At 37.8% G+C, this 128,836-nt stretch overlaps 1 protein-coding gene across 1 annotated transcript; it reads right to left on the reverse strand.

The window, feature by feature from the left end:
* Positions 1–48,005: 48,005 nt before the first annotated feature.
* TGFBR1 (transforming growth factor beta receptor 1) lies at positions 48,006–121,290 on the reverse strand. Its single transcript, XM_020995548.2, has 9 exons — positions 120,919–121,290; positions 86,526–86,768; positions 85,181–85,417; positions 75,241–75,471; positions 72,753–72,920; positions 65,806–65,962; positions 55,669–55,793; positions 53,385–53,515; positions 48,006–52,434 (listed from the first exon to the last, which is right to left on the reverse strand). The coding sequence occupies exons 1-9, from the start codon at positions 121,169–121,171 to the stop codon at positions 52,309–52,311; spliced, it is 1,671 nt and encodes a 556-aa protein (XP_020851207.1). The 5' UTR covers positions 121,172–121,290; the 3' UTR covers positions 48,006–52,308.
* Positions 121,291–128,836: the final 7,546 nt, after the last annotated feature.

A 128,836-nucleotide genomic window follows, 5' to 3' on the forward strand; every position in this document is an offset into this window, starting at 1 on the left:
CCCCATGAACAGTTTGACTTAAAACTACAGTTGAAATGAGTCTGAAAACCATCTTACTGTTTAGTGTATAAGTGACCTAAGATATAGGAGAGGGACAATCTGGTAGCTCTACAACATCAGGAAAGAGGCAGACATTTTAATGGGAGATGGACGTCATCAGGAAATCCTGACTGTGTTGGTATCTGGTCATGACAGAGCAGAATTTGGCAGGAAGTAGGTCTGTCTTGGTTGTTACTTTATGGGTGTAGGTAGTGAAGTCCCACACAAACTGTGTCTTTGTGCAGAAAACTGCCCATTGTTTGTGATCTAATGAATATCCCTTTAGGGTAGATAGAAATCTGATGCCTTTGTGGAGCTAACTTGGAATTTGTTATCTACTCTAGCTAAAATTCATGCTACATGTTTAATTTGTATTAGAACTGGCTCAAACTGGCTTGAGAGAGTGTTAAATTAATTTTCTGCATAAGCATTTATACCTTGCAAATCAACTAACCACTATAAATTAGGTTTTAATTTATTGTTTTGTTGTTGTCTAGCCCTAAGAAAAATAATGGAGGAAATGTTAACTGACAGATTAAAGTTAAAAGGGTATCATGAGTATTTTTTTTACCAGAGAACTGGTTGTTAAACATTTACCAGCAGACCACTGTTTTATACAGTGTGTGAGAATACATGTGTGTGTATAAATATGGAGTTTTATGAGTCCACACACTGACAATAATTTGGCTTTTATTTTCTCAGTCTTCATTCTCATTGTCCTTTGAGACTTGATCACCATCTCCTCCTTGATACTCTCTTTTCTCTAGATTTTTAGGATACTACTCTCTCCTGATTTCCTTCCTACCTATCTGACTACTCTTTCTCTGTCTCCTTTGCTGGATCTTCTTCCAGATCATGCCTTCTAACCAGAGGTGTCCCTCAGAGTACTATCGTGGGCCTTCTTCTCTTTTCCCTCTATACTATTTCACTTGGTGATCTCATCAGGCCCAATGGTTTTAATTACCATCTCTATGATGATGATTTTCAAATCTACCTGTCTTGCCCCAAACTCTGCTGATCTCCAATCTCTTATCTCTAATTTCCTTTCAGACATCTCAGACTGGATATCCACTAGACATCTTAAACAGAATTCAACATCTTTCCTCCTAAATAACAACATCCTTCCAGTCCCTCAGGCTTACAACCTAGAAGTCATCCTGGACTCCACTTCGTCTCTCACCCCACAAGGTGAAATCTTTGCAACATCTCTCAGGTATACTCTCTTCTCTCCTCTGACCCTGCCATCACTCTAATGCAGGCTCTCATCACCTTATGCCTGAACTATTGCAATAGCATGCTGGAGAGTCTGCCTGTTTCCAGTCTTTCCCCACTTCACTCCAACCCCCCTTCAGCCACTAAAGTGATTTTCCTAAAGTACAGGTCCAATCATTACACACACATACCACACACACACACACACACACACACACACACACACACACACACACCCCACTCAATAAAACTCCATGGTTTCCTATTGCCTCAGATACAGGATCAGATGTTCTGGTTGGCATTCAAAGCCCTTCATAACCTAGTCCCCTCCTACCTCTCCAGTCTTCTTGCACCTTATTCCCTGACAGGTATCTTCAGTCCAGTGACATTGGCCTCCTGGGCTGTTCCAGAAACAAACTCCATCTTTTGGCTCTGGGCATTTTCTCTGGCTGTCCCCCATGCCTGCAATGCTATCCCTCCACCATTCTGACTACTGACCTCCCTGGATTCCTTTAAGTCCCAACTACAATCCCACTTTCTATGAAAAGCCTTCCCCAAGCCTTCCTAATTCCAATGCACTCTCTCTATTAAGTACTTTCTAGATATGATTTTGTACATAGCATTTTGCATGGTAATGAGCTGCTTAAGGTCAGAGACTATCCTTTGCCTCTTTTTGTACTTAGCACAGTGCCTGGCACATGGTAGTAGGCAGTTAATAAATATGGATTGATTGATTGATTCTATTCAAGGCAGTTGGACTAAGAGCATATTGTTCCTCAGGAGATGTTTATGCTCTCTGACGTTCAGAGCCACTATGAGCACCACAGTCGAGTTACAGCAATATGTCAGCACAAAGAAGGGGGAGGAAGTACATTGAAGCTTTGGGGAGATTGCTTCACTCAGACAGATTGCTCCCTGACACTCCCTGTATTCTGTCCTCTGATCTTAGAGAGAGGCAGCATGCAAATGAAAGGTGTATTAGCTCTTTTTTCAGAGGGCCTGGATTCAGGGCCTCCTTCTGATGCTTATTACCTGTGTAACCTTGAACAAGTTATTTAACCTCTCTAGGCCTCAGTTTCCTCATCTATAAAATGGAGATATTGGGCTAGATGACTTTTGAGGTCCTTTCCAACTCTAGATTTGTAATTCTATGATACAGGGCTGACCTCCTGGGCTTGATTCTCTGCTTCTGACTTGGGCCTCCTTTTCATCTCGACCCCCAGGCTTTGTGCTCTAAAAAAATGCAGGTTTCCAATATAGCCTTTTCTATTTTTAGAAAACATTCTAAAAATAGAATATTTTTTATTAATGTTAGTGGTTTATGTTAATGTTCACTCCGATTCTGATTTGAATAGCACCCTTATTTTCATAGAAGTGAAATGCTCTCCTATATCACAGTGATTAAATAACTAGTCCAAATCAGCCCCCATAGTTGGAAAATATACCTGAGTCCTAAGTCAATGACATCAAAAGCAGAGACTTTGACCTTCTACTACCCCATGACAATATCTGTTTAACCCCTGAGAAGGGATAAGTGAGGCGATGCCTATCCAATCACAAAATTACAAAATCTAAGAGCTAGAAGGGACCTCAGAGATGAATGAGTTTCCTTTGTCCTATCCCCAAGTGGCATGCATGACTATCTTCTAAGGTATCTTTTTCCCTTGTGGAGAGTTCCAATGGTTAGGAAAATTTTGCCTTTTATAAAAATTAAAATCTCCTTTTCTGACACTCCACCTATTTCTTCTAGCTCTATTATTTTCTGAACAAAAATGTCTAATCCATCTTCTAATTCTTGAGGACATTTATAATGTCCCCTCTATGATTCTTCTCCATATTCAACATCCTCAGTTATTTCAAAAGATCCTAATTTGACTTGCTTTCTAGTTATACTACTATCAGGGTCACTTCTCTTCTGGATAATATCAATTGATACAATTTTTAAAGCACTTACTGTGTGCCAGACATTGTGCTATATGATAACATGTCAAAAAAAAAAAGGGAAAAACATTCCTTGACTTCAACGGGCTTTACATTCTAATGGAGGAAGATATTCTCTCTCTCTCCTCTCTCTCTCTCTCTCTCTCTCTCTCTCTCTCTCTCTCTCTCTCTAAATATATATATATATATATATACATATATATGTAATATATATTTTTTTCTATATATATATGTATATATATATATATATATATATATATATATATATATATATATATATATATTTTCCCTAAAATGTAGTGTTCTGAACTGGACAGAGTGTTTCAGATAATAGGATCATACATACAGAGATGGAAGGAATCTCAGAGACCATCTAGTCCAACTCCATAATTTCACAGATGAAGAAACTGAGGTTCCCGAGGAACTTCCTACAGACACAAATATAAATATAAAATATATATAAATATATATTATATATATTTATCATGTGTATACACATATACACATATATATGTGTGTATGTATATACATAAATATATGCACAAATCATGTCTTACAGAATAAATACAGAGTCGATGGAAGGTAGCCTTAGATGGAAGCCTCAGTGGAAGACACTGGCAGCTAGAGAGAGAAAAAAAAGGCCTCCCTTAGGAGGTGGCATTCAAATTGAGCCTTAAAGGAAGCCAGGGATTCTAGTAGAAGAAAGTTAGAAGTGAGAGCATTGTAGATGTGGGGGACAGCCAGTCACTTTGGCAGCTATGTGGAGGATGAATTGGAGCAGGTAGAAGCTTGAGGCAAGGAAGCCAGTTAGAAGGTTATCACAATACTCCTGACAAGAGGTGATAAGGGACTGGAAAAGGATGGTGGCTCTGTGAGTGGAGAGAAGTGCAAGGGTTCATGAATTGTAGTAGAGAAAGAAATTAAAAGATTTGGCACCTGACTGCATATGTGGGATGAACAAGAGTCAGGAACTGAAGATGGCACTAAGGTTGTAAGCCTGGGCGGCTGGGAGCATGGTGATGCTGGTAACAGTGATGGGGAATTTCCGAAGAGGGGAAGGCTTAGGGGGTGGGGCAGAAGATGATTTCAGTTTTGGACATGTTGAATTTGTGGTGCATATGGTACATCTAGTTTGGCAGTTGGTGATACAGGACTGAAGTTTAGATTAGAGACTAGGCTGGATAAATACAACTAGGAATTATTTCCATAAAGATGATAATTGAACTCAGGGGAGCTGATAGAAGCTGTAGTCAGAAGTGGGAACAGTGGACCAGCTCCCCTTGTCTTTCCCTCTGTTTCTCTCAGAGAAACTTAACCTGGGTCCCAATAACAGCAGCCCATACCAATAGCGAGGTATCATCAGTAATAAGTGCAATGACCCCAGTGATTGCTTTTAGCCCCAAATGCTAGATGCCATATCATTCTGGGCTCCATTTGGGCCATTGTCAAAACAGAGTCCATATGAACTAGGGTCAGTCATTGGACTCCCCCCATCCTCTATTTTATAACTTTGTTTTTCTGGACTTTCTCCCCTCTTAAGACTTGTTTTCCTGCAATCTCCCAGTTAAATACTTCCTATTCCCACTTCTCTAGAGGGCACTGCTTCATTCAAGATCAATATACAGCATTGTGTCTTAGTGGAAATCATAACAAGGCCTGGCCGAAAGCCTCTACACCAGTGGTGGACAAGTGCCCTAAACTTCATGGTATAACTCCAGGTTACTGATGCTCTGCCCAGAGTAAGCATAATAAAATAAATGTTTGCTGAAGGAATGTATGAGCCACCTAAGGTGGTTGCCAGCTAATGAAAGATAAAGCTCAGCTAGGCCATTTCTTTAAAAAATATATTTTTTTAATTTAAATTTTTTAAAAAATAAAATTTAAATTAAAAAAGAAAACTGGCCTTCAGGTTGTCTGTAGGAAGTTCCTCAGGAACCTCAGTTTCTTCATCTGTGAAATTATGGAGTTGGACTAGATGGTCTCTGAGATTCCTTCCATCTCTGTATGTATGATCCTATTATCTGAAACACTCTGTCCAGTTCAGGACACTGTATTTTAGGAAAAATATAGACCAGTCCATGCCAATGCTTCCAGTAGTTGGAGTTCTGGATTGTGGGAAGAAAAACCTGGGCTCTCACACTTATTTGCAGTATAACTATAGATAAGTCACTTGACTGCAACTGCTCTGAGCTTCAAGGTTTCCTTTCAGTTTATCCCTCTGTTGCTACCCCTGAGCTGGTGATTCTTTCTTGTCCAGCTCCTCACTTCCTCACTGGGGCTTGGGAAGCTGTCTTCCCACTGCTGCTGCTACTCAGCTTCTGAAGTATCCCCTCCATCCTATCAGTCCATTTCTCCAAGACCACAAGTGTGCCTTTAAGAACTGAGGCAGTGACTCAAGTCTACATTCCAGCTCAAACATCAAAGTCCTAAATCAGAAGGAATGCTTGTCCCTCTGAACTACAAATCCCAGGATGCACCGAAAAGCTAAGGGACTTGCCTAATTCACCCAATTAGTCTGTGCAGGTCTATAATCCAAATCTCCTAAAGGCTGGCCTAACCCTCTTTCCCTTGATTTCATGCTTCAGCCCCACATTTGTTCTACAAGAGTATTCTTTCAGATAATTCATTGTAACCAAGTCAAGAAGTCAGTATTATTAAGGAACTTGTGTTGGGATGTGGCAAAAGCTTTAGGATATCTAATTTTTCTCCTGTAATCATATTCTGGAAATGGGATTTTCCCAGAACTGGATCTGAGATCCTAGGAAAACTAATCCAGTTAACCTTTTGGCACTTACTAATTTCCCACACTAAGCCCTACTCTAATGCATGGAGCTCCACCTGGGTTCTTGAAGTTAGGTAAGCCCCCAATACAAACTCTAGTAGCACTTACCAAGAGGAAAAATGTCAAGTTCAGACCTAGCAATTAACTATATACTTATTGTCACCATCAGAAGTGGCTAATTACTAGCTAATAATTTATTTCAGCCACAGTAACTCATGAGCATTTGCTAATATGTGGAAGAGTTGAGTCTTCAGTGATACGAGTACCCACCTGAATGAAATGTCAGCCCCTCAAAATATCAGTGTTGTACCTAGGGTGTGTTGAATTCAATTCAAACTGACAAGGATATACTGACATACCTCTTATGTTAGATGCTATGGAGATTCAACAGTTCCTTCTACTCTAGTTGAAAAAATAAGATACATAAAGTAATTAAAGAACAATTTAAGGCTATTTATCAGCAAATGCTAATAGAGTATAAGTTCTTTAAGGACATGAACTGTGTGTTTTCTAAATTTTATATCTCCCCCAGTGCCTAATATAGTTCTCTGCACAGAGTAGGTGCTTAATAAATTTTGCTGAATTGAATTATATACCTAGAGAAACCCACATAAGTACATACATGAGCAGTACATACTCTAAATAGAATTAATTTAGAGAAAAGGAATGGCCATTGTAGAGTGGAAGATTTTGTGAAAAATACAAGTCTTTCTCAGATGTGGGGAACCTGTGGCCTTCTAGATCCTTAAGTGTGGACTTTTGACTGAATCCAAATTTTACAGAACAAACCAGATTAGACTGATTAGACTATGTCCAGAAGAAGTGAAACGCAGGTTTGACCACATGACCTTCCCCTCTCCTCATCCCCCTCCCCCAACTCCATTCAATAAACTGATGAATTACCTACTACTTCCAGGATCAAAAATACAATTTTCTAGTTTTAAAGTTAACCAGAACAGTGAGATGAGAGGGGATTGTTTGAAAGAACTGGAGGTGTTTAGCCTCGAGAGAACATAAGAATAATATGATTAAAGTTTTTAGGTAGTTGAAGGATGTCACCTGGAAGAGGGATTTTTTTTTTTACTTGACCTCAGAAAAGATAAATGAGGGTTCTATCTTCCCAGTTATAGTTTCAGATAAGCAGATATCAGCCTAGCATAGGAAGGAACTTCCTGGCAGTTGGGATTTTCAGGTGGGTGACATCGAGCTGCCTCACTGGAGACCTTCAAATGGAGGCTGGATTTGTAGGAAATCCCACAGTACAGATTCCTGTGCAGATAGGTAAGGATTGAACTGGCTGGCCGCTGAGGGCCCTCCCAACTCTGAGATTCAATGATTTTTTGCTTTCTGGTACAAACACAGATGCTGTATAGTCATTGAAAAGAGTGGAGGGAAACCCCCAACAATTTCATTTCCATATTTTTAAGATCTGTCATAAAGTACAAATATATATTTGAATTAGAACTGGACATAATTAATATGCACAATCTGGAAGAAGAGAGCAGGGAAGAGGGTTTGTTTGGCCCTTGGGGGCCTGCACAAAGCTTTTATGAGTCAGTTTAACTTTAAGGGGTTCTCTCAAGTAAAGATTGCCTTACCTTATGATAGATTTTGAAAGGGATTCAGCTGTGTCCCTGAGGTTACAGGGAAACACAGCTGCCCACAATTGATAATTATTCCCTAGGTTCACTAGGAAGCTTGAAGACATATATTTGATGGTAACATTGGAGAAGGTGTCATGATAGACATGAGCTTCTGGGTATATGAGTCCTTCAGTGTGTTTGTGAGAAAAATAACTGCATCAGAAAGATTGTCAGCAGAAAGAACAATAACAGGAGAGGAAAAAACTCATCAGAATGATTGTCCGCAGAAAAAAGAAAGAGGTAACATTGCTGGGATTTGGGGAAAGGGAGTGGTATGTGTAAGGGAAGGTGCACGAGACTAGAGCTCTGACCGTAGTGAGTCTGTAGAGTAAAGGTTGTAAGTCAAGGTACAGGAGACAGACAATATCTGGGGAACTGAAGTTTCAGTACCCAGGAGTTTGAAGTCCCAGTTGTAATTCAGAGAAAAGGGAGGCAATGAATTGACCCAGTTAAGTGAGGAAAGTGGTGTATTCCAGCTTTGTATCAAGTCCTGAATTGAGAAGGATTGTGTGGGGAAATCGGGGATACTCATGTCGAGGGGCAATGATGAAGGTACCCAAACAGATTATGTATTTTTTAGTTACTAATTATTGACTTCTTATGATCTCCAGACAAGGATGAGACTGTCTAATAGGTGAACCGCTAGTAATAGAGCATGTGTGAGAGCAGTAGCAATAATGTGAGTGCCAATGAGTGGGCACAAGTGGGTTTGACATTTTGGCATACTGGCACAAGCAGGAGAGTAGGCATAGTGTCACCACAATCAGGAAGGCAAGGCTGTTAATATGTGGAGCAGAAAGGCAGGAGCTATACCTTCTATCCCTTCCTTTTTCACCCCTCTCCTATTAGAAAAATCATCATTTTGTATATGTCTGATATTTTTTTCATATATATAAACAATGTTTCACAGATAGAATTAATTAAGCAGGGACTGCTTGGTTTTCAGCTCTGCATAGCTAAGGCCTAGTACAGTGCTTGGCACATAGTAGGTACTATAATAAATGCTTGTTGATGAATTGAATAGTAGCATCTCACCCACACTGAAACGGTCTGTAGGTAGCTGATAGCCTGGGATGGTATAATATACCTTATACTGCAGTGGCTGCTATGTCTATATTCGGGAACGAGACCAAGAGAACCAGGTGTGACAATGAGGTACTGGAGGTGTGGTGCTCTTGGGTAACGTCTGTCAGTCTCTGTCCATCTCCCTCCCTCCGTCTGTCCGTCTCCCTTCCTCTCCCTGTAGTACATGAACGTAATGGAAGGTTCCTGTGTCATAAGAAATCGTGAATGTGATGAATGCAGATACCCACGGAAAATGAAATATGCAGATCCAGGGAAACAATATACATGGTGGTGCAATGATGTAGATGGAGATAACAAAATAATCACAATCGAAGACTGTGGAATTATAATGACCAATCTTGGCTCCAAAGAAGTGGTATAGGAAGACACTTTCCTCTTGTTTTTATAGATGGGTGATGATGGGCACACCACATGGTACATAATGTCAGACTTCTTTGATGTGCTGTTAATTGTGCTGAACTAGAGATTTTTCTTCTTTTTAAATTCTTTGTTATAAGGGATGTCTCTTTGGAAGGGGGAAGTGAGATGCACACATTGGGAAATATATAAGTGATGGGGGGAAAATATCAATACAAATTTATTTTCAAAAGAATAACAGTTATGGGAAGTGGTAGTGGAATCATTAAAAGAAACATTTAATACATAATCACTTATGAGAGGCAGTACACTCTAGACACAGTGCTAGATTGGGAGTTAAGAAACTGAGGGTCGAATCTGAAGGAATTTTATGTCCATCCTCATTTGTTTAAATGAAGGAAGTCTAAAGAGATTAAGTCACTTTCCTAGGTCACACAAATAGTAAGAGGGAGAGAGCTGAAAACTAGTGGATCTTCTGGATAGAGAGCTGGCCTTAGAGTCAAGAAGACCTGAGTTCCCATCCAACTTCAGATACTTCCTAGCTGTTTGACCCTGGCCAAATCACCTAAACCCTGTTTCTTCCTCGGTTTCCTCATCTGTAAAATGGGATAATGATTGCACCACCTCCAGGTGTTGTTGTAAGGACCAAATGAAATACATGTAAAGCACGTAGCACAGTGCCTGACACAAAGCAAGTGCTATATAAATGCTTATTCCTTCCCTCTACATAAGAAGACCCTAATAAGGTTCTCTCTGGACCTTAGTTTCCTCACCTATAAAATGAGGGGTTTGGACTAAAGAAACTGAATTGACTTGCCCAAAGTTGTCTCCATTCTACATTGTGGCCCCTGCCTGGGACTTGCGTGAAGAAAATTGCTAATATAAATGTGCACTATTATGTATGGAATCCGTTATAGCCTATTATATTCATTCTGATAAATAAACCAGTTAAACAAAACAAAACAAACCCCCCCCCCAAAACCCCTTTCATCAGACCTCTCCTTCATGCTAAATCCCAGAGCTCTAGGCTACAGAAGATTCTGCGGTTTCAGTATCCACACCACCCATTCCGATTTGCAACCTGTTAATTGCTCTACATTCATTTGTATGATAAGTGGTGCATTTCCCTGATTATGATTGAATTCCTGACCCTGTATTCCTGGAAAAGTGCAGCTGTACACAGTTCTTGATTGGATTGCATTGCCACAGGCCTTGTCTTAAACAGGTTAGAGGCTGACAAACACAGAGGAGGATCAATATCCATTCTTCCTCTCATAGACAAGCTAATCTTTTCAGTAAACATTTCATCAGTACCTGTCATTTGTATACATACTCGCCACATGGGAATGGGAGGAAGCTGGGCTTTATAAGGTTTAGGCCACTAATAAATGAAAAGACAACAATACAAATGGGATAGATCACCCAAGCAGAGATAAGGTTTTTTTTTTCTTCCAGTAATTGGACTTTGCTTGGCTACCAGAGAAGCCAAACATATCTTAAGCAGTTTGATTTTCAACCAACTGTATTCCAATTTCTGTGGCCCATTTCTACCTAAAGGACTTCATTCACTTTTGTTACTTATACTGTTTAGGAGCTGATTCTCAAAATTTAGTTGTCTGGATACCAAAGTTCAGTGTGGCAAAATGGTACCATCTCCCAGAAATTAGAATTTCTTTTTATACAATAAATGTAACATAAAGTTATGACTTGACTCATTCATTCATTTCACATTTATTAAACACCAACTGTGTGCAGAATATGCTGTGTTCACAGGATGTACCTTGATGAGATATAAGCTTTATACTGAATGAGGGCAATGTAATTTCATTCCATATATACTAATGTTTGTGTTAAATAGGAATTGTCTGATGGTTAACATAACAAACTGCATCATAGAATCCTAAGATTGGAAAGGATCTTGGAGATAATCTAGCCTGATCCCTAGTTGAGGCATGAATCTGCCTTTTATGACATCTACAACCATAATTGTCTAGCCCAGGGGTGGGGAACCTTCGGCCTCAAGGCCATATATGGTCCTCTAGGTCCTCAAATGCAGCCCTTTGACTGAGTCCAAACTTCACAGAACCAATTTGTTGAGGATGTAGGTTCCCCACCCCTGGCTCTTCTTTAAAATCTCCAATAAAAGAAACTCAAAGCTCATTCCATCTACAAAGAGATTCAGTTGTTAGGAAATTGTTCTTTCTTTGATCAATCTCCATTAGCTGTGTCTCTGTTTCTTCTTGTGTGGCTAAACTCTTTGAGAAGACTCCTACAATGATGCCCCCACTGCTTTTTCTCTCTCATCCTTTTCTTAACCCTCTTCAGTCTGCTTCTGTCTTCATCATCCAGTTGAAACTGGAATCTCCAAATTTACCAGTGATCTCTTAATCACCAAATCTAATAGCCCTTTCTTGGTCCTCATTCTTCTTGACTTCTCTGTAGTCACTTTTCTTCTCTCCTCTCTAGTTTTCTGTGACATACTTCTCTCCTGGTTCTCTTCCTACGTATCTGACTGCTCCATCTTGGACTCATTTGCTGGACCTTCATCCAAAAATGATTTTTTTTAAATGAAGGCTTTAGTTTTTAAAAATGGCTGAATAAGTTATGATATGTGGTAATGATGGAATACTACTGTGCTGTAAGAAATGATGAGCTCAATGATCTTAGTAAAACATGGAAAGACTTGCACAAAATAATGAAGAGTGAAATAAGCAGAGCATTGTATGCAGTAATAGCAATATTGTTTTAAGCATGACTTTGAGCGAATAAGTCATTTTGACTATTATAAATACCCAAATTAACTATAGAGGACAGATGAAGAAAGATGATATTTGCATCCAGAGAAAGAACTGATAAATAGAAGTATGTATAGAATAATTTTATATACATATCCCTATTTATGTCTAATGGTAGCTATCTCTAGGGCAGGGGAGGAGGGAGGAAGAAAAAAGGCAAAAAAAGAAATTTACATGAGAACTTTGTGGTATATTTAAAGGGAATAGCAAATTGTACATAATGGATTTGCAGTTTCATGTGCAATTATCTTTTTTATTATACTATATTGTGGAAATGCTTGTTTATTCCATAAATTAAAAATAAAATAAATAGAAAAAATTTTTAAATGAATGCTTTACTCTCAACATCGAATTCCATCCTGTGGAGCCAAGCATATCCTAATGCCTCAGCCTCATGACACCCTTCCAAATACTTGAAAAAACAATTATTATTTCTCCCTTAAAATTTTGTGAAGCTGTTCTCTTCTGATTCTCCTCCTACCTACATAATCACCGAGTTTTCTGAGGATTTATCCTCAATCTCAGAATCTTCCCCAGTGGCATCTGCTAACCTTGGGCATCTTCTCTTCTCCTATGTTACTTCACTTGATCTCATCAACTCCCATGATTTCAACTATGGTCTCAATGCAGATGGTACTTGTAACTACTGTCTAGCCCTAACCTTTCTCCTAACCCTTAGTCTTATCTCTTAACTGCCTTTTGGACTAGATGTCCTGAAGACATTTTAAACTGATCATGTTTAAAGTCAAACTTTTCTGCAAAAACCTTCCCATCTTCCTAGCTTTTCTATTACTGTCATCTTCCCAATCTTCCAGAGCTAATTGCCTAGGTGTCAGCCTCAACCCCTTATTCTCTCACCTTCTGTATCTGATCTCTTGCCAAGTTCTGTAGATTCTACCTTTGTAACATCTCTCCTATATACCCACTTTTCTCCTTTGATACTACCACATTCCTCCACCCCCGGGGCAGGCCCTTATCTTCTCAAGCCTCTGCTATTACAATAGCCTGCTCCTGTTTGGCCTCTTTGCCTCAAGTCACTCCCACTCCAGACCATCCTCTGGCCATCAAACTGATCTTCTGAAAAGCCAGGTTTGACTACGTGATGTTCCCCACCACCACCACGGCCCTAATTCCATTCAATAATCTGATGAACTGACTATCTACTACTTCCAGGATCAAATATAAAATTTTCTGGTTTGAAGTCCTTCATGGCCTGTCCGCCTACTACCTTTCCAGTCTTTTTACACCTTACTCTCTCTCACATAATCTGTAATCCAGCCACACTGGCTTTCTTGTTCTTCCTCACACTAGATACTGTCTCTCAATTCTCTATTTTCAGTGGCTGTGCACCAAACCTGAAATACTGTCTGTCTTCATCTCTGGCTCTTGGCCTCCTTCAAGACCCAGATAAACTTCTACCTTCTACCTTTTCCCTGGGCCTCCTTGATACTAATGCCTTCCCTGTAATCATTATCTGTAATTTATCCTGTCTTTATCTTCTGTATGTTGTCTCTCCCAATAGGTTGTAAGTTCCTTGAAAAGCAAGGCCTGGGTTGGTTTTGTCTTGGGCCACCATGTCACATCTTTGACTTGTATTGAGCTTGCCTTCTACTTCAATCTTTAAGTCTTTAAATATATTATTTTCTAGCCCATTTCTCCTGTACTGTGCTTTTGCAGTTGATTTTTTTTAACTCCAGTGTGTAATTTTATATTTATCCTCATAAAAATTCCTCTTATTAGATTTCATCCCTCTAGCCTGGTTCTTAGTTCTGTCATTCGTTATATTAGCAATCCTTGCCAGCAATATCAATATCCACCAGTTTTCTAAGTATGCCACATCTAGTCTTCATCCAAATATTGATAAATGTGTTGAACAGAATAGGGCCAAGCTCAGCTCTCCATCTTGCCAAAGAATGAAATAAGGTTAGTCCAGCCCTGCCATTCTTCAGCAAGTGCTTAAGGAGCACCTACTATGTGCTCTGCAAGGCGCTGTGATGAGTACAGGAGAAGGCCCTCCTTGAAAAGATGATAATGTAACTAAGTAGATATAGAAATGCAAACAATAACTAAAGATATATAAGCAAGCTACAGATAATGAAAGCATCTAAGCGTTGAAGATACATCAGTCAACAAGCATTTATAAGTGCTTGCTATGTGCCAGGCACTCACTGTGCTAAGCACTAGGGATACAAAGAAAAAGCCAAAACTGCCCTTACCTTCAAAGGAGCTGACATTCTAATGGGAGATACAACACACATGTAAGTAGAAACGTAGAGGTAACCATAAAGAGGAAGGCACCAGCAAGTGGTGAGACCTCTTGCCAAAGGTGGTGCTTGGGCTATCTTGAAGGAAGTCGAATTCTAAGAGACAGAGGTGAGGAGGGGGGAACAAGAAGAAAACAACACAAGAACTCCTTCCAGTGATATACCTAGGTACAGATACATTCACTCCAGTGATGGTATAGTGCAGGTATATATTCTAGTATAGGTATGCTCAATCAAACGTTCTTTAATAAAGTCGTCACAGTATAAAAATGCACAAAAATCACAAAAGTGAACCAATCTATCTTCTTCCAAGTACTTTCTTATGTCTGACTCACATGAAGAAACAAAATAAAGAAAAAGATCTAGTATCTTGTTAGCATATTTATACAGAATGTGGGAATCTAAACAATGCAACATTTGGTTAAACAGAAAACAAAGCATTTTAGGTCAATGCTCTCCCTCCTTCGCTTCAGTTCAGGCAGGACAGTTTCATAATAAATCAATTTTCTGATAATAATGAGAGAACGCTTATCCTTGAAGCTAACTCTTGCCCAGTATAGTAAAGTATGGTCTATTTCTGATATTCACACCAAAATATATCTTGAGTACTCAAAGACAGCATAGTATAGTGGAAAGAATTTGGGCAATATCTGTACATTGAGTAAGGTGCTCCCTGTGACTATAAAAGGCTGGGAGGTGAGGGGGAAGGCTATTAGCCAGATGGCCTCAAAGGATCCTTTGGTGTGAACCCAACTACCAGGGAAATGAAATTGCTCATGAGTATGGCCTAACAGCTTTCAATTCACCCAGGGTCTATATTGAGAAGTCCTATAAAACACTAAGAGAGAAAGTCAATGCATGGCTAATAGGCTTCAGAATCTGGACTCTGTCATGGCTTCTGCCTCTTCTCTACTTTGTTACCGAAAAGGGATGAGAATTAGAAATGAAAACAGTAGACACCGTTTGCATGAAGCTTCCAAAGCTGGCATCAGCGGGGATTCTGGTCAGGACAGCAGACCACAAACCAAACAATTCTTCCTTTGGAAGTGGGGGTGAAGGGAAAGCAGGGAGACGATCTTTCTAGCAGAGTGTTGATCAGCTCAGATGTCTCCTCTTGTATTCCCTGCCCTGGAGATCCTTAGGGGTCCTTGTAGGTTCATATTAGGCTTCTGGCACAAGGAAGTAGAGGAAGAATACTCCATCTGCCCTTAGAATGAGGCATTCTATACTCCCAGTAGAGCTGCTGTCATCCATTGCTACTCTGCCTGAACTTGCCCCCTCTGGCTAGCAAACCCTCTTACCCTCCTACTTCTAGTAATAAACCACCACACACTCTAAGAATAAACTACCTCCAGCCCCAAGTCTAATTCTCTGTTCTCATATTTTTCCATCTCACCTGTACCTTCCCCATGTCCCAGCTTAGCTTTGCCCACCCTTTCTTTCCTACCCTCTGGAAACTACTGTGCCACACTTAAAACTTTCTCTCCTTCTAGACTTATATCTGAGGTTTGTTCCATCTTTTAGAACTCACAGATTTGCATCCCTGCCACTGAATAATCACTGTTCCCTTGCCACCTTTAGACTCCCTATATGTTGACAACGTTGTTGTTTCGAGCTTCACATTACTCAAATTCATGACTCGTATCAAATTTTGATGGCTATTTACTGGCCCTGTCTCATGTGCCCTATATGATCTTGTCATCTCTGACAGTAAGCACTAAAGCTCTAATGACCAGACTCTAATCTAGGACGGGCCCAGAAAGGCCAGTCATGCATCTGAGTTACCATGAGACCCAATATGATAACACTTTCCCATCCATTTGGAATAAGTTGGAGTCTAAGAATGTATGGAATTTAGAATGCGGTTAAAATGATCCTCTTAAAAAAACAAAAGAATGTTTTTAAATGGTGACTGGGTTCCCAGAAGGACCCACAAAATTTTAGTTTAACCCATAACAAGGTGTCCTGATAGCATTATTCCTTTGTGGAGGGGGGAGAGGAGAAAGGAATTCTGCAGTGCTTAGAAAGTAACAGGATTCTACTGGACAAAAGGAAAAAAAAATACTGGATTGGGAATCAGGAGACCCAGGTGCTAGTCTCACCTGTGCTACTAGATTGTTATAGATTTCAGCCAAGTTGTTTCAACTCCCCTGCACCTCAGTTTCCTCCTCTGTAAAATGAAGGTTTTGGACTTGGTGATCCCTCAAGGTATCTCATCTCTGAGAATGTGATTTTAATGGTTCAGGATGGCATCTGGTCCCAATAGAAAACTCTAATAACATCAGCTTGAATGGGGATCTAATATTCATTGTGGTGAGCAGAATATTCATGACTCTGACAAAGGCAGCTGAGTGCCTACACTGAAACACAGATTTAAATTTATTAGAGAAATGGCTGCTGTCCAGATGTTCCTACAACAGAACTGCCACCACCTTTCCTGAGACATCAGCCAGACCTGACAGCTGGAACACAAAACAAGTTTTTAGTCAGAATCAGGTTGAGAAAGGTTTGGCTTGGCTTCTTTTGAATACAGATTTCCAAGCTGTTTTCTTTAAATCAAGGTAGATTTGATTTAAAATTGCTGGCCAGGAATACTCTATTTTTTTCTTTCAGGTACACATTTTTATTTGATATGACCTTAGAACAAAGTTTTCACATTTCAGAGGCAGAGTTTTCATTTTTAGAAAATGTATAGAATGCACAAGAAATAAGCATGTGTATTCAATTTTGTGTGCTATCTTAGCTATACATTTAAACTGTGTGTTTTTGTTTGGTTTTTTGGTGAGGCTATTGGGGTTAAGTGACTTGCCCAGAGTCACACAGCTAGTGAGTATTATGTGTCTGAGCTTAGATTTGAACTAGGGTCCTCCTGATTTCAGGGCCAGTGCTCTATCCACTGTGCCACCTAGCTGTCCCTGAAATGTGTTTTTAAAACAAACAAACAAACAAACAAAATTAAAAAGCAAATTGCATACTTAAAAAATCAGTTTGTGCTTCTGAGGCACCTCTTTACCTTTCTCTGCCTTTATATTAAGAGACTAAAATGCTAGCTTTTCTTCTTTTTCTATTCCTAATGATTTCTTGAATTAGAATTAGTCTAAAGGAAAAATTAAGTCCAATTAAGATTTTATGTTTTTTTCATTCATATAAAATATTAATTTTAAAATAGTCTTAAAACTTTTAATTAATGCCTTTATTATTTTTTTAGACCACAGACATTTCCTAATATGAACTCATACCCCTCATACATCCCTCCCTAGTAACAAAAAAAACCAAGCAAAACCAACTGGAAGTATTCCAGCTTATAACACATTTCACCCTCATCATTCTCTACCTCTCTACCAAGAAGAGTGTGTTTATAATTTTTTTCTCTAGGACCAAGACAGGTCATTGCAATTGATTAGAGTTCCACTGCTTTTTGGTGTTGTACTCATTTTTTTTTTTAGTGCTCTTATTTTCTTCATTCTATGTCAGTTCATACAAACTTTTCCATTAAAAATAGATTTTGTCTTAAATTTACCCTGTTTTAAAATACATGGAAACTACTGTCACAGTGTTCTCCTCTTCCCCCGTTCAATTATACTACTTTAAAGGTAAAAGTGTGGGACATAGATTATACCCTGATGCAGCAATCATAGCAGGTGATTATGAATAAGGAAGGAGTGAGATCTCAATAACAAAATCTAAGTGTAGTCTCACATCATATTTGTAATATGTGACACTTAAACTAGTCTTACATGTAGGCAGAGTAGAGACTTAGAGATAATTTATTTCTGTCTGAGTCCTTTCCCCTCTGACACTGACAACAGCTGGGAAAGAAGTCATTCTGTAGGAACCACACTTGTAACATAGAATCATTTCTCTGGTGTTCTCTGTGCCTCCGTCCTTAGGCAGCTCACTACTCAGCCTAGCGCACAAGACTAAGCCCAAGGAACAGAAACAAAACTAGCAACAAGCATGAGAGCTACCTAGGGCTACACCTATAGCCATGCTGTGATTTGTTACAAGGCCTTACCTGGCTGGCTCTTGCCTCCATCAGCTAAAGATGTTATGGTTTTGCTCAAGCAATAACATGAGAGCTAGCTTCAAACACTGGCAGCAAAATCCCTGTTTTCTCCCAGCTTTTATATGCTCTCTGCAAGCATCCCCAGTGTGTGAGGGAGTCTGCCACTCTCTTCAGGGCTATTGACCTTAGCTACTGCTGCCTTATCACTCACATAGCTCTGTCACCCTGTGGCTAATGGTGGTATGATTTTAGGAAGTCAAAAATATCTTCTATGATTGCCTGCCATCATGCCTGAAATCCCTGCATTGGGGAGTCATCCCTTCAACTGCATGCATCCCAGCATAGATATTCCAGAGTTCTCTGTTAAGTTGAAGATATCTTTTAAAGAGTAATATGCTGATCCTTATTTTCTGTAAAATATAGACAATTGTAGCACCGTCTTCACAGGGTTATTATGAGGATTAAATAAGAAAATAGTCGTAAAGCAATTTGTAAATCTTAAAGCTCTATAAAAGGCGTATATATATAATATATAATTATTATTACTATTATTAGTATTAATTTATTAGTTTCCAGATTGCTCTTCACTATGACATCCAAAATTAAACATAGCAGATTTTGTCAGGTGGGAAGGTTGAGGAAAAAGGGCTATTATTGTATGGGGGGAACTATCCTGAGAAGACTTGAAGGAGTGGGAGGATGGGCTGTGCACACAGGTTAAATAAGCAGTTTCTCAATGAGCTTTAAAAGTTGCTGGGAATCCCCACTGCTCAAAGATAGCTCTGTCCCAGCATGAAACATCTTTCACTTTGCCCGATTATCTCAAATTCCACATTGAAAATAAAATCTTCTTTTAAGATTGAAAAATACCCTTGGGGGAGAGGGAATGTTAAATGTCTTTATCTTGAGGCATTTTTCAGGTGTCTAGTGTTCCTGTTTCCTTTCACTGAGGTGTTCCAGCCAGGCCAGCCTTTCTCTGAAGTGCCCTTTGATCTCAAAGGCCCTTTTTCCTCTCCCTCTTTCACTTCAAATCTCCCACTCCTTCAGGGCTCCCCACCTTGGCTAGTTACTGGAAGAAAGACTATTAATTTAGACTAAATCTCACACTCCCCAGCTGGATCTGGTGTCACACTGGTGATAACCAATCCAAACTGGATTCTTCTTTGTCCTCCAAACACTCTTTCTATGCTTTCTGCTTCTCTGCTTATATGCCTATTTTTGGAATGTTTACCATCCCATCTACCATCTTCTGGCCTGTTATTTTTGCCTGAGATAATCTTTTTTAAAAAAAAAAAAGGTTTGACATCTCTCACACTGCTAATTTTTATTGATATCTTTTAAAATCATCTTCATTTTGCAATATGTCCCTCTCCACTTCCCCTGATCAGGGAATCATCACTTGTAACTAAGATTTGATTTGATTTTGTAACTAAGATTTGAAAAGGAAGATAAAAATAAATAAGCGATTTAGGAGTTGTCCCACACTTTAGCAATGAAGAAAAAACATGCATTTTTTCCTCTCTCCTGTAGGAGAAAGTCTGACAAATTTATAATTACACAATATTCAGTTTCATCCTCTGTTCTTACTATTTACCTTTGAAATTTCTGTCCATTCTTTAAAGCCTAGCTCACAGTCCGCCTCTTCCACCCCCCAGCTCCAGCTAGTAATTAGCATCGCTCCCTTTGACCACTATGAGACCATTCTAGTTATACTTTCCTAATGCATTTTGTGTATGTCATATCTTCCTACTAGTTCCATAAATGTAATTATCTGAGCTTATCTATCTTTTTCTAGTGCCTAATGGTACTAAGGCGTCGAGGTGGTGCAATGGATAGAGGTCTGGGCTTGGAATCAAGAGGACTTATCTTCATGAATTCAAATCTGGCCTTAGATACTTACTAGCTGTGTGACCCTGGGCATCTCACTTAACCCCGTTTGTCTCAGTTTCCTCATCTGTAAAATGATCTGGAGAAGGAAATGGCAAACCACTCCAGTATCTTTTCCAAGAAAACCCCAAATGGGTCTGAAAAGTCGGACCCAACTGAAAATGACTGAACAACAGCAAAAGCACAGTACTAGTCATAGTATGCATTTAATAAATGTTACACTTAGTAAATTGTTGAATTGAATCACAAGGCTTGATAAGGTGAATGGGGATACAGATGGAGATCATAGATTTAGAGATGGAAGAATCTTGACAGGTCATCTATTCTAACCTCTAGTGCTTAGCATAATGCCTGGCACGTAGTAAACACTTAATAAATGCTTATTGACTGACTCCTCATTTTATGGAGGCTCAGAAGTAAAGCGATTTGCCTGAAAATTAACAAAAGCAGCTAATGATAGAACACAAGCCCTTAGGTTCCAAATTCACCACTCTACTGTTCAATGTCAGGAAACTGAGGCACAGAAAGATTTAATGACTCGATTAAGTTACCCAGCATATCAATGGCAAAACCTAAGCTAGAAACCTGGTCTTCTATCAGCCTAGCCTTTTTACTAGACCATGCTACCTTGCCACACACATCCCCACCTCTGCCTGCTAAAAAATTCTATTGGATTTGGGGGTATTTGGACCTGGCATCAAATCCTAGCCCTACCACCCACTGCCTTTGCAACTTTGGACAAGTTATTCACCCTTACTGGGTCTCAGTTTCCTCATCAGTAAAATGAAGAGATTGAACTAGACATCCTTCTAAAGGTCCCTTCCAACTCTAACTCTCCGATCTGATGAAACTCTTATCCTCTTAAAATTGATATGGGTTGGTTACAGTCCATATCATTTTATCTGAATTATCTGCAGTGACTTTATGCATCAAGTTAATTCATGACCTAATTGCCGGAACCTCAAGGTTATTGTCTCCTGTGCAGATGAAATCAGTAGGAGGTTCTGTGTGGTTGATAGGGCACTAAATGTGGAGTCAGCAGATCAAGGTTGGACTCGTGGCTCTATTGCTTACAGTCTATATAACATTGGATGAGTCACATAACAGTCTCTAAGTTTTCTCATAAGTTAAGAATTGCTTGAAGATCATGAACTTGGGAGATTGGGAGGATGTTGGTACCCTCAAAATTAAAAGAAAACTTTGGAGGAGTAAGTTTCAAGGGAAATGATGATCACTTCTCAGGTTTCTCATCTGCAAAATGGGAATAATAGGCTTGTATCCTCTGTTTCTTGGATACGGTCAGGAAAATTATGTATAAGCCTTTAAACATCATAGAAATGTTATTCATTAATTTTATTATTGTCTGATTGTATGGTGTTGAAAGGTCAGTTATATGTGCCTTGCCCTCCACCCCTTCCTGAATCTGTTGCCCAAGATTGTCAATTTCACCTTTGTAGAATCTCTCTTATATACCATCTTGTCTCCTCTGACATTACCACTGCCCTTGTGGGAGCCCTCAGCTCCTCATGCCTCAACCATCCAGTTAGCTGCTGCTTGGTTCCCTGCAAGTCTCTCCACACTCCAGGCCCTCCATGGCCCATTTAGTTGTCAAAATAATCTTCCTAAAGCACAGGCTTTGATAATCTCTCTCTCTCTCTCTCTCTCTCTCTCTCTCTCTCTCTTCTCTCTCTCTCTCTCTCTCTCTCTCTCCTCTCTCTCTCTCTCTCTCTCTCTCTCTCTCTCTCACACACACACACACACACACACACACACACACACACACACACACACACACACACACATATGCCCAGATAAATTCAAGTGGCTTCCTATCACCTCTGGTATCAAATATAAAATCCCATGTTTGACATTCAAAGCCCTTAATGACCTGCCTCCCCACTCACACTCTTTCTAGTCTTCTTATACTATCTACTATATGGCCTACTCCATTTATTCTGCAATTTAGTGATGCTGGACTCTTTGCTGTTCCTCAAACACATCACTCCATCTCCTTACTCTAGGCATTTTCACTAGCTGTCCTCCATGCTTAGAATTTTCTCCATCTTCATCTCTATCTTCAGGACATCCCTGGTTTCCTTCAGGCCCCGGGTATCTTTTTTAAAAAGTCTTTCCTGGCCTCCCCCATCCCATGCTAGTGCCTTTACTCTGTTGATTATCTCTAATTTGTCCTGTATTTAGCTTGTTTTCATTTTGTCTCCCCCTTTAAACCTCTGAGTGTCTTGAGAGGAGAGCAGAGACTGTCTTTTGCCTTTCTTTGTACCCCCAATTTTTAGAGGCAGCTAGATAATGCAGGGAATAAGTACTGGTCCTAGAGTCAAGAAGACCTGAATTCAAATCTATCCTGTATTACTAGCTGTGTGGCAAGTCACTTAACCTCTGCTCGCCTCAGTTTTCTCAATTGTAGAATTGTTGAGATTTGAAGAATGAGAGAAAAGTCAAGGATTAGTTGGAAATCTTGAACATGGTAGGTTGGGAAGATGGTACCCTCAAAAGAAATAGAAAATTTTGGAGGAATAGTTTTAAGGGGAATGATAATCACTACTACCTTGTGAATGTTGAATTTGAAATGCCATCCAGGTGGAGATGTCTAAAAGACAGTTAACAATATGAGACTGGAGCTCAGCAAAGAGATTAAAGGCTAAATATATAGATTTAGTAGTTATCCATTTGGAGATGATAATTAAAGCCATGGGAAGAGATGGGATCACTAAAAGAGAGCACAGAAAGAGAAGAAAATAGATGTGAGTAGAGAAGGAGAGGAAAAGCACTTTGGAAAGGCAAAAAGCATTATATAAATGTGAGTTATTATTACTGTCCAGATGAGAAGTGGTGTCTCCCTAGATCTGAATGTTCACCGTGGTGAAGACAAAATACAGTGCATGCACTGTAGAATTTCATATTAAGTGTATGAAAACAAAATCAGATTGGTATATGTGTTTGCTATAACCTGAATTCCTGAAGGGAGGGAAAAACAAACCTAAAAGGAGAGGCTGGAAGCAAATAGCCAATTAACATTTAACAGCCTGAAAAGGGGTTTAACTTTGAAGCATTTTCCCGTTAATTAATGGCTTCTTTTGAGGTTATTGAGTTAGGCTGTGTGGGTCTGAGGGCTTTCACTTTCTAGCCTTCTCAATTAACGGGACCTTTGTTTGGCAAAATGTGGGTTTAAAGTAATTGGGTGTACAAATTAAAATACTATGCTCCAGAGGGGGAAAAAAAATTGTTCCCATAACTGTAGGTTAATTGCTAGTAACTGTTGCTCCCACGGCCTTGGTTATAGTTGATGAATGGCCTTGGAGGACAGTAGAAAAGGTATAAAGGCTGTGGAAGGATTATTAGCCATTTTAACTCTTAGCAGTAAACGTGCCCAGTGCTCTAATGCTTTGACTGTTAAGCAGTGGGAAATTACAAGTCCAGGTGGCTTAATTTGGTGGGGTTCATCCTAATGTATTTTTAAATGCAAATACAATATAATGTTACAACTGCTAGAAAAAAATTTCCTTATCCATTGCATTTAAATACTTTCTAGTTATCTTTTTAACTTTCCTTTGACCATATGTGGATGGATAGAACTTACCTTGGTACTCAATAATTTTCCCCTAGGCTTTTCTCCCTTAACTGGGAATCTGAAGATCAGATTGTTGTTTAAAGTCTCTATAACTGATGGTACAGTGGATAGTGTTGTAAAATTGGGAATATAGGAGGTTGAATCTTGCCTAAGATATTTAGCAGCTGTGTAACCCTGAGCAAGTCACTTAACCCATCAGCCTCAATTTCTTTGTCTGTAAAAATGGAGATGACAATAATAGCATCTACTTTAAAGGACTATTGTGAGGATGAAATGAGATAATATGTGAGAAGCATTTTTGCAGACCTTGAAAGTCAGTAAATAAACATTTATTAAGCCGTTACTATGTGCTAAACACTGGAGATAGAAAGAAAGGCAAAAGATAGTGCCTGTTCTCAAGGAGCTCACAGACTAACGGAGGTGACAACATGTAAACGATATGTATGAACAGGATATAGACAGGATAAATTAGAGATAATGAATTGAAGGAAGGCACAAGAAGTAAGGTGGAATGGGAAAGGTTTATTGAGAAAGGTGAAATTTTAGCTGGGACTTGAAGGAAGGCCAGGAAGTCAGGAGGTGGTAAATGAGGAGGGAGAGAATTCCAGGCATGAGGGACACGTCATATGCAAGGGATGGCATCGATGCTGTGTCATTGGGAGTGAATGAGGGGTAAGAAGAGCTGTCATATAGGTAAAAGGAAAATCAAGAGAAATTAGTGTCATGAAAACCCAGAAGGAAGAGATGAAACACAGAGGTTGATCAACAGAGTGAAATGCTACAGAGAGGTTAAGAAGTATAATTGATGAAAGGTCATCAGAATTGGCAACTAAGACACCACTAGTAATTTTGGAGAGGAGTTTCAGGTGAACAATGACATACCTTTGAATACAAAGCATTGAAAAAAGGAGAGAAGTGAGTAAGTAGAAGTAATGAATAAGCAGCTTTTTTTTTTAAGTTGGGCTATGAAATAGAGGAAAGATATAGGTGATACCTTGAGGGGTGGTAGGAATCACTGATCTTTTTTTTTTTTCTCATGATGAGTACATGGACATGTTTGGAAGCAACAGAAAAGGAAGAAGTAGAGAGGGGGAGATTAAAGATTAAACAGAGGGGAGATAATTGTGGGAGATAATCTACTGGAGGTTACAGGAAGGGTTGGGTCAAATTATCACATAAAGGATTTGGCCTTGGCCACCTCAAAGACTGAAATAAAGGAGGGAAGGAATGGAGTATGATTGATAGGGTTTTGAGATGTGATGGGGTTTAGAGACAAGGAACAGAGATCAAAGTAAATGGCCTATTTCTCAGTAAAATATGAGGTGAACTTTTCTACTTTGAGGATGCAGCGTAGGAGGCATGCGGAAATGAGCTAGCAGCAATTCAAGGAACTGGCAAATGACTTAGTATTTCTGGGCCTTTGTGTACATTTAAAGTGGGGGGGAGGGGTTGGTCTGGCTTATTAAATCCCTTCCATCTGTGAAATATTATGATTTTTGAAGAAAAAAAAGGAAAAGCTAACTGAAGCCTATTAGTGAAAAAACCCTATGCTTTGTTTCTAATTGTTTTGCAAACTTTTAAAAAAAATAATTTCAGGTTTTTAAAAATGTTTTTTTAATAATTCATGTTTTTGAAGAAGAATATCCAGAATATGTAGTATAATTTGAGATCTGGCTTCCTTTGTTCCTACTATTTTCATTTTTTCCTTTGAAGTTTTTGACTTTTTGTTCCTCCAGATAAATTTTGTTACTATTTTGTCAACATCTGTAGAATAACGCCTTGTTAGATTGTTATAATGCCAAATCTGTAAATTAATTTAATGTCATCATTTTTCTTATATCAGCATGACCAAACAATGAGACTTTGATGTTGTCCCAATTATTTGTCTTTATTTCTATAAGTGTTCTGTGATAGTGACATGTAAGTACTGGTGTCATGGTAATAGACTTCTAGATACTTTATATATTATGTAGTTATTTTGAATGGGATTTCTTTTTTCTATAGCTTCCTAATGGATTTTGTTAGTAATATAAAATTCATTTATTTTTATGGATTTATTGTATATCTTGCTACTTTGCTGAAGTTATTGTTTCAATTAAATTTTAATTGAATCTCTAGATTTTTCTTAGGTGAGCCATCATATCATCTGCAAATTACAATAATTTTGTTTCTTCTTTTTCTATACTTATTCTTCTAATTTCTTTTTCTTATTACTTCATTGCTATAATTAAGATCTCTAAAAGTATATTAAATAATATTGCTGCCAAATGAACATCTTGCTTAACCTCTAATCTTATTGTAAAGGTCTCTAATGTTTCTGCATTATAGGGTCTAGTAGTTTCTTGGGTTTTGATAAATACTGTTTATCATTTTGAGAAAAGGTCCATTTTTATTCTTATGCTTTTTGGTGTTTTCCCACATAAATGAGTATTGCATTTTTTAGTTTTTAATATATCTATTAATATAATTATATGGTTTTAAATTTGTTTATGAATATTAGCCTATTATATTTATAATTATCCTAATGTTGAATTCTCCTGGCATTCTTCTTATAAATTCAACCACCTACAGCCAATAATCTTTGAATATGTTGCTGTAATCTCTTTGCTAATGTGTTATTCAATATTTTTACATCAATATTCATTAGAGATCTTGGTCTAGAGTTGTTTTTCTTAATCTGCTTTATCTTGCCCTGCTTTAGGTATTGAGACCATATTTGTTTCCCAAAAAGAATTTTACAAGATACATTGTTTCTCTATTTTTCTAAGTAGTTTGTGTATAATTGGAATTCATTTTTCTTTGAATGTTGTATAAAATTCATTGTAAATCCTTTTGGACATCCCCCCCCCCACCCCTCACCTCCCCTTTGGGAGTTCACTAATGGTTCAATTTCTCATTCTGAAATTGTGCTACTTAATTTCTCTACTTCTTATTCTGTTAATGAGTATTTCATTTTTGTAAATGGTAGCTATTTCTTTGAAGTTATCAGTATTGTTAGCATGTAATCTGTAAAAATAAATTAAGAATTTGTTATTTATCTGTTGTAATTTCTCCTTTTTCATCTTTGATAAGGGTTATTTACTTTTCCTTTCTTTTAAAAATAAATTAGCTAATCTCCTAGCTTAATTACTTCAATGGTTTTGTAAAATTATATGCCAAATTCATTAATCTTTCTATTTTTAATAAACATGTTTAGAAATACAAATTTTCTCCTAAGCATGACTTTGGCAGCATTCCACAAGTTTTGGCATGTTATCTCATTGTTTTGATTTTCTTTGATAAATTTTTTATTGTTCCTATAACTTGTTATTTGACCCACATGTTCTTTACGATTTTCGCTGGCTATCTCCCAGTTGTGGAATTCTCTTCCTCCTCATCTCTACCTCCTAACGTTCCTGGCTTTCTTCAAGTCCTAACTAAAACAGTACCTTCTGCAAAAAGACTTCCCCAATCCTCCTTAATCTTAGTGCCTTCTCTCTGAGATTATCATCAGTTATCTTGTACATAGCTTGTTTGTACGTAGTCGTTGGCAGGTTGTCGCCTCTATTAACCTGTAGGCTCCTTGAGAGAGCAGGATCTGTTTGTTGTCTTTCTTTGTATCTCCAGTGCTTAGCACAGTGCCTGCCACATAGTAGGGGTTTAATAAATGTTTGTTGACTGACTATAATATTTAGTCTCCGTTTAAGTCTGAATCTTTTCTTCAAATTACCCTTATAAATTAGAATTTTTTCTCCATTTAAGTCTGAATCTTTTCTTCAAATTACCCTTATAAATTAGAATTTTTTCTTTAGTTATCATTAGTTGTGGTCAGTAAAAGATGTTTAATATTTCTCTTTTGCTGCATTTTTAGAAAGGTAGAATGCACAGCTGATTTTATATGCACACATACACACACACATAGACACACACACTCCTTTCCATTCCCATTCAATAATAATCAGAAGATCTATCATGTCTAACTTTTCTAAAATTCTGTTCAGCCTTTATTTTCTATATATGTTTATTGTTTATATTTTGACTAGATTTGCTCAAGTCTAAAAGGGTCACATTAAGTTGCCGAACAACTATTGTTTTGCTTTTTTTTCCCTGCAGTTTAATTAGATTTTCCTTTAGAATCTTTCAACATGCCATCGTTTAGTGACCATATATTTAATATTAATATATCTTGTTATATATGGTACTTTTAAACATAATGTCATTTCCTTGCTTAACTCTTTTTATTATGTCTATTTATTACATCTATTTGTCTGAGATCACGATTATCACTGCCAGCACTCTTTTTTTTATTCATTGAAAGCATACTAGATTCTACTTCAGCCTTCTTTTTAAATCTGTGTGAGTCTTTGTTTTAAATGTACTTCTTGTAAAAACACATTGGTGAATCTTGCTTTCTAATTCATCTGCCTATTTCCCTTTGTTTTGTCGATGCTTTCCTTCTATCTATTCCATCACTCCTCAGACTTTTCCTGCTGGATCATAATCTGTGTCACTTTTATGAACCAAGAGCCACAAGGCTCTGTCTTATGCCCTTTTCTCTTTCTAAACTCTGTCTTGGTGACTTCATCAGCTCCATAGATCAGTCATTGTCTCTACCCAGATAACTCTCAGTTCTGTATATTCGCCCCTAGTCTCTGTCCTGAACTTCAGTAACACATTATGAAGTGCCTACTGGACATTTCAAACTGGCTGTCCCATAGACATTTCAAACTGAACATATCCAAAACAAAACTTGGTGTTTTTCCCTCATAAAACACACCCTTCTTCCAAACTTCTCCATTTTCCCTTCAAGACATAAACATTCCTGCTCAGAGGGTGAAATTAACTTATAAACCCATATCTGTCCTTAATTTGAGGTCACATGAATGTCAAAGACAGAGATGGTAAATGGCCTTCCGGACATGTCTGGAGACAGTTGCAAAGTTAACACATTTGCTAACAGGCCCCCTCCTCTATATGCCAGAAAAGAGATCACAAGTCCCATGTATTTCTTCCCTCTATCCTTCCTACTATTTCCAGTCTAGTCAGACCAGTGATAAAGTTTTTTTAAAAACTATTTCAACCCATGCTGAATGACATAGCCTTCTCCTCGGGTCCCCATTAAATTTCTAGACAAAATCAAATAATGTGATTCAACCTGAAAAAACATTCAAATCTATATAAAAATGAACCATGTTGTAAGAGAGTTCTATTCCACATGCTAGTTTGTGTCATTTTGTGAAGATATAGTCTGGAGATAAGTGCTCTAAAAACCATTCTCTCATGCAGCCAAGTACACAACTACCCTCTGATTGCCAGAAACTATTTCTCTACTGTCCTACACAAGGACTTTTGCTGTGAGCCAGGTGATCAATTACAAAGAAAAGCTGGTTTGACTATCAATTGCCCTCAACAACACCCTAGATATAAGATGAAGTTCTTTCTGCAAAAGAAACTGAATAAAATGCTCTAACCATTTCAAAGAGAGAACATACAATCTGGGCAACAAATCATTTCTATTATCTCTATCTTAGGTTTTATATGTGTGCCCAGAGAAATTCTCAAGACTAAATAACACTGTTTATTTTTTCACCTACAAATCTACTCTATTACATACATATGTACACAAACAAAATATTTTAACAAAACCTTCAAAATGATTTTTACTGGGTAAGTCAAGTTGACAAGTATTAAGCACAACACTCCAGGCACTCTACTGAGCACTAGGGATACCAAGAAAAGCAAAAACACAGTCCCTTGCCCTCAGAGAACATACATTTTAATGGGAGAAACATGTAAATAATGACGTACATACAAGCTATATATATATATACACACACACATATATATACACACATACACAAACATATATACATATATTTATATGTGTGTGTGTATATATATACATATATAATATATATACATCTATTATATATACATATATAATATATACATATATATTATACATACATATATGTATATATGTGTATATATATAAGATGTATATATAAGATGTATATATATGTGTGTATATATATATATATATATATGTATATATATATGTATATATATGTAAATGGAAGACAATATTAGGGGAAAGATAGTAGGCGTGGGAGATCACCAGAAAAGACCTCTTGCATAAGGTGGAATTTGAACTGAGTCTCAAGGGCAGGCAGGAAAGTCAAAGCAGAGGGGCGGAGACAGAGATATTGGCAGTGTCTTGGGTGGGAGATGGAATGTCATGTGCAAGGTACAGCAAATAGGCCAGTATAGCTGGTTCAGAGAGGCTATTAAGTGTAGGAAGGGTAGAAAAGTACAAAGAAGCCAAGTTTTGAAGGACTTTTTATGCCAAAAAGAGGATTTTATATGTTGAATTCTCATTGGTCAGTCCACTGTGACATATTTAATCTGGAAGTAATGGTCAGCCACTGGAGTTTGAATCTTAAAAAGTTTTTTAAAACTTCTATTAAATACAATTTATCTGATGTTTAGTTTTATTTCAATATGGATAAGCCAAATGGATGAACCCATTTGGAAAGCCATCAATGTACCAGCCAGTTTCCCACAGCTCCAGTGTTAGATGCAGGTAGGTAGATATAGGAAGTCTGTAGGAACTGGATGCCTGTGTTTTCCCTGAAGTTTCATACCATTCTCACTCCCACACCTCATCCAACTCAGCACAATCTCAACAAAACCAAGTCATTTTAAAAATTCCTTCAAGCTCAATTTTAATCATGCTCCACCCCACCCCCAAGGGTGGGTCTGTCCCAAAGACTCTATCTTGAGCCCTCTTCTGTTTTCTCTATTTCTTATAGCATTTGGTGACCTCATCTGTTCTCACGGGTTTAATCTCACCTTTATGGAACTGGCACATAGTATTTTCTTAATATTATGTAGTTATCAGTGGAGCAGACAATCATAGGATCACAAAACCGTGGAATCAGAGCAGGAAGGGACACTCCCATCCCCCCCAAAAATTTTTAGATGAGGAAACTGAAGGCCATAGAGGTAAAATGACTTGCCCAGGATCATCCAGGTGGTGAGTGACAAAGGTAAGGTTTGAACCTATGTTTTCTGACTTCAGAGCCAGTGTTCCATCCAGGATACCACATTGCATAATTAGAAACATTACAGTTTCTAGTTCCGTTACCTCAAGTGATTTGTTACTTTGTGGCTGCTGATTTGCCTTACTTAAATTCTCACCGTGTGTCATTAGGGAGTCAATCATATGAATACCTTTTGTTAGAGTGAGCTAAGTTTTAAATCCCAGAGACAAAATTTTACTTCTCTATTTGAGAGCATATGCACCCGATTTTGTTTATGAAAGAGATAATCAAAGGGAGGCTTGGGTCCCTCACGTGTATTATATCACTTATATTAAACTCTTAACTGGCTGGTTAAATGGATCTCATCACATGCCATTTGTAGTTGCTATGATCTGGAAACAACAAAATAACTATTCAACAGATTTCTATTTTTGCTATAAAAATGCATCAGGAATGACCTCTGAGTCCCTGTTGTATGACAGAGATTCTTAATCTTTTTTTGTGTCAGGGACATCTCTTGGCAGTTTGACAAACCCATCTCAGAATAATATCTATTGTAGGTTTTATATATAAACAGGTTTTTAAATACCTAAGATAAAATACAGAGTATTTCAAAAGAAACCAATTATATTAAAATGCAGTTATCAAAATAATATTTTTTAAGATCATACACTCTAGGTTAAGAACTCCCACTGCATAATATCTAAATCTACTATTACCTATAAGACCTGGTATACATAGTGAAGAACTAACTACCTCTACTAAAACCACTAGAAACTTTAGCCATGGAAAAAGGGGAGATGATCCTGGTGGTTCGTATTATAGAATATGAAGAAAATAAGTAAGGGGGTAAACTTCCATTTGAAGCTTAGCCCAGTGCCCAGAACATTGTAGATGCTTAAAAAATGCTTACTCATTTGCTTTGTCTTCATTTCATAATACAAACAAATCTAAATAACATTGTGATCTTGTCCAAAAATCAAGCCAAACATTTAGTTTCTAGACTAGAAGGATGGAATCCCCTGAAAGAGGGCATGAGAATATGTTAAAAATATGAAACTTTTCTTGAAAAATATGAAGTACAAAATATATTCTTAGCATTTCCAATCAAGGGGGCATCTGAAGTCCTTTTATTGAGATCCTAAGCTGGGTATAACTTATTTGTCCATAAGGCAACAGACAGATGGGGAGTGGGGTGGGAAAAGAGTATATAAATAAATAAACACTTGCCTCAAAGGAAGGAGCCAATTCTAAGGAAGAAAATAGTAGTAAGCCAATCACTGGAAAATTATCCTAAACAAGTTTTCTTACTATTATTGAAAATTAAGCTTAATGTCATGAAAAAATTGTCAAGACAAGGGATCAGGTGTAGGTTTTCTATATCTGAAAAATCAACCCCCGAGAATAAGTGAGGCTTATCAAAAAGGGCATATCTGTGATCTCACCAATGTAGAGTGAGTACTCACGGAGGCAGATTGCGAACCCGCCATACCCGTTCTTCCTTTGTGATACTTTTTCATTCCCCTGTCCACATAAATTTACCACAAGGATACCACCCAAAATATATCATCCAGCTTCAAAAATCAGGCAGACAAAAGAAATCAGAAAAGAAGGAGACCCCAGCAGCTTCTCTCTAGTTTTGGGCAGTGAAAACTAGTTAACAAAACCTATATTATTGCTCCTATTCATTCATAAACTAAAATTCTACCACTCGGTTTCTCAGAGACAGTTCTGTATCCATCATCACATAGGTATTATGCTCTGGGCACCATCAGTACTGTTAAAACCCCTTCTTCCTAATAATCAACAACATGTATTCATAGGATTTTCTGAACTTAAACATGATCCCAAAGATAAAAATCCATAATTGGTGAACACAATTGAAATCTAAAATCAATATCTTATCACTACCAATCCTATAACAATGGATCATTGAAATTCAGTTGAATGTATGTCCATATGGATTAACTGCTTTATTTGAATGTTTCCCAATTTGGGAATTATAAAAACCCACCAGAAAGCACAGCCATCAATACCAATTCATCATAGCTACAAAGGTGTGCCATGATTGTCCATCAGTTTCTATTCATGATAATAATCAAATGTGCCTTGGATAAAAATTGTGTCCTCAACTAATATCAACAACTTGATATTATCCAAAACAATAAATAAATGTTTCCAGTTAGACTAATTTCAAACCCAATTTCCATCTAATTATAATTTTGAAGTCCATCAATTTCATATTACCTGCAAAGAATGTAAATTGCTTAGACCTAGAATTCTAAATAAGATGAATACGTCAATCTGTTCTCAATTCTTTCCATTCTCCTTTTGATTCCTACAATGTAAAGGTACCCATTTTGAGTTTAGTCTGGATCCTTACTTCTCAATAAGCATTGATTAAGCATTTACTATGGGTTAGGCCACCTGCTAGGCTCTTGGCATACAGAGGCACACAAAGCAGTCTTTGCCTTCAAGAAGCTTCCATTCTATTGAGGGAAACAACACATACACATATCCCTGATACAAAATAATTTAAGTAGCAACTAAGCAGTAAAAAGTATGAGCAAGGATCCGCATCCAGAAAAAGAACTACGGAGTCTGAAGCAGATCGGAGTATACTATTTGCTCTTTTTTTTTGTTGTTATTGTTATTGTTCTTTCTCTTGGTTCTTCCAATTGGTTCTAATTCTTCTTTATGACATGATTAATGTGAGTATATATTTAATAGAAATGTATATGTAGAGCCCATATTAGATTGCATGCTATCTTGGGGTGGGGAAAGGAAGGGAGGGGGAGAAAATTTGGAACTCAAAGTCTTATGGAAGTGAATGTTGAAAACTAAAAATAAATGAATTAATTAAAAAAAAAAGTATTGGCAAGGGAGAGGGGGGAAAGAAGGACCGGGAAAGGACTCATATAGAAGGTGCCTTCTGGTCAATTTTTGAAAGAAGCTAAGAACTCTAAGAGGAAGAAGTGAGGAGAGAATGCATTTTAGGCATGAGCCTGACTGAAGGCAGAGAATTGGAGATGGAATGTCAAATAGAAGGAAAAGCAAATAGGCCAAGAGACCAGAATATACAGGTTGTGAAAGGTTATATATGTCATAAGCCTAGAAAGGTACTTTTGAATGGGTTTGCTCCTTCTTTTGTGATTTGTTGCTGTTCAGTTATTTAGGTCGTGTCTGACTTTTCATGACCCCATTTGGGGTTTTCTAGGCAAAGATACTAGAGTGGTTTCTCATTTCCTTCTCTAGCTCATTTTGCAGATGAAGAAACTGAGGCAAACCAGGGTTAAGTGACAGCTAGTGTCTGAGGCGGGATTTGAACTTGGGACATCCTCACTCCAGGCCTAGTGCTCCTTCTTGTGATTAAGGAATGCCAAATTTATAACAGGCATTTCTTCAGACAGAGGTCATGAATGGTTCCTTACTTCTGACGGTTTCATTTCCCTGGAACTGGTGGCAGTGTAAGTGGAACACAATAGTCCCTTGGTACCTGAAGTATTTCTTTCTGGATACTTGTAGTATTTTTTTTTTCATGTGAAAGTTGTGAATTTTCGTTATGACGCTGCTGGGATTTTCCTTTTGGGGTTTCTTTCAGAAGGTGATCCATGGATTTTTTTTTCTCTCTTTGTTATCTTTTTCATGAAATAAAAGTTAAAACAGTTCATCAAGAAAGAAATCCTCTTCATCTGTTCTCTCTGTTCTTCCTAACTTCTCTCCAAACAGTATCTTTAGTATCTCTCAAGCCATCACTCGAAACAATTTTTCTCAGGCTTACTCATCATAAAATTTTCTTTATACTTTTTCTTCCCAAAATACATTGAGAGAGTTATTATAAGAAAAAAGCTTCTCCTCACTTTCCCTATCTATAATTTAATATCATAGATCCACATTAAAAAAAAATATCCTTCCTGACCACATAGGAAACAACACCTGACAGGCAGCTGCTCTTGTAACTCTAAATAGTCAACCCAAAGGTCCTCTCCCTCAGTATTCCTCTCTTAAAAATATCATAACAGTAGGGGCAGCTAGGTGTCGCAGTGGATAGAGCACCAGCCCTGAAGTCAGGATGACCTGAGTTCAAATCGGACCTTAGACCAAACACTTGATACTTACTAGCTGTGTGACCCTGGGCAAGTCACTTAACCCCAATTGCCTAATAACAAAACAAAACAAAACAAAAATATCATAACAGTAAACTGTAGAGCAGTGGTGTTGATGTCAAATAGAAACAGATCTCTATGAATTGCATATTGACTTCGAAAACCACTGTCCACGTTGAATTGTATTTTTATTTATTTTGTCAAACATTTTCTAATTATATTCTAATATGGCTTGGACCTCACTCTGCATGAGTTTGACACCTCTTCTGTGGATCATAGGGAAGCCTAGTGAAATGAATGTTATTGTAATTAACAACTTCAGGAAGTTTGCATCTTCATAATTTTATATTAATGACTAGAAGGTCATCAGCTGAAGTGATCTCAAGGAATTATGTGTAATTTTGACATGCGTAAGGTGCACCCTATGGGAGAAAAGTCTTTGAGGCAGAATTACAGTGAACAAAGGAAGAGTGGGGCCTTATGTTCTCTCCCTTTTTCAGTCAAATGTTCAGTGGTAAAGATGTTGACAGAAGTGGCTAGGTGGTGCAGTAAATATGGTGCTGGGCCTGCAGCCAGAAAGACTTGAGTTCAAATCTAGCCTTGCATACTTACTAGTTGTGCAGCCCTCACCAAATCACCTAAGCTCTGTTTGTCAACTATGAAATGAAGATAATTATAGCACCTCCCTCCCAGGGTGGTTGTGAGGATCAAATGAGATAATATTCATAAAAATCATTTAGCAGAATACTTGACACATTAATAGGTGTTACACAGATGCTAACTAGCCCCTGTTGTGTGAAATATCACTTGCAAAATCCTATCCATTCCCTTCTAATATCTTCATCAAGGACATCTTTAATGATTATGCAATTATTTTAATAAAAATGTTACATAGATGACAGAATAAGAATATGAATCAGTGGATATCTATTTGGAATAAAGATTTCTTCCCATGATTTTTGTATCTTTCCCATCTTTCAAATATCTTGAAAACTGGTCCCTCATAGATCACCTCTCTTCATACTTGATCTACTCTAAATTATTTTTCCCATCTTTGTTTTCTTTAATTCGGTTTTCACTTCCTCTAGTAGTACATTGGGGATCATAGTAGGAGAGTCCAAATGTAGTGGATTCAGCAACAGGGACAGTTAAAATAGGGTATTATAAAAATCCTTATGCTTCTTTAACATCTTTCATTTATTTGTATTTCTAGTTTTCAAACTCCCTCAGGATGATGTAGGTTGTGGAGCCATGCTTCTGTAGTGGGGTGAACGGGTTATTTAGTCTTTTCTATTCCCTCCCACCCCCACCCTATTTACTAGACTCACTGCCTAAATGGATTTCCCAGTATAAATATTCTCTTATTACTCTGGGAATCTATGAGAAAAGGATCTCTAATTCTCTCTTACCCTTTATTAGATCCAAGCTCCCAGCCAGAGGGAATATTACTACAAAACACCACAATTTTAGATTTGTCTCCTCTCTTCTCTGAGGATGCTCCCCTCTCAATTACCTCCTCCTAACTGTATTTCCAGTGAGGCGACTCAGGCAAGCAAAAGCCTATGGTTAACAGTGCTTATAAAGACAAATTAAATGTTTTAAGACAAAGCCAAACAAACTTTGCCTGTGATCAAATGGAAATCTTCAGGCTTCCACGAAGGAGCCCAAGGGGACAAGATGCACAGCTGCCATCTTGGGGATAGCTACCTTCTCTTGCCTCTCCCAGCTCCTTCTGAGAGTCTTCCTTGTCTCATCAGGAGCCAAGTTCCTCTGCAAGTCTGAGTCTTAGCTGTGTAGCATGAACGACTTCCATTAATACTTGGCAGCTGCAGTCTCTCCATCCCCTGCTTCAAAGCTCCACATCCTTGGCTGGTGCATAGCTGTATTTTCGCTTGTTTGTTTCAACGAGAGAAGTGACTTTATTTCACCAGGATACTGGGGAAAGAGAAAAAATCAAAGAAGGGATAAGACAGCATGATGTTGTAGATAGACCACTGGACTTGGACTCAGTAAGACCTAGATTCAAATTCTGCCCCCCCAGATTCTTACTAGCTGTGTGAACCTAGGCAAGTCATATAACCTCTCCATATCTCAGCCTCCTCATCTATAAGCATCTTAACATTCATTACTAGCTTGAAGTTACTATTCTGAGCTTGAGCTTTCCTGGTACTATTTGTATTGAACTATATTCATCTTCCATCATATATTTTTGCTTTGTCTTCTGTACACATCTTTCAGAAATCTAAATTAGGCAATGAACCCATATTGGTCTCTTTAAACAGCTCCCCCTTTTCATCTTCATGGTTATTATTTCTTTTTGCACCTTCAGAATTTGATCTTGAAGGCTTCAAATCTCTCTTAGACCAACTTTCCTGGTAACATTTTAGGCCAGGGGTGAGGAGCCTGCAGTCTGAAGGCCACATGTGGCCTTCTAGGTCCCCTTGAGAAAAGATTTTGTTCTGTGAAGTTTGGATCCAGTCCAAAGGCCACACCCAAGGACCTAGAAGGCCATATATGGCCTTCAGGTCACAGGCTCCCCATCCCTGTTTTAGACCATTGGAGCCTACCTACACTTTCTCTGAAATCCACACCCCCCACTTCAAATTAGGATGTTATCAGACAGTGACTAACTTTCCCCTCCACCTCACCAAAATCCCATAATTTCTACCCGCGGTAATTAGTTCCTCACTGTTGGAGAGATTCAGGAACAGAATAGAAGTTCCCCTTATTGTTTAAGGGCAGCTAGCTGGGGAAGTGGATAGAATGCTGGGCCTGGAGTCAGGAAGATCAGTCAGGAGGATTCATCTTCCTGAGTTCAAATCTGGCCTCAGTTACTTACTAGTTGTGTAACTCCGGCAAATCACTAAACGCTGTTTGCCTCAGTTTCCTCATTTGTAAAATCAGCTAGAGAAGGAAATAGCAAACCACTGCAGTATTTTTGACAAGAAAACCATAAATGGGGTCACAAAGAGTCAGATACAACTGAACCACAACAATTATTCTTTAAGTTCCTTATACTTTTTAAGGGATGAAATTATTATCAAAGCAAATCAAGAAAATATTAGCGATTCTGGGGAAGGACGGAGAGGGAACAAATTCCAGCAGATGATTGTCCCAATAATTGAAGTTCCTTATCCTACTATATCATACTATTGTACCAGGCTTGTAATATATTTCCCATACTCCTCATGTATTTTTTCTTTCCATTCAGGTGGTTAGCTGAATACCCCAAAGTCAAAATTGTTTCTGTATCTGTCTGCGTTGTTCTTTATTCAACTGGAATATATGATATCAGCCGACTCCACTTCTTTCCATTCCTGGATTTCTTCACATGAGCATCCTCAATATGCAATGTACATTTATACCCCACCACCTTTTTACCCATCCAGTTCCTATTAAATAATTATACCCTTCCAGAACCATATTCCAGTCCTATCCCACCAAGTCACAGTGATTCCTATGTGGTTAGCTCGATCTCCTTGTGTTAAGACCTCTAGTTCATTGGTTTATTTGAAGAAGTCATCACTCGGTTTATTACCCACATTTTATCCATTTATAGATAAACACCTGAGGCCATGAGTTTTATTGCTGACTCTCTTCTCAGACATTTGTCTCTTGTGAATTGCCAGTGCACTCCATGCTATTTTCTTCCTCTCTTGCAATTGACTAGGATATCTGGGTTTTTCTTCCAACTTGCCACTGTCTGTGATATCTGGTTTAGCATATATATGTATATATGTGTAAGTTTATACCTTTCACTCTATTTTCAATTTAAAGCTTTCATAATATGATTGGCAAGACAATGGGCAAGTAAATTCTGCCCAGCCTTTTGTTACATACACTTTATCGATGGTCAAGAATCTATCATTTCAAGCAGCAGTGTGGCATAGTGACTAGTTGGACTTGGAGTCAGGAAGAACTGAGTCCAAATACTGCCTCTTTCCAGCCATCTGACCACGGGCAAGTTATATAACCTCTCTAGGCCTCAGTTTCCTCACCTATAAAATGGGAGTTTTGATACCTGTGGAGTCTTCATCATAGACTTATGACCTTCAAATGAAATAATATGTATAAAAAGTGCCTTGCAAACTTTAAAGTGCCTATAAATGCCTACTATTATTTAAGCTGTGGTCCAGAATTGCAAATCCTGGTACCATCTTTTTAGCCTGTTGCTACATTCTTCAAGATCAAATCTTGTTCACATAAGTGGCGCCTAATGAGATAATATTTGTAAAGCATTAGCACTGTGCCTGGCACTGAGTAGGCACTTAATAAATGCTTATTCCCTTCTCTTATCTTTCAATAGAGAATTGAAATAGACTGAATTTCTCTCAACAAATAGGACTTTCCTCAAGGGAGGTGAGGGGTATCTAACTGGGGATACTAGCAAGCTATGGCCTTTTATGGAAATTGGCATTTTTGTATAAATATGTAAATCTACCAAAATTACTTGTGTAAATTCAAGGTACAATTGAAAAGATTTCCTCTAAAATTATTGACATATAAGGATTCCCGTAAGATGAAATTAGATTAAAATTGAACTTTCTCTTTCCTTAAACCAACAGCAGTTTATGACTGTTGGCTGTCATAAATCACTTTTTTCATATTACCAAGAGTTAAAGCTGACTCTTACTGATTTCCAGTATCCTAAAATACCAGTACTTCTCTCTCCCTCCTTCTCTCACTGATTATTCCAAATGTTAGAATTTTGAAAAACAGTTTATGATCAAAAGCGTTTTTAGACTAATTTTTTTGCACTTGATTTCCTTATTTATTCACTGCTTCCTGAGGGCTGGGAATAAAAGGTGTTAAGAGGTGCTTTGTTTGAGTACGGTCTCTTTGCGGATTTACACATGTCGCATGTGGCCCAGACACATGGAAATAAATGGAAACGCTAGAGCTCCTCTTTTCTGAGGCTGATTTTTAGAAGTCCAATACTGCCATCTATTGAGAACTGGTTGGGAAAATACCAATGTATCCTTTTCTCTCTAACTGACTTAGTTTAAGAAATTGATTTATAGACTGAGAACTAGAAAGGCACAGTTCATGGCACAAAGTAGGCCCTTAATAAATGCTTGTTAGCTTGACCTCAGAGATCATGAACTAATTACTTTCTGAGGTGAGGCCTGCAAACTTCAAGTACAACTTATTCTTTTGCGGAAGTCCCTGGGCTCTCTGAATGCATCAGAATGTTGAATCAGTTAAATTTAGCACACAATTATTAAAGGCTTACCATGGTACAGTGCACTGAGCTGGGTCCTAGAAATGGAAGGATGAAAAATAGTCTGTGATGTGCAGACCTGGAGTAACACCAATGCCAAGGGGTAAGGATGGATTGTGGCAAGAATTCTACCACACTAAAAGAATGTTTGTGGGGGCAGCTGGGTGGCGCAGTGGATAGAGCACCGGCCTGGAGTCAGGAGGACCTGAGTTCAAATCCGACCTCCGACACATAATACTTCTAGCTGTGTGACTCTGGGCAAGTCACTTAACCCCAATTGCCTCACTAAAAAAAATTTTAAAAATGCTTGCTGCCTTGAGAGGGAAATTGCATGAGGAAAAAAATGTCATTTAACTTATCCCTTCATAGTATGTGCTCTCTGCATCTGTGCTGAATGCCACGGCTTTAGATCATGGTCACAAACCCCATTCCCACTTCCCATCTAGAGCCCTTTGGAGAACTCTTGCTTGACTTTGCTACCTGCAATCTCTTAGTTACCTTGTTTAATCTCCTCTAGAGTCAGGTTCTGTATCCCCAAGAGGGTTCATTTTTTCAAACCCGTTACTTGCTCTTAATCACCAACAGACATCAGACCTATTCCTTCCTAGAAGGTTTAAAAACAAATGGCACCTGCCCTCTAGGAGATTATAATCAGTAAGCAGAAAAGACATCTGCACCAATAACTATGATACAAATTAGAATGTGATAGTACATGGGAGAGATCAGAGTCAAATGAAAGATCATAGGAAAAAAGATCATTTCTAAGTAGAAGGATCAGAGAAGGCTTCGTGGGGAGGGTGGTATCTGAACCGAGTCATTAGGAAAAAGAATTTCAGCAGACAAAGATAAGAAAGAAGTATTTCAGGCACTGGGACTATAGGGGGGAGAGGATTTTTTTGTGCAAACAATAGGGAAAGACAAGATCTGGTTCCTATTTACAGTCTGCTTTGACTAGTATGTAGAGCGTGTGAAAGGGAGTGTGAAATAATTCTGGAAAAGTAGGTTGGAGCCAGATCATGAAGGATCTCTGCCAGGGGGTGGCCAATTGGAACCAGTGTTCCCCAACCCTCTCACTCCCAAATGAAAACTCCTTTGGTTAGCAGGGCAGAATGAAGTGACAATTTTAGAATGTCTGCCAAGCCTGAAGGGATCTGACTCTAAGTTGGGTAGGTTTTTATGCCCTGAGGTGACTCAGAAGCCATTTGGTTACATCCAGAGGCTACCAGGAAGCAGCTAGCGAAGTAGATGTAGATTGAACCTTAGGTACTCCTCTGATTCGGACTTGATTTGCATAATTGGGATTGAGGCTCCAAGGGACCGTCACCCATTATAATGGCCTACATTCAACAGACATTTACTCAAAACCTACTATGTGTCAGGCCTTATGGTGCTGGGGATAGAGACAAAATATTCCCTGCCCTTAAGGAAATTACATTCTGCTGGGGGTAACTAACATGTAGATAGATAAGTAATAATAATAATAGCTAGCATTTATAGAGCGCCTTAAGGTTTACAAAGTGCTTTCAAATATCTCATTTTATCTTTATAATTCTGGAAAGTAGATGCTACTCTTATCTTGGTTTTCTGGGTGATGAAACAGGTTGACAGAAGTTAAGTGACTTGCCCAGCGACATACCCGTCACAAATATATACATACAAAATAGATGCAAAGTAATTTGGGAGGGTTGGGGGATGGCAGGGATGGGGGCTGAGAGCACTTACAATTAGGATTTGTCCAGGAAAGGCTCTGTGTAGGAGATAGAACCTTAACTAAGATTTGACTGGAGGTAGGGGGTCTAAGAGGTGAAGATGAAAAGGGAAAGCATTCCATTCATAAGGGACAGGAAATACAATGTCATGTATAAGGAACAAGTTTGGTCAAAACACAGGTTATGAGCGGAGGAGAAGTAATACAAAAACATTCTGGAAAGATAGGTTGGAGCCAGATAATTGAAGGGCATTAGAAGTCAAACAAAGGAGTTCCTATTTTATACTAGGGATAATAACGAGCACTAAAGCTTTTTAAGCAAAATATGACCAGCCCTGCTCTTTGAAACCTGTTTTACATGGGGGTAGCTTCTCAACCTAGACTACATAAAATACATACCAATGTTCCTGGCACTAGGAAGGAGACCAGGCATAGAATTTGAGAACTGTGTTTGGAGGCTGGGCAAAGCAATGAATCAGATAATGCTAAGAACAGAAGATGACTATCTCCACATCTCAAGTGATGGCTGCATTCAGCAGTACCTCCAATCCCCACTACTAGTAGGAAAAGTAGGGAGGTAATATTCAGACCTCAATGTCCTCCCCTCTGCCCTGCTTTGAACCAGTAAGGGCTTGGTCTTTTGGGCCATTGCTATGAGGAATATGGAGTGCTTCCACTACCATCAGGACAGCATGGAGTTTTTGGGGTAATGAGTTTCTTGAACCACTCCCAAGTCCATGAAGTTTTCAGGTCTCCAAGTCCATCAGAGCTGGAACCTACAATATCTAGGGTTCTGGCAGTCGTCTCAAACTTCTGGATGGTGATCTGATGTTGATCCAAGAATGAAAGGCAGCAAGACTTCCTTCCCCCTTCGTGGTGGTGCCAAGGAGGTTAGCAGTCCCTGAGCGGCTCCTTGCCTGGGTGGAACTCTGTGATCAGAAGGGAAAGGCAGTCTGTGCATAGTACAATGACAAATGATGATGACAACAGCTGGCATTTTTTACATGCCCTACATGGCAATTTTTTTTTGCATGGCATATAGTCCTTTAAGGTTTGCAAAGAACTCCAATTCTGTGATGTAGGTGCTATTATACCTGATTTACAGATGAGGAAACTGAGGCACACAGAGGTTTAAGTGACTTGCCCAAGATTACACAGTTAGTTGCGTCTGAGGCAGAAGAGGAAGTCTTCTTCATCACATAACTGCCATGCAAGCTATATCAGCAAAGCCTCCACCCCTACCTCACCCCCTGTGCCCCAACTCCCCATCTACTAACAGCTCCCAGTGGGCAAGCAGGAATGTGTTGGAGAGTCTGGTACAAGAGTGACCGTGAATAAGAGGTGGAACTCCATGAATACAAAGTGCCAAATAAGTGCAAACCAGGTCAATAGCTATGTCTGCCAAGGCTCATTTATCCCGAATGGGCAAGGCTATACTCTTTAAAAACTAATCTACCACAGCAGGAGTATTCCATGCTAAGTCATGACTCTGAGTCCAGAAAGAGCTGGCATTTCTCTTTTTTTGTTTGTTTTTTAATTTTTTTTTATATACACATGAGGCAACTGGGGTTAAATGACTTGCCCGGAGTCACACAGCTAGTGAATGTTATGTGTCTGAGGTCACATTTGAACTCGGGTCCTCTTGACTCTAGGGCTGGTGATCTTTCCACTGCACCACCTAGCTGCCCCTAGAGCTGGCATTTGTTATCCTAGCTGGAACTTAGTGGATCTCCTTGTTATTCAGATTGGCTCTCAGAACTTTCTTGAAGGAATCCCTCCACACTAATCCCTAAGGGGCCATTGTCCATGTAGGAGAGAGTAAGCTATTAGGCAGCTTGACCCATGAGGAAAGACACCAGAAAGGCCATATTTCCCTCGTCTGGGTGGGGAAAATGGGAAGGAATCCCCTTGGAAATAAAGACACATTAACAACTGTCACTGGGTCAAGAGAGTGTAAGAGGTCTTCCGTTTGCTTGGCAAAAAAGAAAAGTCTGAGGGACTCTAGATTTCCCCTCCCTCCTGTTCTTGCAGAAATGTGGACTAGGGATGTGGAATGTTTTATATTGTATCAGATTGAGTGTTGGTTAAGTTTTGCTGAAATGCCTTTTCCCCTGTTTTTTATTCCTTGTAAGAAGGGATGGTTGATGATGGAGGGAAGAGGATATATTTGGAAATGAAGGGCATGTAAAGTAATGATTGCTAAAAATTTAAAAATAAACTTGCATTGGCATCTTTTATTTCACCATTTTAATTTCTCCTATGCATTCCAGAGACTAATCCCCTTTAACAAAAAACAATTTTTTTTTTACCCCGCTTTTTTGGTGAGGCAATTGGGGTTAAGTGACTTGCCCAGAGTTATGCAGCTGGTAAGTGTTATGTGTCTGAGGCTGGGTTTGAACTCGGGTCCTCTTGACTCCCAGAGCACTATCCACTGTGCCACCTAGGTGCCCCAAACACAAAATTTTTAAAGAGGAAAAGACCAGTTCATCAAAATCAATTGAATTGAAAAAGTCTGACAATATATGAAGTATGCATATAGTTGTAGTCTGCTGCCCCCCCCACTTCTATATGGAAATGGGGGAGGTGTTTTTTCATGTATCTTCTTTGGGGCCAAGCTTAGCCATTAAAATTTCACCATATTCAGGGCTTTTTTGTTGTTGCTGTTGTTAATTATTTTCCATGTACATCATTAGTGTATATTTCCTGGTTCTGCTTCTGTTTGCTTCAACTAATGTCTTCCTATGTTTCTCTGTACTGGTCATATTTGTCATTTCTCATAACACAATAATTCATCCCATTCACATGCCAAAAATGGTTTAAATCATTCCCTAGTAGATGTAGATCTATTTGCAAGTCTTTGCTGCCTTAAAAAAAAAAAGTCCTGCTAAAAATATTTTGATGTATATGGGACCTTCGCCCCCAACCCCCCCCGCCCCGGGCCATTTACCTCTTTAGAGTATAAATCTAACATTGGAATTTAGGGGGCAAAAGATATGGAAATTGTTTTGTTTTTTAATAATTCCAGTTGTTTTCCAGAATGATTGGTGCAGTTCAGAAGTTCCACCAACAGTGTAGTGGTATGCTTCTTTCCATAGCCTATCCAATACTGTTTTGTTGTCTTTGTCAATTTGCTTAGATGTGAGGCGAAACCTGAGTTTTGACTTAATTCTCCTCTTATTAGGGAAAATCTTTAATATGGTTGTCACTAGGCTTTTTAATTCTTCTTTGGAAAGCTGCTTGTTTATATTCATTGACCATTTATCCTCCTATTTACACTGCACTGGCTGGGCTTTAAATGACATGACACTATTACCCAAAGTCCCCAGAGTCCAGAAACTCCTAAATTTCTCTATTATTTAGATTTCCTTTATTTCTGTGAACTCCTAAATTTCTCTATTATTTAGATTTCCTTTATTTCTGTAAAATTTATTTTTGTAGTCCTATTTATATCATTCCTATGTGGGTCTTGGAGTCACAATAAGTTAATTCAGATATTTTATGCACTTCAGTTTTTCCATAGAGTCACTGTCTTGTCTCCTCTCTTCCCCTCCCAAATCATTAGAAATCTAAAAGAAATTCAGATTTTTGTGGATTGTTTCTTGCTACTTTCCTCAAGCTATTGTCTTAATTTCAGGCTGATCTGTCTGGGCACTTTATCTACAAATTGAGATAATTTTGCTTCCTCATATCTTCAATTCCATTGTATTCTTATAGTTAGTCTTTTTTTTTTTTTACTAATATACCTAGTAACAGTGAACACAGTGGACATCCTTTACCACTGGTCTCATTGAGAAAGGTTCCACTCCTTTTCTATCACAAATAATACTAGGCCTTTGCTTTAGATAAATCCTTTTGGTTGTGCTGAGGGAAAAGACTTTTATTTTAGCATTTTTCATGTGTTGCAGTCTATTTAAAGGCTCTTTCTGCTTATTGGTGTAATCCTGTGCTTTCCACTGTTGTCATTAAGATGATTAGGCCATATTTTCCTAAAGTTGAATCATTTTTACATTCTTGATTTAAATCCATGGTAATAATGGAGTTTTGGGGGGGATATATTGCTATATTTTCTGCTTAACTGTATGTCATCAATTTCTATTACTGATATACTATTACTATAGACTTTTGCTTTTTTATCTTTCCCAGGTTAAGGCTCATATTTGCCTAACAGGAAAGCTGGTAAAGGCACCCCTCCAACTTTTAGTTTTGTTTTGTTTTTTCATTTTTTTAGGCAATTGGGGTTAAGTGACTTGCCCAGGGTCACACAGCTAGTCAAGTGTTTGGTCTGAGGCCAGATTTGAACTCAGGTCCTCCTGACTTCATGGCTGGTGCTCCATCCACTGTGCCACCTCACTGCCCCCCAACCATCCAACTTTTAAGAATAGCTTTATACACTGCAGGAATTGTTTTCTTTAAATGTTCCACTGAATTCACCCAAATCCATTTAGTCTTTCTTTGGGAATTCATCTGTGGCTTGTTCAATTTCTTTCTGAGTTGGGTTGAGGTGATCCCTGTGTTAATCAGCGTCTATATTTTTGTAGTCATTAATCAATTTCTGCTTTCAGTTGTTGACATATATTTGATGTGGTCGCTTATGATTTTAATGATTGCTTTAATTTAGACCTAGGCTCCTTAGAATTCATCTAGTCCAACCCCTACTTTTCACATGAGTAAGCTGAAGCAGAGGTTAACTGGCTTGCCTGAGGTCACACAGGTAGCAAATGACAGTTAGGATTTGAATACAGGTCCTTTAACTCCCAATCCTGTTTTACTTTTCTTATCTGTTCAAACTCTCTGCCTTTCTCCTTTTCGATCTTGGTTCAAAATTGGTTTTGGTTTTTCTTTTCTTCCAATCTTTGTCAAATTAGCTAATAATTCTTAGTCTTTAAAAAAATTATTTTATCAGTTCAATAGACACTGTTTTCATATTTATTTGGTCCTTTTTGATTTTTAAATGATTTTGTACTTGTTTAGGGATTAATAATTGTTGGGTTTGTTGACAGAATGAATAAGAAAACCTCACAATTTGATTCATGCACAGAATTTTAAGTAGAATGACAGGGATAAAACCTAGGTTTTTTATTGTGGGGGGGTATTGTTTTTATGACACATTTTATTAAAAGTGGCAAGTTACCCACCCCCTGACACTGCAGCCCCTGCATAAATTGTCTCATTTTATTTAACATAATGATTATTTCAATGAGTTGTTCTTTGAACCTACTCAACATTTAGTAACTCATTTAGGGCTATATCTTTTGTTCATATTGCCTTTAATAGTTACGATTTTACTGAATTAGAGCTATAGTCTGAGTATGTATGTCAAAGGTGCTGCTCATCTCTGATTTTCTTAGGAAGAATGTTTGAAGATCAAACTTTTCTTAGAGTATACTTTAAGCTTTATGGATTGTATTTCAGTATCAACCAATCCCTTGGGTTATATTATATCAAAGCCTTTTATTTCTTATCATCAATGAATAATATCCCTGAATAATTTTAACTAGTGTTCCAACATGTAAAATGCCTTCTGATCACTGTAAGATTTTGATACTAAAAGTATGGATCTTGGTGATATTTCTCAGTTACACTTAAGGTTTCTTTATGACAGTAGTCTGTGGATTGTTATCTTCACTGTAGTATTTTTGCATGATTTTCTGAAATATGCCCCTTTCGCTATGGTTTTCTGGGAGACCAGTCAAGATAGGTCTATAAGCCCTATGATTACATTTGGTTTGTGAGGACTTCAAATATCTTACTTTGCCAGCTTTCAAATGTACACTACACCCTGCCATTTTTACTGTACATTGCTTTAAGATTTAACCCTTTGTTCTAAATCATCAATTCTCTTGTCCTTTTATTAGTAATAGGTCAATTTTCCATCCTTGTATTGTCCCCCCAAAAAAATGTTGATTTAAAAATCATTTTGGAGTTTTTCAAAGTTGTTCGTGTCTCATTTCAGGGGGGATGTGGGGTCTAGTTCTTACTGCAGTATTATTCCTTTCCTCTGGAGATTTCTACTTGCTGTCTTTTGTTACCTAATATTTATTGCTATTTTAGAATAGTAACACTATTGCTTATTCCTTTCTCTAGTCTCTGCTATGTTTTTATGAAATGTTCCTTGGATATTTATTTTGTATTGCCCTCTCCCACTCCCCACCCCCCATTTATATGCTGCTTTTCTTGTTCTTACGAGGTGATAAAGGAAAGCTGGCCTTAAACACAACTACTTCACCATCTTACCTAAAAGTCCCTGTCCTCCACTTGTTTTATACATATAAGTTTCTTAATAAGGAAAGCTCATTTCTGCTTGAGATCATAGTGTATAGTAAAATTAACACACATTAAACTTATAATAGTGCTTGGAAAAAGAGTAGTTTATTTGCATTGCTTTAACCTTTCTATTGTAGTGTTAAATGCTAACATAAGCATTACTCTTCTACTTCCTACTTACAAATCCATTTTGGGTATGTACTACAAATACAATATATAATTTCCAAAATCTTATGGGGAAATGGAGTTTGTGATTTTTTTTGTCATCTGTAATAAGCTTTGCAAATTTAATCACCTAAAATGTAAATTTTATACAGGGCATAATTTGTACATCTCTAGAAGGGCATATGCTATATTGAAAGCCACAACAATTTGCAAAAATACAATAAAATACAGAAAATAGAAAGGATAGATGGTGTCATATGGGGCACAATTATAAACAACAGTACCATTGGAGTTGTAAATTTAGCGATATAATACCCATAGTTTATAGAAACAACTGCAAATCAAGAGAATGTTCTGACAAATATTAAAACATTATATACACGATGAGGTAAATGTACCTTGGTCTTTCAGGAGGTAATTTAGGTTTAAAGCAAATGATATATTGAAGCATTTTCTTTACATGTAAATTAACACCAAATACCTCTATAATAATTTTCAATGGCACGATGTGAAAAAGGATATAAAAAATGGTTCATGACTTATTTTACAAATTTTGTTTAGAAAAATTAATGCAAGCTTATGCTCTACAAAGAGTCAAATGTTATTAGCCACATTTTTAAATGTATAACAACACACACAAAAATTTAGCATTGGAGTGAGAAGTGCCAATGTTGTACTATAATCTCTGAAATATCCAAGAAATCCAGCATTCTAGCATACAGAAGTATTCCAGCATTCCAAACGGTCCCTCAAAGCATCAGTGGCAGTCCAATCCAGTACTACTCTTAAAGAACTGAAACCATCTGAGAACTGTCATTTTCTTTTCAACTAGACTAGAAATCTGCTAAAATGGAACAAGAATATTCTTTCCCATTTGCCAAACAAAAGAAATACCTTTAACATTTGACTTTCAATCACTGGTTCAATAGGACATGAATGAAATATTGATGAAACATAGCAAAAAGTAACACAGATTTTGTTTTACTTTTTTGCTCACACTTTTAATGTGCATACCTTTTTTGAGTAGGAACTAGGAAACACTGGTTCACATAATCCAAAATGACAGGCTAATTAACCCTTCTAAATTTAGTTTAAGGGAAGGTAAATTTAGTATTTATTACAGAAATGTCCATTCTTGCTTTAGTGTAGGCACTTTTTGATTGTATGATGAACCTGGCTGAGGCAAAGGCATAGCTCCCACACCACTACTGGACCTAGAGTCTCCCCTGTGCTTTTCATGATTTCCAGCTCAATCAGCACTGCCACAACTGGCAACCTCTCTCATCTCCCCAAATCTCATACAAGTCTGTAGGAGTTTCAGGGTGGAGAGCTCCACCCAGAAGGCTGTGATCTGTTGGCAGATTTTAATAACGCCTGGTTAATCTGAAAACTGGTTGCCACTGTGTCATGGCTCACTCACCGAGAATTAAGGGATGCTGTTAAACAATGGACTTCAGTCAGCAACCATAAGCTGATTCCAGGAAAACCCAAAGAAATTCATTAAGAAAAAGTTGTAGACTCTAAATTAAAGAGTTGGCAAAGATAACACTGTAGATCTGGTGCTGCTTGTGGACACAACATATGCTCTGTTTTGTGGCTCCCTTTCCAGGTTGGGGATGGATGGAGTTTTTGGACAGATGACATTTTAACTCATGTTATCTATTTTTAGGATTAAATATATGAAATGTAAACAGCATGCAAGAAGGCAACTGTTTCCATATTACCAAACTAACACCATCAGGCTATTTTCACTTACAGTTATTGCCTCACAAATGTTCATTTTTACTTTTAAGTCATCTTTTCCAATATTAGATAATTTGGGGTTATGTAAACTATCATTGGCCCAAACAGTAAGTTGTAGTCATAAATAAAACTATGTTAGAACCTAATAAAGAAATCTGCTAACTGAAATCCCTGATTTAAGAAAAGTGTATCTATGCCTACTATGCCTAGGTAGCCAGGAACAGTCTAATGTTAATTCAACCTTCCTTCTAATGATATTAAATATGTTCTTTGTTGAAATTTTACCCTTTACAAATCATGAAATCATGCACTATAATTTTTTAATTAGACAATAAATTTTGGCATATTCAAAAATGATATAAAATCTTTTAAATGATAAAATGTATTGGTCCCCTGAATTTAATAAAAGCAAATGAATTGAGTTTACAAATCTTAATTTTTTAAAGTTTTCACAAAGCTAGATGTACCTATTTCTTGTTTAATAATATAACAATTACAAAAAATGAATCTCCCAAACAAACTTTTTTTGGGATAACGACAGGGAGGAAAAAAAGCCCAAATTTATGCAAATTAGAATACTATGCTGTATGTATTAGTGGCTACTAATCATGGTTTCGCTCACAATGTATTTAAATAAGTGAAATAAATGCTAAATCTGTAAATAACATGTCACTTAATTCTAATATTACTTTGGTTTTGGATTAACTGTCTCTCAAATTTGTCCTGTCAGATTTTAAGAGACAAGATATTGTTATGCAACTTCTATTCAGCTGCATGGCTATCATTTTTAAAATAAAAATACCATAAAGTTATTTCAATTATTTATTTTAAAATGGATAACACTATAAATTCAAAGACAACTTATTACAGTTATCTTGAGGGGTGTTTTTTAGAACTGGATAAATCACAGTGATTAAATAAAAACTTGGAAAACTGGGAAAACACTGAAAAGATTTTATAGCGCTGAAAGAAAAGGGCAGCTGTAAACTCAACTCATTAATTTGAAGTCTGTGACAAATTTATGTACTTGATTTAAAAAACATTTATGAATGTTGAAATTCACTCGATACTTTCAGATTTTTCTGTCTTAAACACCAAGTGGTAAATTAAATTCAAATACATATTAAGCATGTTGTAATATTCTGCTCATATTACAAAGAGGAAAAGTTGAATTAAAAGCTTCATCACCTTCCAGGTTCTAACAATACCTCAAAAAGCACCCTAGCTTCAACTTGATTACAAAAATATCAACAGAAGCCACAGGACAAGTTTACTTTTACTTAACTGATGCATTTGTATCTTGTACAACCATTATCTTTCAACCTATAAACTGCTTTAACTTTTCTAAGGAAAAAAAAATCCGCTGAAGTTTTAACAGTGTGGTAATTAATTACATTGTTTAAAAAAAAACCCCAACAGTTTTTGATCAGATAAAGAAAAAAAGTTTATAGAGCCACACATAAACACCTTTTTACAAGCAGCTAAATATAGCAAACTTTCCCTTTTAAAAATTAGTCTTTATGCTCATTTTAAATTATTAAAGTACTATAAGCATCTAAAGAGTGCCACTTGATTTTAAAAAACTCTATAGATATCACAATTAAAACTCAATAGCATATTGTTAAAATGTGACCATAACTAAATTAGCTAACTTTAATACTATCTAATTTCCATAGTGGTTTAAAAGCATATTTTGGTAAGATTTTTAAGAATGGTATAATTATATGCCAAAAATACTATGTATTTTCAATCAGCTAAATTAACCTTTTCAATTTAGCCTCTGCAGATCTGATTACGCAAGCAGACTTTCTACAATTTTACTAATTTGAATTAGAAAGACACAGAAGTGGCACTTACTGGTATAGTACAATTTCATTTTGAAGGCTTGTGATTCTGAATAAGTGAAATAATAGTATACAAAATATAACTGCATAAATTAAGTTCTCTTCGATGAGGTCATTTTAAAATTCAAATAAGAATTTTATAAGGGTAGTTCCATTTTAAAAGATCCTGAAAATTAAACTGCAGTACATTCAAAGTCTGAATCAAGGATAATTTTAGTGGTTCAGAATACTTTGAGATTGTACTAACCAGGATTAAATCACTTATGTTAATAATAACATCCTGTACAATTCAGCTCCCCTTTTTAAAAAGATAAATCTTTAGCAGAGTTAACTAAAGTTAAGACTGGCAATCAACTTTTAAAAAACAACTTTCATGTTAATAAAAATAAAGAGACTACACAACTTTTTTTGTAACTGTCCCGGGAAAGAGGTGTTCATAGTGCACAGAAGAACCCACACAGCTTCTTCTTGGGTCCACAGTAATCCTGGGGGTTAGTAATCCACTGTTACTTCCATGTTCCAAAAGGAGGCAATATCCTTTTGTTCCCTCTCAGTGAGGTAGAACAACTGACCTTCCAAACGAAAACCCAGGAATAGATATGGATCTAGAGTGTTATTCAGCTGAAACGTTGAATTACATTTTTATGCCCTCCTGTTGACTGAGCTGTGATAATGTTTTCTTAATACGTAAAGCTGTAAGCCTAGCTGCTCCATTGGCATACCAACATTCTCGCATAATTTTGGCCATCACTCGCAAGGCCTGCAGGAACAGAAAACAAAATCGATACTTTCATAGGTGAACCAGACAATAACCTTAATACTTTTGTTTAGAGGTACATACTGTGATGTAAGAGGCATAAATATATAATATCATAAAGAGGACAAGAATGGATACTGTACCCATTTTATAGAAGAGGAAATGTAGGTACAGAGAACTAAAATGACTAGTCCAAAATCACATACTTTATATCCCACAAAATTTAAATGTTTCAGTTTTTAAACTTAAAAATAGAACCAATCTAATTTAATTCTGATTTTTCTAATGCAATATTACAAAACTTACAGTTAAGTTAATTTTGAATACTAAATACTACTTTCAAAAGAATGTTATAAGCTCCAGTCATAATTGCTCATTAACAAAATGCTAATTAACCTCTCCAAAGGAGTTCATCATCTACTTGACCATGATAAAAGTACTTAGATAACCAAGAGAACTACTCTATACTGAATGGGAAATACACTGTTTGGCATACCAGCTCCATATCTTACTCCAGGTGTATTTGTGAAAAGAAATAAACATTTGGATAGTGGTAGTATAATTGCATGCTTACACTGTCTTTATCCAAGCATCCTATTCAAAATGTTCAAGTATCTCTACTAGAGAGCTGCAATGGAAATAGGAGCTGAGATGCTAGGTTTCTACTACTTCTTCCACAACAGTCTTGGTAAAATGGCAAAGAGGGCAAAAGGAATTTATGATTTTAAGATATTGGCTGTGGGAAGGCTTAAGTAGGTGTGTCTTCAAGCAGTATGGCTTGTTCTGAATAAACTGGTGTCCAACCAAAATGTCAATGGCCATTTATCTCCATGCATTTAAATTAGTTCATATGTAAGTCATTTTATTATAATGCTTGTCTTCAATGCAAAAAATGGAACTTTCCCTAAATATTGGAAGTTAAAAATTATACAGTAATTTTAAGTAATACTTACTTCACAACTCTGCCATCGATTTGGAATATTTGGCCGTAACTTCTGTTCACAAACAACTTTCCGCATTTCATCCACTGATGGATCAGAAGGTACGAGATCATAATAAGGCAGCTGGTAGTCTTCATGAATTCCTATATTGTTTAAAAATATATATACAATTTGAGATGTGCACCCTATAAAATAAGTACTATAAGTTGGAATTAATCAGGGATAATTGTTCTTTGTCTACCATAACAATTTCTTCAGATTAGGGAAATACGCTTTATCTTTTAAAACAAAGGACATGTCAGCACTCTAGGTCAAGTGACTGAACAAAAATAATATAATAATTTTTGTTTTCCTTGGTTTGGGAAATTTCCACCACTGAGTCAACCAAAGCAAAGGTTTTAGGGCTATAGAGAGGTAAAGTGTTTGTACAGGGTCACACAACTACAATGTGTTAGAAGCAGGACCTGAACCTAGCTTCTTCTAAGTCTAAGGCCAATCCTCTATCCATGATGTCATGTTGCCTTGCATTTATATTATCACATGAAAATAAAATTAATAGCCTGTGATATATGTGTATATAATATATACATATTTATAGCATGTATTTATATACTAGTATAATGCACATTGCCTATAAGTAAACACAAACATGAAATAAATACAAATAGATACACTTCTTAATTTGACAGCATATACAGCACTAATTTCTAAGATAAATAAAAGGAACAAAGATAATGTCTATTCAAATACTTCAACAATAAATTGGTATATTGATGTTTATATTACCTATATATCACTATTACATGTTATCTGATATATATGTGCTAGCAAATTAATAAAGTATATCGATGTATGTATCTATTTGTATATATCCCTTTCTATGCACCTATGGTAGTGTGATATACATTAGATGCAGATACACTTCTTTAAGAGCACATCTTACACTACACATTGCTATATAAAAAATTGCCATATGTCATCTATGGGTGCAATATTTGTACACATTTATATCACGCACAAAAATAAATAGACCTCTTTACTAATTAGTATTTGTCTTCTCTACCCAGAATACATGACTTAGTTTTAAAGTTTTTTATTTGGGCTTATGTTTGGTTTGTCTCAATAATCTGCTCTTTTACAACATGGAGAAATCTTCTGTATGGATTCCCTTCCCTCCTGTTTATTTTATTTTTAGATATTACAGCATGATTTCATGCTACTTTAAAAGGGCAGAATTCTTCCTCCCCACCCCATCCTCCTCATCCAATACATTAAAATTATCAAAAAAAAAAAGACACTTTAAAAATTTATACATCTGCTTTCGTTACACATGCATCCATCCAGGTGGCGGACTGGGAACCAACAGTTCCAAAACGCCCAAGTCACAAGACATTTAATGAAGACACACTCTATCAGCTTATGAGAGGTCCTAGAACCCAGAAGGCTAAAAGAAAGATTGAGTTCTAGGAGCTGCCCCAGCTATTTCAATGGGATGTGAGGGGCGTATGAGTAGACTGCATAAATGTATTTGATACTAGTGATTTGGGAACAAGGAGGAGAATATCAGCACCATCTCCTGTCTGGCATTGAGTTCTAGAACAGAGGTAACTGCTTCAATCTATCTTCTCTCTGGACCCATTCTACTAGCAAATGCCCTATTATTACATTTCTAAAAAATAATTTCTTTGAAATGTTACTATGTTTTAAAATGGGTATATGGCATACATATATCAATCTATGCTGATTGTTAAATGAGTGAGAACAAAAAATACTAAGTATAATGACATGTTCTAAAGTTAAGTACATATATCATAAAAGAAATAAGAGGAATAGAAATAAGAGTGTTATAAGAATTGATGTTTGTTTTAAGTGAGAAAATTTCTTTGGAATGAGCTTATCTGTTGAGACAAATACCTGATGAAATTCTTGCCAGTTCAAGGTACGATCCACATACATAAAGGTAGATTCCTAAGTAACAACCCATTTCTTAGGCAGGTAACTGTTCTATGGATAAATCCAGTATAACATGAATTTAATTTATTCCTAATAGTCAGATGTCTCCAAACATTAGAACAGGAAAAGGTAAATGGAGACACAGAGGCACTTGGAAGCAGGTTATTTTCTTTCATTTTTAATTGGAATTAAGTGATTACCCAAGTAAAATGGCTTAAGTAGTAGATTTACTAAATAAGCTTTATTTTCTGTAGTCCTTTGCAGTTTTTAAGAAAGTACATTTCTCACAACCCTTTGAAGTAGTGAGATAATATTCACATAATTATGTAAAACTGTAACTTACCACCAATTGAACATCTTCGAGCTATTTCCCAGAAAACCAATCCCATTGCATAGATGTCAGCACGTTTGAATGATTCAAAGTGTTTCATATTTATGGAATCATCTAGAACTTCAGGGGCCATGTACCTATTTAAAAAATCAATCAATAAATATTAGGAGTCTTTTATATGCTAGGTACCACGCTAAGAGCTGGGGACACAAAAAAGAGGCAAAAGACAGTCCTTGCCCTCAAGGAGCCTACAATCAAATGGGAGAGACAGCATGAAAACAAATATATACCAAGCAAGCCAAATACAAAAGAAAAAAAAAAAGAAATAACAGAGGAAATGATACTGGACTTAGGAGGAGATTAGGGAAGGCTTCCTGTAGAAGGTGAGATTTTAGTTGGGGCTTAAAAGAAGACAGGGAAATCTGTAATCATAGCATAGAAGGGAAGAGTATTCAAAAACACCTGAATGATTTCCTGCCCCCCCTTATTTAAAAACATTTTATAATCTTTTATTTCCAGCAAGCAACCAATATATAAAATAAAATTCTTCAGAATCCATCCATCTCTACACTGAAAAATTACATGTGAAAAACCATCAAATGCCCTTAAAGTAGATAAGCCAATTAAGGGTTACCTGTGTCAATACACGATATACAAAGTATGAAGGTACCTGATTATTAAACAAATAAAATGTCTTCTTCTCTATTCTTATTCTTATTATAAAGGCATTGTTCTCAGTGCCTAGCAGGAAAATGACATGTGCACTGGCTGTGCTAAATTATTTACTCATGGAAAACATCAATCTCTGGATCCTTTTCCATATTCAAACTTGATATATGGTTGAACTGGTAACATCCTTAACTCAACTGCTAACCCTTGTTATCTTAACTGCTTCATTATGTATATTAAAATTTTAGCTTTTAATATTGTCCTACCTCTGATACTTACTGGCTATGTGAATATTTAAGATCTCACTGACCCAGGCAACTCTCTAAGTACATAAAGGTGCAGAGTAGAACCATCTGTGTTGGTAGAGAAAATTTTTTTCACAAAGAGTTTAACACTAATGAAATTGAGTTCAGACCAAAAAAATTTTTTTAATTATACCATTCTAACTTAATATATTATAGCATTCTATCAGTGGCAAAATGATTCATATATTACGCAGCACTGATCGCTTGATAAAGAGAGACTGCTGAGTTAGCTAGCTGCAACAAAGAAAGATCTGGATGACAAAGACTGAGAGTAGAAGATTCGAGATTTAAGCCCTTTCCTCAGTTTCTTAGTGATATTTCTGCTACATTTGTCACTGAAGTTGATTTTCCTTCCTGGCACTCTCTTCTCACAGCTTCTATAACAACACTCGGGCTCTCACTTGAACTTCCCTAATCCATTCTTCAGTCTAGTTCAGAGATTCCCAAACTTATTTGGCCTACTGCCTCCCTAAAAATAAAAAATACACACACACACACACACGCACACAAGTGTGTGTATGCATGTATATGTACATATGTGTATGTATGTATATCTATACAGATACACACATGTGTGTATATATGTGTGCATATGTACATATGTACATGTGTGTGTGTGTGTGTGTGTGTATGTATGTATGTATGTATATAGGGCAGCTAGGTGGTGCAGTGAATAGAGCTCTGGCCTTGGAATCAGAAGGACCTGAGTTCAAATCTGGCCTCAGACACTTGACACTTATTAGCTGTGTGACCCTGGGCAAGTCATTTAATCCCAATTGCCTCAACAAAAAGAAAAAAAAATTACTCAGTGCTCCCCTAGAAATCTACTTCCTTTAAAAACCTTTTAACAGTTTGGTTTTTGAAATTTGCATCATTTAAAAAATATATAAATTTTAAAAAAAGATGCATCTTAAATTTATTATAAATTTGTGTTTTTTTCCCCCTGAACTGAAATTTTGATGGTGCAATATTGTGTCATGTAACCACATAGTATCATACTGTAAACAAGCCATTACACGCACATATTCCTGCTGATGCATGCTGGACTTCCCAACAATGTACAACACACTTATTAAGAACTGTTGGTGGACTTGACCACTTACTGGTTATAACTTGGATTTCGTGTGTTGATATGGAAAGCAATATAACCACTACGACTTTAACTCTGTTATACAACAGAAGAAACGTGTACAAATGGTTTTTCAAAATTTTCTTATCTTCTGTTCTTTCCAATGGCCTCCAATTGTATCCGAGGCTACTACCACCTCCTTGGATCATTTCAGCACCCCTTGGGGGATAGTATTGCTCACTCTAGGAACCTATGACTCTAGTTCATTGGTTCCTTTCATTTTTAAAATAATTTTGCTGGTGTTTTTAAAAAAAAAAAACCACTGTCACTTCTCGTGTGCTCCCCCTACCAACTCCACAGGAAAAGAACCCTCTTACTCCCTAACTGTTAGCATTTCCAGTATCTCCTGATGATCTTATCCATTGTCATGACTTCAATGATGATTCCTATACAAACTAAATCATTCTCATCAAACACGCAGATAACACAAATCTAGGAGATAGAGCAATCACAATGAATGCCAGTATCAGCAAAAAAAAATTTGGCAAGCTAGAACACAGGACAGAAACTAATAAGTTTGAAAAATCTGGAGATTTTAGTGGAAAATAAGCTGAGCCAAAAAGTATGATATAGCACTCCAGAAAGACTAGTGCAATCAGGATGAAGGAGGTGATGGTCTAGCTGTCCTCTCCCCTGGTCCCACCACATCTTGAGTGCTGCATTCAGTTCTGGGTACCTCACTTTGAAAAAGGGCAGTGATGAGCTGGAGAGCATTAAGAAGAGGATAACTAGAATAGGAAATGCCTTCAGACCATGTCATTCCAGTATAACTAGAAGGAGCCTCAGAGATGCTGAGTGTGTAGCCAGAAAGACTGGAGGGGATACATGATATCTGAAGGACTATTAGATGGAGGAGGGATTAGACTTACTTTGATGGGCTGCAAAGGACAGAACCAGGGAACCTGTCATATCCTCTCAGAAAACTCAGGCTTCGAATGTGGAGTCAACTTAGTTCTTTCCTATCCCTTACTCCCTCATTTAATAAGGTGATAGGACCCATATTTTCTACCTTCAAAATATCTCTCCCTTTGTCTTCATTTCTAGTATTTGCACTCTGTTCCAAAGCTCTCATTTTCTCTCGTCTAAGACTACAGACATAGAGTAGCCTTAACCTGACTTCTGCTTAAAGCCATTTCTTTCTTGTTTAGACTATCTCCTTAGACCAAAACAACAACAACCAAAAAAAAAAAAACCTGGGTCTCCCTATTTCTCCTAGGCTGGAAGTGCAAGGGCCACTCACAGGCCCAGGCCCACTCCATTTGCCACAGGAGCTCTGACTCTCCAATCTTCATCTTGGGCTAGTTTGTTTCTTTTTAGGCAACCTGATGGTTCCCTGCTTCCTGGGGTTTCACCATACCAATGCTAAACTTTGAGTGGATACCGATTGACTTAGCCCACTGAGTTTAAGAGATCTGCCAGCATCAATCTTCCCAGTAGCAGAGATCGTGGGTATCATGGTAGGTACCATGTCTGGTCAACTTCTTGGATGCCTACTTCATCCACCCCACCCCTTCCCAAATTTACCTTACATACACTGTTGCCATATTAATCTTTTATTGTATAACTGTAGCCATATTACTCCTTTACTCAAAACTTTTCAAATTTCCCTCTGCTTACTGAATAAAAGGCCAGATTTATCTGATTAACATTCAAGGCCCTCCACAATTCAACCCCAAAACCACCTTTCCATATGAATAAAAGTGAGCCCTAGAGATTTGCTCAAGATTGTATAGCCAGTTAGAGGTAGGTCCAGGACTAGGACACAGATCTTCTGACCTGACATTCATTGATTTTACCAGAACACAGAGCTGCCTCCCTTAAAAAATTAAAATCCTCTAAAATTATCGTAAATGTAATTTCTTTTTTGCAGTAAACTAGAGTCTCCTAAAAAAATACAGATAATTCTACTGTATCAAAAACATGGCCTATCTAAAAAATAATAAACAAAAAAAATATAAAAATAACACTATAAATGAAATGTTTAATTAATGATCATTTTGTTAGCATTCTTAGAGTTTCAGAGGGATTTATGGGAGGTACTTTGAACAGCCTCAAAAATCTAAACTAAAGGCTGTTCTAGAAAAACTTTCTTATGTCATTTAAAAATTATCCCAGGCTACTTCTGGGAGCCATGATGGTGGAAATAAGCAGTAAGTCATTCTCACTTTCCCTTATCGACCTTGAAAACCCCAGAAAATACTGTCCCAGGAAAAATCTGGAACAGTGGAGTCAGCAGAAAGACAGAATACAGCAGCTTTTTAGCTCATGAGGGTATGAGGATTAACAGGAAAGGTCCCTCTTGCTGTGGTTGGAGGGGACCAGTATAAGACGGAAGGCATCCCAGAAAGCCAGAGACAAGCCCCAGGGAGATGGAACACCAAGATCCCCCGTCTGCCTTGGCACAGCCAGAGAAACAGCAGGCACCAGTGCAGAGAACCACCAGCTGTGCAGTGGACAGGCCTCTACCAGTGGGCTGAGCCTATCTGTGCTCTAGTGCAGCTCCGGGTGAGGAGGTGACCTCCAGTGGCCAGACCACCCCCACACTACACCCCATGAGCTTCAGTGTAACCCCACTGAAACACAAAAAAACCACACCTGGCCTCAGCATACACCAGGCACTACCACTAGCTCCAGCTCAGCACACAAAGCCAATAACCAGACCCCTGGCCCCCAGCACAAGAAGTGTGGGACAGTGACCCCTGTGCCCCAGAAGCAGAGATCAACTTTAAAAGCCAGGGAAAAGGCAAACACCATGAGCAAAAAGCATCATAGAAAAACAAAGACCATTGATTCTTACTATAGGGATAGGAAGGATCAAAACACAAATTCGAAAGAAGAGAACGGCATTGTCAATTTACCCACATCTGAAACCTCAAAGGGGAATATGAAGTGGTCTCAAGCCCAAAAAGACTTCCTCAAAGAGCTCAAGAAGGATTTTAAAAGTCAAATAAGAGAGGTAGAAGAAAAATTGGGAAAGGAAATGAGAGGCATGTAAGAAAGAGTCAAGAGCTTGGAAAAGGAAGGACAAAAATTGACTGTAGAAAACAAGTCCTCAGAAAGTAGAATTGGCCAAATGGAAAAGGAGGTACAAAAGCTACTGAAGAAAACAATTAGTTTAAAAATTAGAATTGGGCAAGTGGAAGCTAATGACTCCATGAGACATCAAGAATCGGTCAAAATCAAAAGAATGAAAAAAGTGAAGAAAACGTAAAATACCTCACTGGAAAAATAACTGACCTGGAAAATAGGTCCAGGAAAGATAACTTAAGAATTATTAGTCTAGCTGAAAGCCATGATAAAAAGAGCCTGGATAGCATCTTCCAAGAAATCATCAAGGAAAAGTGCCCTGAGGTCCTAGAACCAGAGGGTAAAATAGTTATTGAAAAAATCCACCGATCACCTCCTGAAAGAGATCCCAAATTGAAAACGTCAAGGAATATTATAGCCAAATTCCAGAATTATCAGGTCAAGGAGAAAATACTGCAAGCAGCCAGAAAAAAACAATTCAAATACCATGGAACCACAGTGAGAATTACATAGGACCTTACAGCTTCTACATTAAAAGATCAGAGAGGAGGTAGCTAGGTAGTGCAGTGGATAGAGCACTGGCCTTGAAGTCAGGAAGACCCGAGTTCAACTGTGGCTCAAACACATAACACTTACTACCTGTGTGACTCTGGGCAAGTCACTTAACCCCAACTGCCTCACCAAAATGAATAAATAAAAGATTGGAGAGCTTGGAATATGATATTCCATAAGGCAAAGGAGTTTAGATTACAACCAAGGATCAGCTACCCAGCAAAACTGAGCATAATCTTTCAGGCAAAGAGATGGATATTCAATAAAACAGGGCACTTCAAGACTTTCCTGATGAAAAGACCAGCGCTCAATAGAAAATTTGATCTTCAAATACAAGACTCAAGAGAGGCATAAAAAGGTAAACAACAAAGAAAAAATCTACATTATTCAATAAGGGCAAATAAACTTTTTACATCCCTACATGTGAAGCTCATACTTGTAACTCTTGAGAACTGTATCTTTATTACAACATTTAGAAGATATATATATATATATATATATATATATATATATATATATATATATATATATATATATACACACACACATACATACATATATATGTATGTATATATGTGTGTGTGTATGTGTATATAGATATAGATATATACAGATAGATAGTCAGAGGATGTGGGTATAAATTGACTCTGATGTGATGATAAAAATCCTAATTAAGGGGTGAAAAGGATAAACTGCATCACATGAAGAGGTACAAAAACATTACAGTAGCGAGAAAGAAGGAAGGGAGATAAGCACTGTTTGAACCTTATTCTCATTGGATTTGGCTCAAGGAGGGCATAACATAGTACAGAAATCTAACTTGCCCTATGGGCAGTAGGAGGGGGAAGGGGAAAGAAAAGGGAGGGGAGGGCTAGAAGGGAGGGAAGATTGAGGGAGGCAGTAGTCAAAAGCAAAAGACTTTTGAGGAGAGAAAAGCATAAAGGGGGGGGCAGAAACAGGATGACACATTTAGTAATCATAACTGAATGGGATGAACTCTCCCATAAAATGGAAGCGGATAGCAGAATGGATTAAAAACCATAATCCTACAACATGTTATTTATAAGAAACACATCTGAAACAGAGGGAGACACACATAGGATAAAGGTAAAAGGCTGGAGTAGAATATGTTATGCTTCAGCTGAAGTAAAAAAAAAAAAGCAGGGGTAGCAATCCTGATCTCAGACAAAGCAAAAATATAAGGAAAGAAGCCATATCCTGCTAAAAGGCACCACAGACAATGAAGTAATATCATTACTAAACATATATGCACCAAGTGGTATAGCATCCAGATTCTTGGAGGAGAAGTTATGGGAGTTACACGAAGAAATAGACAGCAAAACTATACTAGTGGGGGACCTCAAACTCCCCTTCTCGAAACTAGATAAATCTACCCACAAAATAAAGGTGAATAGAATTTTAGAGAAGTTAGATATGGTAGACCTCTGGAGAAAACTGAATGGGGATAGAAAGGAATATACCTTTTTCTCATCAGTGCATAGTACTTACACAAAAAATGACCAGGCACTAGGGCATAAATATCTTGCAATCTAATGCAGAAGGGCAGAAATATTAAATGCATCCTTTTCAGATCATGATGCAATAAAAATTATATGTAATAAAGGGCCATGGAAAGATAGACTAAAAATTAATTAGAGGGGGCAGCTAGGTGGCACAGTGGATAGAGCGCTAGGCCTGAAGTCAGGAGGACCTGAGTTCAAATCCAGTGTCAGACCAAACACTTGACACTTACTAGCTGTGTGACCCTGGGCAAGTCACTTAACCCCAAATGCCTAAAAATTAAAAAAAAAATTAACTGGAAACTAAATAATCCTAAAGAATGAGTGGGTCAAACAAAAAATCACAGAAACAATCAATAACCTCATAAAAGAGAATGAGAATAATGAGACAACATAACAAAACTTAAGGGATGCAGCAAAAGCAGTTCTCAGGGAAAGTTTAATATCTCTAAATGCTTACATGAATAAAATAGAGAAAGAGGATATCAATGGATTGGGCATGCAACTAAAAAAGCTAGAAAGAGAATAAATTAAGAAGCTCCAATTAAATACTAAATTAGAAATACTGAAAACCAAAGGAGAGATTAATAAAATTGAAATTAAGAAAACTATTGAACTAATAAATAAAACTAAAATTGAAATTAAGAAAACTATTGAACTAATAAATAAAACTAAGAGCTGGTTTTATGAAAAAACCAATAAAATAGATAAACCTTTGGTTAATCTGATTATTAAAAAAAAGAAAAAGAAAACCAAATTACCAGTATCAACAGCAATGCAATGATCTAAGACAACTCCAAAAGTCTCATGATGGAAAATGCTATCCACATCCAGAGAAAGAACTATGGAGTCTGAATGCACATCGAGGCATACTACTTGCTCTCTTTTTTTGTTTTATTTCTTCTTTCTTGTGGTTCCTCCCATTCATTCTAATTCTTCTTTATAACATGACTAATGTGAAAAATATGTTTAATAAGAATGTATTATGTAGAGCCTATATCAGACTACGTGCTGTTCTGGGGAGGGAAGTGGGGGGGCAGTTAAAACTTAAAAGCTTATAGAAGTGAATGTTAAACTAAAAATAAATAATGTAAAATTTTTTAAAAAAGAAAAAATTATCTCAGTGATCATACTTTTTCAAAAACAGAAATTGGAATATCTTAATATCTGAAGGTACTTCACAGGACCTTTTTACAAGGCATGGACTATACAAGACTCTTTTTTATAGATGCAGACATACATATTTATGCATGTGAATATATATGTGTGTGTGTATATGTGTGTGTGTGTGTGTATGTATACATACATATATATATATATATGTATATATATGTTATTCTTGCATATATATTTTTGTCCTCTAATGGATGATAAGTTTATAAAAAATAGAGCTCATTTCTTAGTATAACTTAGTGTCTTTTACAGTGTTTTGCATATAGTAGGAACTCAAATACCTGTTGACTAAATATTCCATGCTGTAAAATACATAAAATGTGTCTGGATACTTTTTCCCTAATGCATCAGAGATTATAATCATGTTGGTACCCTTTATGATTGTCTTTTTTCCCAATCATTCTTGAAAAAGAGTGCCTAGTATCATTCAAAATTTGCATACTTCATCTTTTTTTCAGAAATTGTCCCTAAAATCTCTTCTTTCACACACATAAAGTGAGATAAAACTATTTCTACAAAAATTTTAGACCTGATGTTTAAGACTGTTTCCCCAGAGGAACAAATATTTTTAAACAGAACTTAAGCCCTTTTAATACAGTTTTAAAGTGACTCAAGAAAAAAATGTCTTCACAGTATTTTTCCATAATGACCTAATGCTATATACAGAAATAACAGTTTTACAGAGAAGTGAAAGAATTCATCAGATGACTTTGTAACAACACATCTAAAAAAGCAGGCCAGTGGAGCTTACTAAAATGAAAAGAGGACAGGATGTGGAATCAAAGGACCTAGATTTTTAATTAATAGTTCTAGTTCTATTATTTGCTACTCAAACCTTATGTTTCTCATCTACAGACTAAAAGTGGCTCAATTATATGACCTCTAAGCTTCCCTCCATTTTTATCCCTGAGATCCTATGATTTCAGATATGGTTATAAAGCCAGTACAAATGTTCTTAAACATTAGCTGAGGAGATGTGTGTGTGTGTGTGTGTGTGTGTGTGTGTGTATGTGTGTATGTGTATGTATTTCACTTATGAAGGAGATCTTAGGTAATAGCTGTAAGAAAAAAAATCTAATCACGCATCTATACATATCTGTAACACATGTATTTCACACATATATTTATGTCATTATAAAAGTCTGAGGAGTTTTATGCATTTCTAACTAAAGAGTAATTTGTTTTTAAGTTCTAAAGTTGATATATAGATTGTGATATCACTGAGTACCAAATTCCAGTCTCATATAACCTGCTCTTGAAGCCATGCTGGTTCTTTGTCATCATTACTTTTTCTAGATTTTCAGTGACCACCTCATCAATCCATTCTAGAATTTCCCCAGGAATCAGAATCAAGCTCACCAACCAAAGAGTCTCCCCTTCTTGGGACTGGGCAGTCCTGGGGTCCATTTGAGGTGTCCCAGGAATTGCAGGTCCCAACAAAGCCCAGATACTACATAACTTTGAAGAGAAGCAGGTCCCTCTTCTATCCAAAGATAAACGGCTACTCAAGTCTAAATTTGCAAGCTGAAAAAAGTTTCTTGGTTATAGGTGTGTGATATGGGAAGTACCCACTTTGACTAATTTGCACCTGTTTTTTCAGGTGTGCTGGTCTCAGGGTTTTCCACTTAGCATGCAAAGAACGTAAGTCCTATTTGAGGTATGTGTGAAATTAATAAAATAAAGGTTTGAGATCAAGAAAAATCAAGTACAAAACAGAAAGGGGAGAAATGAAAAGTGATTTTAAGTATGTTAAATACTATTTAATAATTTTTACCTTTTTGTTCCCACTCTGTGGTTTGGAGCTATATCAATTGTATCTGTGGCTGAATCATGTCTTACTGCAAGTCCTAAGTCTGCGATACAGCATGTTCCATTCTTCTTGACTAAAATATTCTTTGATTTCAGATCCCTATGGGCAATTGCTGGTTTGCCTAAAGGAACAAAAGTTAAACATGACTGAAGAAAAGATACTATGTCAGTAGCCACAAGTTATCAGTCTTTTATTTGACAAAAATAAAATATAAAAGTAAAAGCCTACTACAAAAATGCAGATAGAAAAATATTTCAGAGACTAAGTCTAGTATACTCTCTAATAATCCTTCCCAGCTAGGAGAACTCTATTATTCTATTAACTCAAGGACTGAAAAACATTCACCCTGGAGATTAGTCAAAGAAATTCTGAACCCAGTTTGCTTTTTTCCCCTATCAGCTAACTACCAACCTACTTCTTTATGCTGCCAAAGTTGATAAACAGAATGATTTAGTACTATCCTAGACAGTAAAAAAATCTAATTTTTAAAAATTATGTAAAGAACGCTTTTATAATTCACTATTTTCAAATATTCAAAAGTACTGATCTCAGTCTATCATTATGGATAATTGTACAATTGTCTATATTAAGCATTAACATTTAAAAATAAGTTTTCCCAAAAATTTGAAAACTGCTTTGTTTTTCCTACTCCTGCTCAGGAAATTATTTTGTATTTACTTTGTGCATAATTTGCATTGATTTTACTGTATCCATCTTCTCTCTCCAGATGGAAGGTAACCTCATTGAAGGTAGGGACTGGAACACAGTGAGCACTTAAATGCTTGCTGAATTGAACTGGATCCCAAAATGTCCAGTGATCACTCTCAGCTTTAGGTCATCTACAAATCTGATTAGATCATAGGACGAATGCTTCAGAACTGGAAATGACTATAGAGATCATCTAGTAAAATCCCTCTCATTTTACAGATGAGGAAACTGAGGTCCAAAGAAGAAAACTGACTTGCCCCAAATCATATAAGAGGCTGAGACAGAATTGAACCAAAGTCCTCTGACTCTAAATCCAACACTTTTCCCACTGTACCATAGCTCTTATACTTTAATTTGTACCTCTCTAGTACCTCCTGCTTGACATCAATTAGCACTATGAATCACAACTCTCTGCATACAGGTATTCAATGTTCCAAAGCCACGTAACTATACATTTTTTTTAAACTACATCACTCTGGGCAGAGCCAAGATGGCAGACTAGAGGCAGCAACCCAAATGAACTTTCCCAGCATTTCCCTCCAAACAACTTTAATGCATAAAGTCAAATTCTGGAGTGGCAGAGCCAACAAAAGGCCTAGATGAGACATTATGCCTCAAGACAGCCTAAGAACAGAGTAGGACCTGGCCTAAAACATACATCAGCAACACTAACAGTGGGTCTTGGAGGTGGCTGACATGGTAGTAGCAGCAACTTTGGGAGCTCTCAGACCAGAGACAGTAAGAGAATGGAAAACTGGTCAGAAAGACCAGGAGACCCTGTTCTGACCATGGGCAGAGGATCAGATGTTATTTGGCAACTCCACTGCCCAAACAGGGTTCAGGTTTATACTTGTAGAGCAGTGAGAAATGCTAGCAATTGTTGCAACAGGGGAGTAGGTACCTTTCCCGTGTAAAGACCAGAGGGCAGAGCAGTGACCACACTTCTGTCACCACCTCAAAAGCACTGAAAACTTGTAAAGCCCTAGAATTGGCTCTGAAAACAGCAGTGCAAAAAAGCTTTAAATTTGAGATAGTGCCTCCCCACTTTCAGGTGAGCAGAGCCCAACTTTAAAAATTAAGTTGAAAAGCAAAAACAGGCTGGAAAAATGAGCAAAGAACTTGAACATAAAAGTTACTATGGGGCAGCTAGGTGGCGCAGTGGATAGAACACTGGCCCCGTAGTCAAGAGGACCTGAGTTCAAATCCAGCCTGACACATAACATACACTAGCTGTGTGACCCTGGGCAAGTCACTTAATCCCATTGCCTAGCCAAAACAAAAACAAAAAGAAATTGAATTTGGGGGCAGCTAGGGGGCATAGTAGATAGAGCACCAGCCTTGGAGTCAGGAGGACCTGAGTTCAAATATGACCTCAGACACATAACACTTACTAGCTGTGTGACTCTTGGCAAGTCCCTTAACCCTAAATGCCTCAAAAAGAACAAAAAAAAAGAGAAAAGTTACTGTGGGGGCAAGGAAGACCAAGACACAAACTGAGAAGACTACATGAAAGAGCCTCAAGCAAAGTCTCAAAGAAAAATGCAAACTGGATACAAGCCCAACAAGAATTCCTGGAAAAAGCTAATGAGATAAGAATGGTAGAGGAAAAAACTAGGAAAAGAAATGAGTAATGCAAGAAGATTGCAAAACTCTCTATTCGACAAAAACTACTGAGAAAGCTGGAAAAGAGTATGGCAGAAACTGGGTATAGACCAAAATAAAATCAAAATGGGTTCATAATTTAGATATAAAGGCTGATACTAAAAGCAAACTTTGAGAGCAAGAAACAGTTTGCCTATCAGATTTGTGGAAAACAGAAGAATTTATGATCAGACAAGAGATAGAGAACATTATGAAATGTAAAATGTATAATTTTGATTACATTAAATTGAAAAGATTTTGCACAAACAAAGCCAACTGCAACCACGATTAGGAGGGAAGCAGAAAACTGGGAAAGAATTTTTATAACCAATGTCTCTGATAAGGGCCTCATTTCTAAAATACATAGAGAACTGAGTCAAATTTCTAAGAACACAAGTCATTCCCCACTTGATAAATGGTCAAAGAGTATGAACAGTAAGTGTTCAGAGGAAGAAATTAAAGCTATCTATAGTCATTTGAATAAATGCTCTAAATCACTACTGATTAGAGAAATGCAAATTAAAACAACTCTGAGGTACCACATCACACTTATCAGATTGGCCAACATGACAAAACAAGAAAATAATAAATGTTGGAGAAGATGTGGGAAAATTAGAACACTAATGTATTGTTGGTGGAATTGTGAACTGAACCAACTATTCTGGGGGGCAATTTGGAACTATGCCCAAAAAGCTATAAAAAAATGTGCATACCCTTTGACCCAGCAACAGCATTTCTAGGGCTGTTTCCCAAAGAGATCATAGAAGTGAGAAAAGGACTCATATGGACAAAAATAAAATTGAGGGGATGCCCATCAACTGGGGCTGAACAAGCTGTGGTATGTTATTATCATGGAATATTATTGTACTATAAGAAGTGATAAGCAGGATGCTCTCAGAAAAACCTGGAAAGACTTGCATGGGCTGATGCTGAGTCAGAATCAAGAGAATATTGTACACAGTAATAGCCACACTGTGGAATGACTGACTTTGATAGACTTAGCTCTTCTCAGCAATGTAAGGATCTAAGGCATCTCCAAAAGTCTCACGATGGAAAATGCTATCCACATCCAGAGAAAGAACTATGGAGTTTGAATACAGATCGAAGTATACTATTTGCTCTTTCTTTTTTCTTCTGTTTTGTTTTGTTTCTTCTTTCTGGTGGTTCCTCCTATTGGTTCTAATTCTTCTTTACAACATGACTAATGTGAAAATGTGTTTAATAGGAATGTATACGTAGAGTTTACATCAGACTGCATGCCGTCTTGGGGAGGGAAGTAGGGACGGAAGAGGAGAAAATTTAAAACTCAAAAGCTTATGGAAGTGATTGTTGAAAACTAAAAACTAATTTAAAACATTTTCTTTAAAAAAAGGAAAATTATGGAAAGAGAATTAACAGCTTCAGTTTAAAAAAAAAAGACATGAAAAATACTCAAGAAAATACCATAAAATTGACCAAATGGAAAAAAGTGACACAAAGCTCATTGAAGGAAATAATTCCTTAAAAATCAGAATTGGAAAGGTAAAAGCTAATGATGTTATGAGACCAAGAAAAAATACAAATCAAAAGAATTTAAAAATAGGAAAAAATGTGAAAAATCTCATTGGAAAAGCAGCTGACCTGAAAATAAATCTAGGAGAAATAATTTAAGATTTACTGGGCTACCTAAAAGCCACGATGAAAAAAAGAGTCTAAACACAGTATTTCAAAAAGTTATGTAGGAAAACTGTCCTGATCCAGAGGGTAAAATACAAATGGAAAGAATTACTTCCTGAAAGACATCCCAAAATGAAAACTCCCAGAAATATCATAGCCAAATTCCAGAGCTCTCAGATCAAGGAGAAAATATTATGACCAGACAGAAACTACGCAAATAGTGTAGATCACAGAAGATTTAGCAGGTTCCACATTAAAGAAACCTTGGAATATACTCCAGAACACAAAGGAGACAGGATTGCAAACAAGAATAACCTACCCAGGAAAACCGAGTATAATCCTTCAGGGGAAAAAAAAAAGTTAACATTTAATGAAACAGAGGACTTTAAAATATTCCTGATGAAAATACCAGAACTGAATAGAAAATCTGACAATCAAACATAAGACTTAACTAAAGTATAAAAAGGTAAACATGAAAGAAACCAAAAGAGACTTAATAAGGTTAAACTACTTACATTTCTATATGGAAAGATACATGTAAATCATAAGAACTTTATCATTATTAGGCAGCTACAAGGAATCTACACAGATGGGGGACAAGTGTAAGTCAAATATACGGCGATGATCTTTAAAAAATGAAGGAGTCAGAAAGAGGGATGTACTGGAGCAAAGGAAAGGAATAATGGGGAAAATTATTTCACATAAAGGAGGCATGCAAGGAAGAGCTTTTATAGTTGAGGAGAAAATGTGCGAGGGGATGGTAGGCAATGCTTGAACCTGACCCTCACTGGAATTGGTTCAAAAAAAGAGAAGAATACATACATACACACACTCAGTTGGGGTACAGAAATATATCTTATCCAACAGAGAAATATGAGGGGAGGGAGACAGATATAGGGCAATGATAAAAGGGAGGGTGAGAAGGGACAGAATAAAAAGAGAGAGAGGGAAGGATAGCCAAAAGAAAATAAGATGGCAGGGGAAATACACAGTTAGTAATCATAACTGTGAATGTGAATAGAACGAACTCATCCATAAAATAGAAGTGGAGAGGAGAATGGATTAGAAACCAGAATCCAACAACATGTTAACGTTTACAAGAAACATACTTGAAACAAAAAGATATACAGAGTAAAATAAAGGGTTGGAGCAGAATCTATTTTACTTCATCTGAGGTAAGAAAGGCAAGAACAGCAAATATGATCTCAGCAAAAATAAACCTAGTTGAAAGAGATAATCAGGGAAATTACAATTTACTAAAAAGAATCATAGACAATGAAATAATATCAAAAAATTTTATAGCCAGTTTTTCTGACAAGGGTCTCTTTTTTCAAATATACAGGGAACTGGGTTAAATTGACTTAAAAAAAAAAGAGCCATTCCCCAGTTGATAAATGGTCAAAGGATGTGACAGGTAGTTTTCAGACAAAGTTAATCAAGGCTGTCTCTAGTCATACGAAAAAAATGCTCTAAATCACTACTGATTAGAAAAACGCAAATTAAAACAACTCTGAGCCACGACTCCACACCTATCAGATTGGAAAATGACAGGTACTGGAGGGCATGTAGGAAAATTGAGACATTATGCACTGCTGGTAGAATTGTGGACTGACTCTGTATTCTTTCTGTATAGCAATTTGGAACCATACCCAAAAGGGTTATAAAACCATGCATATTCTTTTACCCAACAATACCCCTACTAGGTCTGTATCCTAAAGAGATAAAAAACAAAAAAGAAAAGGACTTTTATGCACAAAAAACATTTATAGCAGGTATTTTAATAGTGGCAAAGAATTGGAAATTCAGGGGATGCCCATTAACCGGGGAATGGCTGACCAAGCTGTGGTATATGATTGTGACAGAATACTATTGTGCTATAAGAAATGACTAAGTGCAGGATGTTCTCAGAACAACTTGGAAAGACTTACATGAACTGAAGCAAAGTGAAGTGAGCAGAACCAGGAGAACATTGTACACAGTGAACAGCAATACTGTATGACTTAGCTATTCTCAGCAATACAACAATCTAAGACAATTTAAAAGGATTTATGACAAAAAATGCTATCCATCTCCAGAGAAGGAACTAATATAGTCTGAATCAGATCGAAGCATACTTTTTAAACTTTATTTTTCCTGTTTATTCTTTTGATCTGTGTTTTCTTTCACAACATGACTAATATAAAAATATGTTTTACATGACTGCACATGTATAATCTATATCAAATTGCTTGCCTTATCAATTGGGGGAAGGGAAGGGAGGGAAATAGTTTGAAACTCAAAATTTAAAAAAACCCAAATATCATAAATTGTTTTTACATGTAATTGGGGAAAAACTAAAATATTAAAATTTTTTCAATAAGGATCTGCCCTTGAAAAGGCTTCCTACTTTAATATATAAAAATTACAGAGTCAGATAATACGAGAAAAAACAAGTGTATGAGTGAATGATGATGTTACATTATACGTGATTGGAATGTAGGTTGAACTGAGAGTAAGTAAAATGTTTTCAAATTCTTAGTAATATTAATTTTACTATATTATTGCTGCACAGCTAGGAGATCACACATATGATCCTATTTCATAAGAGGATTTCATTCTCAGATATCTCAGAACATTCTCCTATAAATATACAAATAATTTTAGTCTAATTCTTAAGAGTACTAAGTACTTTCAACACCAGAACCAAGCATGGATACTATGGAATACTTTTAAATTCACAGTAATATACCAATAAGATGAAGTTGGAAGGAGAATTAGCAATAGAAATCATTCCCAAGTTCACATCATAACTCAACCTGAGATTATTTAGAAATACAGGTTTCTTTAATAATCATCTCTTAGTAGAGTCACATGTAAACACATTACATTGCAACCTTTCTGCACTTAAATGAATAATGAAAACTTACCTTGAGTGCCAACAATCTCCATGTGAAGATGTGCAAGTCCACTAGCAGTGGATAAAGCTAGTTTTATCATTCCTTCCACAGTAACTGTGTACCTATTTAAGTAATCAAAAAGGGACCCATGCTCATGATAATCTGAAACCAGCCACAGCTGAGTCCATGTACCATTGTCTGCAAAACAAATGAATAGCAAAATTTTCTAAGATTTATACAAAACATTTAAAGTTATGTTATATAAATTGTCATATCTAATTTTTAATACTAAAACACTACTGCAACACCATCCCATATTTGCTTTAGAAGTTTTGTTTTACATTTGCATTATACTTTTCAAAGAGCTTTCATATATACATATACATATATACATATACATATATATATATGTATGTATGTATGTATGTATGTATATAATCTATTTAACCCTTAAAATAACTCCTTACTGTAATCAGGTCAAAGATTAAAACTCTGATTTTAAAAGAAATGGAAACTAAGACTGAGACATTGAGTGACTTGTCAGGGACAATGCCTATATTCCTGACTCCTAATGTGTTCTTTTCACTCCACTGAGTAATAACAATGTGTTATTTTAAAATTTTTTATACGTGTATATAGGCCAGAACGTCTATTTTTCAATGACTAGTCTATGTTTGGAGCTCTTCAGCATTTTGGCTATACAAAGGTAAATTTTCAAAAGATGATCTACTAACTTGAAGGGCATTTGTAATCCACATCAGGGCGGGGGGGAGGCAAACCAGATCCCTGATGTTTGGACCTAAATTTGAATTGCAGTTGCATTATTACTATATACAAGACCTCAAACATGCCATTTAACACCTCTAGACTTGTTTCCTCATTTACAGCAATGGTCTCCCACACAAACAGAAGTCCCTGGGGGACTGTGGCACAACACTGAAGGAATAGATTATCTAAATCAGCCAAGTAGAGGATGAGAAGCAACACTTACTTATTTTCATTCATTATCCCAACACTTTTCCAACCTGGCCCCTCGGGACAATAATAACCAAAACCTGACCAGACAACCTACAACTGCTCAAGGGTTTTCTTGGCAGAGACACTGAAGTGGTTTGCCATTTCATTCTCCAGCTCATTTTACAGATGAGGAAATTGAGGCAAACAGGGTTAAGTAACTTGCCCAGGATCGCACAGCTAGAAAATGTCTGAGGCCAGATTTGAACTCTGGAACATGAGTCTTCCTTACTCTAGGCCCAGCACTCTATCCACTGCCCTACACCTATACATATCTTCCACTTATTATATTGTTTCTATAAAGTACCCTGAGTTTCAAAAGCATACTTCTCTAGAAAGAATCACTGATTAGAACTTGGGGGAAGAGGTAGGTTCCAAATAATTCTTTACACCTGAGTATCTGCAAAAGAGAAACAAAAAATAGCACCTCTCTAGGTCAATCACCCTCTAGATGTCCTGAAATGGAAAATAATGGGCCACTTTGGGGGAATGAAAGGTAAAGAAGGAGGTGGGTCAATGAATCTATACATTGACTCCTTGATGCCTGATTAATTATATGGATAGTTCATAAAACTGAGTGTTCCAAATCAGAGCTGTCCTATAATCTTAAAATAACCAGGAAACATGTCTAAAAGTTGTATCTGGGAAAAAAGACAATGTGCTTCTACCTCAAAAAGGCAAAAATGATGTCAAATACTATGAATCTAAGAGTGGTAAAGACCTAATTTTTAATTCTCCAACAGTGGGCAATATAGGATGAAGCAGATAACTGAAATCCAGTTTAGGTCTTTTAAATACCATTTTCTTCCCTTGCCCCAAAGAAAGCAAAAATCAAATTAAGGATGCTTGGCAGAAAAATTCAGAATAGGTTTAACTAGATTATTTTGAAGGTCCCTTCCTGTTCTTTTTCTACAATCTTGTTACAACATTTTTTCTAAATATCCATTTAAAGATGAAAAATACACAAAAATCAGACTATAACAAATAAAGTTGTGCGTTTGATAGCATATTCATTAGACTTCTACGACATCCATCAACTTTTGTGATTATGACTAATAGCCCATTATAAAAGCACTTTGTCATCACTGCCTCATTTGATCCTGACCATACTTTAAGTATGGCAACTAGGAAACAAGAAGACTGGTGACATTCCAAAAGAAACATGGAACTAGGAGGAAACATGATTTGGGGTGGTGCTTTCAAAATGAACTCAAACTAATAATCTGACTAACAGAATTGAGATCTAAAAAGACCCTGATAAGCTGAAAAGATGGAATGAATCTAATAAGATGAAATTTAACAGAGATAAATATGAAGTTTTATACTTCATGTCATTTTCAATCATAAATGCTCACATTTATATGATGCCCTGTCTTACTATATTTACATGGTAATTTTCTATTTCTGACCAAATTTCACTAGTTAATAGTTTTTTTTAAAGATTTCATTAATATTAAGTTGATTTTGTCAGAAGTAACACATAGAAAATTTAAAGTTTACCAACCTTTATTGTCAGCTGCTATAAACCCCAGAATGTTTTCATGACGTAACATTACAGTTTGATAAATCTCTGCCTCACGGAACCAGGAACGTTCTTCTCTTGAGGAAAATATTTTTACTGCAACTTCCTCCCCTCTCCATTTTCCTCTCCAGACTTCTCCAAATCGACCTTTCCCAATGCTTTCTTGCAATACAATAGTTCTTGCAATAGTTCTTTGAACAAGTAATGGTAATCCTTTAAAAAAATTATTATCGTTAATATATATAACCAAATGATATTATGTCTTATATAATGCATTATGAAACATGCAAAAAGACTATGAAGGCTAATACAAATCCATATAAGAACATGGTCACTATCCTTACAGAGCTGCCCAACTGGACTATTAGTTAAGTTAGACATATAAGATAACTAATGAGTAAAATAAAGACACTCTAAGTACTGTAATAATTCAGAGTAAAGAAAGCTTCACCTAGTTGAGAAGGCTTCACAAAGAAGCTAGCATCTGAGTGGAACTTTAAAGGACAGGTAGTATCTACAGAGGTATACAGAAACAGAGAAGGAATTCCAGGCAGAAGGAAATATAAGTAAAGCCACAAAAATAACTGAATGAGGGGATAATGAAGTAAACTAACCTCAGCAGAGAATGGAGGCAGCTTTAGAAAGACAAGCTACAGTCACATCAAATGACTTTAAATGTCAGGTGTGGAGTCTGAACTCAGAACAAGTCAGTCAGTCAGTAGCATTTATTAAGCACTCACCAAGAGCTAGGCACTGTTGGAAGCACTGAGGGTACAAAGAGAGGCAAAAACAATCCCTGTCCTCAAAAAGCTTACAGTCTAATGGGGGCTGGAGAGACACATAAACAACTATGTAGAAATAAAGATATAAACAAGATAAACTGGAAGTAATTTCAGAGGGAAAGCACTACTACCATGCTTTGGAACAGGGATTTAAAAAAACAAACAAACAAGGTTTCTTGAAGAAAGAAAGATTTTAGCTGGGTCCTGAAGGAAGCCAGCCAAGCCAGGAGGTAGAGTATTCCAAGCAGTGAAAAAAAGCAAGTACAAATGATTGTAGATTAAAGTGGAAAGGAGTAATTAAACTGGAAAGGCAAGAAGGGGTTCATTACAAAAGGATTTAAAAGCCAAATAATGATTTTATACTTTGTTGTTGTTCAGTCACATCCAACTTTTCATGACCCTTAGGGGTTTTCTTGGCAAAAATACTGGAGTGGTTTGCCATTCCTTCTTCAGTGGATTAAGGCAAACAGAGATAAAGTGACCTGCCAGTGTCATACAGCCGTGAGTGTCTAAAGCCACATTTGAATTTGGGTCTTCCTGACTCCAGGCCCAGTGTTCTATCCACTGACCTTTCTAGCTGCCATGAGCTTTGAGGAGAGTTCAGGGGGACTGGCACCTCTGGTGTGAGGGTTTTCCAAGCCCAGGACTGCTCATCCACCTTTGGCATTCACCTGCCACCCAGCTCTCACCTACGGCTCCAAGATGCTATAGCACGTGCAGCAGCCACACTCAGGTAAAACAGTTTCAGTGGACAGGCTAAACCAGGATGAGAGTAACTGATAAGTCTCAAACACAAATCGGGATGTGTACCCCAAGCATGTGAAGATACCCCCTTGGCGGAATGGGAAAATGAGAACAATTTTTCCCAATGGCTATGAAGGTGACTGAAGTAGGCACTGCGGAGCACTTAGAGCTTGGTCAGACATCAAAGATGTCTGCATCATCATCATCCACTGCATCTGGTCATCTTGACTTCTGTCTTGCAACTGGACTCCAAAGAGTCTGTAGGATGGAGCAAGACTTTGTGCAACTCTGTCTCACTTAAATTCAATTCACAAGAAGTCAAGACATCACCCATGATGTCACCGGTTCTCTTCAAAAACACAGGATGAACAACAATGATCTTATATTATTTTATGACTGATCCAATGATTTTATATAGGATCATGAAAGTAACTGGGAACCAATAAAGTTTATTAATGGGGGGTGTTACATAGTCAGGCCTGTACTTTATAAAAATTACTTTGGTAGCTGGGGAAGTATGGACTAGAATGGGAGAGATTTAAGGCAGAGAGACCAATCAGAACGCTATTAATTACAATAATCCAGGCATGAGGTGATGAGGACCTGTAGCAGTGTGGTGGCAGCGTCAGAAGAAAAGGAAGTATATGAAAAATCTTGTGAAGAGAGGATCTACAGGATGTTGCCAACAAATTGGATATATCAGGGGAGAGTGAGTACTTGAGACCAACAGCTAGGTTATGAGCCTCAGTCATCAGAAGGCTGGTGGAATTCTTCAGAGTAATAAGAAAGTTAAGAAGAGAAAGTTAAGGCTTGAGGGAAACATAAGTAAGTTTAGTTTTCACCATGTTGAGTTTAAAAGGCCTAGGCAGAGGCATCCAACAGAATTTGAAAACGTGAGACTAGAGGGAGGTTTAGGCTAGAAATACAGATCTGAAAGTCATCTATATAGAGACATAGAATCTATGGGAGCTGTTGAAACCATCAAATATGTATGTATATACACATACACATACACGTGGGTGGCAGGAGGAAAGCAATCAGCTAAATGGCACGAACAGTAAGATATGAGTGAAATGACCGAACAACAACACAGCAAGAGCCATAGATCACAGCCTTGAGAGACACACATGATTAATGGTGATGGCCTGAATAAAGATCCAGCAAAGAAGGCTAAGAAGGAGAAAGGAGTGTCATCAAAACAGAGAAAAGAGAATATCAAGGAAAAGAGGGTGACTGGCAGTGTCAAAGGCTACAGAGAGGTCAAGAAAGATGAAGATTGAGAAAAGGTCATTAGTTTTGGCAATTAAGAGAGCACCAAACTCTTAGAAAGAGCAATTTTGGTTCACTGTCAAAAGACAGATTGGAAAAAGTTTAAGAAAAACAGTGAGAGGAAAGAAAGTAGAGGCATTGATTGTAGATATCTTTCTCAAGGAGTTTAGCCATAAGAGGGAAGAAAATATCAGAGCTAGCAAAAACAAAAGATTACCTGTGGATTTTTATTTTAAAGGTGAGGAAATATGGGCTTGTGAGTAAAGAGGAAAGAAGCAAGCAAACAAACCTGTATTACGCACTTACTATGTGCTAGGCATGGTAAATACTGGGGAAACAAGCCAAAAGAGAGACAATCCTTGCCTTTAAAGAGCTTATACTCTAACAGGGGAAGACAACATACAAAACAGGAGTTGAAAAGTAAAGGTTTGGGAGGCATGGTTCTGAAGTCTGGAAAGCCAAGAAGAGTTTGGAAGGTAATGAAAACCAGCACAGGACCCTCCAAAAAACTGAGGGAAGCACAGAAAGATTTAAGATTAGTGAAAAGAGAGGGCGGAGCCAAGATGGCTGACTGAAATAAGCAACTTGCTTGAGCTCTCCCCAAACCCCTCCAAATACCTATAAAAAAATGGCTCTAAACAAATTCTAAGGCAGCAGAACACACAAAAAGACAGAGTGAAACAAATTTCCAGCCCTAGACAACCTGGATGATTGATCAGAAAGGTATATTGCGCTGGGCTGGGAACAGAGCGCAGCGCGGCGTGGGCCACAGCGAACCTGGAGCAGGCCTCAGGGGACTGAATCACAGGCAACTGTGGTGGTTTCCAGACTTCTCAACCCACAAACACCAAAGACAACTTAGAATGTCAGTAGGAAAAGTCTGTGACTGTGGTGAGAAAGAAGCTCAGTTCCAGACTCAGTCTTGGCACAGACCTGGGGCAGTGACTGTGCCCAGAGCTCAGCCCACAGACAGAGGGGTAGTCAAGTCGCTAATCAGGGGGGGACTGCAGGGATCTCTTGGTTTACCCATGCTTGGATCTGGGTCACAGTTCTGTGCTTGGGGTAAAGAGGAACACTAGTGTGGTGGAGCTTGTAGTGGCAGTGAAGAGGACTCCTCCTAACCATTCCAAGGGAGAAAAGAGCACTTGTGGTCATTCACAGACCAAAGCACAGGCCAGGAAAGGAGTAAACACCTTGCCCTTGATCATACCACCTTGGAAGAACTGAAAACTTACAGGCCCCTAGAAGTATCTCTGAAAACAGCTGCACAAAATCCCTGAAGCTTGGGACAATATATTCTCCACACTGGAAGGAGACCCCTACCTTAACAAAGAGTTTAAAACTCAAGTAATTGGCTGGGAATGTGAGCAAACTACACAAAAAAGTCAGACTTTTAGAATCTTTCTTTGGTGACAAAGAAGATCAAAATATACAACCAGAAGAAGATAACAAAGTCAAAGCTCCTACATCCAAAGTCTCCAAGAACAATATGAATCAGTCTCAGGCCATGGAAGAGCTCAAAAAGGATTCTGAGAAGCAAGTAAGAGAAGTAGAGGAAAAACTGGAAAGAGAAATGAGAATGATGCAAGAAAATCATAAAAAACAAGTCAACAGCTTGCTAAAGGAGACCCCAAAAAATACTGAAGAAAATAACCCCTTAAAAAATAGACTAATCCAAATGGCAAAAGAGGTCCAAAAAACCAATGAGGAGAAGAATGCCTTACAAAGCAGAATTGGCCAAATGAAAAAGGAAGTCCAAAAGATCACTGAAGAAAATACTTTCTTAAAAATTAGAATGGAGTCAATGGAAGCTAGTGGCTTTATGAGAAATCAAGATATTATAAAACAAATCCAAAAGAATGAAAAAATAGAAGACCATGTGAAATATTTCACTGGAAAAACAACTGACCTAGAAAACAAATGCAGGAGAGATAATTTAAAAATTATTGGACTACCTGAAAGCCATGATCAAAAAAAGAGCCTAGACATCATCTTCCAAGAAATCATTGAGGAAAACTAACCTGACATTCTAGAACCAAAGGGTAAAATAGAAATGGAAAGAACACACTGATCACCTCCTGAAAGAGATCCCCAAAGAAAACCTTCTAGGAATATTTTAGACAAATTCCAGAGTTTCCAGGTCAAGGAGAAAATATTACAAGCAGCCAGAAAGAAACAATTCAAGTATTGTGGAAACACAGTAAGAATAACACAAGATTTAGCAGCTTCTACATTGAAGGACCGCAGGGCATGGAATATAATATTCCGGAGGGCAAAGGAGATAGGATTACAACCACAAATCACCTACCCAGCAAAACTGAGTATAATTCTTCAGGGGAAAAAATGGTCATTCAGTGAAATAGAAGACTTTCAAGCATTCCTGATGAAAAGACCAGAGCTGAATAGAAAATCTGACTTTCAAATACAAGACTCAACAGATGCATGAAGAGGTAAACAGGAAAGAGAAATCATAAGGGACTTATTAAGGTTGAACTGTTTACATCCCTGCATGGAAAGATGATATTTGTAACTCATGAGACCTTTATCAGTATTAGTGTCATTGAAGGGAAAAAAATTATATGTAGATAGATAGATAGATAGACAGACAGACAGACAGACAGAGGGTACAGGGTAAGTTGAAGATAAAGGGGTGATATCTGGAGAATAAAATTAAGGGGTCAGGGAGGATTATACTTTGAGAAGGAGAATGGGAGAGGTAGAATGGGGTAAATTATCTCACATAAAACAGACAAGAAAAGGCTTTTACAGTGGAGAAGAAGTGGGGGGAAGGTAAGAGGGAATGAGTGAATCTTATTCTCATCAGATTTGGCTTAAGGAGGGAATAACATACAGATTCAATTGGGTACGGAAATCTCTTACCCTACAGGAATACAGGGGGAAAGGAGATAAGAGAGCAGGGAGATGATAGAGAGGAGGGGGTAATCAGAAGCAAACACTTCTGAGAAGGCACAGGGTCAAAAGAGAGAATAGAATAAATAAAGGGCGGGACAAGATGAAGGGAAATATGGTTAGTTTTTCACAATATGACTACTCTGGAAGTGTTTTGCATGACTACACACGTATAACCTGTATCGAGTTGCTTGCCTTCTCAATGATGGTGGGTGGGGAAGGAGGAAGGGAGAAAATTTGGAACCCAAAGTTTTAAAAACAAATGTTAAAAACTGTTTTCACATGCAACTGGGAAATAAGATATACAGGCAATGGGGTACAGAAATCTATCCTGCCCTACAGGAAAATAGAAGGGGAAGGGAATAAGAGAAGGGGGGGAGAGACAGAAGGGAGGGCAGATTAGGGGAAGGGGTATTCAGAATGCCTGCTGTCTTGGGGAGGGGGAGAGATGAGATGGGGAGAAAATTTGGAACTCAAAATCTTGTGGAAGTGAATGCTCAAAACTAAAATTAAATTAATAAAAGATTTTTTTAAAAAAGAAAAAAGATGTGCTTGACCTCAAAATTCTAAATATCTACTAGATTACAACACTGCATTTGAAGTTATTTTATTTACTTCCTGTCCTCTAAGAACTTCCACCCATAGTACAACACAAATAAATGTAAAACATTATATTAAAACCTTATCATTCACTCCAGTGAAAATTAGTAAATTGTGCTATTTACATGTCTCTTCTCAAGGCAAACAAACCTGCCTATTTATTTAATTTAAAGCTGTCTGCCTCAGAGTTCAACTACTCCAACTTCTAGCTGAGTAACAAACCCTTACTATAGCATCTTGATAAATGATCATCAAGCCTTTGTTGGAAGACCTTCATCAGGAAGTAAATGAAACCATTTTTGTAAGCCTGGATCTCTGGATATGAAACGTGAAACATTTTGAAAATATAAATGTAATAAATAGCCATATAATTCACTAGGTTAATTGTTCTTCTTTGCAAACACTGGCCAGAGTTCTGATCAGTAGTGTTTAGTGTGGTGACAACAGATATTCATGTTTAAAATTCGTCCATTTGGAGGGAAAAGAGAAAAAGGCAAGACTCATGCTCACAAAAGGAACTACTTTTGCTGACAGATGCTCAATAAACTTAATTTTGAAGAAAGAGGAAATACAGTCCAAGAAAATTCAAAAAATATTATCTTGAATTATGCCCTGTTATTTTTAAAAGGCATTAGTAATTAAGTGGAAGGTACTACTAAACTTCAGAATTTTCTACAATAGAAAAAATAAAAAAACAAGAACTAAAACCCACCCCTTCTCTTCAGTTCTCTAAAACTACAGCTACAATATGGAAGGTCTAGTCTAATTTTATCTGTAACAGTGAGGAAAGAAAGCCATCAAGATGTCAGATAACATATTTTAAAACAATACTGTGAAGCATATTTTAAGGCCAGTACAATGCAATATTTTTACAGGAAATCCATCATTTTCTGCAATGTATTCCTAAAGTATAACATGAAAGGAAATCATCTTCAAACAATTATTTTTCCATTGTTTTACATTATTTTAAAATGATCAGAGGTCCTTTCTTTTGATTTAATTTTCTAAACTTCCTGATCTCCTTACTGAAGTAGTCAATGATTAAGCAATAAACATAAATGTATTAGAGAACCAAAGAGTTTAGAGGAACCCTGCAGGGAATCCTTACATAAAAATCAAAGCATTATGTTATATGAATAACCATACCCTAAGTTCTCTCTTAAATTTGTTTGGATACCTACTCAAATTTTCTTGAAGAAAAGCACACAGTACATACACCTGTGCTCTAGTAGTCAGAACTAATAACAAAAAGTTCACAGGAACTGACTTAGAACATAAGCTTACAGAATATACCACACTCGTTTGCTTGCCCACTATAGGCAGAGTAGACAAGGTGGCAGTCAAATTTATATTTAGATATATTGCATCTATATCCCATCACTAACAAAACCCTACATAAGCATACAAAAGTTGTGAATAATGAACTTAATTTAAACCGTTTCTATTCTTCTACTTAGCCCTTCTGTATTTTGAAAACTGCTTTGTGAAAACTCCATTACAAAAACAGCTTAAGTAGCTTTATAGGGGGAACATAACAATAAATGAACTGAATGATATTCATACAATATGAGATTATACCCATGTACACAAAATGATGATATTATACTTCCAATTCTTCAAAAATTAAAATATTACATTTCAAAATTTACTTAAAACTCACATGTCTTGTCTGGCTGATAACAAGCTTGTGGAAAAGAAAGTAATGTGACTGCCTTCTGTTCTCTCTGCTACTACTGAATAACTATATTTACTACAAATCGAACTTCAAATTCAAAAGTAGTGCCTCTCAAGGAGTTTTAATTAGGCTGCTCCTCAAAACAATCAATCGATAAACATTTATTAAGCACCTATGTGCCAAACACTGCTAAGCTCTACAATGCTTAATTATAAACAAATGTACACACACTCACATTATGAATGCATTTTTTTAGTATTTCCTTTACAAATAAACTTTAAAAAACCCATTTCCAATATACTCTATCTGGTGACAATCTCAGGCCCATACAATATGGTTATTAGGCTTTCATAAGCCATCTGAGGCAAACAGAGAAGTGGCATATCATTTAGAAAACAGTTCTCCCTAACCCCAAAGGTAGATTTTAAAAAGCGTTTAGCATTATTAATGAGTTCTGACAAAGAAAGAGGACCTTAAATCCTGTTTTTTAATTAAATAAAACATAGAAAAGAACTGAGAAATAATTCAATATTTTATGCCCATCATTTTCTCCCAAACTCCATATTCAAGGCTTTTTTTTTGGGGGGGGGCTGGAGGGAAGGGAAAGGGAAGAGGAAAGGAGGGAGAATAAGCAAGATATTAAAAGGTGAAACTAACTCCATGAAAGAACTATATGTTCTAGTAGATATAAATGCACACCTACACCTCATTGCACAAACCTTCAAGGGTAGTTTTTCTAACTCAATTCAACAAACCTATTGTTACACATAGCCCTAAATGAAGTAACAGAATATGGGTACATATTAGCACATAGATTCTATAATGGAAAGATTCTATAAAGCAAGGCTTTAGGTTACCATATGTTACATCATTAATGAAATAAAGGCAAACTTCTTTATTTCTGCTAGTATAACTCATAATTCTCCCATAAAATTTTTCTCTGGAGCCTATGTTATGAGAGTAACCCTGGGTTCTTATAAGGCTATGACAGTGGAACACAAGCTCTTGGAAAGCCTACCAAGATGAAATGGCTTAGTGTAGTAAATAGTCTTTCTGTACTGACATCTGAGGACCAGGCTAGCTAAGATTAGAGAAAGTCAACTCCAGAAGGCTGGTTTACCAGAAAATGCATTTCATTTGGCTACAATTCTTGAGATTGCCTAGGAGATTCCAATATACCTCAGTGGAAGAAGTACCTATATCAATAAAATTATGATCTTTAGAAAATGACTAATATAATGACATTATTATTTTAGATTTTATAGATCAAGAACTTAGTTATTTTATCATCTCAAAGGCACATGCTTTTCCCCAGTGGAAAACACCTCAAATCTTAATTTTTTAATTGTTTTGATTCACTTTACAACCTTTTCAAAAAATTATATACGAAATTAATCTTACATTTGAGTGGCTTTTAGTTTTTTTTAAAGTGTACTTTCTCATTTATCTTCAGAAAATTTTTTTTTTAAAGATATAAACTATTATACTAAACTCGAAAGATAAGGAACCTGAAACCCATGAAGCCTAAATGCCTTACTTAAGGTAACATGAATTAGTAGAAGAAAGAGGATGAGAACATAGCCTTCTGACTCCTGGCCTATTGTTACTTCTATTACACAATGGATAAGCTAAACTTAATGGCCTTCTAATGTACTTTCCAGATCTAAAACATTATTATTCCATAATAAGCTACATCTTTTTGCACAAAATCCCCTGGCACTCAACCTATAAGGTAACAACAGGGAATCAGAAATTAATGCTATGGTTTTAACTATAAGAAACTAATGCACCCACGAGGATCAAATCTAATATAGCTCTTCATTAGCGTCATGCTTTAATCAATTGCACTAAAAGGTTTGGGTGACAGATACAATAATTAAGGATAATTTAAACTAAAAATTACTTAAATCTCTTAATCAAAAAAGAAAAATAAAAGCATTACCTGACCCAGATCCTGATGTGGTCATGTCATAAATTAGGTCCTTTAACGTTGTGCCTTCTGAAATAAAAGGGCGGTCTAAAGAGGGATCTTCTTCATTTGGAACACGATGATGTATGACAGTACGATTGTGGCAAATATAGATCATCAACATCAATGAAATACAGACAAGGCAGACAGGTCCAGCAATAACAGCTGCCAATTCCACAGGACCAAGATTAGATGGTTTCACTGGGGTACCTAAAGGAATAAAGAAATTATAGCTAGTAAACTGATTTCAAATAAGTTTAACACTGTATGTTTATCTGCCATTATTACATTTTTCATGTAACAAACACTTCTGGGGTTAAATTGCATTGTTCTATCATGCATCTGTAACCATGGATATTTTAGGGTAGGGTTAGCCTAGCTTCAGATCTATTTGTATGGCTATGGATACTGGAAACTGGTAAATAGTCAGGCATAAAAAAAGGTATTAGGAAAACCATGCCCACTGGTGCATGACAATAGCTCTACTTACTTCTTTATTACTAAACAGTGGGAAAAGGGTTCTAGGAAGTAGAAAAAAGTCTTAACCATGCTGTTCAAGTATACATCTATACAGATCCAGACTTTAGACAGTTACAGAAATCCCTTACTTGTGCTTCCTTTGATCTACAGTATTGGTGAAGTTGCTATCTAACTGTAGTCACACAGAAGCATCTACTCTTATTCTCTTGAAGTTCCTTGGCAAAACTCTTCTACTGTGGTCTAATACCAGGTCATAACAATTTTTATCAAATTCACTCAGTATTGCCAACTAATGGAAACAAGGAGCAGACTCAAATGGAATGTTAGATCTTAAGACATTATCTAGCCTGACATGCTCATGCTACAGACAAGGAAACTAAGGTCCAGAAAAGTTAAGGAACTTAAGTCACACGTTTCATTTCTATAAGTCAATAATACCTCTGTTAAGAGAGATATTCACACATTCTTCAATAAATAAGAACTCTTATTCTTAACCATCCTTTCTATCTGGTAGGTTCCATGCCTTCAAGGAACCACATACAACAGTGAGCCCTTTTTCTCTCTAGTCCTTTTACAAGGGAAGACATGGAGAACTCCCAGAGAGTCCACTCAAGGCACCCAGGGCTGTCATTGCATCATCTCACCTGGCTTCTAATACAGTAAATACTTATCAATGTAGCCCACATAAACAAGGAGGGGGGGGGTTGGTTCTCAATGATTTTTAAGAACGTAAAGGTGTCCTGACACTAAAAGGTTTGAGAACTACTGATAAGGAAATTCTCTTTCTATATTTAAATTATATGATTCTAAACAATTAAGAAAAAACCCACAAACTTACCTGTTGGGAATTCTATTTTATTGCAGTGGTCTTTGGCACAACAGAAAGGTGACATCAAAAACCCATCTCTTAAAGAGGGAGCACATACAAACGGCCTATCTCGAGGAACTAAATCAACTTCCGGGATACACATGCTATTGTATATAACTTTGTCTGCACTCTGTGTCGCAGCAACAAAGCAAAGTCCATCTGTCACACATGTGTAATTTTCTTTAATACAGAGGTGACAGTGACACTCCAAACCTGGAAAGAAAAATGCAATGTTACAACAAGCTTTGAAGTGAGGAAAAACTTTAAGTGGCCCTATACTTAGAATACTTAAAACAAAATTGTGTTAGCAATTATGCTACATATATATATTTGACCAATCAAACTTATCAAGATACTTAACATACTTGGGATCTGCAACACAGGTAATTACTTTTGGCTGCCTGAAGAAATTTGCCTGTATTTAGGCCTGATTTTTTTTTCTTTTTATGTATAAGGAAATCATGTATGGAGTAAGGAGCTAGGTATACTACTATTAAGGTAATTAAAGAAAGAAGCTAAAAAACTTCTCTCTCCTTTTTGCCTGTCATTACCTAGTTAACAAAAGTACAGAAGACAAATGCCTGCTCCTCCTGCTTCACCCCCCATTTATATAGCACCTACTAGATGCTAAGTGCTTTGTAAATATCTCATTTGATCCTAACATCCTTGTGAGGTAGGTGCTATTATTATCCTCATTCTACAAATGAGGAAACTGAGGCAAACAGAGATGAAACAACTTGCCCAGGTAAATGTCTGAGGTAGGATTTGGACTCAGGTACCTCTTTCTGACTCCAAGTCCAGAGCTCTTCCCCACTATTCCACCCACTATACTATTTTTCAAATATAGACAAGCAAAACAAACTTCCTAACACTGAAGTGGGGGTTAAGAACAAAGAAAAAGGGAAAGAAGAAAAAGAAAAAGCAAGGAACTTGAATCTAAGGAAGTACTCATCAACTGGGGAATGGCTGAGCAAACTGTTATATGAATATATATTATGAAAGACAACTTCAGAGAATGTGAGGTGCTATAACTAATGTAGTGTAAAGTAAGAACCCAGGAAAACAAGTTATACAAAGACAACACTGTAAAGAAAAACAGCTTTGAAGGAAATAAGAATGCTGAAGCATTTATCTCTTTAAGGACCTATAGCGAAGCATGTTACCCACCTCCTGGGAAAGTAATGGATTCAAGGTGCTAAAAAAGACATACATTTCTGGACATGGCCACTGTGTAGATTAGTCTTGTTCAACAATGCTTACTTGTTGCAAAGGTGTCTCCCCATTCCTAATGTCATATTTTCAGATTTTTTTAATGGGGGCCCAGAGGGAGACTGGAAAAATAAAAATAATAATGATAATAAAAAAAAAACAAGTAGAACTGAGCAGTTCTACCTTCTTTTTGTTTTCAGCTGCAGCTTATTCACCCCAAGCTAAGTCCTAGCCCTTCTTTGACCTTCCATTTTCTCCCATTAAAGCTACCAAAAAATTTTGTTATCTGTAGCTTCAAAAACAAAGAACAAACAAAAATACTTTCCTCAACAACCTCAGTTTATGCTTAGATTCAGCTTCACTGACACGATTTTTACAGAATTCTGTTTTTCTTCCTAATTGAATTTGTTTCCCTTTCCCTTTTCAGAATTTCATTTTTCATAATCTCCCGTCCTTTCTGGGATGACTTCCCCTCAATAATGTGCTTTGTGGGCTCTTAACTATCTTTCCCCAAACCCTCTGAAATCTGCTTTCCTAAAATCTACTGTGCCTGTCAGACTATGCCCAGATTTTCTCTCTACCATCAATAAGTAAATAGTCACTTACTTCCCTATAGGGTTCTCACTATATCCACCCTAGCAACCAGCTCCTCCCTGTTAGTGAGATCAAGAATAGAATTTCCCCTTGTTTGTTACTTTGAAGGATGATTTTATCACTAAGGCAAATTACGAAGTTTATACTTTACATTTATATTTTACAATTCAAGCAACAAGCATTTATTTCTTACATGGGCTGTGCTAGGCTCTAGAGGTAAAAATACAACACTGTTCTTGTACAGAAGAAGCTTACATTCTACTGAGGGTAAACATGTTCACCCCCAACACAAGCCATATACAAAATAAATACACAATGACTGGGGCAGGGAGATAGGAGAGAGGATAAACATTAATAACTGGGGAAATCAAAACAGGATTACTGAAAGAGATGGCACTGGAGTTAAGCCTTAAAGGGAGGAAGGGAGTTCCAAGAGACAGGCATATTGCTTCAGACTGGCGAAACTGACAAAAGGGGAAATGACAAATATTGGAGAGGTTGTGGCATATTAATATGTGGCATAACAGGTATATTAATGCACTATTATTAGAACTGTGAATTAGTACAGCCATTATGAAAAGCAATTTAGAATTATACCTAAAAGTTTACTAAACTGCCTATGTTCTTTGACATAGCAATATCATTAATGCCTACCCCCTGAACAGATCAAAGAAAGGAAAATGACCCACAAAAAAAATATTTATAGCAGCTCTTTTTGTGGTAGGAAAAAACTAGAACAGGACTATTCCCTAAGGAAGTACCCATCAATTGGGAAATGGCTGAATAATTGTTATATAAATGTTTAACAGAACATCCCTACATCATAAAAATGACAAATGGAATGGTTTCAAAGAAACCTCAGAAGACTTGTATGAACTGATGCACAGTGAGGTTAAGAGAACCAGGGGAACAATTTATACTATAATAACAACATTGTAAAGACAAACAATTTTGAAAGATTTAAGAACTCTGATCAATGTAATGACCAACATGACTCCAGAATACTGATAATGAAGGAATGCTACCCATCACCTGACAGAGAGGTAATGGTATTCAAGATGCAGAATATGTCATGTAGTTTTTACATGGCATTGTAGGATTTTGTTTTCCTTGACTATGAACACTTCCTACAAAGGTTTTGAACATAAGTTACTGGAAAAACAGTAGTCCCCTTAACTGAAATGTGGAAATTAGGAGGAACGGCAGGTTATAGGAAAAGCTGAGTTGCAGAATTCATTTTGAACATACTGAGTTTAAGACGACGAAGGGAACATTTAAATGAGAGATATCCATCTACCCAGACAGAAAAGAGGGGACAAGCAGATTTGGGAATTATCTGCGCAGAAGTGATAGTTCCATCCATGGGAGCTGATGAATTAAGAGAAAGAATATATGTCAGTCAGTCAGTCAAGAAGCATTTATTAAACTCCTATGGGCCAAGCTCTGTGCTAAGAACTGGGGATACAAATAAAGGCAAAAGATAGTCCCTGCCCTTAAGAAGCTCACAATCTAACAGAAGAGACAATCTGCAAACAATTATATATAAATAAGAAATATACAAGACAAAAAGGAAATAGGCAACAGAGGGAAGGTACTAGAATCAACAGAGATTGGGAAAAGCTTCCTGTAGAAAGTATGATTTTAGATGGTACTTAAAGGAAATCAGGGAAGCCAGGAGGCAGAGATGAGGGAGAGAATTTCAGGAATGAGAGACAGCCAGAGAAAATACCCAGAGAAAACTCTAGGACAGGGCTTCTTAAACTTTTTCCACTAGATACTCCTTTTTGCATTTCAGCAGTGTTCTTTGGTATTTTGTGGCCTGAGGGCATGCACAATACAAAGTGCACATGCTTCCTGTTCAGAACCAACGCTGAAGTGAAGTTGCATGATGCAACACGGGCAAGTGCTGCAGAAACACCTAGGATTCATTACATGTTTGATTTTTTAATAATTTTTGGTCGTTGTGCATTCAGAAACCTTTTGCTGTTGCTAAATTTTTCAAGACCCCATATATGAACCACAGTTTAAGAAGCTGCTATGAGATACACCCAAAGATAAGGGGGAGGGTATAGATAATGACCCTAGAAAGGGAACCCCCAAAAAAGTGTTAAGCACATCACAGTATGATCCCCATTCTACAGGTGAAAACATAGGTAAAGTGCATCCAGTCACAACTCAAACCTAGATCCTCTGACTGACTTTAAGTAAGTCCTATGTTCTTTCCACTACACCTAAGTGTACACATACAGGGGCAAAGTTTAGAGGGAATCCTGATTTTGAACTTATTTCACATTATAATGGTTAAAAAACCCAGTTTAATCCATTTCCCCACTGATCTCAACAAAACATATTAAAAGGTCCAAAACTATTTTAGACCTATCACAATGCTTTCCATAGAGTCTGTGAATAACAGTATTTTTAAAAATATGATCACTTTTTTTTTCAGTAGAACCAAAATAACCTGGATAGTGGAATAGGAATTTTGTTCCATTTCATTATATGCTGAAAGCTATGCCTTAAAAGCATAGACAGCAAGATAACAAGGATGGAAGGAAAGAGAATAAAAGGAAAATAGGTCTCAGTAGGTTTTAAAAATACATATATTAGTGTTAAATAGTCCAAAACTTAAGGTGATGTTCACTAGAACTATGGAAATTAAGAGATAAAAATTCCAATTTTGAGCCTCAGAGGAAATTTCTAACAGTCCCTGAAAGACACATTTGTAAGCAATATCTACTTTCAGTACTTTCTCTCCCAGAATTCTGACCATCCTGGCAATAATAGGCTCAAGAATCAAGAGTTAGAAAAAGAGGAATTAAAAGAAATCGGGAGATAAACAAATTAGAGGAGAAAGGAAGAAATTACCTGCCAGAGCTATGGACAGGGTATCAATTCATAATTAAACAAAGACTATCACAGAGAGTAAAAAATGGATAATTTTCATTACCTAAAACTAAAAGATTCTGCACAAAGAAAACCAGTGTAACTAAAATTAGAAGACAAGTACATAAATGAGGAAAACTACTGTAGCAAGTTTCTCTGATTAAAGTCTTATTTCTATGCTATATAGAGAAGTGATTCAAATTTATAAGAATAAGAGCCATTCCCTAAGTGATAAATGGCCAAAGGATATAAACAAGAAGTTTCCAAAGGAAGAAATCCAAGCTATAAATAGACATATGGAAAAAAATACTCTCCCTATTGAAGGCCTGCTCTCCCCCTTTACTCTGTGGCCCTAAGAAATGAGCTTGTAGTTTTGTTTTGTTCTGTTTCATTCATCCTTTTCAATTTTAGATGCAGATGGTATAATCCTGACTAGACCTGGACTCAAGTCACTGTGACCTTGGAGCCAAGATTACAGGCCAGACATGTAGCCAGCCAAGCCAGCAGCAAAGTTCCGAAAAGCCAGGGTGCCTAGGACTTTAGCCCAAAAAAGTAGGGGGAGCTCTGGATTTGGAACTTGAGACTGTGCTACAGAGGAACCGTGAACCTAATTCCTCTCCTCCCTCCAGAGATGGAGGTAGTATAAGCCAGGAGGGGAGAGAGTATGCTCTCAGATATTGGGGAATGTTTGCATACCTATTCTTGCCATATACCTTTGAAGTAAATACTCTTTCGTAAAAGAAAAAAATTCTTAATCACTAATAGTTAAAGAAATGCAAAATCAAAACAAGTGAGGTTCTACCTCACAACCACCTGACTGAAAAAGTCGGGGTTGGGGGGGATTACAAATGCTAGAGGGGCTGTGGGAAAACTGGTACCATACATTAATGCACTGTTGATGGAGCTGTGAACTGGTCTAGTCATTCTGGGAAGCAATTTGGAACTATGCCCAAAAAGCTATTAAGCTGTACAGACTGTTTGACCTAGTAATGCCACTACTAGGTTTACACCCCAGAGAGATCAAAGAAAGAAAAAAAGGATTCATATGTACAAAAATATTTATAGCAGCTCTTTCTGCAGTGTCAAAGAACGGAAATAGAGGGGGTACTCATCAATTAGGAAATGATTACTATTGGGCTATAAGAAATTACATAGGTTTCAGATAAACCTGGAGGACTTGTATGAATTGACGCAGAGTGAAGCGAGCAGAAACAAGAAAACAATTTACATTAACCATATTGTAATGACAAACAACTTTGAAAGACTTAGGAACTCTGATCAGCAAACTGACCAACCACAATTCCAGGTCTCATATTGAAACGTATCACCTACCTCCTGACAGAATTAATAGACTCAGGAGTGTTCACTGAGACTTTGTTTGCTTAGAGTTTTGTTTTGTTTTCTTAAATATGGTTTATGCAAGCAATTTCTTTTGCTTGACTATACATGTTTGTCTCAAGAGTTTTATTTTTCTGTCTTTTTCAACAGTATCTAGAGACCGCAGATTTTTGTTGATTTAAAAATAAAAAGAATGTAATTTTTTTAAAAAGTCATGAAGGAAATCCAATTCCATTCCTAAATAGCCCATAATCTTGCTTACCACCCCCACCCCACCCCCGACCCAAACAAAACAAAACCAGGAGACAGAAGGCTTTAAAAAGTTTGTCAAGGTCTAAAGACAGACATCAGAACCAACACCAAAACACAGCCCTCTTGATCACCAAAATTAATCTTTCAAGAGACGAAGCATCAAATGAGATCATATATATATAAAGCGCTTTGCAAACCTTAAAACACTATATAAATGTTAGCTAGTAATTAAAGATCACATACCTTAGAGTTCATTAACTACCTAGTCAAAGAGATCTTTACTAGGAAAAAGATTTTCTGAAGAAGACACTTGATTATATAGATTAAAAACAGAGGTGGGTATCTGATAAGGAATTCTGACTACTCAAAATTAAAATTAAGGGAGAGTAGATTGAATAGTTTCCCTTCCAAAAGGGAACAGTAGAAGGTTAATGTGCCGTAAACCATACCAAGTTGTGAAACATTTCTACTACTGGAGTAAAAGTCTTTCAATAGATTTTTTTTTCAGAGGATTTTACATGGGAAATCTCCTATCTTGCCACTTCTACAATCAGCAGCTTCAATACTGGGTGATTAGGTAAAGTTGCTAAGCTACTGGATCCAGAATGAGAGAGGATAATTCTCTTCCCACCGGTAAGGTTCCTTCCCTGCCTCTAACTGGTTCACTTTTTCCCTCTTACCTCTTAAATACGAGTATTCTACCAAGGTTGTGTCTTAGGTCTCCAGGTATATTTTCCATGTTTTCAACTATCATTTATATACAAATTTAATATACCATCTCTCCACCCTTAAGAAACTTCCCCTCCCCACAAACGTTTCTCTCTTGAGCTCCAGTCCTATATTACTATTAGGTATTTCCAACTAGATGCCAAATCTCTTACTCAACATGTCCAGAACAGAACTCACTATGTTCCCCTCAATACCTATCCCTCTTCCTAGTTTGCTGTTTGAAATACTTCCTAGTACTTCAGTTGAAGGCATCACCATTTTTCTAGTCACTCACATTCACAACTGAATCTTCCAACTCACCTATATCCAAGCAAGTTACACTTCCATAACATCTCTCATATATTCATAGGAACTTCAACCTTGTTCAAGCCCTTATCATCTCTGCTCTGACCTACTGCCATAGCATTCTAATTGGTCTCCTTATTTCTAATCTTTTCCTTTAATTCATCTTCCATAGCTGACAAACTGATATATTCCTAAATCCAAATCTGATCTTGTCACTCTCCTGGCTCAAGTGCCTATTGCCACTAAGAGAAAATGTAAACACCTATCTACAACTGACATGTAAGGCCTTTCACAATCTAGTTGCAGCCTACCTTTCTTTCCAGTTCAGTTGTTGGTTCAGTTGTTTTTCAGTCTGACTCTCCGTGACCCCATTTAGGGTTTTTTCCTGGCAAAGATACTAGAGTGGTTTGCCATTTCCTTCTCCAACTCATTTTATGGATGAGGAAACCGAGGCAAACAGAGTCAAGTGATTTGCCCAGAGTCACACAGCTAGTAAGTGTCTAAGGCCAGATTTCAACTCAGAAACACGAGTCTTCCTGACTCCAGGCACTCTCTCCACTGCACCATCTAGCTGCCTGATTTCATATTACTACCCTTTCAAATACACTACTTCCAGACAGATGGGTTTACTTGATATTTTCAACACGGGACATTCCATTTTCCATTTCTCACTTTACACATTCTGCCCCTATACTTAGAAGACAGTCCCTTCTCATATCAGTATGTGTCTGAGGCAGGACTTGAATCTAGTTCTTCCTGGCTCTGAGGCCACGTCTCTATCCACTATTCCCCCTTGCCATGACACCATGAAGAAAGCCTCATTTAATCTGTACACAAACTGATAGCTCTTTCTAGGTTCTCTGTGTGGTGATGTATGGCTGTTCTTAGTTGGTGGAGCTATTTTGTCTTGTAAATTCTGATAAAGAACAAGACTGACACACTAACTAGTTATATGACTTCCTCCCTTCCCCAAGTGCTAAATGTCCCAATTTCTTAGGACAAGTGATATTCTATTTGAGACTAAGCGATAACAGGTCTGTGATGCCCTTAGATGCCCATGGCTGCACAATGGCTCAAAGTGTGCCTACTCTACACTCACAGGCACAGATAACTTATTAAGCCCTATATATAGTGGGTATTAGGTGTAGTAATTAATCTCCATGAACAAAGAGTTATTAAATCCCAGCTCCTTTGTATACAACTTGCACACTGAAGGTGTAATCAATACTTGTAGAAATGAAACTTAAGTTTAGAAGGTGACATATATAAAAAGCCACTATATTACCCTATTACACAATTTTACTTAATTTTTAAAATATGAAGGTTTGTATGTAGTTGGAGTAAGAATTTTTTCCACTGAAAGTGACTGCTATGTTCAAATAAAACAAAAACGAAAAAGAACTTATAGTCCCCAACCTTCATCTAAGGCAGGCAAAGGGTAGGTGAAACAAATGGTCTTTCTCCCCTCCTCTGAGGTAGGAGGTAAAGTTGAAAAGTTTTAGCACTTCAAATTCTGTCTCCTATCAGATTAGGATAGGAAGCCTGAGACCTAGGTTGCCTTGGTACCATCTTTAGCAGTCAATAAAATAAAGGCAAGGTCTTCAACAAAGAGTGAAGTGTCACTATTCTTTCTTGACTAGCAGAACCCACTATATGCCCGTTAGTCAAGAAGGCAAGCCATAGGAATATTGAGGCTGTCAGAAAAGAAAAATATTTCAGAAGAAACCCCTTATTCCATCTTTTGTTGCTGTTATCATTTCAGTCATGTCTAATTCTCCATGACCCCATTTGGGGTTTTCTTGGCAAAGATACTAGAGTGGTTTGCCTTTTCCTTCTCCAGATCATTTTACAGATAAGAAACTAAGGCAAACATGGTAAAATGACTTGCCCTGAGTCACACTGCAAGTAAGTGTCTGAGACCTGTTTTGAACTCAAGTCTCTCCTGACTTCAGGGCCGGCCCTCTATCCACTGTGACACCTTGCTGGCGCTCTACCCACTGTTACAACCAGCTAGCACTATTCCATCTAATTAACCCTTTCTCATAGCTGATTGAAAAAATAAAAACTCTTGTTTTCACAAATCCTAGAGTCCCTTTGCTCCCTTTGAAGTCCAAATCACCACCGGATCCCTTTGTTCTCTGAGAGGAGGAATTCCAGTTGTGACTCATTGGTGATCTTGGCCCCAAGTTTGTTTCCTGGAGCTATTGCTCCACACTGACACAAGACCCAACATTAGCAAAGTCTCTAGCTCCTGCCCAGTACTGGAGAGTAAGCAGCAGAAGAGCCCCTTAGGAAACAGGGTGGGAGTATAGTATGTGAAGTATAGGTAGCACTAACCCAAGTCAAAATTCTGAAGATGAAGCTTGTTAATCCCAGCCTCCCACCTCTCCTATCATTTAAGTCTATTTACCATGTAGCTCAATTACATATTACATAAGTTTTTGATTATAACACTAGGCTCTCTAGATATACGCTTTAGTGTTCACAGTTGAGTGCTCATAAAAAATTATCATTTTAATTTTTCAAAAAAAATGTATGCAACACTAGTCATTCCTCCAAGATGCCTTTCCCAAGGAGAAGTTTCATAACTGAGAGACCATATCTCTCTGGGTTAGTGAGAGTTTAGGCAGGCTGATGGACAATTTCTTATTGGGAGAAGCAGGAAAAGGGCAAATTCTGGCCCTGGCAAACTAATACATCCCTGGCCCAAATAAGCATAAGTTTTCTAACCATCCGGGAAAGGACAGAACCAAGGTCACTATAGGAATGGTCAAGTTATAGCAAGGCTGTATCTGGAAAAGGGCCCAGGGATAACTGTATTCTTTTTAAGGGGTGTTTAGTATTAGCAGTGTGGTCTTTTTATATGTATTTTATAAAGAAATAATTTTAACTGTACAGGAACTTATTTTCTATTTATGGCAATAGTTTTATGGGACTAATTGGGTTTAGCTGTTGGCCCAGCTGTGTCTTCACAGAAAGAGGATCTGTCATCCAGAAGGATTAAGAGAGGCCTGCATTTTACTGGGTTTAGCTGAGAATGCTCAGGAAAATTATCTTACCACCACCTCATTCTATCACCGCTCACTAGACATGGATGATCCATACACAGATCTGAAGATCATGCAAAAGGCTCAAACTACCAATTTGACCATGAGTAGAGGGCTATGTTTCTCAGTCCCACAGAGAAGCGCTGAAGGGAACTGTGAGAGAGTTAAGGAAATGGGGTAGAATAACAAAACCCTGCAAGAAATGGAGAAGACCAAGATCATAGGCTCTGACAACAAAGTTCCTCCAGGAAAAGTCTGACAGATATTAGGCACAGATGAACATCTCACACCATATGCCAAGATAAACTTAAAAAGAGCTCGTGATTGGGGGGCAGAGCCAAGATGGCGGAGTGAAAGCAGTGACTTGCTTGAGCTCTCCCCCAAACCCCTCCAAATACTCATAAAAAATGGCTCTAAACATATTCTGAAGCAGCAGAACCCACAAAAAGGAAGAATGAAACAAATTTCCAGCCAAAGACAACCTGGCTGATTGATCAGAAAGACATATCGCACCGGGCTGGGAGCGCAGCGCAACGCGGCATAGGCACGCAGGCCGCAGCAAACCTGAAGCAGGCCTCAGAGGACTGAATCACAGGCAGCTGTGGAGGTTTCCAGACCCCCTCAATCCACCAATGCCAAAGACAACTTAGAAGGTCAGTGAGAAAAGTCTGTTTCTATCGATGCTGAGACAGGAAGGTGGGGTTTCAGCTCCATTCCCCAAGAACGTGGCCGGGGGGGGGGGGACGCGCAGCTGCTTCCCGAGCTTCTGGCCCACAGACTGAGGGGGAATCCAGTGGCTGATCAGAGAGGGACTGCAGGGATCTCTTTGTCAGTGCTGAGGCAGGAATCTCTTGCTTTGCCCGTGTGTGGATCTGGGTCACAGTTCTGGCAGCAGTGCTAGGGTAAGGAGGAGCGCTGGTGTGGTGGAGCTTGGAGTGGCTGTGGAGAGTAACCCTTCCTCAGAGTAACAGGAAAGAAAGGAATACTTGTGGTCACAGGCCAGGAAAGGAGTAAACACCTCGCCCCTTATCATACCACCTTGGAAGAACTGAAAATTTACAGGTCCCTAGAAGTATCTCTGAAAACAGCTATACAAACCCCTGAAGCTTGGGACAATACATTCTCCACACTGGAAGCAGACTCCTACCTTAACAAAGAGTTTAAAACTCAAGTAATTGGCTGGAATCATGAGCAAGCAGCGCAAAAAGAGTCAGACCATAGAATCTTACTTTGGTGAAAAAGAAGATCAAAATATACAACCAGAAGAAGACAACAAAGTCAAAGTTCCTACATCCAAAGCCTCCAAGAAAAATATGAATCAGTCCCAGGCCTTGGAAGAGCTCAAAAGGGATTTTGAGAAGCAAGTAAGGGAAGTAAAGGAAAAACTGAGAGTGATGCAAGAAAATCATGAAAAACAAGTCAACAGCTTGCTAAAGGAGACCCAAAAAAATACTGAAGAAAATAACACCTTAAAAAATAGCCTAACCCAAATGGCAAAAGAGGTCCAAAAAGCCAATGAGGAGAAGAATGCCCTAAAAAGAAAAATTGGCCAAATGAAAAGGAAGTCCAAAAGATTACTGAAGAAAATACTTCCTTAAAAATTAGAATAGAGCAATTGGAAGATAGTGACTTTATGAGAAATCAAGACACAGCAGAACAAATCCAAAAGAATGAAAAATTAGAAAACAATGTGAAATATCTCATTGGAAAAACAACTGACCTGGAAAATAGATCCAGGAGAGAGAATTTAAAAATTATTGGACTATCTGAAAGCCATGATCAAAAAAAGAGCCTAGACATCATCTTTCAAGAAATTATCAAGGAAAACTAACCTGATATTAGAACCAGAGGGCAAAATAGAAATGGAAAGAAACCACTGATCACCTCCTTAAAGAGATCCCCAAAGGAAAACTTCTAGGAATATTGTAGCCAAATTCCAGTTTCCAGGTCAAGGAGGAAATATTTCAAGCAGCCAGAAAGAAACAATTCAAGTATTGTGGAAACACAGTAAGAATAACACAAGATTTAGCAGCTTCTACATTAAAGGACCGCAGGGCATGGAATATAATATTCCGGAGGGCAAAGGAGATAGGATTACAACCAAGAATCACCTACCCAGCAAAACTGAGTATAATCCTTCAGGGGAAAAAATGGTCATTCAGTGAAATAGAGGACTTTCAAGCATTCTTGATGAAAAGACCAGAGCTGAATAGAAAATTTGACTTTCAAATACAGGACTCCAGTGGAACATGAAGAGGTAAACAGGAAAGAGAAATCATAAGAGACTTATTAAGGTTGAACTGTTTACATTCCTGCATGGAAAGATGATATTTATAACTCATGAGACCTTTGTCAGTATTGGGGTAGTTGGAGGAAAAAAATTATATGTATGTATAGATAGATAGATATATAGACAGATAGATAGATAGATAGATAGATAGATAGATAGATAGATAGATAGATAGATAGATAGATAGAGGGCACAGGGTGAATTGAAGATTAAGGGGTCATATCTGGAGAATAAAATTAAGGGATGAGAGAGGATTATACTCCAAGAAGAAGAAAGGGAGAGGTAGAATGGGGTAAATTATCTCACACAAAAAAAAAAACCCAGAAAAGTCTCTTACAGTGGAGGGGAAATGGGGGAAGGTGAGAGGGAATGAGTGAATCTTATTCTCATAGGATTTGGCTTAAGGAGGGAATAACATACACATTCAGTTGGGTATGGAAATCTGTCTTACCCTACAAGAAAATAGGGGGAGAAGGGGACAAGAGAGCAGGGGGATGATAGAGAGGAGGGCAGATTGGGAAAGGGGTAATCAGAAGTAAATACTTTGAGGAGGGACAGGGTCAAAAGAAAGAATAGAATAAATGGAAGGGCAGGATAGGATTAAGGGAAATAGAGTTAGTTTTTCACAACATGTCTACTATGGACATGTTTTGCATAACTGCACATGTACAACCTATATTGAGTTGCTTGCCTTTTCAATGAGGGTGGGTGGGGAGGGAGGAAGAGAGAAAATTTGAAACCTAAAGTTTAAAAAATTTATGTTTCATAAAAATGTTTTCACATGCTACTGGGAAATAAGAAATAAAGGAAATGGGGTACAGAAGTCTACACTGCCCTACAGGAAAACAGAAGGGGAAGGGGATAAGAGAAGGGGAGAGAGAAGAGAGGACAGACTAGGGGAAGGGATATTCAGAACGCATGCCATCTTGGGGTGGGGGGGGGGGAGATGGGGTGAACATTTGGAATTCAAAAACTTGTGGGAGTGAATGTTGAGAACTAAAAATAAATAAATTTATATTAAAAAAAAGAAATATAAAAAGTCTCAAGAACGTCATATCTTTACCTTCAAACTCTTGAACTAGTAACCCATCATGATGACATTACCACTTCCTGATTCCTTCATTCAGTTCTGGTAATATGTGGGAAGAGACTTTGGGAGAGCAAAATCTTTGCCCCAAACTCAGTCCTTAAATCTCTGTTCTGAGCTAGGTCCAAGGCAACAACTATTTCTATACCTATATACACTCCAAATGGCACTCTGGGGCATGCTAATTCACCCATAATGGAGATACCCTTATATTGAACCCAAAATCCAAAAAGTGCTACAGCTATTGGCTGTATTAAAGGGTAATGCTTTCGGGACTCAGTCCCCTAGGAGTCAGATAGTCTCATCATGTTACATTACCATGACAGTTACTCTTATTCTAGAAAGACCATCTCACAAATGTACATCATTAATTACAGGAAGAACCAAAAAAAGACCATGGAGATTTAACTACAAAAACTCTTAACCTCTACCAAGCAAAGTCACAGCTGTCTGGATTGTATCTTCTTGTGTTTCATTATCTGTTTTCCAGTAACAAGACCAGTCATTGCAGGCATTATATAAATGCTTGATTAGCTCTGCCCTGCCCTACCCCACCCTAGGGTATCTTCTGACCCCTCTTCTTCTACTTTACTTTCTAGAACTTGTTCTATTATTAACAAACTTCCCTTTATACTAGACTCTTTCATATTTTCTCCATGTTCTTACATGGAGAAACCTGGAATGGAAACCTGGTTCCCTCCAGAAAATATGACATATCACTCATGCTCTCCAATACAAGATGCTTCTTCTTTCATGCCCCCAAAACGCTGGGCCAGGATGTTCCCTGTTCCCAAGTGCTACTTCCAAATTCTCTCCATCCTGTCAGGATGGCGAAGACAAAGAATCCATCTTACTTCAAAACCCAGTAAGTAAAACAGGGTTCTGAACATAATAAATACCTAATCAATATTTTTGCTGTTGCATTTTCTTCTCAATTTAACTGTTCCTATTATGACATAAATTTGAGAGTCCCTCACCACCCTGGTCATTCTTAGCTGGACCTGCTTCAATCTGTTAGTTCACTTTTTGAAATGTGTTGCACAGAACTGAACTTTATTAATACAGTCTGACCAGAGCAGAACTAGAGACTAGAATCTCCTTTGTTCTTTTCACTGTGAAACCTAAGAGTACATTAGTTTTTGACACATTGCAGAATCATGTTAAGCTTGAAGCAAACTAAATCTGCTTAGTATTTATTATAAATTGACTCACATAAAGGAAGTTATTAAGAAAAAGCTTCCTCATGTATATCTTTTTAAATCTAAAAAAAGAGATAGTGTGACAGAGTAAAGAGAGCTGGCATTGGAAGCAAAGACCTGAATTCAAGTACTGGCTCTGCGGTATACTGGCTGTGTGGCCCTGAGCAATTTATAACTCTCAGTGAGAACACTGAGTTGCCTAGAAAGGCAACTCCATGACTATAAAATACTAAAAAGGTGCAAACTAACCTGCACTGGTGAAAGAAGTTTCCTCATCTGGGATTTCCTATACCAGTGAAACCACAAGTCATTACACCTTATTCGTAATCTTAAATGAAGGACTACATATCTATCTCCATTCAATTTCATGCTTGTTAGTTTTAGCTTACCTCCAGGTTGTTGAGACCTTTTTGGACCTTGATTTGATTATCCAAAATTATACCTCTCTCAGACTTAGTTCATCAGCAAATTTGACAGAAGGCATAGGCCTTTTTCCAACTTTATCCAATGGACTAATAAATATACTGAACAGCAAAAAGGCTGAGGATGGAGTCCTAGAGAAAAACTTTTCTCCAAATTAACATCAAATCCATTCATCACTATTTTTTAGCTACAGTCATTCAAATGCTTATATATACCAAAATACATTATAATCTATATTTTTATCCATCTTGACAACAAGAATACCATAAGTGATTGTCAGATGCCTTACTGAAACCCCGAAACTACTGTCTAACTGGCTGCTGACCACATCAATAAAGGGAAATATGATGACTTTGGTATGACTCATTCTATGGTGGCTTCAAGTAAATACCACTATTAAAATGTGTTATGCATATATTCTGTGTGTGTATACATACACATACACACACAGAAACATACATGCCTGACTATAAAGGTATACAAATATAAAATAACAAATTATAAATCATAACTAAATAATTTAATAATTCAAAAATGCTTGTTTTGACAAAATGATTTATTTCAAGGCTCTAAAAATTATCTACAGAGTAATATTTTTCATAGAATCATAATAGTAGGCTCTCAATAGGAGAAAGTATTGTCAAATAAATCAACAGGTATATGTAGTAAAAAGACTCCTCATTACTCCATTATGATTGGTACTAAATCTACCAAATTACTTAGATACATACACAGATGATATGTCACCTTCTTTCTCTCAACTCTCCTCAGAGTGCTCATCTATTATTATGACTTTTATATTACCTCTATTCTGATGTCTCCCAAATCTCTCTGGTCCTAACCTTGGTGGAAGTTTTGTATTTCAGGTTTTATGAATTTTTAAAGATATTATATCGTAAAAATGTAACAGAATGCCTGTACAAGGTGTCCTCACATTATAAATAGAAACTATTATGTAATCAGTAAGGTTTGCACCTAGGAAAATGGAGAAAGCTGCTAACCTAAAACAAGCGGGGCTCAAACAACCAGTATATGAGTCACGTAATCGGTTCCAGAGAGTGGAGGCAAAAACCAAGAAGAAACAACACTGAGTAGCTGACAGAAAAAGGCAGCAGAATAAGGAAGCATTAGGATAGGCTAAGATCATAATCATCAATTCCTGAACAGAAAGCACAATTCAATTTGCCAACTAGACAATAAGAGAAAATTGCTATAAGGGAATCCAAAAGGAAGGAGGGGTAATCTGGCGACAATCCTCTTGACTACACAGGCACTAGTGGCAACAACTAAGTACTGGCTGCTAATAGTATCTTACACACATATAATGTTCTTTGATTCACTGTCTTTTTTCTGCTTCCCTTAGAATGCCTTCCCTTCTCTCCTACAGAAATTCTACATATCCTTCAAAGTCCAACACAAGACCAATCTTTCTTAAGAACAACGGTTACGATGAAACAACCTTTCTTTTATTACAGCTGAAAATTAAAGCCCTTCACAATCTGGCTCCATCCTACCTTCCCAGACTGATTACATATTACTCTCCTCCTAGTTCCAGAAAACAGATGATGAAACCTGTATCTTTCCTCTCAGTAGAAAGGTGGGGGGCTATGGGAACAAAATAGATACTGTCAGAAACGATTTGCCCTATCAGTTTGTTTTGCTTAACTTTTTCTTTGTTGTAAGAGAGGGTACATTAAGATAGGAAGGATATATAGGGAAATAATTTACAGGGGGAGGAAGCATCTATGAAGTTTTTTTTAATATATGTTTATTTTGCTTTTCATTTTCATTAAAGCTTTTAAAACCCTGTTATGTTTTAGGTGAATTAAGAAGAAAATTATTTGGGGAGGATAGAGGGGAAAAACAAAGAGAAAAAGGCCTAGTGAAAATTGGTAAAAGCTGACAGCAATAAGCAGTTGACTTACTTCACTCTGCTACTTTTGCTTTCCCAGATAAAGCTAAAGTTGACTGAAAGCAAGGCCAATGTTTCATATTTTTTCTCTAACCCCCAAACTGCTTAGAATACTGTACATCATATAGTAGGCATTCAGAAACTAAACAGCTCTCAATTGATTGGTTTAAGATAAATGCAAGATGATTATCAGTAGTTTCTTTCAGAGAGGATCTGAAATTCTGTCAACTTTAAAACGTACAGTGTGACAATTTAAGTAAGCTATTTAAAATTACAAAGAACTTTAATGATGATTTTACCATTGAGTTTATTATGAATAAAAGTTATTTAAAATAGGGAAAGGGGAAGTTATTACGATTATTTAATTATCAATAAAGATCAAATTATCTTAAATTCAGTGACAGGGAAGCCTAAATGTATTACAAGATAATAAGGAAGATGAGCTGAAGGAAACATGTATCCTTATCTAATAAGTAAGAAAAAAATTAAAACTTCAACTGTGTTACCTAAATGAAAAAAAATGCTTTTATTGTTATTAACAAATGCCACAAAGACCAGCACATCTACAAAGAAATCTGTAATAAAACGTCCCCAAAAGTTTCTCTAAATTTCTTTTCCACCTTCTTCTCTTTCTACATGCACATTCAAGAGACTGAAAGTGTACTACAGGCCTGTTAGCCTACGTCTGTCATTTGTTCACTGTGTTCTTCAAGAAGTCACTTCTCTCTGAGCCTTGCTCACCTTTAGCTCCAGCGTCTATGACTCTGAATAGCTATCAATCAATTTTATTCTATAAAATTTTATAAGCAATCTGACAAAACATACATAAACTGAAAGTTTAAAGAGATAACAGCTACCTGACCTTGGGGAAAAAGTATACATCAGCAAAGGAAAATAAAAAAATCCAAAATTCGCAAATGATCCACCTGCAAGTACACACCAGAAAACTTAGTATGCATCATAATCAAAATTATATTTCTAAAGCTATGTGTAATGTAGTTTAAAAACTTTCTATTGCTATTATTGAGAAAAAAATAAAAATATTCTAAATATAACAGTTTTGCTAAGCTAAACTTGTAGCTCAATCAACAAAATATTTACAGGCCATTCAACCTAAGTATACTATTAGATGGTCCCACTGAAAAAAAGATCCCTCCGAAGCAAATACCTCTACTCTCAATCAAAGAAGTAGGAATGCAAATGTGATGCAGTCTCATAAAACATGCCACAACAAAGTTCATCTGTTCGAAGGCCACTCTTTTATGAAAGCAGTGAGTGACCGAAACTAAACACTAAAGTAGTAAATTTATTTCCAAATATCTGCAGAAGACTATATTGAAGATGAAAAGTTCTCAATATCAGAGAAGTTATGGGATCTTTCTATGCACAGTTCAAATTATTTAAAAGGGTAAAAAACCTTAGTAATTGCTCAGGATGTACAATTTTTAAAATGTGGATGGTAATAAATTTTTATAATTCCAAAAGCTTTTTAGCAAAATTTCTTACTTCCAATCTCTTATTTCCCGACCCACAGCAGAAAATATTACTTTCCTTAACTGTCATTTTGATCATGTCACTTTCCTGCTTAGGTACCTAAAGTAAACCACAATTATTTCTCATGTGAAACCCAAGTTTCTAATCCTAAACATGTGTTTTGCAGACTCTCAGAGTTGGAAAGAACCTCAGAGTCCATCAAACCCAACCCACAGCTGAAAAAGAATTCCTTCTACAAAATACCTAACAAAAAGCAATCAATCATTTGCTAGAAGTCTGCTAGTGACATGGAACCAACAACCTTTCCAAGCAGACTATTTTATTTTTTAGAGTTTTGTTACGATCAAGCCTAAATCTACCTCTCTGAAACTTCTAGCCCCTGCTCCTAGTTTTATTTGCCCTCCAGAGCCACATCAGACAAGTCTATTCCTTCTTCCACATAATACTCATTGAAAAAATTTGAAGACAGCTACCAGGAAACTCATGTGTATTCCCTAGCCCAAACAGCTACAATTCTTTCAACAGATTTCCTTAAGGCATGATCTCAAAATATTTTCACAATTTGGCCACAATCCTCTGGATTCTTCTTAAAATATAATGCTTAGAAGTAAACACTATAACTTAATATGTCTGACCACAGCAGACTGGAGGGTACTGATCACCTCCTCAATCCCTAGACCTAGATGCTACGTTTTTCTTAACAAAGTCTTAGTCTGCACTAGGCTTTTTTTGGTTGATTTATTACACTACTGACTTACACTGGGCTTTAAGTCAACTAAAATCTCCCAATCTTTTTCAAATCAACTGCTGTCTAGCCATGTACCCCCATCTTCTCCTTGTGAATTGAATTTGACCCCAAGCGTAAGATCTTGCATTTATCCCTATTAACTTTTATCTTAGATTCAGCCCAATGTTCTAGCCTGTCAGGATTCCTTTGGGTCCTATTATTCAGTGGGTTAACTATCTCTCCCAGCTTATCATTTGCAAATATAAAGGCACCATTTATGCCTTTTCCAAGTCACTGAAAAAAATGTTAAAAACAGCAAAGGGCCAATCACGCATCCCTGAGAACTCCAGTAGAGACCACTTTCAGTTCTGACCAATCAATCAGCCAGGTCCACATTCATCTAAATGTACTATTGTCCATCTGTCTCCATCTTGCACACAAGAATAGCAAGAGCGACTTTGTCAAATGCCTTGTGAAAATCTGAGTAAACTGTAACTAAAAAATTCTCTTAGATTTGTCTAGCATGTTCTTGAGGAGACCACATCGGCTTTTTGTGTTCGCTACTTCTTTTTAGACACTCACTAAGTAACCCTTTAATAACACGTTCCAGAATTTTGCCAGGAACTTAATTCTAGCTCAGTAGCCCTTCATTTAGATTTCACTCTCTTCTCAAAAAAAAAAAAAGATTTGCCCTTTTCTGATGCATCAACCTTCCTTTTCTCCATAGTTTTTCAAAGATCTCTTCACTGTGAGCTCAGCAATCACCTCTGAGATGTTCATCTGGGCAGTCACATGTTTATGTGTTCTCATAGCTCCCTACTAGCCATTTTTATCCTGGTAAAGAAAACAGGAGCAAAATAAAAGTCAAATAGTTCTACCTTCTCTCCACTGTCTCATCTCATCAACCCTAAACAGCAGCTCTGTTGCCTTTTCTCAGCTTTCTCCTCTTCTCAATATAGCTTATAAAACTGTTGGTCTTAGTTTTCCTCACTAGATTTTGAGCTGTAGCACTCTTGAAAGTGTTCTCACAACCCTACTATGCTTCTGTGTTCATTTTCCATTAACTCCCCACACTTCCATCTTCTATAAGTCTCTGTTCAATCAAAAAAAAAACAACCTTCATTAAACTGTGTCTTTGTTCAATGAAGAAACCATTAATAAACCCCTTCTATGTACCAAGTACAAACTAAGAGCAAAAATATGAAGATAAAAGTAACACTCCCTAACCTCAAGAAGCTTATATTCTATAGGGTGAAACAACATGTGCACATGTACACAATACATACACAAAGTTATTCAATGTAAGTCAATAACTAGTTTTTTGTGCCTCCATATCACTTTTTAAACATTTGGCATTCGAACTGTTTATTTATCTTCAGAATTTCATTCTTGAGAGTCTTCTATCCTTCCTTAGCTTACTTTCTTGTATCTCACCTATGCTCATCCAGTTACCTATGCCTAATGCTTTTGCTTTCCCCCTCCTCACTGCTTCAACTCCTTGCAATCTGGCTCTCATCCCTACCACTCTACTGTAATTGCTCTCAAGGGTCACAAATGAACATCTAATAAGCAAATCACATTCTTTTAGTCAGTCATTCTTGACCTCTCTTCTAGTTTCACATGACTGAACACTCCCTCCTGGGTACTCTTGCCTCTGCTGACTTCAAAAACATTACATTCTCCTGGTTCTCTTGCTCCTTAAATGGTACCTTCTCTTTATCATTCATTGTCCTCTTTCAAGCCTCTTGCTGTGAGTGCTGCCCAGTAATTTTCTCTCCTCCACATATCATCTCTCCTGTGGTAATCACATTCATGATCATAATTTTAACTCCTACCTCTATGAAGAGGCTACAGTTATCCTTTCCACATCGTGACTTTCCCCATCAAAGTTTTGTTATATCATGGGTTGGCATAAGAAATTAAATGGGAATTTTTGGGAGTTTTGTGGAAGCCTCCCTCAGGTGACACAGAAAAAATTTAGGAACTCAGAAAATAATAATTCAGACTTCTTCTCTGGTACAAAGGGAGGGCCAATAAATTTTAACGTGGATTTTCCAGATTGAGGGGGCACCACATCCCTAACCCCCCAAGTGGAAAGGATAACTGTATACCAATCTCTATCTCTAGTCCTGATCACGCTTCTTAAATTTAGATGAGTATCTCCATTTAGTTTTAAGACATCTCAATATGGGAGGTCCATAGATCCATCAGCAATTAAAACTCCTATCTTGATTTGTCTATATTCCTCACCTCTCATTCCCAATAACTAAGATGTATTTCATGTCTGAGACATTTGTCATATATCCACTCTTCTCCCACTGTCACCACCTTGGTATAAGTCCTTACTACCACCTACCCAGAGTGCTGCAATCACCTCTTAATAAATCTTCATGACACTACTCACCTCAATCTAATCTGATCTTCCTTCATACCACTAGAAGAATAATAATTCTTATATCTTACTCCATCACTCAAAAATCTTTAATGGGTCCCTATTTACTATTGAGAAAAGTTCAAACTCCTTTGCCTGGCACTCAAGGTCCTCTACAATCAGACTGCACATCATTTTTCTAGTCTTGCCTCATATTACCCACCTCCAAAACCTATATTCTAGCTAAACTAGTCTTCCCTGACTCCCAAAACAGAGTACTCAAATCATTGCCTATGCTTGAAACGGTTTTGCTATCCTTTCTTTAAAGCACAGTTCAGTACCAATTCTTCCATGAAGATCTTCCCTAATTCTCTCTCAATCCCTGCCATAGCCTTTCCACTGATTTCACAGAATTTTGTTTTGAAATTCTTTAATGCATTTATCACTTAACATGTGTTATGAACTTTTTTCTTGTTTTTCTTTATTTTTAGTTTTCAACATTCACTTTCACAAGATTTTGAGTTCAAAATTTTCTCCCCATCTCATCTCTTCCCCCACCCCAAAACAATGTGCATTCTGAATACCCTTTCTCCTGATCTGCCCTCCCTTCTACCTCTCCCCCCTTCTCTTATCTCCTTCCTCTTCTATATGCCTGTAGGGCAGGATAGATTTCTGTACCCCATTCCTGTATATCTTATTTCCCAGTTGCATTAAAAACAATTTTCAACATTTGTTTTTAAAACTTTGAGTTCCAAATTTTCTCCCTTCCTCCCTCCCCACCCACCCTCATTGAGAAGGCAAGCAACTCGGTACAGGTTATACATGTGTAATCATGCAAAACATTTCCAGAGTAGTCATATTGTGAAAAACTAACCATATTTCCCTTCATCTTGTCCCGCCCTTCATTTATTCTATTCTCTCTTTTGACCCTGTGCCTTCTCAGAAATGTTTGCTTCTGATTACCCCCCTCCCCCAATCTGCCCTCCCTTCTATCATCTCCCTGCTGTCTTATTCCCTTTCCCTCTATTTTCCTGTAGGGTAAGATAGATTTCTATACCCAATTGAGTCTGTATACTATTCCCTCCTTAAGCCAAATCCGATGAGAATAAGATTCACTCATTCCCTCTCATCTTCCCCCTCTTTTCCTCCACCATAAAAGCCTTTTCTTGTCTGTTTTATGTGAGATAATTTACTCCATTCTACCTCTCCCTTTCTCCTTCTCCTAGTATAATCCTCCCTGACCCCTTAATTTTATTCTCCAGATATCACCCCTTCAACTTCAACTCATCCTGTGCCCTCTATGTAATCTAAATATATACATATGTGTGTGTGTGTATATATATATATACACACACACATATACGTGTGTGTATATATATAAACACATACACACCCACATACACATATACGTGTGTGTGTATGTGTGTGTGTGTGTGTGTGTGTATATATATATATATACACACATACATACACACACACACAACACACATATACTTTTTTTTCCTCCAACTACCCTAATATTGACAAAGGTCTCATGAATTACAAATATCATCTTTCCATGCAGGAATGTAAACAGTTCAACCTTAATAAGTCCCTTATGATTTCTCTTTCCAGTTTACCTCTTCATGCTTCTCTTGAGTCTTATATTTGAAAGTCAAATTTTCTATTCAGCTCTGGTCTTTTCATCAAGAATGCTTGAAAGTCCTCTATTTCACTGAATGACCATTTTTTCCCCTGAAGGATTATACTCAGTTTTGCTGGGTAGGTGATTCTTGCTTGTAATCCTATCTCCTTTGCCCTCTGGAAATATTATATTCCATGCCCTGTGGTCCTTTAATAAAGTAGAAGCTGCTAAATCTTGTGTTACTCTTACTGTGTTTCCACAATACTTGAAATGTTTCTTTCTGGCTGCTTGAAATATTTTTCTCCTTGACCTGGAAACTGGAATTTGGCTACAATATTCCTAGAAGTTTTCCTTTGGGGATCTCTTTAAGGAGGTGATCAGTGGTTTCTTTCCATTTCTATTTTACCCTCTGTTCTAGAATATCAGGTTAGTTTTCCTTGAAAATTTCTTGAAAGATGATGTCTAGGCTCTTTTTTTGATCATGGCTTTCAGATAGTCCAATAATTTTTAAATTCTCTCTCCCGGATCTGTTTTCCAGGTCAGCTGTTTTTCCAATGAGATATTTCACACTGTCTTCTATTTTTTCATTCTTTTGGTTTTGTTTTATGTCTTGATTTCTTATAAAGTCACTATCTTCCAATTGCTCTAGTCTAATTTTTAAGGAAGCAGTTACTTCAGTGAGCTTTTGGACTTCCTTTTCCATTTGGCCAATTCTGCTTTTCAAGGCATTCTTCTCCTCATTGGCTTTTTGGACCTCTTTTGCCATTTTGGGTTAGGCCTTTTTTTTTTCTTTTTGGTGAGGTGATCAGGCTTAAGTGACTTGCCCAGGGTCACATAAAGAGTAAGTGTTAAGTGTCTGAGGCTGAATTTGAAATCAGGTTCTCCTGACTCCAAGGCCAGACCTCTATTCACTGCAACACCTAGCTGCCCCCCTAGGCTATTTTTTAAGGTGTTATTTCCTTCAGTATTTTTGGGGGTCTCCTTTAGCAAGCTGTTGACTTGTTTTTCATGATTTTCTTGCATCATTCTCATTTCTCTTCCCAGTTTTTCCTCTACTTCTCTTACTTGCTTCTCAAAGTCTTTTTTGAGCTCTTCCATGGCCTGGGACTGATTCATATTTTTCTTGGAGGCTTTGGATGTAGGAGCTTTGACTTTGTTGTCTTCTTCTGGTTGTATATTTTGATCTTCTTTTTCTCCAAAGTAAGATTCTATGGTCTGACTCTTTTTGCACTGTTTGCTCATTTCCCCAGACAATTACTTGAGTTTTAAACTCTTTGCAAAGGTAGGAGTCTGCTTCCAGTGTGGAGAATGTACTGTCCCAAGCTTCAGGGGTTTTGTGCAGCTGTTTTCAGAGATACTTCTAGGGACCTGTAAATTTTCAGTTCTTCCAAGGTGGTATGATCAAGGGCGAGGTGCTTCCTCCTTTCCTGGCCCATGCTCTGGTCTGTGAGTGACCACAAATGCTCTTTTCTGTCTTGGAACAATGAGGATGATTCCCTCTCCAACACTACTACAAGCTCCACCACACTAGTGCTCTTCCTCACCCCAGGACTGCCACCCAGATCCAAGGATAGGTAAAGCAAGAGATTCCTGCAATCCCCCTCTGATTAGCCACTCAATTCCTCCTCTGTCTGTGAGGTGAGCTCTGGAAGCAGTCGCTGCCCCAGGGCTGTGCCAAGAGACTGGGTCTGGAACTGAGCTTCTCTCTCACCACAGTCACAGACTTTTCCTACTGACCTTCTAAGCTGTCTTTGGCATTTGTGGGTTGAGAAGTCTGGAAACTACCACAGCTGCCTGTGATTCAGTCCTCTGAGGCCTGCTCCAGGTTTGTTGAAACCTGGTCTTTGCCTGCATGCCCATGCTGAACTGTGCTCCTCTCCCAGCCTGGCACGACAGACCTTTCTAATCAACCATCTAGGTTGTCTTGGCCTGGAAATTTGTTTTACTCTGTCTTTTTGTGGGTTCTGCTGCTCTAGAATTTGTTTAGAGCCATTTTTTACAGGTATTTGGAGGGTTTTGGGGAAGAGCTCAAGAAAGTCACTGCTTTTACTCCACCATCTTGGCTCTACCCCCCCCCCGGCCATTATGAACTTTTTGATCATATGTTTTACTAGCCTTTAAGCTTATGTCTTCTCTAAACTTTGTACCTTTCCAAACACCTAGCCAGATGTCTACACATAGTAGACTTAAACACATTCCTTTATTTATCAGCATCTGTATGGATGTGCGTATATCAGCACCTTGAAGGATGGAAAAGTAAAAAGATGCAATCTCTACCCTCCTAAATTTATAATATCCATTAAATCTTTCAAGAGTTGCACTGGATCAGGAGTCAAAAGATGGCTAAATTACAAGATTGCCAATACTGGCTTGCCAAAATACTGTGTATAAATTTATTCAGATCAGTGAACTTCATGGAGCCCTGGTTTCTTCATATGCACAAAAGAAGTAATAATTACTTTTGTCCTATATACCTTCTATAGTTATTGCAAGAATCACATAGCAAAATCATGGAAGCACTCTGAAAACTATAGCATGCTGCATAAATAAAAGGTATTTTTATCAGAGATCACAGGAATTTAAATCTAAAACTGACAATTCAATCTGTCATTTTATAGATGAAAAACCTGAGTTAACAGAGTTAACTAACCTACTAGTTAGCCAATATCTAAGGAACATCCAAAGTGCACTGTGGAAAGCCACTAATAAATGGAAAATGTATTTGCAACTATCTTCCCCACTCCCTTCAAATTGCTCTTTCTTGGGGTGAGGGGGAGAGCAGGGAACAGACCTATGATTTAGGTGGCAAAGTGGACAAAGCACCAAGCTTATCTTCCTGAGTTCAAATCTGGCCTCAGACAATTGTTAGCTGTGTGACCCTGGGCAAATCACTTAACCCTGTTTGCCTCAGTTCCTCATCTGTAAAATGAATTGGAGAAAAAAACAGTAAACCACTCCAGTATTCCTGCCAAGAAAACTCCAACTGGGGTCACAAACAGTCAGACAAGACTGAAATGACTGAACAACAAATTCCTCATGAGGAAACTCTCTAATAGAGTTGCAATTATTCAGAATCATAATATCTTGAGTTTTCTAAGGCACAGATAAGTGATTTTCCCAGGGTTACAAAGCCTATATGTATCAGTCTGGACCTGAACCCATCTTCCTGACTCCTATGCTAGCTAGCTCTCCATCCATTATGTCATACTACTTCTTGCTTTATATTTACTTATCGTAAGTTAAAACTGGGAGGGATACCATCTAATCCAACATCTAGATTATTTTACAGATGAGGGAATTGAGGTCCAGAAAAGATAAGTGACTTGCCAAGGTCACTGGCAGCAGTCAGAATTCAAATTGAGATTTTCCAACACCAAACCTGTTCTTGCCACAGTCCTTATCTGTGTTATTTTCTCCTGACAGAATGTAAACTCTGTTTTTGTCTTTGTATCTCAGCACCTAAACACAATGTCCAGGACATAGGTGTTCACATGTTTTGCATGAATGAATTTTACAGATGACAAAACTAAAGCCAAACAGATTAAATGATATGTCTAAGATTTCAACAACTAGTTAGTAACAAGGCTAGGATTTGAACTGAGGGTCTCCTGTAGTCTAGCATTCCTTCCTTTCAACCACACTTTAAGCCCTACCCTAAAGTAGGGTTCCCCATACAGGTTCTTCAGTTCCTAAGATGAAACAAACCAATTATGGAATACAGAGGAAGAGAAACGTTCAATTTCAGACTTTATAGAAACAACTCACAAGAGATTACATCACAGCCCTTTTTTAAACAAATTTAGTGGGGGAAGAGATCTTACAAGATCATCAAGCCCAACCGCCTTATTTTACAGATAAGGAAACTGGCACCCAGAGTGATTGAAGTGATTTGCCCATGAACATGTAGCTAATAAATATCTAAGATACTTATTAAGATACCCTCCCCACACCCAGGATTCTGTCTCTCTAGGTCTCAAAAGTTTCCATTGTTCAGTTAAGAAATTCAACTATACTCTGTCCTTAAACCCTAGTCCATTGTCCTATGGAAGCATTTCCAAACTCCAGTTCTGAAATATTTCCATATTCTCTGCCTGCTCCATCAAGTGCTGCTAAACACAGCTGGATGAGTCACACAAACCTCATGACTTGAGATCATTACAATTTATATTCTTCCTTCACCTAGGTCTAAGTAGCTAATCCTTTTACTTTCCCTTGATCCACTCTATTTCTATCACTCTTCTCACATTGGCTGTCTCTTCTCAAACCATCTCCATCACCACATCCCCACCCTCTCTCAGCAGACCTTCCCTTACACTTAACTGAAGAAGGAAAAAAAAAAAACACAACCTGAGACCATTCCAACAAAGTTCCCTCTCAACTGTACAATATCCTCAGCACAATCCCCTATCCTTCTCAGTCTCACTTCAGTCTCATGGCAGTAGATGACCCCTTTCTTTGTAAATACCAACTCCTCTATTTGATCCCATCCCATTCTATCACCTCCAGAATTTAGTGCCTCCCATTGTGTCTTCTCTATGTCTAATTTTCAACCTCTCCTTATTCAGTGGCTCCTTCCACACTGCCAACATATCCAGATCTTCCCTATCTTTAAAAATCTTTTATTTGGCCTTACTCTCGACTTCCTTCTTCACTGCCAGAATCCTAGATAAAGCTGTCCACATTTATTGCTTCCACTTCCTTACTTCGCTTTCACATCTCAACCCTTTGTAATCTGGCTTCCATCACAATCATTCTATGGTCTGAGGTCACCAATTATCTCTTTATTGCTAAAACCAATGGCCTTTTCTCAGTCCTTATCCTGCTAAATATCTGAAGCTTGACACTATCCACCACTCTATCCTTCTGGAAACACTACTCCCTGAGTTTTTCTGACACTACTCATGTGCTGTCTTTCTATTTTTCTGACCCATCTTTCTCAATCTTCATTGCAGAATAATCTCTCATATCTTATCCCCTATGCATTGGCATATCCCAGGTCTCTGTCTTAGGCCTTTTGCTCTTCTCCCTACATACTCTCTCTTGGTAATCTTCACCAATTCCCAAAGATTCAACTCTCATCTCTATGCAGACGACTCCCAAATCTACATATCTAGCCCTAATCTCTCTACTAAACTTCAGTCCCACTTGTTTAGTTCCATGATAAGACATCTCAACCTGAATATCCCACAGGTATCTCAACTCAACAAATGCAAAACAGAACACATTATCTTATCCCTAAATTCAGGCTCCTCCTAACTTCCCCATTTCTGATGAGGGTACCACCATATTTCTAATCACTCATGTTTAAAACCTAAAAGTCATCCTCAACTCTTTAATTTTACTTTCCCCCTAATAATATTTAACCAGTTACCAAGTTTTATTCAGTTACCAAGTTTTATAAATCCCAGCTTCTTAACTATCTACTCCTATCCATTCATTTTATCTTTACTTACACCACAGTCACACTAGACCAAGTCCTTATCACCTCTCTTCCACAACAGCCTAATCAATTAATCTACCTGTACTCTGACTGGCCCTTCTCCAGTCTATCCACACGGTGTCAAGGTGATATCACTAAAGCACAGTTAATCTAACCATGCTACTTCTCTGCTCGAGAAATTTCCATGATTCAGCAATGCCTTTGTGATAAAATAAAAACTACCCTTTGGCATTTAAAGCTTTTCACAATCTAGCTCCAGCCTATTTTTCCAGGCTGATTATGTATTAACCCCTTTCCTGGGTTCACTCTATGAGCCTGCCAAACTAGTCTACTTGCTATTATCCACATCCCATCTCCTGCCTCCTGTATCTGCTGCCAGGCAGAAGTGTCCCCTGCCTAGAATACCATCTTCCCCCTCCTCTACCCCTTGGTACTTTTATTGTCAACTCAAATGCTACCTGACTTCCCTTGTGTTTCCCTCTCCCAATTAACTGTGTATTTATGGTGTACATATATACACTGTACGTACAAAAAGGCAGCATGGAGCAACTGATAAAAAAGCAACCACGAAGTCTGGAAGGCCTGGGTTCAAGTCCTGCCTCTGATAAAACCTGGTAAAATGATGCCAGACAAGTCATTTAACCTTTTAGTGTTCCAGCACTGAGGTACCTGGGCAACTTCTAAAAACTACAAATTATAAGGGTTTCAATCTGCATTGGTAGAGGGAGGGGGTTTCTACACATTGGGAGGCCCAGACAACAATGAAATCACAGGTTTAGTCCCCATTATCATTTCTTCATTACTACCATTTACATGTTTTGTATTCTGCACCCTACCCACCCCCAGGGTAACATAAGCAGCTTAAGAGCAGGGACTATCTTGCTTTGTTATTTGTGAACCTAGCACAGTGCCTGGCCCATAAAAAGTACTTGATAAATGTCTAGTTTGATTTGCTCCTCGTTCATAAGAATGCATCAAGTGATGACTTCTTTAGAGCTCATTTTCAAGTATGAGATCCTTTCTGGCTCTAAATCCTATGATTCTAAGATAAATATTCCATCTAGCTATTTCTGAAATACAAAAGGAAAGTACCTTGATTAAAAACAAAACAAAACAAAAAAAAAAAACTAATTTTAATTCAACTTCTGCAAACCAAATTCCCTGTCCCTCTAGTTATCCAATTACTGAAAGACAGGTGACAGGGAAATTTGGGTTCTGATGAGGTTCCTGTTCTAATCAACTAACCCCTGTCCCCTTCCTCTTGCTCCTGAGCACAGCACTTTTCCATCAGTCTGCTCTAAGAAGCTAAGTCTGACTAGGAAAGTTTCCAGCTATGAACAAGATTTTTTTTAGGAACTATATATCCAAACTCATGCCACTGATTAATTTTTTTAAAAAAATTTTAATTAATTCATTTTTAGTTTTCCACATTCACTTTTACAAGATTTTGAGTTCTAAATTTTCTCCCTCCCTCCCCAAGACAGTATGCAGTCTGATATAAGCTACACATGTACAATATATTAAACATATTTCTACATGAGTCATGTTGTGAAAGAAGAATCAGAACAAAAGGGAAAAACCACAAGAAAGAAACAACAACCAAAAAAAAGAGACAGAAAATCCTATGCTTCCATCTGCATTCAGACTCCATAGTTCTTTCTCTGGATGTGGACAGCATTTTCCATCATGAGTCTTTTGGAATTGTCTTAGATCCTTGCATTGTTGAGAAGAGCTAAGTCTATCAAAGTTGGTCATCTAACTGCATTGCTGTTACTGTCTACAATGTTCTTCTGGTTCTGCTAACTTCACTCAGCATCAGTTCAGGTAAGCCCTTCCAGATTTTTCTGAGAGTATCCTGCTCATCATTTCTTAGGGAATAGTATTCCATTACATTCACATACTACAACTTGTTCAGCCACTCCCCAACTGACGAGCAGCCCCTCAATTTACATTTTCCGGCCACCACAAAAAGAGCTGCTATAAGTATTTTTGTACATGTGAGTCCTTTTCCCTTTTTTATGATCTCTTTGGGATACAGACCTAGTAGTGGTATTGCTAGAGCAAAGGGTATGAAGTTTTACAGCCCTTTGGGAATAGTTCCAAATTGCTCTCCAGAATGGTTGGCTCAGTTCACAACTCCACCAACAATGCACTAGTGTTCCAATTTTCCCACATCTTTTCCAACATTTATCATTTTCCTGTTTTGTCATGTTAATCTGATAGGTGTGATGTGGTACCACCGATTAACTTCTAGGAGTATAAGCAGTTAGTCACTCCTCTCTGCAAGTTCCAGCCCACTGTATTATTCCAGGATACTATTAAATTCTTTGTTTCTACCCTCAAGCTAGTTCCCCTTTCTCTCCTCTGCCTTTCCTTCTCCTGTTCTCCTGGCTGACTCTGTGTACACCTAGGATGTGTTGGTCTTCCCAGTTGCCTATGCAATGCTCATCAAAGACACAGTAATAAAAAACCGTTGCCTGAATACAATTTGAGCTAGATGTGATGTGATGCTAAATGTTCTAATGGTGTCAAATGTCTCTGCATTTCCAATGTTACTATTTCCAAACAGCCCTATCCACCCCAAACTCAGTCTCAATTCTCTGTAGAGAGCAATTTAAACTTAAATAGTCAAAATTTTGGCCAGGCTGTAACCTACCTTCCATTTATAATGTTGTTGCTATGAAACAAACTACCCCATAACATTGTTTCACCTGGTCATAAATTCACGAACTAAGTGGCCGTTATTCATTAGCTTTGGGGTATGCTTATGCTTATACTCAATTAAGACTGCTTCTTAGCAGTTCTGAACAAGGTGAATCACTGCTAGGACAGTCAAGGCAAGGAGTTTAATTGTATTAGTGAGTACTAAAACATTCATTCATTTCTAACATCCTATGCATATAATTCTTTCTGGTATATTCCCAGCATAATGCCTGGCCTATAGTAGCTGCTTAATAAATACTTGTTAAATGATTGATTTCTGGGTTTGTGCCTTCCCTCCAAAGGAGGGAATAAGTTATTTATGAAATACTAAAGGCTCTTTCCTTGAAACAATGTGGTAAGGGAGGGAGTATAATTATGATCTCCATTTTATAACAGTTAAATGACTGGCCTAAAGTGACAGAGTAGGCAGCATCTGACTCCAAGGCCAATCAGTGCCCTTTCCATAGCTTCAAGCTGTTTCTCTCTATGCGTAGTCCAGCACATAGAACTTGTAACTTCTAAATGTCTATGCAATGTTCTACACAGAAAAGGCACTTAAAAATGTTAACCAAATACAATGCAAGATAGATTGTTAATTTTTAAAAATCAGTAAAATCAATTTTCCATTATTATCCATGTGTTAAATGGTATGGATAAGTCACAAGTCATTTATATTTACCTTAAGAATATATTTATTACTTTTCCAGCAGATTCGTCTTCTAATTATTACTTCCTTGGGCAATGGAAATTTAAAATATAAGCCAATTGCAGAATTCTGGCATAAAAGATATCATCCATAATATGTAGGACCAGGTAATTTGTCCTGATCATGTGGCAAGAGCAAGGATTAACAGAGGGACAGTCCATGTGCTGTTTTAGTTTTAAAAAAAAGACCCTAGAAAAGTTTCTGTTGGGGTGATACTCCATAGAAAGTTTGTGGAAATATTCAAACAAGAATCTGACAAAAGGAATGATGAGTTGGGGGAGGTGTATCCACATCAAAAGAAAAAAAGTCTTTTTACAGGTTCATCTTAAAATTAATTTGTAATCCCTTAACATAGACTGATAGCAATAAAAGGAACCCTTGAAAGCACAAGAAAGTGCTTAGAGGTTTTAAAATTTGTGGGGTAAATACACAAAATAAATAATCAAAAACTGTTGGGTCAACTGCTTCTAAGGCGACTTACAGAAAGGAAATTAATAACAGAGAATTCCATATATATGTGTAATTTCATAGGATCAGAGCTGAATAGTTAAAAAGGACCCTAGAGATATCTTGCCCTGTCCCTTCACTGGACAGATAAGAAAATTAAGGCCCAGAGAGATTTTACCTTCTTGTCCAGGGTAACACAATTTGGAATTATCTTAGCTAGGGCACAGGAACGGGATCAAATACAAAAGGTCCTGCTTGGCATTTGAAAACCCTACACAGCCTGATCCCTTTCTACCTTTGCAGTCTTCCTATACCTTACTACCTTCTGCCTACTTGACATTATCTCGTTCTACTAATGTACTTACTGGTTCTTCCCCCATGATACTCCCTCCATCTCTCTAAGACTTTTTACTGTCTCTCACACCTGGAAAGCTCTTCCTCCTCACCTCTAACTCTCTGTTTCCCTTAGCCTCTCAAGACCCACCTCAATACTACAGGCCTTTCGTGTTCCCTCCCACAGTTAGAGCTTCCCACAGAAATTATACGGATTACGTACAGGATAATTCACATTATCTCCCTTTTAGAAGAGAGCTCCTCGAGGGCACGGACATATTTTTGCCTCTTTGTATCTGCTGGGCTTAGCATAATGCCTGGCATGCCGGAGCACTCAATAAACGCTTGCAGAGTGGCTGATTCTCATCCCAGGGCTCTTTCCACCAACCTCACTCTTTATATATGTTACCTAGCTCCAAAAATGGGAGGTTTGGGGTTGGTTGGGTTTTTATGGCTTTATTTATTTTTGTGGGCGCTGTTGTGTGTGCACGGAGAAGCACATCCAAGTCTGTATTCCTCTCCACCTCCTAAAACGATCTCTCTCCCTCAAGTACCAGAAGATCGAGGTCTTAAGTCTACACAAGTCCTAGAATGGCAGCAACCTGCTACTGTTCATGATAGTCATCTTTCTCCACTAGAGATATGATTTAGCAGCAAGAGGAAAAACAAATCTTCCCCAAACACGTGTTTCATGAATGTGTAAAAAAAAAAAAAGTAATTCCCATTCAAACATTTCAAAACGCAGAGCAAATATTCAGACAAGTTTCTATGGCGAAAATAATTCTTAGTCATCGGGTGATGGAATTCACTTGCACCCACCCCCCAGACACCGGGAAGGCAGCCGCTCCTCTTCACACCTAGTTAGCCTCTGCTCCCGGAGCGAACACAAAGATAGGTGAGGGGATGTCCTGCCTTCCCCGGCCGCACGCGGGGCAGGAGACTCCGGCCTGGCTGGGGGGGAGGGAAGAGTCCCTCCTGTCGTCTCCCCCCATACACCCTCCCGGCCCGGGGCAGAGAGGCTAGCCCCCGGGGAGCCTGGGCACCCCCTCCCCTCCGCGCCGCCGCACCCCCCGCCTCCTCACAATCTCTGTCTGCGGTCTGTCTGGCCGAGGCGGCGGCAGAGCCCCAGGAGGAGTCCCCCGCTGCTAGCCCAAGACGCCCGACCACCACCAGCGCCCCCGGGGCCCGCGCCATGTTGGAGAAAGGGGCCGCAGCCCCAGCGCCCCCGTCCACCTCCGCCACCGCCCCGGCCCCTCCCCCCCGGGCTCACCCGCCGCCCCTGGGACCAGCCCCGTGGCCGCCAGGAGGAGAAACATCTGGTAGCGGGGAGGAACGGCCGCCTTCCCCGCGACGGCCGCCGCCGCCGCGGCCGGCTCCATGGTCCCGCGTCGTAGTCCGCGTCCGGTCCTTCGGAGGGGCCGGGGCCGCGTCTCGGTGCCCCCGCCCCGAGGAACCAGAAAGCCTCGCCTCGCTCCGCGGCCTCGTTCGGCCCCTTTGTAACTGCTCGGGGGTGGCCCTCCCATTGGCTGCGAGGGACGTCCCGGCCCCGCCTCCCGGCAGCTGCCGAGACGGCAGAACAACAAGAGAGGCGAGAGCCCGGCCCGCAGGGCCGCAGCCAATCCGGGGCCGGAGGGCGCAGGGAACGGCCTGGCTCCCGCCTCCTTTCGAGTCCCTCCACAGGCTCACCCCTCCCACCCCGCCTCCTTCCCAGGCTCCCAGAACTCACCCGCCCTCTCCTCGGCCCCCCCCTCACCCCGCGTCCCCCGCGTCCCCCGCGCCCCCCGCGCCCCCCGCGCCCCCCGCGCCGGAGGTTTCGGATGGTGCGAGAAGAGGGAAGCGGTGAGCCGTGCAGTGGAAGAGGAAGCAGCAGCCGAAGCTGAGGGCTCTAGGGTCCCTAGAGCTGGGGGCGGCCACGGGGCGAGAGCACCTTGTGCCAGCAGAGGGGAAGTGTTTCAGGACTGGGGGCCTTCTTTGGGGCTTCTTTACATCCACTGCACTTTCTGCACGGTGACTGTGGCATCCGCACCCCTTCCCGGGGGACCGTTATCGCCCTTGGCCACTGCAGAGCTGCCGCTAGCTCCGGGCCACTCTTCTATCCCCCCCCACTCCCACTTCAACCCCCACCCCCTTCTCCTCCTCGGAGCCCCGGCCAGTGTCCACTCCGCGGGCCTCCAGACTGCCCGCCCTGCGGAGCTAGGGGCTGGAGCTCCGCGGCCCCCCTTCCCACTATGCCCACAGAGACGTGACCTCGGGGCCCTCTGTTCTTAACCACTATTTTTATTGAGCCTGGAAAGGAAAGAAGGCCGAGATTGGTCAACCCCGTTTTCTTCTAACTCCAGCGGCAGGATAGGGGAAGGATGGTCTACTTTACACGCACGATCGCCGAGAGCCTCCTAGGACTGCAAGAGCCCGTGCCTCTCCAGCTCGCCCCTTTCTATTAAAGTCAAATAAACTCAAGAGAAACTAGGAAGGAGTAGGGAGAACATATGCCGAGATGAGGCATCTCGTTTTGCAAACCACAAGTGGCTAATGTTTTAAACCTACATGCAGTGTTTGCATTACAACGGTTATCCAGCGTGCCTCTTTGGGGAATCTTTGGTTTCCTTAAAGACGAAAATAAGCTGAACTACTCTTCCATTCTTGATTTTCTCGGCTGAGAGACACTCCTCCCACCTTCACTTCAGTATGTGCCAAAATAATTTAGCAGCCAGACTTCTGATTCTGCAATAAAATACTTTTACTTTCGATACAAATACTATGCAGTTTTTTAACACAACTTTTTTTAAAAGAAAACTTAAATATCCATTTTATATTTGATTTAAATCCTTTTTTTAACTTAATGAATGATCTGTCCTTGCCTCAGCCTCCTGACTTCAAGTCACTGCTAAATCCCACCTTCTGCAAGAAGCCTTTCCCAGTCCCAGTACTTAATACCTCCCCCCTCAGTGATTACCTCCAGTTTATCGTGTATATATTTTGTTCTGTTGTTTGCATGTTTTCTCTCCCATTATAATGTGAGCTCTTTGAGGGCCAAGACTGTTTTTGCATAGCGCCTGGCACAAAGTAGGTGCTTTATAAATGTTTATTGACTTGACTTGTTCACTTGGATAAGGAACTTAGCTTCGTTTATGAATTCCCTTAAAATGTGTTCGGCGATAACGTCTTAATAAAAGTAGTTAAGAAAACACTTTAAATCTAGACTTTAAAAGCCTGCTAAGAGTGGGAGGTGGTGATTAAGGTTGATGCAAATGAATATGGTTTTTATTCTCTCTGGAGTGGCTTGTATTTAAGGAGTTTAAATCGATAAGATAAATGAATTAACTCACTGGTGCCTGGAGCACAAAGTAGACGGACCTGGAGTCTGGTTCAGATGAGTTCAGATATGGCCTCAGACACTTAATAGCTGTGTGACTCTGGGCAAGTTACTTACCCTTGTTTGCCTCAGTTTTCTCGTCTGAAAAATGAGCTGGAGAAGGAAATGGTAAACTACTCCAGTATTTCTGCCAAGAACACCCCAAATAGAGTAACTGAGAGTCAGATACGACAAAAGTCTGGGACACAACACACCACCCCACCCCACCCTCCATTTAGCGACCTTTGTGTGCAGTCTGCTTACCTGTAGTGGGAGAGAAGAGGAAACGACAGGAAGGGAAATAGCCTCCTCTTGTACTCCTCACTGTCTCCTTTCTTAGGAATAGGGTTCAGCAACTTGATGTCTTCAACTTGTAAAAGTTTCTGATTCCTGATCCGGCTTGTTTTCTAGTGATTAGAATGTGTTTGTGGGCCAGATACAGTGTTTCCCTCAGAATATCCTGGATAGGCACTGACCAGCTGTATCTCTCCGGATCCATGAAGGCCTCCATCTAACTAGATTTATTTATCATCAACCGTTTTGCTTGGTTTCAACTCCAAGAATTTCACGCCATCCCCCAGGATAAACTCTTCACCTGGAATCTTATCGTCATGCAGACTCAGCTTTTGATAATCCAGCACCTCCTCAGCACCCTCAGTTGCCTCTCCCCTTAGACTGGGAGGCTGGAAAGCTAAGCAGTCAACACAGAACCTTTCAACTAACCTCATTTTCCATCAGATGCCCAGCTTGGTTTCCCAGCAGGTCCCAGATGCGCCACCCCCTTTTCAGCTTCCTTTTGTGAATTGTCTTCTTGATGGGGACTGTATTTCTTAATATTTATTTACATCCCCAGAACTTAAGATAATGCCTGCCACTTAGTGTGTGCTTAATAGATGTTTATTGACAAGACAATAACAAATTGCAAATTCTTAAGTTAATTTTCATGAATTGCATTTTGTGTCAGCTGTTCCATGATGATATTTTGAAAAATACTTCAAATTCATTAATAAATTCCCTGAATCACTAGTTTAAAACTGAGGTCTGTGGTGGTGATATCAGAGGTCTTTAATATAGACAGATTAATATCTAACTATCTCTCTATATTAAAAAGCCCATGATATCACCACCACCATACACCTCAGTTTTGAGCTAGTAATTTTAAGAATTCACTAACAAAATTATCTATTTTTATATAATGAAAATAGTGATGTCTGTATGCCACATCCTTCTATTTCCCTTTCTGTTGAGTCACTAAGAGAGAAGAAGAAGGTGAGGATCATAACACTTAGAAGGGTAAATGGACCTTTCCTAACAAAATTTAAGCAAAGGGAAATCAGGCCTTTCTCTGAAGTAAAGGTAAAATCCTATAGCAGAAGGAAGTCTATTATTTTTCACCTCAGGAACACTGATGAGGAATATTGGAGTCTTAGGCAAACTAGGATAATTCATGAAATATGTAGAGCAGGAGTTGTTAACTTGGGGGTCAGTGAACTTTTTTTTTTAATTAAAACTATACAGGATGTTCCAACAGTCTTAGTGCAGTTTTAAGCTATATACTGTAATTCAATGTAATTGTTTTCCAATGTAATCCTATGTATATTACATATAACTAATTTTGAACTATTTTTGATTAATATATAGTTTTCAGGGTGCTTTGGAAATATTTCAATGTTTCCTCAGACTATGATTTGATTGATGGAAATACTTCCAACTATGTAACCCATATATACCTTTTAATCTTCCGTGATTCTTCTGTGTTCTTGGGCTGGGAACATTGTCCATCTGTAATATCTTTCCAAGATATATGTACTAATAGAATATTTTAATAGACTGCCTCTCCAGCTGCATGTTATGGTCTAGAGTAGATAACAGGCACTTTCTCCTGTAATGTTCACTTGCCCATTATATACACACACATATATATATACACACATATACACATGTGTCTGAGTGTCTGTGTGCACACATAAACATATGCATATATATATATATACACAAATGATACATATATCATTATCTAAACACACATTGAACCAGCCCATAGAATATAAACTCCTTGGGGGCAAGAAGTATTTAATTTTAACTTTGTATCCCCAGCATCTAGTAGACTACCTTGCACATAGTAAGTGCTTAATAAATAATTGTTGAAATGAATTTTTCACTCATGTGTTCTTTCCTGCGTGGATAGTTAGGCTAATCATCTTTTTTGAGAGACCCTGATCTCCTTTAGGAGGCCCTATAGGATTCTGAGACTTGATATTATCAACCCAATATCATCTTTACAAATAAGCACACTTGGAGGACCTCATTATTTTTCTTCTTTGTGGACTCTGCTCAAGATAGTGCCCATGACAAGGGCAAGCACCTTTGGCAATATACATCCCCATTATATTATGTCACATATGTTAATAATGAAAACATCATTGAACAAAATTGGCTCTGAAGTTACATCTATCAAGGAATGTTAATATAGGCATAAGAAGCTCAATGTTGCGGGCTTAAAAGCCTTTAAATAGCATTTTGTTCTACTATCTTAAATGTTTTGTAATTAAAAAAAAAACTCTTTGGGGGCAGCTAGATGGCACAGTGGATAGAGCACCCACCCTGAAGTCAGGAGGACCTGAGTTCAAATCCAGCCTCAGACCAAACACTTGACACTTACTAGCTGTGTGACCTTGGGCAAGTCACTTAACCCCAATTGCCTACAAAACAACAGACAAACAAAAAAAACTGTTTGGTCTTATGTGCTCTGTACATTTTAGTCAACTGTATGGCTGTGAAGATGTGATCATCTGTGGAAAGTAATCTATGAAAGCCTACCTGTTCCCTTCTCATATTTTTTTTTATCAAGTATAATCTCAAGAAGAAATTATAAAGATAAGCCACTTCAATCAATGACAACTCCATTTTTAACTGTTTTAAAAAGCCATTGATTCTGAAAAAGAGAGATTGGATATGGGTAATGTTACTAAATCTGATTAATGAGTTCAAGCAGTCACTGCAATGAGAAGGCCATAGGAGCTCAGAAGCTACCTCAGTTAGCTAACACTTTTTCTCTTTGCCAAGCAGAGCTATATGGCAACCAAAGCAACCCTGGCTGAGAATATAGACTTATTTGCTAAACATTGAGTAGGATGGCAAAAGATTGATTATAGGTAGTGCTACTTCATATAACAGCAAAAAAATAACGAAGGGCAAAATGATTCTCCAGAAAGCTTGCTATGAGACCCAACTAAGAGAGTTATTTCAATAGCATTTATGGAAAAAATTGGAAGAATTAATAGATGAAAATGGAATAGCAATTTGTCAATGCTGACGATAGGAAAACCACTTTCATTCAATGCCATAGCAAGTTACAGTAGGAAATGTGTTAGCTTGGACACCAGAGTACCTGCATTTGAATCTTGGCTCTGTAATTTAATACCTATAAGACAGTGGTCAAGCTACCTAATGTCTCTTAGCCTAAATTTCCTTATCTGTAAAGTGCTTTTGCCTTTCTTTGTAACCCCATCACTTAGCATATTGCCTGACACATTAAAAAAAGAAAACTTTGTTGACTGCCTGATTATGTTAGACAAGATGACCACCAAGGTCTCCTCCAGCTCTGAATCTATGATCTCATGATATAATGTACTACGTGAAGAAATTGAAATGACACTTCAGATCATGAAGTCAAGAAGAACAACCATTTAAACCAAGTACCATGAGAGGAATCTGGTTCAGGTGACACAATTTTGAAAGCACTGAGGAATCTACTTTCAAAATATCAGAAACAGGGAAAGATCCCCAAAGAAGAGCCAAAAAAGATCCCCAAATAGTGTGTGGGGGGGAGGATATCAACAATTACCTATTCCTAAGCCTATATTTTCATCCCTATGAAATCCTTAAGACTCATATGTGTGTGTATGCCTACACACACGCGCGCACACACAAACACACACACACACACACACACACACACACACATCAAGTATATCCTTAAAGAAAATATGTTAAAGGCTAAAGGAATAATAGTTTAAAATGAGTTAGTTAATGCTGGTAATAAAAGTATAATAAGTTTCATCTATTGGCAGAGGTGAAAACTTGAAGTATCAGCTGAAGTAAATCTTTAGGAGGAAGGTAAGGAAACAAGCATTTATTAAGCACCTACTCTGTGTCAGACACTGTGCTAAGTGCTTTATAAATATTCTCATTTGAAACATTTAGGAGTGGAGGATACTTTTTTCCTATCAAGCAGACACCATAAGAGGAAAAAAATCAATGGAAAGCCATTTTTAAATAAAAAGCAATTTCATTTAGGAATGATTTTATGTTTGCTGTTATTGAGAGAGAATACAAAATGTTTGACTCACCCACTTAAAAAACTAAGAGCATAGCTTAAAGAAATAAACAAAACAAATTGAAAAAATATATTTAAATCTCAAAATGTAGGATATCCAGTTAGGAGAAAATGAATAGAAAAGAGAAAAGAGGTTGAAGGGAAAAAAGGGGGAGAAAGACATTAGGTGGGAAGTTAAGCGACCTGAAGGACAGATAAACAAAAAGACAAAGAACCTTGATAGAAAAAGAAAGGCCAATTCAGGTATGATGCACTGTTGCAGCCCCCAACCTTTCTTTACTCAATCCCTGATTAAATTTTTAAAAAAATTAACCTTCTTCAGGCTCTTAAGTTTCAAAATCATTGCCCTGAGAATCTCCATCCCAGGGGCCTGGCCCATACCCCAACTTAGGGTAATCACCATAGCCCTCTGCCAGTCAACACTAGCCACCTGACCAGTTCTTATTAGCTATAATCCTCATTCTCTAGGGCTGGCCTTCAACCAAGATTAAAGCCATTACTCTCCCTCTCCCTCCATAGCTATTTAAAATCCCCTTTGGGGCTGATTCTAGGTATGAACTGCAGTAACTGCCCATCCCCCCTTCTCTCATTGTGTTGGTTTTTAAATCTCAGGCATCTAGCCCCTTCAAGACTTACACAGCTGCTTTCTTTAGACCAAGTTTTATTCTCCCACCGTGAACTCTGTTCCTAGGTAGCTATTCTGATTGGTTCAATGATAGAGTGAAAAGAACAGTGAGCTAGAAAATGAGGAATCCTGCCTTCTGTCTCTGTGCTGTCATTAACTTTCCTGTGACTTGGAATCACAAAATATTCTTACTTGAAGGAAAATAAAAGAAAATCTAATCCAGCCCCCTATTTTATAGATAAGGAAACAACCTCTCTGGGACTCAGTTTCCTCATCTGTAAAATGGGGATGTTAGACTGGATGAGCTCTAAAGTTCCTTCTAGTCTAATTTTCTTTGAGGTTTTTTTTTTTGGCAATTGGGATTAAGTGACTTGCCCAGGGTCACATGGTTAGTTAAGTGTCAAGTGTCTGAGGACAAATTTGAACTCCGGTCTTCCTGATTCTAGGGCTGGTGCTCTATTCACTGCACCATGTAGCTGCCCACTTTCTTTGATTCTAATACACATGTATACCAATTCATGACCTTGCCTTACAGACACATAATTAATTAGTATATCAATATCTTATGATACATGAACAACTCCAGAATATTTTCCTTGGAACTTAAAAAATGTTAATGGAGGAAAATGTTAAATGCATTATAAGGAGAAGGAACAGGTTTTTTAAATTGTTATACTGATTTTCCTGTTGTTAAGAAAAAATTTCCATAGGAAGTATGTTTTAGTGAGGTCACTAGCCCCATAGAATGACTGATCATCTTTTAGCTTCTCACAGCAACATTCAGCAGAATAGTTGTCTGACAGTTCATAAATTAAGTCTCCACGAGACCATCTCTACACCCTATAATAAGTTGAGATCTTAAATAGGTCAAA

The sequence above is a fragment of the Phascolarctos cinereus genome, unplaced genomic scaffold, assembly GCF_003287225.1.
Source record: "Phascolarctos cinereus isolate Bilbo 61053 unplaced genomic scaffold, phaCin_HiC Scaffold_4;HRSCAF=312, whole genome shotgun sequence".
NCBI lineage: Eukaryota > Metazoa > Chordata > Mammalia > Diprotodontia > Phascolarctidae > Phascolarctos > Phascolarctos cinereus.

What these genes read in the sequence shown, in the direction of transcription:
- TGFBR1 (XM_020995548.2), bottom strand. Translation starts at nt 121,171, where the DNA reads ATGGGAGGGCCACCCCCGAGCAGTTACAAAGGGGCCGAACGAGGCCGC. An exon ending in GGAGATTGTTGGCACTCAAG is followed by an intron (nt 65,963 to 72,752) that starts GTAAGTTTTCAT and finishes TTGTTCCTTTAG; the next exon opens with GCAAACCAGCAATTGCCCAT. An exon ending in ATCGATGGCAGAGTTGTGAA is followed by an intron (nt 52,435 to 53,384) that starts GTAAGTATTACT and finishes CTGTTCCTGCAG; the next exon opens with GCCTTGCGAGTGATGGCCAA.